General features: G+C 37.8%; 2 protein-coding genes and 1 non-coding gene across 9 annotated transcripts; 2 read left to right on the forward strand and 1 right to left on the reverse strand.

Moving 5' to 3' along the window:
• Positions 1–2,032: 2,032 nt before the first annotated feature.
• Positions 2,033–58,088, reverse strand: DYNC1I2 (dynein cytoplasmic 1 intermediate chain 2). 7 transcript variants are annotated; one of them, XM_036253864.1, is made up of 18 exons: positions 57,734–58,088; positions 56,554–56,670; positions 52,145–52,262; positions 44,448–44,465; positions 43,456–43,546; positions 38,831–38,890; positions 36,272–36,387; positions 25,680–25,775; positions 25,311–25,473; positions 25,104–25,203; positions 24,175–24,300; positions 23,142–23,288; positions 22,675–22,788; positions 22,227–22,360; positions 21,221–21,365; positions 8,032–8,172; positions 6,070–6,195; positions 3,345–3,976 (listed from the first exon to the last, which is right to left on the reverse strand). In XM_036253864.1, exons 2-18 carry the CDS (start codon positions 56,659–56,661, stop codon positions 3,863–3,865), a joined length of 1,917 nt encoding a protein of 638 aa, XP_036109757.1. In that variant the 5' UTR covers positions 56,662–56,670; positions 57,734–58,088; the 3' UTR covers positions 3,345–3,862. The 7 variants fall into 7 exon arrangements, with proteins under 7 accessions (XP_036109762.1, XP_036109759.1, XP_036109757.1 ...); XM_036253866.1 differs by lacking the exon at positions 44,448–44,465 and having other exon boundaries at positions 3,330–3,973; positions 57,734–58,086; XM_036253865.1 differs by lacking the exon at positions 44,448–44,465 and having other exon boundaries at positions 57,734–58,085.
• Positions 57,749–60,006, forward strand: LOC118625040 (40S ribosomal protein S3a-like). The gene is made up of 4 exons (XM_036253346.1): positions 57,749–57,879; positions 57,996–58,166; positions 59,458–59,747; positions 59,867–60,006. Exons 1-4 carry the CDS (start codon positions 57,749–57,751, stop codon positions 60,004–60,006), a joined length of 732 nt encoding a protein of 243 aa, XP_036109239.1.
• A 21,780-nt stretch (positions 60,007–81,786) lies between these two features.
• LOC118625956 lies at positions 81,787–81,976 on the forward strand. The gene has a single exon (XR_004958800.1). It is a non-coding gene; the product is annotated as a U2 spliceosomal RNA (small nuclear RNA).
• The last annotated feature ends 54,869 nt before the right edge of the window (positions 81,977–136,845 follow it).

The following is a 136,845-nucleotide window of genomic DNA, read 5'->3' on the forward strand; positions in this document are numbered from 1 at the left end:
AGAACTAAGCGAAATGGAGATAAGCAACCTAACAGATGCTGAGTTCAAAATGCTGATTAGGATGCACAATGAGCTTAGTGAGAACCTCAGTGAACTTAGTGAGGGCCTCAAGAGCATAAAAAAAGGACCAGTCAGAAATGAAGGAGGCACTAACTGAAATAAAGAATTTACACAGATTCAGTAGTAGAGTGGGTAAAGCCCAGAAGCAAACCATTGTTTTGGAATATAAGGAAACAAAAAAACGCCCAATCAGAACAGCAAAAAGAAAAAAGAATCCAAAAATATGAGGATAGTGTAAGGAGCCTCTGGGACAAATGCAAGTGTGCCAACATTTGCATCTTGGGGGTGCCAGAAGGAGAAGACAGAGAACAAGAAATCGAAAACCTATCTGAAACAATAATGGCAGGAAACTTCCATAACTTGATGAAGGAAACAGACATACAAGTCCAGGAAGCACAGAGAGTCCCAAACAAGATGAACCCCAAGAGGCCCACACCAAGACACATCATCATCAAAATGCAAAAGGTTCAAGACAAAGAGAGAATCCTAACAGCAAGAGAAAAGCAGTTAGTTACCTACAAGGGAGTTCCCATAAAACTGTCAGCTGATTTCTCAAAAGAAACTTTGCAGGCCAGAAGGGAGTGGTAAGAAATATTCAGAGTGATGAAAAGCAAGAACCTACAACCAAGATTACTCTATCCTGCAAAGCTGTCATTTAGAATCGATGGCCATATTAAGACTTTTCCAGACAAGAAAAAGTTAAAGGAGTTCATCACCACCAAACCGTTATTATATGAAATGTTGAAGGGTCTTTTCGAAGAAAAGGGTATAATATATGAACAAACAAAATGAACAGGCAGAATAGAAACATTCTCATAGATACAGAGAACATTTTGTTCGTTGACAGATGGGAGAGGGGTTGGGGGAATGGGTAAAAAAGGTGAAGGGATTAAGTACAAATTGGTTGCTAGACTGACAAACCTCAAAGGGAAGGGGTTTGGGGGGTGGGAAGAAATAAATCAAAGAACTTATATGCATAACCAATGGACATAGACAGCAGTGTGGGAAAAGGCAGGAGGGGCGTGGGAGTGGGAAGGAGGAGGTCAGTGGGGGAAAAATGAGGAATATCTGTAATACATTCAATAATAAAGATTAAAAAAAAGATTTTATAACTAGATTTTCTAATCTTTGTAAGAATCTAGATTTATAAAAAGATAGCTTCTACCAATACACTTTTTGTTTAAATACCAAAAAAATGATTGTTTCTGGGATTTACTGCACGTTAATTATTGTCTGCAAAAATGAGTATTCTTCCTCAACACAAAAAAGTGTAACCAATAATCTTTTTCTCATTCAAAAAGAAAACAATAAAACCAAACAAAAACAAAATAAAAAATTAACCAGAAATCTATGGCTCATTTCCCACTCAGAAAAATAATAAATATAACTGGTAAAAAATGAAGTATGTTTCCATAACTAAAAGTTCTTCAAAATTAAAAAGACTTTCATTTTTAAAAGTGTTAAAGAGCTGTGATATACTTTTCTAGTCAGCTTAACGTAGAAGATTTTACATCAATATTGACAGTCTCAGTGCTTTCTATTTTGCTATTATATAATCAACTTAAAAAGCAATTCCTGCCCTGGCTGCAGTAATTCAGAGGTTAGAGCATTGACCCACAGACCAAAGGGTTGTGGGTTCAATTCTCAGTCAAGGGCACGTACCTGGGTTGCAGGTTCAATCCTTGGTCCCAGTTGGGGCATGTGTGGGAGGCAACCAATCAATGTGTCTCTCACATTGATGTTTCTCTCTCCCTCCCACTCCCTTAAGCTCTTAAAAAAAAATGGAAAAAATATTCTTGAGTGAGGATTAACAAAAAAAATAGGAAAGCAATTCCTCATTTAAATTCATGTGTTTCAAAAATGTAGACTTAATTTAAATGGGCAAAGGTCCACATTAGACTTTTGGGAGGGAAGGGGAAGAATTTATTCCCCCAAAGCCAAAACTCTTTGGTGAGAAGTCTTTTGCAAATACTTACCAATTTTATTTCACAATTGAACACATCAACTTGAGTCCAATGTGCATCTGATTTGTCAATCTCTTGATATCCAACCTTAGTCATAATTATGTTTTCCCTTTTTCTACTCATTTTTACAAAACGAGGGCAAAAATATAGTATTGTAGTGATTGTATGAATTTTCCTATACAAAGACTGTGTGACCCTGCTATAATTGAACTTTTGACTCACAGACATTGCTACCATGAGATTAACTTGAGATGTTTGCCTGTAGATACAAAAAACTCATCTTCAGTATATAATAGGCAATTATGGGGTGTCAACTGATTAAAAATTGGATATATAAAAATGGAGAATTGCCTGAAGTAATTATAATTAATAATTTTAGAGCTGGAAGGCAATTTAGAAAGCTTCTAATCCAAACTTAATTCCTGGATAAAAAGAATGAGGCTCAGACAGATGGAAAGATTTGGCTAAAATCATACTTCTCCTGAGTGCCAGAGCTAGAACTAGAGTTCAATTTAATATTCCTGGTCAATTATTTCCTTAACTTATATAATACTCATAGTTTAAAAGTTTTATTATTTGGAAATTTATCTCCCAATGAAGCCTTGCTAGAATTATTTTAAAAAATCAAACCAAACAAAAATATTCAAAGTCTGATAGCTATTCTTCCTTCCTATTTCATCTTCTGTTGAATAAATGACAGTTAAACTTTAGAAGAACAAAAGGTCAAAATTAAGAAAATGAACAATTTAAAGCAATAAAATCAAGATCTGATCATAATTCTTTCTTTTAGTCCTGAAATAGGTTGATTTCAACACTAATTCTTAAATATCTGTCACATACCTTTCAGACTTGTAGACAAAGTTGTGGTGACAGATCTCAGGATGTAAAATTGATTCAGTGACAAAATTCATTTGAGCATGCTTCCTTCATGGCTATTGCAAGCATGAAATCAATTTCTCTCAAAGGAGATTTTAGTCTCAGAGAGCTCAATACATAGTAATCTCAATCAGTGAAAATAGGTAGCTTTCTGTTTATTCTTTGAACTAAATATATATTAAATGGAAAGAAAATAAGGGAGTAAAGCAAACATTAATGTAGGAGAAAATTTTTCCACTGACATTATCTAAACATCGGTTCATCATGAATTAGATCTACAGTATACCGTATAGTATAGTTAAGGCAAAAAGCGTTACCGCATCTGAAGTGGCTGCTAACAACAGGAACTTAAAGACAGACATGAAAAAAAGCCCACTTTATAAAAGAAAGGCAAAAATTAAAATTGTGAAGAGTAAATCAAAATAAAAATTTGAAAAGTTAAACCATATTTGTTTTTATTTATAGATAGCTATCACATGAATTATGAAGAAGAAAAAGAGTATTAGAATGTAACTTGGATAGATGTATGCATGCTATGGCTAAGATAAACAAATGTTTCTACATATTATGGTTAGTGAGAACATTATCAGTATAACAAGGAATTAAGATTATTTAAAAATATGCAGAACTTATTTAATCTGTGCTTTAGAAATAATTGTATAGAGTGTTATAAATTGAAAATAACTCAAAAGAATAACTAACACCAAATATACACCTGTGTATAAGAATTTTAAAAGGCTGCATTCAGTAAAGTCAATCAGCTGTATTAAAAATGACACAAATCCAAAACAAGATGCAAGTTATATAAAAAGGGATATTGTAAGATTTGCTTGCTGCATTAAATCCATGGTTTAATGCACAAAATTTCCTTTTAATTATCATTTACAGAAGCATGCAAATAGTCTTAGGATCTACTGAGTCTTCTCCAAATCCGCTAAAGCTACGTATCCTCTTTTCAGGAGCTAAGCAGGTATTCGGGTGGCAGCTTCCTCTTCTGCATCAGCCCGGTTTGCATTAATTTCTGCAAGTGTTCGGCCAAACCGTGCCCATTCATCGTTTCGGGGGACGGCAATCTGCTGTTAAAAGAAAGACAATGTTTTATGTATACTGAAGTAAAAGATCAATTGACTCACTATTATTCAATTTGTTTTCAAATAATTTTTCTATTAAAAAGTAATAATTTACCTGAATGACCTTTTCATAATTACAGGGACTATAACAATGATTTATAACATTTTGAAACAAAAGATAGTGTTTGTGAAGTGTGCTATGACAGCCTCAGAAATGATTTTGCTATTATCACCATCAGTGCAAGAGAAAATAACAATGATGCTCTGCAACTGTGACTCCTACGCACTATCTCATGAATTTTGCTGGTGGGGAGGAATAGTTTAGAATTTTTTACTTCTTGTACCATTCCTAGTTTGAAACAGATTTTGAAGCATGGGTCAAAGAGCTGGTTTCTTTTTTGTTTTTAATCCTCACCCAAGGACATTTTTCCATTTTTTGTTCAGATAGAGTGGGAGGGAGAGAGAGAGAGAGAGAAACATCGACGTGAAAGGGACACATCGAGTGGCTGCCACCTGCACGACCCAACCAGGGCCAGGGACAAACTGCAACTGAGGTACGCACCCTTAGCGGGAACCGAACCCGGGTCTCTCTGGACCACAGGCCGGCGCTCTAACCGCTCAGCCAAACCGGCCAGGGCAAGAGCTGGTTTCTTATAAGTATTTATTTTTGTTTGGAGCATAAAATAACCTTTCTTGATATCTTAATCTTTGCATCAGAAGACATGCTACTTCTTCCCACTTTAGTGATGTACCGAGAGCAAAATAGGAAGAGGCTTGTGATGCTTTTGCCTCATTGAAGCAGTCCAATAATCAAAAATGTTTGATAAATGTCATTATAGTATTGGAGGAATGTGACACTGCCATATTAGGACACAAACCATTCATTGTGGCAAATGGATGTGCCTGCTTGTAAAATTAGATTAGATTAGGTGGGACAGTGATATCCAATCCAAAATGATAGCTACTAACCACATGTGACCACTTATCTTTAATTTACTTAAAATTAAATAACATCTTAAATTCAGTTCTTCAGTTGTACTAGCTACATTTTAAGTGTTCAATAGCCACAGGTGGCTAGTGCCTACCATACTGGACAGTGCGGATACAGAGCAATTCCATCTGTGCAGATAATTCAACTGGCTATTCTAAATGATTCAAGCTACCGCTCTCCAGATCTGATTGCTAGAGGTCTTGGGATGTCCAGAGCAGATAGGAATCATAAGGCATAGTGAAAGAAGGAGTGACTAAAGCACTAACCAGGACTGAAAAAAAGGAAATCATTTCTGAGTATTGTGTACAGCTAATCCAAGCGCTCATGATGAGAGAAAACCAACTCATCCTGTTGGTTTCAAAAATAATGATTTGCCACAAGGCTTAAGAGCCCAGATTCACATTTCACAATGTCATCAGATAATTCTAAAAAAATATTACTTTTGATTTCTACTACTTGGTCCAAACAAATCTATGAATACAAAAAAATAAAATCTTACCTCAACATCAATCATGTAAAGCTCAAAACTATAACTCCAAATTTCTTATTTTGCCTAAAAAATTTCTAGCTTCCAGCAATGCATGCTTTAAGAAATAAGGTACTCCCGCCCTGGCCAGTTTAGCTCAGTGGTTAGAGCGTCAGCCTGCGGTCCAGAGAGACCTGGGTTCGGTTCCTGCTAAGGGAATGTTATCTCGGTTGCGGTTTGTCCCCAGCCCTGGTTGGGTCGTGCAGGTGGCAGCTTCTCGATGCGTACCTTTCACATCGATGTTTCTCCCTTTCTTTCTTTCTCTCTCGCCCTCCCACTCTATCTGAACACAAAATAAAAAAAAAGGTCCTTGGGTAAGGATAAAAAAAAAAAAAAGAAATAAGGTACTTCCAACATATGGTATTACCCTCAAAATCTGTTGTATGGGGACACAGAACATCCAGTTTAGAAAGAAAATTAATCGCAAGTGTCATTCCTATGGTGGAAAAGTATTACCTTTATAACCATAGAGTTTATACAATTCATGAACCTCAAGACTAGTTTTAGCCACAAAGATAATATTACTACTATGTTGTGAAAGCTAAATAGATGCGTCAAAATGATAGGCAGTGAGCCCCATACCTCTCCCACATCGTATATAACAATCTGTCCTTCAGAATCACCCACAGCAATCTCTCTTCCAGAATGGGTCCATCTTACACGATTAAGAGCAGGATTACCCTCCACAGAAATACTGGCAGTTGGCACCTGAAGTCATTTAAAATACAGGGCAGTGTTAAAAGTTTCATCAAGATTTCTATAAACATGTAAAACAGTAATTCTTCTTTCTTCCAATCTGGCTACATTTTTAAAGACAAAGATGAAAATAGATAAAGAATTTTCCCAACTTTCTTCCTGTTCAGTGATACATTATGAATGACATTACAGTCAATCCTTGAAAATGGTTTGGGAAAATAACTTAAGTCTTTATGTAAGAAATTCTCACATGACTAGATATATCATTCTGAAAGATCTTCTCTTTAATAAAGTATTCTTTGTTGTTTTAACTTCTTTAAGAAGTCAAGCTGTTTGACAACAGATGGACAAAACCCTATTTTAAAAAAACATTACAGAAGCCCTCTTAAACAGATTATGGCTCAGTTTTAGAGGACAGGAATTACTTTTGTAGCTTGTATCTCTGTCAGCTGAAACTTGTGATTTGATCCCCAGTTCCTGGAAACAGTTCCTACTGAACGAAGGTACAGGAGGAGCTTTCCAAAGCCCCTCGTTACATGGACTGCCTGGAGCAGGGAGAAGGATGGCCCCAGCCCCTGCAGTCGGACTGGACCTCTCCTATACTGAAGAAACAGAGATTACTTGCCACACGCAGAGCAAACATTCAATGTTGACTCAGACCAGAGTACAATAAAAAAAATTTTTTAATTTGAAATCTGACTAAAAATAATCCTCCTGACAACAGTCATCCCCAAATTATAAATTTAACCACTTAGCATGCTAAAACTGTTACAGAGAAAAATTATAATTAAGATGTGTTTTTTGAGTTTATGATTACAGGAGAGATAAAAAATTAATTGTAACCACGAATCTCTAACACTAAAATCCAAACTAAGAAAATAAAATTGGTACCATTCTAGTAAACAGCCATGTCTAATGAAGTCCAATCATCTAGCTAGGGGTTAATATCTTTTCCTGGCAGTATCTGATTGTTCCTCCTCAAAGTACTAAACTAGTAGTTAGCATAATGTTAACATTTTTATATTTCCAGTATATAACTTCCTTGCTCTGTATAACCAACTATTTTACTTCAAGGTATTTAGACAGACACCAATGGAAATATAAAGAGATGTGGGAATGAGTGGGATGTGAGGAAGCAACCAAGAGACTTTATTCTTAACTGTTACTGACAGAACTGCTCACATTACTTCTTACCACCACATAGCAATATAGAATTCTAAGACCACCTTTAAGCCTCTCTAAGCTGATAAAAATACACATGGCTAAAAAATAAATAATAGCTGCAGTTAAATTTCATTGCCAACAAGTGATTTTAGTATAGCAATCAGAAAACTGGATAGTTTCTATATTCATTTTACATTAACAGTAACAATGTTTTCACTCTTTCATGTAACAAGTCATCAAAATACATTTTTCTTTCATTCAAAGTCAGGCTAAGACCAATGTTTATGGATGACATACAATTCTATCAAGGCTAAGAAAATTTAGAAAGTCAGAAACAAGGTTAACATACTCTAAGAGTCTGAAATTCTCTGCTTTCTACCCTATGAATGAAAAATATTCCCACAGCCCTATGAATGAGACTTTGCCAGGACATGAGAGGCACCATGGTGCTTTTCAGAAGTAAGAGGAAATGCCCCAGTGCCCTTCACAAAATTATTTCTCCCCTCAGTTTTGCACAGCATGCTCTTCATTATTTAGGGTACAAAGCTTATTTGGTTTCTTTGTGATGATGTTACACTCACAGAGCCCCTTTACATTCCTTAGGATAAAAAGAATTTCACAAATTATTCAATAACTCTCCAATTTTCTATTTTTCAGTGCAGTTTTTGTTATTTTCCCACTTACCTCTGTGTCATTATTGAGATTCCACAAATCCAGCCTCCCCATGCCATCCACACAGGCAAACAGGGCTGGGTGGGTGGGTGACCACATAACATCATAAACATAGTCTGAATTATCTTCGAATGAATATAAAGGCTTGTTATTCTGAAAGGGAAAAGTTGATCCTTAGCGCAATCAAAATATGCCATACATTCAATGGGTATAACATTTTATGATATTTAACTCAGCCTAGAAAAAGTTCCTATAATTTGTTTCACTATAGAATTATCTTGAGTTACAGAACTAAAAATCAACTATAGAATTGCATTTTCTTTTTAACTTATAGACACCATACTGTTTTTAAAAAGGAATAGAAGGTGCTTTAAAAACATTTGTTACCCAGCTAGTGTGACTCAGTGAATTGAACATGGTCCCAATGCACCAAGAGGTCACCAGTTGATTCCCAGTCAGGCCACATGCCTGGGTTGCAGGCTCAATCCCCAGTAGGGGGAGTGCGGGAGGCAGCCAATAGAGTTTCTCTCTCACATGGACGTTTCTCTCTTTCTCTCTCTCTAAAATAATCAATAAAAATATATTTAAAACAAAAAACATTTGGCCCTGGCCGGTTTGGCTCAGCGGTTAGAGCATTGGCCTGTGGTCCAGACAGACCCGGGTTCGGTTCCCGCTAAGGGCATGTATCTCGGTTGCAGTTTGTCCCCAGCCCTGGTTGGGTCGTGCGGGTGGCAGCCACTCGATGTGTCCTTTTCATGTAGATGTTTCTCTCTCTCTCTCTTCTAATCTCTCCCTCCTACTCTATCTGAACAAAAAATGAAAAAATGTCCTCAGGTGAGGATAAAAAATAAAAAAAAATAGTCACAATAAACATGTATTACTTTTTAAAACAAAAAACATTTGTAAATGAGAGGATTCTAGGAAGGTGATAGCAATGGCACTGTATTTTTTGGAATCTCCTCTAAATCTCTCCATAAACCCAGATAAAAGCATGGCAAAATCAAAAATTCACAATAACATCTACAACAAAATCAGGAGACAAAGCTCCAAATGTAAGCACATAAAAACAAACCTCTGACAAGTACAAGACCTGCACAGTAGGAGCATCTGTGAGGGAAGATGTGTGGGAAGGCATGAGGGCTTCTGACAGAGAACAGAAAAGAGGAGCCTCACAGTCAACAGTAGATGCTCAGTGGATAGCATGGGGGCCAGTCTGAAAATAGTTGCAGAAACTGTGAGGGAATTTGACACAATTCCATTTATAAATAAATGCAAACAGACTCCATGTGATATAAGTAAGGTCTTAATGGTGCAGTCTGAGCCTTTATAAACTCTCAAACGTAATAAACCAAACTGTCCTTTCAAGACAAAGTCTCAACAAAGAGAAACTGGCTGGGAGCAGAATCCAAGTTGTGGAATACAACACAACAGGGCCAAGGGGAAAAGAAGAGAAGGTTCAGATACAGCTGGTGAAGAAGAACAGAAAAGGCATATCTCAGATAGGTAGGTAAAGATATATATGCACTTTGCAAAAAACACAGGTGAGCTTTAATCTAGACAATGCAACTAGAAAAGCTATCTTTGCCCATTCTCTCCCCCCTAAAAGTAGAGAAAAACTCATTTCACTAGTAGACAATAAGCAACAAAAAAGTACCTTAGTCAAATCCCATACAAAGTTACTGTAACAGATCTTCAATAAGGGTGTCACGACAATTAAATGAGAAAAGAACAGTCTTTCAACAAATGATGCTGGGACAACTGAATATGCACGTGCAAAAGAATGAAGTTGGACTGCCTCCTTCCTCACACAGAAATCAACTTAAAATGTACCACAGATCTAAATATAAGAGGTAAAACTATAAAACTCTTAAGAGAAAGCATAAGAGTAAATCATTGTGACCTTGGATTCTGGAATAGTTTCTTAGATAGCAAGCCAAAAGCACAAGCGACAAAAGAAAAAGTAGATAAATTGGGATACACCAAAACCAAATACTATTGTGCTTCGAACAATACCATGAAGAAAGTGAAAAGATAACTTATACAATGGTAGAAAATATTTGAAAATCACACATCTGATAAGTGGCTTGTATCTAGAACTCTTACAACTCATTAACAAAAGGCAAATAAACCAATTAAGAATTGGGGGAAGTATTTGAATAGATTTCTCCAATGAAGATCTACAAATAGCAACTAAGCACTTGAAAATATACTCAATCAACATCATTATCCATTAGGGAAATGCAAATAAAAAACACAATGAGATATCATTTCATACCACTAGGATGGCTATAAAGGATAGACAATAACAAGTGTTGGTGATGGTGAGGATATGAGAAACTGGAACCCTCATACATTGCTGGTGGGACTGTAAATGGATGTAGCTACTTAGAAAAACTACTTAGTTTGGTAGTTCCTTGAAATGCTAATTAGAGTTGCCATATGATCCAACAATTCTTCTCCTAGGTACCTACCTGAGACAAATGAAAACATATGTACACACGAAAACTTATGAGTATTCATAGCAGCATTATTCATAATAACCCAAAAGTTCATGCCCTGGCTGGTTTGGCTCAGTGGTTGGAACGTTGGCCTGTGGACCAGAGAGTCCCAGGTTCTGTTCCCGCTAGGGGCACGTACAAAAAAAAAAAAATTACATAAAAAAAAAGTTCATCAGCTAATGAACAGAGAAACAAAAAATGGTATTATCCATATAATGGGATAGTATTCAGCCATAAAAGGAATCAAGTATGGACATGTGCTACAACACAGATGAACTTTAAAAATATTATGCAAAGTGAAAGAAGCCAGTCACATATTGCATGATTCCATGACATGTCCATCAGTTGTCATAACAGAATTTCTAAAGAAATAGAAAGTACATTAGTGGTTTCAAGAGCTGGGGGCGAGGGAAACAAGGAATGACTGACTGCTAATGGGTATGAGGATATAAGATGCATATCAGTGATTAAGAACCACCGTGCTAAGGTCTATCACTCCTGAGGTGACTGATCTTCAAGAACATCCCATTTTCAGGCAATTTTATGGTCTCAAGACATCAAAGACTTAAAATAGAAGTTGTACACAATCGTGTTCACTTGCTTAATTGTTAAGAATATGTACTGGTCTACATAATCTTCTAAAGAGGTTATCAATAGAAAAATGGACAAAAGACTTGAACAGGCTCTTCACAAAATTGCTAATAAACACTTGGAAAGGTGGTTTAACTTCATTAGTCTCAAGGTATTACAAATTAAAACCACAACATAATGTAACCACACTCATGAGAATTATTAAAATTAAAAAAAAAAAAGTAGAGAATACCAAGTGTTGGCAAGGATGCAGAGTAAAGGGAATTTTCATATGCTACTGGTAAACTATAAATTGGTAGAATCATTTTAGAAAATTGCTTGGCAGTATCTACCAAAGCAGAATTATACATATCCTATGGCAAAGTAGTTCACTCCTACGTAGATGCTCAACAAAAATGAGTGCTATGTCCATGAAAAGACATCTACAACTATGCTCTTAGCAGCACTACTCATAACATTCCCCTGTAATCAACTCAAATACCATCAGCAGTAGAATGGAAAAATTATGGTACATATACATATGGAATAGTATACAGCCAAGAGAATGAACACTCTACAGTGGTTCTCAACCTTCCTAATGCCGTGACCCTTTAAAACAGTTCCTCATGTTGTGGTGACCCCAACCAAAAAATTTTGTTGCTACTTCACAACTGTAATTTTGATAGTGTTATGTCTTAGGCGACCCCTGTGAAAGGGTCGTTCAACCCCCAAAAGGGTCACAACCCATAGGTTGAGAACCGCCACTCTACAACTATATTCAATAATATAAATCTTATAAACGTTGAGCAAAAAAAACCCCCCAAAACAAACACCAAACACAAATACATATGTATTGTATGATTCCTTTTTAAATAAAATATAAAAAAATTATATACAAATTAGAGTAAAATCTATTTATATTTATAATGAAAAAGAAGATTGCTCAAAATTCCAGGAAAGGATTAGATTAAAATGTTTCATCCAGGCAGAGTGAAGATGGTGGCAGGTAGGACCGGAGAGAGGGAAAGTGTTCCAGAGAGTGAGCGAGCATGTGAGAGAGTGTGAGTAGACGTGAAGGTGGATGACCAAACCCAAGCAGTGCAGAGACACGGAGCAGAAGGTTCCTGTGCTGTGGACCTGAGCAGCCGGCTACTGCGGTTAGCGGCCCTTCAGGGCGCTTCTCCCTGCGCCACGGGGAGGTCCCACCATTTTGGAAGATCCTGGGTCTTCCCTGGGAGGAGGCAGTGGGAGCGGCTAGGGCCCAGCAACCTGAGCCACCAGCACACCTGGCACCACTGGACCGGTGGACACTCTGTGTCAACACAGACAAGTGCACAGTAGTGGAGCTGCCAAGGTGCTGGTCACGGAGGCCGCAGACAGCCGGGAGCCCAGCACCATCCCCCATAGTAGCAGCCCGATCAGAGATGGAGTTGAGATATACCCCCAGCAACAGAGGCTGGGGAGCACACATCCATCCCAGGCAACAGAAGCACAGACCAGCAGCTGAGACCCATCCCCAAAAACTACATCAAAAGCTGAGCAGAAATTGAGCCCCACAGGGCATCAGCACTCCCCAGCTACCAGTGGTGGGACCTGGGGCTCCACAGAGGCCTGCGTGATCCAGCAGTTCACAAGAGCAGTGGGAAGCTAGAGCCCGAGAGGGACTGGTGCGATCCAGCTACCTGCCCACGGGACCTGCGAGGTGCGGGAGCACCAGAGAGGCCTGTGCCACCCAGCAGGGACTGTGCCATCCAGTTACCTGCAGGACCTGCAGGGTGTGGGGGCAACAGAGAGGCCTGTGCGACCCAGCTGCGCACAAGATAGGCATAGAGGATGTGAAAATGGAGGCAGAGTGAAGGGAAGCTACACAGATGAACTCCCAGGACCAAATGGGAATTATAACTATAATAAAGACAAAACCTCGGAAAAAAGCAACAGAAGAGCAGCAGGACAGGACCATATAACCAGGGACACTGGTAGGATCTGCAGACGTGAGAGAGGGTGGAGGGCTAGGAAGCCACGGACAGCAGCAGACTTAGCTGTGAGCAGCACCCTAGGGGATTAAAGACCAAGCCCACGCCACAGCGTAGAGAGCCTGGACAGAGTGCTAAAATAGCCACAGCCACTCACCTGGGGGCTATGACAGAGGGAGGGCAGACTGGGCTGGAACTCTGGGGACAAGGAGGATTTGGAGGGCACTCAGAAATGCTCAACATCACTAATCATCAGAGAGAGGCAAATTAAAAAACGCGGTATCACTTCACACCTGTCAGAATGGCCGCCATCAATAAATCATCAAACAACAAGTGTTGGTGAGGGTGTGGAGAAAAGGGGACTCTAGTACACTGCTGGTGGGAATGTAGACTGGTGCAGCCGCTATGGAAAACAATATGGTGTTACCTCAAAAAATTAAAAGTTGAACATCCATTTGACCCAGTGATCCCACTTCTAGGAATATACCCTAAGAAGCCTGAAACACCAATCAGAAAGAATATATGTCCCCCATGTTCATAGCTGCACTATTTACAATTGATAAGATCTGGAAACAGCCCAAATGTCCATCAGTAGACGAATGGCTAAGAAAGCTGTGGTACATATACACAATGGAGTACTATGCAGCTGTAAGAAAGAAAGATCTCTTAGCCTTTGAGACGACATGGAGGGTCCTGGAAAGTATTATCCTAAGTGAAACAAGCCAAGCAGAAAAAGACAAATACCACATGACCTCACTTACTTTTGGAATATAATGAACATAACAGTCTGAGGAATGGGGTAGTCCCAGAGACATGGAAGTGGGGTACAGACTGACAATCCCCAGAAGAGGGGATGGTGGGGCAGAGATAAGCCACAGAACTTATATGCATGTATGCATGAACAATGAACAAGGACAACAAAGCTGGGGACAGTGCGGGGAGGTTGGGGAAGGGGGGAATCAGTGGGGTAAAAAGGAGAATCATCTGTAACAAAAATAAACTAATTAAGAAAAAAAATGTTTCATCCATTCAGTGGACTATGATGCAGTCCGAGAAAAAAGCAGGATGTATTATAATTAGGTAAAGTATTATATAAAAATAAAAATATAATAAATGGTGACATGTTCCCAACTTTAAAAAATGTTATTACAGACCTTTTATAATTTTTTTGTTTAATTTAAAAAACATAGTCATCCAAGTATTAATTTCTCCCTAAAGAGAAAGCTAAACTTAACACCAATTATTGTTTCATAATATATTAATATTATGTATGACACTGAAAATGAAAATCCCAAATGAATTATTTAAAGTACTTTATTTTCTTAATCCTTACCCGAGGATATTTTCTCAAATATCTTCAGATAGAGTGGGGGGGGGGGGAGAAAGAGAGAGAGAGAAACATCGATGTGAGAGGGACACATTGACTGGCTGCCTCCCGCACAACCCCGACCAGGGCTGGGGATGAACCGTAACCTAGGTACGTGCCGCCTATATATTTTGGAAATCGAACCCGTGAGTCTTTGGTCTGCAGGCTGATGCTCTACAGCTGAGCCAAACCGTCCAGGGCTAAAGTATTTTTTTTAAATATATGTTTTTATTGATTGTTTTAGAGAGAGTGGAAGGGAGAGAGAGATAAAAACATCGATGTGAGAGAGAAATATGATTGGCTGACTCCTACATGCTCCCTCCTGGTGACTGAGCCTGCAACCCAGGCATGTTTCCTGACTGGGAATCAATCTGTGACCTCAGTTCATGGGATGATGCTCAATCCACTGAGCCATACTGGCCAGGGCTTCAGTACCTTTTAATCACAGTATTTTTTCCTAACTTGAAGAGAACTTCTGTCAAAGTGGAAGAGAGGCAGCAGGGAAGAGTTGACGAGGGTAACATAGACTCTTGTCTCAGGACTAGGTTTAAGGCTTTGGAAAGTCACTACATCATTCTAGTTACCTATTTCCTTATTTATAAAACAAAGGTTATGTATCAGTGGTTCTAAACCCTGACTATTGAAATACCCCTAATCCTCAGAATTTTAAAAAAATATGCTGATGCTTAATCTCCCCCTTACATACAGTAGTCTGCTTTAATTTGTCTGGGGTGCCAGGTAAGCACTAAAAATTTTAAATTTGCTGGGTGATTCTAATGCAATACAAACTGAGAACCACTGAACTAGATAATTTCTCAAGGTTAGTGCAGCTCTAAAATGCTTACAAAGAAAATGTAGGCAAACATATTTGCCAAAAGAATGAATCAAATCAAAGGGCTTCTTTGAATGATAGATAGTATCTGAATATGCAAAGGTAGCTCATTCTGGTACAGTGGTGACAGTTAATATAGTTAATATGGTAAAGCAGCGGTTCGCAACCTGTCCTTCACGACCCCTTTGGGGTCGAATGACCTTTTCACAGGGGTCGCCTAAGACCTTCGGAAAACACATACTTCTGATGGTCTTAGGAATGGAGACACCGCTCCTCTATCCGTCTCCAGGTGGGTCCACCCACATGCAGATACGCCCACAGACAACATGAGGAACTGTATCAAAGGGTTGCAGCATTAGGAAGGTTGAGAACCAGAAAGGGAAAAGTCATGTTTTTTTCTGAGTTCTTTACAGTTATATAGTGGGTTGAATAGTGTTCCCCTCCTGGAAACTATAAAGGTGATGCTTTTTGGAATCAAGGTCTTTGCAGATAAAACCAACGTAAGCTAAGGTTATACACATCCTACACTTATCTAGCATGACTGTCTTAAAAAGAAGAGAAGAATTTGAACAGAGGCAAACAGGGAGAACACAATGTGATGACAGAGGTAGAGACCAGAGTGATGCAGCTGCAAGCCAAGTAGCACTAAGATTGTTGGCAACCACCAGAAGTTAGAAAAAAAGACATTGAAGAGAAGAACAGATTCTCTCTCAGAGACTCCAAAGGTGGCAAAGTAACCACCTTTGCCAACACCTTGATTTTGAACTTCCAGCTTCCAGAACTGTGAAAGAGTAAGTTTCTATTGTTTTAAAGCCACCTAATTTGTGGTTATTTGTTCCAGCATCCCTAGGAAATGAATACAGTAATTCTGTATTTTTCTGGGGTAACTGGGTAGATCTAGATTAATAACCAAAGAGTCCCTACAATAAATACATGAACATAACAGTGAGGTGCTCTCAAGAGAACTGGGAAATATGTCTTCACATGGATCAGAACGGAAACAGATCCTCTTCAAAAAGAAGTGATTCCACCCTGGCCAATGGTTAGAGCGTCTGCCCTAGGACCAAAGAGTTGCGAGTTCGATTCTGGTCAAGGGCATGTACCTTGATTGTAGTTCGGTCCCTGGCCTTGGTTGGGGTCGTGCAGAAGGCAACCAATTGATGTGTCTCTCTTACATCAATGTCTCTCTCTTTCTCTCTCTCTCTCTCTCCCTCCCTCCCTCCCTCCACTCTATCTGAAGATAAATGGAAAAATATCCTTGAGTGAGGATGAAAAAATAAATAAATAAATAAATGATTCCAAGGTCAGAAATACCTTCCTCATAACCTGACTGACAACACTACCTTTTTGACAAATGTGTCTATTAAAAACAATGAAAATACGAAGAAGCAGAGTCTTACGACAAAAATACACAGTATCCAATGCAAGCACTGTCTAAGAGAGTCTGTCAAATGGACTCTGAGAATTACCACTCATGACAAGAATATTGTGAAGATGAATGAATCATGCCATCTTTGCTTGATGCTATTAAACAGTCAAATTAAAAAACTTTTTGTTTCAATTCCTTGTTCACTAAGCAATCTTTTGATTATAATTTGGCTTCCCATGTAGATTGTCTATGGGAAAACAATGAGCTGGGCCCTGGCCAGTTTGGCTCAGTGGTTAGAGCGTCGGCCTGCGGTCTGGAGAGACCCGGGTTCGGTTCCCGCTAAGGGCACGTACTTCGGTTGTAGTTTGTCCCCGTCCCTGGTTGGTTGTGCGGGTGGCAGCCACTCGATGTGTCCCTTCACATCGATGTTTCTCTCTCTCTCTCTCCCTCCCACTCTATCTGTACAAAAAATGGAAAAATATCCTCGGGTGAGGATAAAAAACAAAACAATGAGTTGGTCAGGCCAGCATGAGTATCTGGGCCTTTGGGCAGTTATTTGTCATTGAAAATTAATAAATTGACCTTAGTTCCAGTCAGCACTACCTAGCTAATCAACTCTAGTAGATTGACATAACTAAGTTTCTAAATATGCAAGTTACTATGGTAAATGCTGCCACTGTGTCCCAATGCTCAGTAGGCTTTCCCACGAAACACACCAACTTCAAAGCATTTTTTTCATTTTAACTCGTCTAATATGTTCACAGTTGCTATTCCAAGAGTTAGTAAAATCTCTTTACCCTGTTTTAATGCTTGTATTTTCTGAGAGTTAAATAGGTAAGTTATTAAAATAATGAAGGGCTTTAAGACATTAGATACTGTAAAAAAATGTTAGTGTATGTATGGATTACAAAAGTCTGAAAACTACCAATTCTAAGAAATTACCACATTAACAATCTTAATTTTGTCAGTTTATGGTAAATAAGGTTCTGATACTGTTCTGAGACTAGAATATACTACATGTACATGAAAACATTTTGTCTCCCAAAATAAATTCTTAAATTTTAAGAATAATCTATAACAAGTATGGATAAATGTAATGGAACATTAAGCTAATTTACCGGGTCTATCTCTTAATTTACCTGGTCAAGCTCTTACGGAATCTTCAGATTACCTTGAAGAAGTTTTTACTCCTCACATATTCTTTCTACCAATTTTCAAGCCTGGAAAAGTGCTTCCTGTTGTGAATTTTCAAATTTGGTATTTTGAAAGTTAACCATATTCTCCAAATAGTAACGTCTTGGTTGGTTTAAACTTCACCAAAATGTGAAGATCATCTATCTTTATCTTCTTTAGTAAAAATAACTGAATTCAGAGGAGTAAAGAAAATAATTTGATAACCCAGAACTCTGTAAATTCCTAATTAGGCAAAATTTAGAAGATGACTACAGAAGTAGATTACTTTCAACGAAATATGAGGCAATGCCAAATTGAGATTTCTAGGAATTTTTTTAGAGGACTTACAGAAAGGGAGAAAAAGAAGAAGGACTCTTGTTTTGCTACTCGGGCAGAGCCAGATCTTAAAAAGGAAACAAAGGCATAGCAATACCTAATGACTCACTCTTCTAGTTTACGGCGGCTCAATACCCAGAGTCAGAAAACACTTAAAAGTAAAGCTAGAGAAGAAAAACACTTAAAAGGTCTGTTAAATTCATGAATGTAAAGATATTGGTTTAAAGAGTTTAAAATGGAACTGGAACATTGTTTTTAAAAAGAGTGTTTAAGAACCTTACCTGCCTATTATTCATCACCATTGTGTTAAAGAGCACAGAGGCTCTGTCAAGTTGTTTGGTAGGGTAGAAATAAATACCAGCAACACAATTAACCTTAAAGTATAAATCTAAGATCAAAATAATGACATTGAGAGCCACAATATTGACAAATAGAAAGTATTTACTCAGCAGATTGTTGTTGTTCTATCTTTCATACAGAACTGCTTGTGTGCAGAATAGTTAGAATAAGAGGTAATTCTTCTGATAAAGTTTTCAAGGGCCCCTGAGCATGTATAAAAACACCCTGTTGGATGTTGGCCCATCCTCCGGCCACTAACATTTGAGAGGTATCAATGTGTGGGGAGGAGGGAAGAAGCATGTATCACGGTTGAATGAAGGAGTCTTCCAAATGAAACTCACGTAAGAAAGCAATACCTAGCCCAAAATGAGATACGCCTGCCTGTCATTCTTATTCAGAGGCAGTTCTATGTTGAAATACAAAAAAAACCAGAACAAAAAATATTAACCACCAATCAACCAACTGTGTAGTACCACAAAGGCAAGCATCGATTAGTCTGCTTTCACAGATGTAAGTTCTTGTTTAGGCAAGATGAACCCTTCATTTTCCAGTCCTGTTAGCAATATATGTAAGGATGAAAGCCTCAAATTTAAAGCTAACAAGAAGGCTAGCAAACTGAAGCCCTGAGATATTAAAAATAATAATAAATCACAAATAGATACTTTTCAATTACGAAAAAAGGAAGCTAGCCAAAACGCTAAGAAAGATGTCACGTCCTTGTGTCTATACAGGATCACTCAGGTGGAAGTACATTCAGAATTCTAGCCGCTTCCACTGCTTCCTGCAGCCTGCAGAGAAGCAGCTGGCTTCACTTTTCCAGTCCTGAATCTTGCTTCAGTCTTACTAGCTAGATTATGCATTTCTTTGTGGGAATTGTCTTCTTTCTCTTTTTCACTATTTAAATCTCATTAGAAGAACAAAAATTCAAGAATAATCCAAGAATGAAAATAGACCACTGTTTAAATGCATTCAGGCTGTCTGATTCTCATAAAGGGGAAAAGGAGGAATTGGACATTAAGTTCCTACTACATGCTTAAACACTGTGTTAAACACGTTCCTATGTTTCCTTCATTAGACTTAAGGTAAGTGCTATTTTGCTACCTGCTAATGCCAAAACTGAAAATGTTTAATTTTAAAAGGCAAGCGTTTAGAGGTGAAGTCTTCTAACTCACTTCATATTAGACTGAAAGAAAGCATCAAGAAAAGATAATAGTGAACACTGAATTCATCCCAGATTTCTGAATCCAGTATTTGATAAATAAATGAGTTACCTGTAATAGCAAAGAAAATCTCTTAAGACTACTAGGTTTCTAAAAATAAAAGGGAAGAACCAAATAAGGTTTCTAAACTTTGTTTGATGAAAATTATTCAGAAAGTTATTATTTAGGAGAAGGCAGATGGAAACATGAAAAATATAGCTTAAAATGTAACTTAAGTATAATCTGATATTCTGAGTATACAGCTTTGTTAACAACAATGTAATACTGCAGAAAAGCTAGATAGCAAAATCAAAGTGCTTTAATTCTAAAATAGGGTCAAATGAAATTACAAGGCCTATCACAGAAAATAACGTTTCTGACCTGAATTGCCTTGAGACTTTCAGTGAGGCAGGGCATTGTCACATTTATCTGGAATTGCTGGAGAATCAGGAAGCACTTTATTTTATTTTATTTATTTATTTATTATCCTAACCTGAGGACACTCGCATTTTATCTTCAGATAGAGTGGGAGGGAGAGAGTGAGGAAGAGAGAGAAACATTGATGTGAGAGAGACACATCGACTGGTTGCCACCCACACAACCCCAACGGGGCCGGGGACAAACCACAGCTGAGGTACGCGCCCTTAGTGGGAACTAAACCCGGGACTCTCTGGTCTGTGGGCTAACGCTCTAACCGCTGAGCCAAACCGGCCAGGGCAGGAAGCACTTTTTAATGTAAATGGGGTTTTCAAATAACTAAAGCTTATTAAAACCAAAAAAAAAAAAAAAAAAAAAAAGACTACTTAAATTATTTATTGTGGAAAACAAAAATATATATGCATCCATGATTTTATACAATACTTTCTTTAAAAAATTTTTTTAAAAATTTATTGATCTTAGAAGAAGGGAGAGAAAGAGGGAGAGAGAAACATCGATTTGTTCCACTTATTTATGCATTCATTGGCTACTTCTTGTATGTGCACTGACCAGGGATGGAACCTGCAATCTTAGCATATCAGGATGACACTCTAACCAACTGAACTACCCAGCCAGGGTAGCTTAATGATTCAAATTTATTATATGTAAGCTTTATCAAATAGGACTTATTGTACATCAGGTTTTATCTGTCTTTTCTCCATTTTCCATAAGTTCTGTGAGCCATCGTAGTCTGAACAAGTCTCTGAAAGCTCTCCAAAGAGAAAATGTATGACTTTTGTGCTATATGACAACTATGTGAGGTGCTAGGCAAGATATCCAGGGACCTTTTTCTCCAACTCAGTTCAGAACAGACAGTTCTGTGTGTGACAATCTGAAGTGGTTGGAAGACTGGTCTTTGGTTGTATGTGGGGTTACCATATTTGTCAGCACACTTTTATGAAAACTACAACCTCTAGTAGCTCATTCATGTTCTAACTTCTTATCAGGTTTGATCTATCAGTTAATCATGCTAAGCTATTAGAAAGCTTTTCATCTTTCCTATGTAGTATTAGAGCACCACCTTGTGTTAGGAACCTAAGTAAATGAGCAGACATCTGTTTTTAGATACCTTGGTTGTCCAAAGTTTTACTGTCCAGTCAAAGGATGAAGTGACAAAAAGATGTGAGAAGTCCACTGCTCCAACAGCTGCATGACAATGGATGCCAGTGATTGGTCCTTGATGTCCCTCAAACATCTCACTGATTCCAGCTTTGCTATCATAAAAGTGAAAATATTAGGGAAATCTCTGTAAGATGATCACTTACAAATACATTATTTTATGGTTTATATAGCAGACTTTGACATATTCAACAAACTTAACTCTGCTCATAACACATCAGAATAACTTAAATGGACTGTTACTCTATTTGATAATACTACTAAAGCAGTTAAGTACACCTTTGAACCATAAACATCATGCTACTGAAGACAGAACTCAAAAGTTCAATATATGAGGTGGTGGAATAGAGACAAAGAGAAGCTACATATAAGAGGGAAAAGCTGGGCTACTTTTAAATCAAAAGCTTTGAAGTGAAGGTGATCTGTATTTGAGATGAAAACTGGACATTCAATTTTTTAAAGGAAGCAATTGATAAGGTACAGCTAGACAATTTCAAAACAGATTGAACAGCAGGAGAAATACTAGTCAATTTAAAATGTGTACGTGACATTACTGTACAATTATCAGGAGGGCTGAACTAAAGCTCAAAGTCCAAATAAAATGGGAAAACAATTGAAAATGTTATTTACAATTTTAAAGGTCAGTATGTGGCATGTGCATACTCTATTTGCAACTGTTGAGTTTTATTTCCAACCACTAACTTCTGTGAGCATGTGAACATATGCAAAAGCACAACACACCACCATCCTCAAAATCCAGAACACATCATGATCTGAAATAACCTTTTATTTTTAAAAAAGTATTTGTTTTTATTTTATATATCTGACCTCAAATAATCTGTCACAAATAGTGAGTGGCTCTAGGATAGATTTCTACTTAAACAAGGGGCAATTTGTTTTAATGAGATTATTCAAGGGAGAATCTTAAATAATTGCAAATTCCAGTTTAGATGTACCTGCCATGGCGACATGCTGTGTACACAGAACCTTCTTCACTCCCAACAACAAAGTTGTTGACATCTCCAACAGGGAAGGACATAGATGTCACAGCTACTGCCTTTGACTGCTTATGAACCAATTCCATGCTATCCTGTACAGAAAAAATTAGGAAATTATTTTGTAAACTTACAATTTTGAATTATTTAAGAAAAATTTTTAGTTCTAATTGGTTTATAGACAATTCTTTTATTATACTACTTATATAAATTGTCTTTAATTAAATGAAGCAGGTTTGAAAATAAAGTCTATCTATATATAACAAACTACATTTAACACATGTTTAGGTTTACAAATTGTTACCATAATACCGTTATAAGACATTTATGAAAAACATAAGCTGGGGTTTATCTTTAAAAAATAACAATATTTGCCTCAAAATTTCAGAGCTTTCCAAGATGAACCTACCTGTGGATGGGAAAGCATGTCCAGACTCCATGAACAAATTTTTCCATCAGTAGAGATGCTAATCAGATTGTGAGCATTTTGCGTTCCAACGACATTTACACAATATACAGGATGCTGAAGAAAGAGATATTAAGGTTTTCTGGAATTATTTCACCAAAAAGTGAAACAATTTTTACTGCATAATCATAGATACTGTTTCATATCAATACCGTCTCTTATCTTCCGGGTATTTTTAATGTGAAGTTCGATGATATTTTGTTGATTAACAAAAGGTTGTCTCAGAAGAGAAATGGATTTATAAAACAAATTTCCAAAAATACAGAAAAAAGGCCTTTGTTCTTGGTCGGTAAATGATGAGGAATTCATACATCAAAGGAAACACATTCTGAGACTATTCTGATGGACACTATTAAGTATTTAATGGTGAAGGAGCACAGAAGTCTAATGGAAATAACCCCTTTACTTACTGTGTGTGCAGCAGCTGACAGCGGAGTTCTTTGCACGGGAGTTCTTTTATTGCTACGGTTATCCCACAGCACAATTTGGCCTGAATACGTACCGCCAACAACCAGATTTGGATGAAATTTTGCAAATGTAGCAGACATCACAGCTGACTGCAAATAAGTACGATTTTTATACTTAAGGTTCAAATGTTAGAAGCCTGACAAGTTATAAAAATAAAGCTATATCCAAAGCATTTTCCCCTTCATTTTAAGGTATCAGAGATAAAACAAGTAAATAAATTCATTTAAAATTTTGTTTTGTTCCAGAATATAAAAATTTATCTTTAGAATGGTTTTTGTTTAAAAGTCAAATGTAATGATTATACACATAAATATGTTAAAGTAACTTCTAAAGAAAGCAAAAATTTATTTTATTTGATTTCAGTTTTAAATCAAAAGATAAATGGCTCTGCATCAGCCTCTTACAATAATCTGACAACAGAGTATATGCTGGTTTTGATTCAGTTGTTTGTTCAGAATTATAATATTATTAAAAGATAACTTATGCAACCAAAAAAGGCTTTCGAATTCTAACCTTCCACTAAATCCACTTTAAAACTGCATCTGTTTCCTACTTCAAACATATGTTTCTACTTAAAACTATCTAGTTCCAACTCCTCAGGCCATGTATAAGTAATTCAGTGGGCCAAGAGTCTAATTGTATATTCAACAAATAAGTTCCTAAGAAACTCCCTGTAGAAAAGACATTTTATAAAAGATTTCTTTTATACAATCACAATAACAGAAAATCACAACTGCAAAGAACTTTAGGTGTGATTAAACATTATAAGAGATGTCAGAAACACTACAAAAGGCAGATCATATTGAACTGAGAAGTCTTCAGTTTTCTGTTAACATCTGTTTGCAAATATGGGGTGGTTTAGTAAATGCCAACCCAATGAAATCATTATGTTGACAAGAAAAGAAAAAAGGCACTCGTCTAAATTAATTAATGAATTCTTAACACTTGGGGAAGACTGTTAAAAGGCCATCTTACCTGGCAGTGAAATACATACTCTGGGGTAGTTTTTTTATATTTCATATTCCATACAAGGGCCACACCATCAGGTTCATGAGGAGCATCTTCATTGTTATTATAAGAAGCCACGAGTAACTCTGGATACTGCTCACAAAAATCAAGTAGAAAAAATGCTATGGTAAGAAGAACTGTTTTTTGCATTCCTAGTTCCTCAACTCTTTATCAAATTATTCTGAAAATACAAATACCTAACACTTCAATACAGATATCTAAAAAAGATAGCTCTAGAGTTATGCTCACTGGAACATTAGTTAGTACAGCCTTAAATTAGTACAGTTAATTAATTAAAATGTCTTAATTAACTTCATTAATATATGTGTTGCAATTTTTCCAAAGGATTTGGTGAGCAATTGAAATTAGTAAAAAATGGGTTTTGGCAGAAATAAAATCTTGAGTTCTAAATATAAGTAATGTTTCCAATCCTCTCTTCCATAGTACATAAGATAAAATGAACGTAAAAACATTAGAACTATCATCCACTATTATTTTAAATGATAGATATTGATTTAATTATACAAAGTTTCCACAATTAAAATAAAAGGTGAAGGGATTAAGCAAAAAATAAATTTAAAAAATGCCAAAACAACAACACAAAAAACCCCAACTCATAGATACAGTCAACACTATGGTGACTATCAGAGAGAAAGGAGGGTGGGGAGAGGTAGAAAAGGGTAAAGGGGGATAAATGGTGATGGAAGACTTGACTTTGGGTGGTGAACACACAATATGATATACAGATGATATATTATAGAACTGTATACTTGAAACCTAAATTATTTTATTAACCGATGTCACCCCAATTAATTAAATATAAAAATAATAATAAAAATAAAGGAGGAAAACAAGAAAAAAATGAGTTAATAACAACCAGTTTTGTTATAATTTACCTGAGATGACCAATCCAAACAACTAACAACCCGGTGCTTTGACCAACGTTCATCAAAAAATTGTCGATTTAATGACAGTTTTGCACCTGCTTGAATCTCTCTACAGAAAAGACCAAATCCAAAAAAGGGTTGTGTTATAACTTCTCACTGTTAATCTTAAAGTAATTTAACATTGTTGAAGCTATAATTTTAGCAATTAAACATTACCCTTCTTTGTCTTCCAAATCTCTCCCACTGTAGTCAAAGAAGATGTTAATCTGCTCAGAAAGAGCTCTTTCTACAATTCTTGTGGAATGGTCAAAGAAACTTAAAAATTCCTCAGTGTGCAAGATTTGTTGCTTTTCTTCTTCAGTCAGCTCATGAGGGGGAGCTGGAAAACAAATGTTTTTTTGAAATCTGATTTATGTGAATCAAATCAGGTCAACTCACTATTGGATCAATGAATGCCACACATTCTTTTTCAACCAGATTCACCTTTTTGATTTAGAGCATTTTATTCTACTTTCGTACATAAATAATAAAAGAAATCTTAATAGGAATCAACAAAATTTTTAAAAGTTGAATTCTTTAAGATACCTTTACTATCATTTTCCTCATCTTTCTTTAAAGTTTTCTCTTCTTCAGGTTCAGTAGGTGGTTTAGGAGTCACTACATCATCTTCTTCTTCTTCATCTGAAAAAAACAGAACAAAAATTATTTTTTGGAAATAATTGATACTTTTTGAGGTAATATGCAGAAGGTACAACTCTTTATATAAAAACAAAAGCAAATCACCGATAAAACATAACAAGTACAAATATTAATTTTGTCAATATGATTTTGAAGAAAGAATTAAGTAGAATCTTTTGGTTTTTATACATACCTATGTGATACCTCAACAGTCATACCAAATTCTGTAGTTACAGAAACTGAAATAAGATGTGTAAGCAACTAGGATGAATTTCTCATGGAAATCTCTAAAAGCAAGCATTTACCATTCCAGACAGAACAACATGCAACTCTTGCATAGTTTTATGTAGCATGCTGACACATTAATGCTGTAGAATGAAGAAAATCAAATGTCTAAAATAGCCTACAGAGCTGGCTGCTTACTTGTGATCTGAAACCATCAGTGTCTAATGGGTCTTCATATGGCATAAAGACGGCTTACATTAACTCTCAGGTTGCTATTTGAGAGGCAGATTTTAAAGATAATAGCTATGAGACCACATTTTCTATTCTGTCATTTTAAATGTAAGTCTCATTATCTACCGTTACATAATGTGGCAATAAGCACTTAATGTTTTCTTGAATAAAAATATATATTGAGACAATATACAACATTTATAAGACTTTTATTACTAAATATCCTCTTATATTCTCAAACCAGGAAATAACTTAAAATCACTTATTTTAAAATGTTACAGAACATATGACTCTGCCTATCTTCTCTTTTACTACATACTGAGATGGATTTTTATGGAGAAAACACTTATTTTTATTGCCTACATAGATGTGTCATTTGTCTATAAGGGAATAGCAGCAGGCATCTACTGCAGAGTGCATCTCAAGTAATGAGAGCCTATTCAATAAGGGAACTTTACTTGTTAGTTATAGTCATTTCCCTGACCCCTGTTCAAAATTATCTAAAATACACATACATACGGCATACACAAAAGAATGGTCAAGGATGGGAACCAGCTGCCATGTCATGGTCCCAGCAGCCTGGCCAGCTGACTAGACAGCAACAACCAGATGGCATGGCTGGGATTGTGTCTTTCTGCTACAAGGTGGCAATGGGATGGCATAACATTCTTCTGCTTGACTGCTTCCAATCCTGTCTCTCCCCAATGGCGGGCCGTGCAATTACTCGCACTCCAGGAGGCCTACAGATAAATCTTTGCCCTGCAAACAAAATGCAGCTTGTAGGCCACACCAGCTGCCAAACCACACACATAGTGTTAGGTTTGGAGAGCTATGAAAATCTTCCTAACTCTATAGTATAAGCAATAAAAATATAACTGTATCTGTAGAAAAGAAAGCTTTAAATGACACTGTATAATGCACACAATGATACAACCTCCAACTTAATCAAAATGATAATGACGTATGCCAATCCTACATTAGTTGAAATGGAGCGATTTTTACGTTCTGACAAGTTTACAGAACTAGGATAAATGGCACGAATGATTTCAATATATGCTCATACTTTTGAACCAAATGGTGAAGGTTAAAATTTTTCCTTTCAAGGGCCTCAATCAGCCACAAAGGAAAACAGTAATCACTGTCTTTTCAGCCAGCCCAACCGCATTTGTCAGCCCTTTCTCCGTCAATGCAGCCAGAGCAATCAACCTGCCAAACATTCAGAATGGAAAAACAATCTGAAAATACAGGGTATAATGCACCTGCCAGTGAAAATGGCCATTTCAAGAAAAGCTAGTGATCTCAGTGACCCCGCTGAGGAGGCGGTGGTGCAAAGGGGAAAGAACACGTAAAAGAATTCTTAGTGATCGCCACTCTCTTGCACATTGACACTTCCTTACAAAGCATGCCAATTACAGCTTTTGTGCTACTTAAAAAATGAAAGCTTTTTTGGAACAATATAATCACACAGAGAAAAAGAAAGACAGTACTCTTTTTAGATGAATTCTCATATACAACGAATTATTAATCTGAAAACAATGTAACTGGTAACAATTCTATACTATACTGCTCAAACGTTAGAATGAAATTCTACTATGAAGTCACCTGCAAGTGTGATGTAATAAAATAACTTAATTACATTTAACTTAAAAGTTAATTTTTACAACAACAGTAAATTTACTTCAATTAAAAATTAAGTCTGGAAATATATGTATTTCCATTTTCTGCTAATACTATCAATTATCCTAAACAATTTTGTTTACTGGTAAGGTTCACTGTGCATAAATCCTAAAATCAAAGACAGGGATTTTGCATCACCCTGGACAGGTCACACTGTGAATTATAAATTACAGCCTCCTACCCACATGGTATTCTCCTCCCTCAACTTTGTTGCATTATACGGCTTCTAAGTACCATTTCCAATGACAGGTGTCAAATTCCTGTCGTAATACATATGGTCAGTACTTTAGTGCTAAGTGACCTCATAATCTACATATTTAACAGAAAAGATCCTGTTTATAGACACTCTTTTCCTTTTAAAATTTAAAATGTAGATGAAGTATGTTAGACAGTGATCCATATCTGCCTACTATATGGCATCTGCCATGCCCGCTTGCGTATATAAATTATTTTAGTTGTAGTTGAATGATAAGTATTAACTATTTAAATATATGCTTTTCAGGATTTCATTTTAGAATGAATATACATACCCCTCTTTCCACATGGATTAAAAACTGATTTAAAAATTATGAGTTATTTAAACCCAAGCTTCATAAAAATAAATTAAATAAAATTTGAAGGAACATAAAAATAAATGATCTGCTATCCTTACAAAATGCAAAACATAATATTTTCATTATAAAGCTGATCTTAAACAATTACCTATCTAAACCAAATATTTAGCAAAAATGCCTAACATCAGTAACATCAGATTAGGGACTGTTCCTCTAAAACAAATATACTTCTCTTATTAAAAACTAATACAATAGCTACTAAAGGACTACTAACATGACTAAAATATTATAATTCCAAAGATCTTCTAAGCTAGTCCCTATTACATGATAAGCTATATTAAAAAAGGAAAAGGCTGCAACAGAGCAGGAAGACTGAAAAATGGAACTGCTATGTCACATCAATTTATTGATGAATATTCATTGCAATATGCTAAGTGGTTAACTCCATGCTTTCTCTGACAGTGAATCTAAGGTTATAAACTGAGCAGTAAAGAATGCATAAAAGTAGCAGTTACTTTTAAAAGGACAAATCTCTTGTCAATGAAAGCTAAGACTAGGTTTAATGAACCATTGAATTTTTACCTTGAGTTAACATCAAAATTGTGATGTATTTTGGTGAGATGGAAAGAAAAGCTGTTCTGTAAATTAAACTGCACCTAGAAATAACACCAAAGAATGAAATTCCAGTTGTCGGAATAATCTGTGACAATGGAATAGGTTAATCAAAGTTAAATCATCTGTGAAATGGGTGGCTTTTGTTAAACTGGAGGGAGTCTTCAGAGCAAGTTTTCTCATCTGTATGTCATATTACATTTAAGAGACATCTAAAATAAGAATAAACCACAAAGTACACTTTGAATCGTTTAAAAATATTTAACTCATTTAACAGGTAATACACAAGATCCTAGAAAATCCTCACTAAACACTGATACTTTTCAATCTATCACTTACCACGATTAATTCTCAAAATGAAGTGAAAAACAAATCTCATCATTAGTATATTAATGTTGCTTAGGAAATAAACTTGTTTTTATTATACTGGTGTACACTATTTTAAGATAATTTAAAATACAATGAAGAATACCTAATATAAAAAGCAGTCTGATTATGCATGATACAAAGGAAGTTGTCACTGAGTTCTAAAAATCAGGTAATTTGTTGCACATAAAAATATACTTTAATTTGCAAAAAGTCAACATGAATAATTTTATGAACATCTTTCAGAAATTAAGAATAGTAGAGGAAAATGCTGCAATCAGTTTACAAATACAGGTAAATATAAATAATTTTCCTTTAAAATTTTCAAAATAATCCTTTTCTGGATCAACATCATTTTGAATGACTTCATTTCAATCCATTTGTCCATAATTTCATCTTCTTATACCTTACTCTTTAAAATCATTAATAAGAAAGTTTATATTGGGACAAATCTTCATGAAAGTATCAGTGGAATCTATTCCTTTTATTTTTTTTAAACATCTAGAGTATGATGTAAGGTCATAATGATTAGGTTAGATAACCTATAGGATTCCTTCCTCTTTAAATATCTGTTTCTAAAAATAGCAACAACAAAAAATCCATATTGAGAGATGGTTGAGAAAAAGTAATGCCATTTTCAAAAAGAGCTAAAAATTTTTATTTATTTACTTATTTTTAAATAGTTATTTATTTTAATCCTTACCTGAGGATATTTTTCCATTTATTTCAGATAGAGTGGGAGGGAGGGAGAGAGAAGGGGAGAGAGGGACAGGGGGAGAGAGAGAGAAAGAGAGAGAGGGAGAAACACTGATGTGAGAGAGACACATCGACTGGTTGCCTCCAGCATGACCCTGACCAGGGCCGGGGACAAACCACAAACAAGGTATGTGCCCTTGACCAGAATCGAACCCATGACTCCTTGGTCTGTGGGGTGACACTCCAATCACTAAGCCAAACAGGCCAGGGCTACTTATTTTTAAATAGTTTTTATTGATTTTTTTAGAGACAGAGGAAGGGAGAGAGAGATAGAACCATCAGCTGCCTCCCGCAACCCCCCCACCAGGAATCGAGCCCACAACCTGGGCATGCACCCTGACCGGGAATCGAACCAGGACCTCTCAGTCCATGGGACGATGCTCAATCCACTAAACCATATCAGCTGGGCAAGAGTTAAAAACATTTAAAAGGTAAAGGAAGAAAGTAACTTTTCAGGAGTGTATCTGTGGGCACCATGCTCCTGCCATGAGAAGCTTTTTACCTGCCGGGAACAAAATTGACTGAGGTGGCATGTTCCTAGTCAATTTCATTCACAGTAGGTGCTGTAAGACAGCAAAGAACAGTTCAGAAGCAGTACTACTAACTTATAGAGTAAACTTGAAAGCAAGACGATGGCTTGAATGGAAGAAAAGAAAAACAAGGCAGAATAAAAACTACTGCTTTTTAAAAGAATAGATTCAGCCATTTAAAAATATGAGAGAAAGGTATGAGTTAAATCTAAGACCAATTTTTATCTTTGATTTGGTAACTCACATTACTTCCGCACTGATTACACTGCCTAATTTACTATCTGTTACACTCAAATTGTGATTTCTGCAATTTTGTCTCATGGTGAGTTTTGGAATTTATTACATAATTCTTCAATGGGAACCAGCCAGGCTAAGTTTGAGAACCACTGTATTAAAGCAATGGATAAGTACAAGTACAGTTAAACATAAAGTGTTTTCATGATAAAACCTTAATTTTAGAGTTTTTTCTTTCCCCTCTTTCTATAAACTTTTACAAATTGGGAAAAGAAACTTAATGTAAAACACTTGACATGAAAATAACTAACGATACAGAATGCAAGTTCTCATTTTTATAAATAGTTCCAAAGGCAAAGGATGGCCCCTTGGGATCAGGATACTTTTCTCACTCTCCTTTATTTATTATATACCTCAACCTGAAACTAAAAAATACAAAACAAAGAAAGGATAATCTAGTGCCTTCATATATAGCATACACTCAATAAACTTGTAGAATCAATTAATACTTATTAGGTCAAAATTAAATACAGAACATTGTAAAATTAATATCCAAGTCTAGTCCTCACAGGAAAATTTTAAAGGTATTTTTGCATCAGTGGTGCTGATTAAAAACTGGGCTCAGTTCACTCATCTTGTCACTTCACCTTCTATTAGTGAAGAAAAATTCTATTTAACACAATGAAAAATCAAAGCTGTTTTTTCATTATTCTTATATAATCACTATAAAACAGTATTACCCTGATGCATATACCAATAAATAAGTTAACAATGCTATCCTTTAATGAAGTATTTTTCAAACTACAAGTCTAAACCAATAAATTTAGTACACAATGGTCAACATTTAAAAAAATGAAATATGGTAAGATAACGGAAGATGTTATTTCATAAATTTTTTGTTTCAGTTAATCATCTGTATCTATGTTTGTGACGGATTGCAATATTAATTGATTTCTACCACAGGTTAACTATCTTGAAAGCATAAAAGTGCTGCTACAGTGGCAGCATGAGAGAGAAAGCACATTTTGGAATCAGTCAGACCTGATTTAGAATCTTAACTACTAGCTATATGACCCTTGATAAATTATCTCTTTCAGCTTCAGCTTCTTCATGAGCAAACAGAACCAATACTTATCCCTAAGGGTTTTGGTGAGAAAATTTGAGGTAATGTAAAGTGCCTCACACTATACCTGTAGTAGGCACTCTTCGCTGTTAAAATTATCAGTAATCAATTTAAACATGAAGTTTGAAGAAGTGCTATAAATGAATAGCTAAAATAATATATTCGAAAGATGCTAACAGGCTCAATTTTGTTCAAAGCCTTCAGAGGAATACATAGAACACAAAATAACAGCACACGTTTGTAGCTACATAGTGTGTCATCATGATATTTAAGAAGGCTATAAAGGAAAATCTGTAACGGTCTCATTTATGGATCTAAGAGCAAATAAGATTACAATACAAGATAGTCATTAAAACCAAGAACTGAGACTAATCATGCTTTTTCACACAATTTTATCAATAATTATAACATTAAGACTTGAAAATAATCTATTTTCCCAGTAGTTACTTCCAGAGTAAACACATGAAAATAAACATCCCAAGCAAGCAAAATCATTCCCCTAAAAGTAATTAATTCCTTTACCAAATATATGATTACTTACTATAGGCCAGGCATTACAGCACTGAAGAAGAAAATTTGAAAAAGAGGTGAAGTATGATGATTCTAAAGACTTGCCCAAATAAATTCAAACTGAAAAGAATACAGTTTATCTTGTACTTCTGGGTCATCAGCTTATCTCACAAAAATCATGATCACTCTAATTTTTTTAATTACATGCAAAATAAAAATAGAGGAAAATTTTTTGAAATATGTCTTTTTTTTTAATCCTCACCTGAGGACATTTTCCTTTTTATTTTTTTGTTCAGATAGAGTGGGAGGGAGAGAGAGGAAGAGAGAGAGAGAGAAACATCACGTGAAAGGGACACATCAGGTGGCTGCCTCCCACATGACCCCAACCAGGGCCCAGGACAACTTGCAACCGAGGTACATCCCTTGAACGAAATCAAACCCACAATTCATTGGTCCGCGGGCTGACGCTCTAGCCGCCGAGCCAAACCGGCCAGGGCTGAAATATGTCAGTCTTAAATATGCAGCTATATATCAAATTAGTTCAAAGGCAGTAAGTTACATGTTTATATTTTAAAACTTATATGCATCTCAAAAATAAGCAATTAAAAATGAAAATTTCAAGGACATAAAACCATTCATGTATGTATATATATTTGTGTGTGTGTACACACATGTACAGAATTTTTGAAAAAATATATCATAGACAACTGACTGAAAACAAAATATGAACAATGGCTATTATACAGTGGTATCATAGATATTTCTTCTTTATATTCCTTCTGTATTTTCTGAATTCTCTGTTATATACTATTATTATGATTAGAAAAAATTATTTTTAAAAACCAAAGTCTTCACTTAAACTGAATTATATGTTACAACAGGCATTACCCAAAATAGCTTCAGAACACTTTACATTTTAAACGATCCAAAATGTATTTCCTAAGTATAACAATATAACTAAAAATAAATCTCCAAATAAATAGATGGAGGGAAAAAAGCCTAATTTATTTTTTAAATGAGTCATTGTTCCTCCTCTTGGCCATTCTGCTCACTTTCTGAGTTAACATATCTAATAATGTAGCTCCAAAAAGACAGACATTATAATACTTGATTTAATATAATAGTTAATAAAGTAGTATTTTCTGGAAATTATGGAATCCTGCAGTATTAGTATTCTCCATACCTGATAGTTCAACATTATCTTTTCTTTTTTCTTTTTTTAAGTTGTTTATATCTCTAACAAGTTTACCATCAGTGGGTTTTTTTCTGATAAGATGAGGATTTTGCACCTGTGAAAACTATCTTACCAACCAATGGAGCAGCAGCAACAAAAATAATGTATCCACAGAAATGAACATTTACACGGTCAAGTAAAAAAAAAAAAAACTTGTAATACTTGACTTAATATACTAGCTGGTTTGGCTCAGCAGTACAGCGTTGGCGGGTTCGGTTCTGGCCAAAGGCATGTACCTTGGTTGTGGTTCGTTCCCAGCACTGGTTGGGTTTGTGCAGGAGGCAACCAGTCAACATGTTCCTCTCATGTCAACGTTTCTCTCTCTCCCCCTCCTACTCTATCTGAATATAAATGGAAAAATGTCCTCGGTTGAGGATTAAAAATAAAAATACTTAGATAAGCCCTGGTAGGTTTGGCTCAGCGGTTGGAGCATTGGCTCATGGACCAGAGAGTCCTGGGTTTGGTTCCCACTAAGGGGATGTACCTCGGTTGCAGTTCGTCTCCGGCCACAGTTGGGGTCGTGTAGATGGCAGCCACTTGATGTGCCTCTCTCACATCGATGTTTCTCTCTCTCTTCCTCCCTCCCACTCTATCTAAAGATAAGTGCAAAAATGTCTTCGGGTGAGGATTAAAAAAAGTAATAATAAAAAAAAAAAAGTAAAAAACAGAGCTCAGGCATCATTTCCTTATTAAAAAAAAAAACTTAGATAAAATGTTACCCTGATTTCCTCAAAATTTTCAAAGTGTAATTGTATGTAAGATAATGTCAACTCCTTTGGGAACAAGATGGAAGTGAAAGGAAAAATTTAAGGTATTTATTTCATTTCTCCTCAGTGGACAAAAAGGGAGAATTATAAAAAGTGCATGTGATGATCTACTACTAAGTAAAAAAAACACTTGAAAAATACTTATACTAATTTTCTTTGGTAATAGCTAGGGATTTTACAGATTTCCCCGCCCTCCTTCCTTTTCCTTACCTGTATTTTCTGGGCTTTCTGCAATGAATATTACTTTTGTTGCTCTTTAAGAGAGAAACATGGTAATTTAACTGAGATTTTAAAAATAAATTTTGATAGTTTTTATGTTTGATATTCTATAACTAGGAATAAATTTCCCTGGCTAGGGAGAAAAAAATGTTCCTTATGCACAGACTGCTAAAAGGATAATTTATCAGGGGCCCACAATTTCAAAATATGAACAACTCTAAAATCCATAACTTATCTGGTGGTAAACCCAGACATGACCAGTGGTAAAGCTATTTATAATATCATTTATCTTACTTAGTTTGAATATTCTTATCTTTTGCTGCCCAAATAGTAATGCCCAAGATGCTGCTGTAGTGTTTACATATGGTACACACTACTTTTCTGAAATCTGAAAAATTCTGATTTCAAATACATATATGACTCCAAAGTTTTCAGATAAGAAACTGCATATCTGTATTAGGGATCTTACGTAAACCTCTCATATGTATGACATAAATGTATTAGCCTCACTGGGAAAAACAAAAATTAGCATATTTATCAACGTTATGCTTGAATCATTAGCTATCTGATAAAATTTTAAAGTTTTTTTTTTTTTTTAATCCTCACCCGAGGATATTTTTCCATTTTTTGTACAGATAGAGTGGGAGGGAGAGAGAGGAAGGGAGAGAGAGAGAAACATCGATGTGAAGGGACACATCGAGTGGCTGCCACCCGCACGACCAACCAGGGCCGGGGACAAACTGCAACCGAAGTACGTGCCCTTAGCGGGAACCGAACCCGGGTCTCTCCGGACCGCAGGCCGACGCTCTAACCGCTGAGCCAAACTGGCCAGGGCTATCTGATAAAATTTTAAAAATGAGTCCCGAGTGTAAAAATGCTAACTTCTTCAGGTTTAAGAATTAAAGAATTCCACATTCAATATAATATGTGTGTATATTTCTCTCCATTACACACAGATTGAAAGCTTCTATATAATCAACATTAAATCCTTCAATCATATAAAAGGAAGTTTAAGAATATAGATATAATTATAGCATTACAACATACCAGAATACAGTATGTTCTACAGAAAATAATTTATATGATTTCACTCACTGTGGGATACATGCTCTTTTAGGGAAGCATTGTGCTCAATGACAGAGAAACAGAACATTCCTATGCAAATCTGCTTCTAAAACTGTACATATTAATGACAAAATAAAGATTGACTTAAACTTATGTCAACAACATTAAACTATACATACAGCTTATAGTTTATTAACTTTAAAAGACAAAATTTTAAAACTCTAAAAAAACAAATACATAAATATAGAAACCCTAAAGCATTAGATTTACAATGTTCACCCCTAAGAAAATATGCCAAAAAATAAAAACAAAAAAGCATGAGAAAAAAAGAGATACAATCCACTTATTAAAAAATGAGGGTAGGGGATTAATGACAATCATATTAAAGATATTTACCTTCTTTGGGTTGAGCCATAACTGGAGTCTGAGTTTCCTTTGTATATGTCACAATTTCTCGAGGAGGAAAGTCAACTTGTGTAATTTTAGCCATTCCAAGTTTAATAGGTCCTCGTCTAAATAAAGTGAACACAAATGTTTTAAAATACAACAAATGATACAATGAACTACATCAAAACCATGTTATTTTGGAATAGTAAGAATTAAACATTGTGTATCCAACACTGTAATTTAAATCCCTGTTTTACTCAAGAAATTTTAGATGCACAATGAATTGGTTTTATCTTAACAAAAGAATTAGAAGGTAGCAAAAACAAAAGATATCTCTGAATCATTCAAGGTATTTATTTTTCACTTTAAAAAGGCAAATAATTTAGTTTCTTAGAGCAAAAGTGTGGTAATAATAGAGTAAGAGGATAGGTAATTCAGAGTGGTCTGATGAATATGGATGGTTATGAGGACTTTTTTTTTTAAAGCAGGGATATGATTCTTGACTGTTTTGAAGAGTCAGATAATATGGATCTCACTCAGACCACTTTCAGTTCCCTTTACCATTATGAGACTTCACTTTTAAGACTAAAAATAACTTTCTGTTGAAAACCTTTCTTTCTACTTATATTTTGTAGAAACTGAGAATCACATAGTCAACTTAGATTTTAAAATGAAATATTTAAACTCAAACTGCTAATATCTGTATGGTACATGCTGTCCTTGATTCATATATGAACAAAATGTAGAACAGATACTTTATACCTAAACTAAAGCAACAGATCTTTTGAATACCATTAAACTACTAAAGTCACTTCTATTTTAAATAGAGGGAAAACATTCTTTTTTGACAAAGAGAAGAAAGTTGTGGCTGAGGAAAATAGAAAAATAAAAAATATTTTTTATCAGGTTTCTGGGGGATCTTTTCTTGGTTATTATAATAGATGTTTAAACTCTAAACCAAATAAAGTATGTATCCAAACTCCCAAAGAAGTTCTCAATTATAAAGCTGTCTTAAAAGGATATCTAAAAGATGTTGCTGTAAGTTCCAGAATATCAATCAGGATATCTGAAATATACATATATATCATTGGTAATGTAATAACTTCATTTTCAAAATCCTGTATAAAAATGTGTAATAAAATTATTACATTTAAAAAATGTATTTTCTCTAAGGTTCTAAATGTGGGCCATAAGAAATGTTAACTGTGTTTTCTACTTTAGGAATACCTTAGCCTTAAAGAAAAAGAGCATTATCAAAGAATTAAATGAGCCCTGGCCGGTTTGGCTCAGCGGTTAGAGCGTCGGCCCTCGGACCAAAGAGCCATGGGTTTAATTCCGGTCAAAAGCACGTACCTCGGTTTCGGGTTTGATCCCTAGCCCTGGTTGGGGTCATGTGGGAGGCAACCAATCGATGTGTCTCTCTCACATCAATGTTTCTCTCTCTCTCTCTCTCTTTCTCTCTCTCTCTCTCTCTCTCCTTCCCTCCCTCCCTCTACTCTATCTGAAAATCAACAGAAAAATATTCACAGGTGAGGATTAAAAAAAAAGTACTTAAATGAAAAAATGTAAGTACATTTTAACAGTCTAGTATTTTAAGAATAAAATTTGAAATAAAAAACATTACATTCTGATTTTTATGATGTGAGTCATGTGATAAAGAAAGCACTCACATATCTGGAGAAAATGGTCAAGCCAAACAACATTAAAATAAGTTACTAACTTGAATACATATAGGACCTAATAGATAAAAGTCACAATATCACAACAAACAAAATATTCTATGATTTAAAGGTAGAAGGGTAGGGAGGTAATACCTCACTTATCCAAAGCTATGTTTACTGAGAAACAGGAAGCAACTGGGGGGTGGGAGAGCCTCGGGGCAGCCAATAGGGAGGCCTTCCAGCTAATGTGCAAGAAGCTCATATACTTTTCTTATCTGCAATTCAAGGCTTATTTATCCTTACTTTAGCCATGATTCCAAAGGTATTGGTTATATTTTAGAAGCTGCAAATTATCAAGGGAAAATAGCTGTCTTAGTCAGGCACTGTGGCAGCAGCAAACATTTATATTTTGCATTGGGGACTAAAATAAATAAATGAGTGAATAAATGAACTAATAAATAAACAAATAAACCAATAGCAATCTGGGTATGGCCACAGTGTAGAGACCAACAGCTCTGTTGTTCTCAAAATGTCAGAAATCATCACTGCATTTTAATATAGAAAAATAAATTAATATTCATAGCAAGTAACCCAGAAAAGATTTAATTACATGTAGAATATGTATTATGTGGGAACTTTGTAATATATATTTTAAAAGCTTACATAAAAATATAGAAATAATAAAAGTAATCTGCACACTTAAATTGGCAGATACAGGGCATCTAGAAAATCAGATACATAGATTTCTTTCATGAAACGATAGAGGATAAATGAGGTGTCACAGTAAAATAATTCTTGTCCTAACTATATACTGCATATTACAAATTTGAACAAAATAAAATTAGGACAGTTTCACAAAGAATCAAATTAATTATAAAAAAGGGAAGGTAATAAATCTATTCAATACCCCAAATCGGAATCTGAGTGAAGCTGAAGAACTGATGGATCTGTATCCCAATGCAGCGTCCTAAATGGTTGTAGGACAACCATGAAGCATTAGCAGAAAAGGCCATAAGTTAGTCAAGCAAATACACTTTATGAATAGCTAAAATACTGTTCACAATTTAAAACCACTTGTTCAGGTTAGTATGAAAAGAACACCAGGTATCACTCAATGCTCTAGTGCATGCAATAAGCACAATACGGTTGAAGATGCAAACATATAACCTAGAATAGTTAAAAGGCAGTTTTTTCAGATTAAGGGAAACTAATAATGCACAATAATAGATAAGAACAGCCAAGCATTCAACAATACAAATAATACATTATTTTTGGATGATAACAAGCTGGACTATATAAATAGTTTAAAATTTAAGTTTCCTAATAAAAAAATTAGTAAAAATATCTTAGTTAACATATTATAATCTTGCCCAAAGCATTTAATGTGTGCAGGAAATTGTCATATTGGTAAAAGGAAATGAGTCAACACATAAGCCTTTCGGTAAGAAAGCCAAAGACTATTCCACTGGGATATAAAAAAGCTAAAGTTTCCAAAATGTGACCCTTATGTAATTTATGGGTTAAGCACTGCCTTGGGCTTACATGTCATCTGCTTTAGAAAGCAGCTGAAGATTTGTCTCTAGGAAAAAAATAGACTTTTCCCAGAAAATATTTATTTTATGTTCAAGTTTTACTTGAACTAAATTTTTGGAGATTATCAATCCTAAATAAATATTCAGTTGTGCTTTAGCCTTGCCTACTGGGATCTTTACCACTTAAGTGAAATCTAGTCATTACTAAAACAAAGGTACTTTGTTACACTGGTATTCTTACAGGTTAGTGATATATAAAATGATTATGTACAGTACTGTATGATGCTCACTATTAAAAAGTTAAGCACAATGATTCAGTGCTAATATTTTTGTTAAAATATTAGCTTCTCATGTAAGTTACAATGTACAACTAAATCTACTATAATATTTAAATACAACAAATGATTTCTGTATTTTACTTGCCTATACAATTTATCAATAAAAACAATCAGTTGACTTGAACTAGAGGTATTTTTCATTTTAGAAATATAAAGATTTTGGGATTTAAATAGTGTGCGTATGCCAAGAAAAAAGAGGCCACAATGAAGATTTACTATGTACAAAGCAATGAAGAACAAACTTGGGCTTTGTTAAACAAGGGGTTCTATGAGATGCTCTCCAAGGAATGTTCTATCCATAGCCTTTACATTATATGAGAGCTTTTGCTGTTATTAGTGAAATAGAACTCCTTGTTGAAGATGTCATTTTAGTCTAACATCGAGTAAAATTTTGCTGCAAAATACAACGAGTACAGAAAACATACTGAACATATAGGATTATATTTATTAAAGGCATCTGCAGACATATGAAGTAAAACTCCAATATAATTCAAAAGCCGGAGAAACTGATCAAGAATGGAAAAAAAGGAACAAGAGGCAAGGCTTTCCCAATAGAATAACTGCTGCTACTTAAGTTTTAAAGATAATTCTGTGCTTGAGAAAGTAAACAGAAACCTAGTGAAATGTAACTTCCTAATCTGCAAAGTTAGAGAAATACCATTTTTCATGGCCTCTTATATTTATTCATCAATTACCAGTAGACTCAATAAAAATTTTTGGCATTTAGAAACAATGATTTTGACATTATTTCAATATCATATTTGAAAATGTCTAATATATCTTTTTCCTATCCCTGAGTGTACTAATCTTAGACTGTCTCGGCCATCTCATACACCTTCATGCATTTTCCTTTTATATTTCTTCTTCTTCTCTTTATTCTTTCATTATTATCATGCCTGCTCAATTTGAGTTCATTCTGTTTCATTTTCAGAAACTATTCTTTTACAAAGCCATATCTTTAACAATGCTATTATTTTACTGACAATAGTACCAATTAATCAACAATATTAATTATCTTTCTACTGTGGAATCTGGAGATGATTTAGTGGAAGTCACAGTTTTCTATTTTCATGTGCGTGTGTACAATGAACAAATGAACATACTCAGGCCTAATGAAAATCAATGTTTAAAATGAGTTCAAAGGAGACAATGTATGCACTAGGACTAAAAAGGTTGCCCTGGCTGGTTCGACTCAGTGGTTAGAGCGTCAGCCTGCGGTCTTGAGAGACCCGGGTTCAGTTCCCGCTAAGAGCACGTACCTCGGTTGCAGTTTGTCCCCGGCCCCAGTTGGGGTCGTGTGGGTGGTGGCCCGTTGATGTCTCTCTCTCTCTCTCTCTCTCTCTCTCTCTCTCTCTCGCATCGATGTTTCTCTCTCTCTTACTCCCTCCCTCCCTCTCATTCTAGCTGAAGATGAATGCAAAAATGTCCTCGGGTGAGGATAAAAAAAAAAAGATATGCCACCTCATTCAAAATGAGGAATTTTTCCCTCCCCAGTTAGAAACTAATTTTATATTCATTCTCCAATAAGAATAAATACCCTTAAAGATATTTAAATACCTATTTTCTTGTTTTATAACTTATATTTAAAGTCTTCACTTTATTTTATTTATTTTTAATTGTTGAAATACAGATGTCCCCTCCTTCCTCCCCCCGACCCCCTGCTTCCACCCCCCTCCTTCTTTCCCCAACCTAATGTCTGTGTCCACTGGTTGTACATATATACATATAAGTTCTTTGGTTTATCTCCTCTCATCCCTCCCCCAATCCCTCTGAAGTTTGTCAGTCTGTTCCCAACTTCTGTGACTCTGAATCTGTTTTGATTGACAGCTTATTTTGTTCATGACGTTCCACAAATAAGTGAGATCATGTGGTACTTGTCTTTTTCTGACTGGCTTATTTCACTCAGCATAATACTGTCCAGGTCTCTCCATGTTGTCTCAAAGGGTAAGAGATCTCTCTTTCTTACAGCTGCATAGTACTCCATTGTGTAAATGTACCACAACCATTTTATCCACTCATCTACCGATAGACACTGGGATTGTTTCCAGATCTTAGCTATTGTAAAAAGCACTGCTATGAACAGATGGGTGTATATATTCTTTCTGAGTGTTGTTTCAGGCTTCTAAGGATATATTCCTAGAAGTGGAATCACTGAGTCAAATGGCAATTCCATTTTTTATTTTTTGAGGAAGCACCATATTGTTTTCCACAGCAGCTACACGAGTCTGCATTCCCACCAACTGCATTCTCCACATCCTTGCCAGCACTTGTTTGAAGATTTGATGATGGCAGCCATTCTGGCAGGTGTGAGGTAGTATCTCATAGTCGTTTTAATTTGCATATTTCTGATGATTAGTGACCTTGAGCATTTTTTCATATGTCCCTTGGCCATTTGTATATCCTATGTGGAGAAGTGTCTATTGAGGTCCTCTGGCCTACATAAAGATTTTTAACTAGCTATGTTTAATTTCATTTTAGCTGTCACAAGAAGTAAAAAAGTACGATGTTGTTAAAGATTTGTCATTTGTGTGTGTGTGAGAGAGAAAAAGAGAGAGAGAGAGAGAGAGAGAGAAGTAATAATACTTTTCCCAACATGATTTTTGGAAAGAAGCTGAAATTTTACTGAATTTTTGAAAAGCAAGACCCAACAAGTGTGCGGATCCTAAAACAAACATGAAATACAGTTCCACAAGGAAGATGCAAATTCAGGAAAACTTGGCAGGAAACACTCTTTTCTTTTTTCATTGAGGTATAATTGACACATAACATTATATTATTTTCAGGTATATGACATAATGATTCCATATTTGTATATATTATAAAATGATCACTATAATACATATAGTTAACATCACCACCATACAGTTATGAATTTCTTTTTCTTGCAATGAGAAGTTTTTAAAGATCTACTCTCTTAGTAACTTTCAAATATGCAATACAATGTTGTTAACTATAGTCACCATACTGTATATTATATCCCCATGACTTATTTATAACTGTAAGTTTATACCTTTTGACCCCCCTTTCACCCATTTTGCCCATCTCCTGCTCCTCATCTCTGGCAATCACCAATCTGTTCTATAGGCTTACTTATTAAGATACCACATATAAGTGAGGTTACATAGTATTTGTTTGTCTCTGTCTTATTTTACTTAGCATGATGTCCTCAAGGCAGTGAAAACCTTAATGTTTCCTTAGCAATTATTCCTTAGTCTTGATATTTTATGCATTATTATTTTGTACTTTAATTGTAACTAGTGAATTAACAGAGCAGAATTGGGTTTTTTAACTGTATTGTTGAGATTTTCAATTACTGAATGGGGAATTAAGCACAACAGAGAGGTTATACACTATTTATACTTCAAACAGTCACATATTAACCAATATAAAGTTTATTTAAATAGTAAACATTTAAATAAATTAATACCTCTATTTCAGTATAAAATTAGTAGCATAAAATCGGTTAACTATTCAATACTAAGTTAATCAAGGGTGACAGTTAAAATACTGTAAAGAAAAAGTTTCCCCCAATTTACCACAAACAATTTCTGTGCCATTTAGATTTCAAAATATTAAGACTAACTCAACGTAACTATTTAGTTGACAATGTCTGAGCACTAAATGCATTCTACCCTTACAATATTAAAAGAAAATTACTATACCTAGATCCCACTGCGCCATCTCCAGAGTCTTGGCTTCCAGCTTCACTTGGTGTGCTCACAGATTTGGAGGATGGAGACATAGGAGGAGGGACTAAATAGTGAAATAGACAGGTATCCGCTGTTACTACACGGAGAGGTTGCTCAGCTTATGACGTTTCAAAAGTAATTTAACATGAAGTAATTAACAAAAAAGAAAAAATAATGACAAACCAAAAAACAAAAATACATGAATGAAAATGAACAGTAGAAAGAAGAGGAGAAAGACAAAGTTAACAATGCATGCTGACGATTCATGCAATTTCTCTGGCAAAATGCATTTGGGCTTTATAGTAAAAAAAGATTATAGAAGAGTGCGTCTTCATCTCAGCCAACACCAAATGTGGGCACTAATTTTCAAAGGAAAGCATTCCTTCTCCCCTTTCTTTTTAAAATATGTTTTTATTGATTTTTTTTTTTTTTTTAGAAAGAGAGAGGAAGGGAGACAGAGATGGAAACATCGATGTGAGAAAGAAACATCAATCAGCTGCCTCCTGCAATCCCTTCACTAGGGATTGAGTCCGCAACGTGGGCATGTGCCCTGACCGGGAATCACTGAGCCTCACCGGCTGGGCACTTCTCCCCTTTCTAATGTCTCACTTTTAAGGTCATCAGATTATAAATAATATTTATAATTGCTGTCAAAATCAAAATATGCTTCAAAAGTCATTAACTCATTTTCTGAGATTTACTTTTAAATGTTAATTTTTGTCTAACAATTTTTTTCTTTCAAAAAATGTCTTAAATGATTTAATTTCCCCCCACCAAAAAAATAAAGGCCAATTTTAAAAAATGACTAGCTAAAGGAATGATTCCTTTAAAATGTCCATTAGTTTCCAGCAATTTGGGTGAAAAATGCAAACAGGCCATAAAACAGCATGCCTTCTAGACATGATGCATAACATAAAGTGATGCATGCAACTTAAACAAGGCAAGACTTATGATAACTTCCTTACCCCAGTATTCAGAAAAAACTGAAGTGTACAGACAAAGATACAGACACCCAAAATATTCTTAATCCCTTCTTATAGAAAAATACACATTTTTCATAGTATATAAAACAAACAGCAAATGCCTTCCCCTAAACTGTCACTTATAACATTATATACCAACAGTTGAGCGTGCATATTTCATGCTATTACATTTGTAAAACTTTTTTATTACCATTGCAGGGAGTATAGGAGGATCATCACTGCCATCTTCTGGTTAAATTTTACCATAATTGTTCCCAATCCCAAGTATCTTTTTAAAATAATTTTTCAAAGTACAATATTAACTGGCTAATACATTTTATGTTGAGCTGCAAGCCCTACTTTTACTAGTCTACTGAAAAGAAGGTAAGTTCCCAGTTACACAGGAACTGAAGAAATATGGTATTTATTTCTTTAATTAAAATTCTGTTTTTAGAATAGTCACATTCACTGAACCCTTAAAATTATGTTTACATGTTTATGCATGCTACAGTACAAACTGTGGGTTTGCTAATCTAACAAAATGTACAAGTTTAGTATAATGGATTACATCTTAAACATAGGTGCACAACTGATCATTCTATTATTTCAGTGGCAAATTCTACTGGTAACCAGTAAAATTAGAAGAAAAAAATCATAGCTAGAATGTTTGTTTCCTGAGATAGCGATTCATTATTACTTAAATTCCAAAAGACTATAAAAACATAATTAAATGTTTCTAATTTTGTGATTAAATCTCTCAGAAACAATGATAAAACCAAACTGCCTTCATCTAGTTCACATCCAGATAGTACTGTGCTAGGTGCTGCATGTATAATGCAAAGTAGCTAAAAATGACTTATATCTGAAATAAAAGAACATTAATACCCCTTAACTTCTCTTGTTACATTTCCTCATCTTTTGGTTCATCTATCACTATAAGGCTTCCCTTAGGCAAAGATCCAAATGGACAGGAATAAAGAGTAATATCTAACAGTGGTTTGCCACTATAAACAGTTAATTAATTCATAATGAGGCAACATAATGTTTTGATATTAAAGGTTTCCAAAGGAGAAATTTTGTGCCTTTCTAATTACATAATTTCATGCTTATGAAAATAATTTTTCTAAGTAACATAGAAAGATTGGAGGAAAATAGTGTACTCCTCTCAATTTAATTGTGATAAACTACAAAATTCTTTTTTATGTTTTTTTTCCCCTTTCTAGTGACCTCAAGTATCAATGATTCCACTCAACAAGTTCAGCAGTATCTTTCTTGGTTAAGACTACATTAAAAAAAAATATATATATATATTTATGCACGCACCCACACCCACACCCACATGTACATATAGATGCACACATGCATAAAATCTCAAATTCTTTATGGAAACATGTTAAATAGTTAATTATACAAACATAAATAAATATACTAATTTAAGTCAATTCTGAAATAAAATTTCAGAAATAAAAAATAAATCATAGGGGTGACGCTACCAAATTATCAGTTTCTCAGCCAGAAGCAAAATAAATCACCATAACTCCAAATGTGTAATTAGACAAAAATCTCCAACCTAGAACTACATTTTTTCTATTAAAACAAAAGTTTCCCAGCCACAATAAATAATGTATACTACAAGAAAGAACAAACCTAAAAAAAAGAATGTTAATAGAAAAAAAAATGAATGGTAGCTCTTTTGATGACTACCATATTTTAACCCAATTAGTCTAGAAAAATCAAAGAATACAGTAATTGCACAATAAGGCAATACCACCATACTCCCAGACTCTTAACAAATGACCCAAGAACAAATGAAAGCATGCATTTAGAGATTAAAAATAAAACAACAAACTGAACAACTCATTGTCTCTCAAATCTCAGAAAAGACTCAATTCTAGAATTCATTTTTAAAGATGAGTTAAGAGTCCAATCAGCTTTGAAAATAACATAAGCTATGAATAATAAATGACTTGCTTAATAACAGTGATTCAAACAGATCACCTTACTACACAGTTCTGTATATAAAATAGCCTGAAACAAACCTTTAAATGGTACAAAATAAGAGATTTAATAATAACATAAGTGAGTATGTAAATGAATTTAAACTTCTTAGAAGTTTAGAGCAAAGACACCCATTTCCTTGTTTGAGAACTAATGGAGAAACATAAATTATACTGAAAAACAAATCTACACAGCATTCACTGATCGTGTAGGTAATACTAAAAGGTTGTGACTCTCTAGGACAAAAAGCCAATTAAGACAGCCTTTCCCACCAGCTCAGATTTGGCCTTCCAGTGATATAAAATTAACATTGATGTCTTTTGGCGTGTGAAGAAACAACTAGAATATATAAAATATATATATGTATGTATATATATTTTATCCTCACCCGAGGACTTTTTTTTCCATTTTTGTTCAGATAGAGTGGGAGGGAGAGAGAGGAAGAGAGAAACATCTATGTGAAAGGGACACATCGACTGGTTGCCTCCTGCACGCCCCCAACCAAGGCCCGGACAAATCACAACTGAGGTACGTGCCCTTGGCCAGAACCAAACCGGCGACTCCTTGGTCCGTGGGCCGACACTCTAACCACTGAGCCAAACTGGGCAGGGCTAGAATATTATTAAAGCACAAAGGACCTGGGAATGTACCTAGATTTAGAATTAGAATTAAATTTGAGTTAATCACTGAGAACTACACAGAAGCCTCAGAGATGAAAGAAGCTACACAGCCCAATTATTTTTCAAGTAAAAGAAAGCCTCTGGCAAGAAGGGGCTTTTCCAGAAAGAAGAACCTAGGAAGGTAGAAAATCAAGGAAAGTATATGCAGGGAATGAAAGTGCTGGTAGAAGACAATGATATGGAAGGAGTGAGCTTCTGAGATAATCTGAAGTAGTAAGGCCTCTTCTAGGATACTTAGTATTCCAACGCAGCCCTTGTTACAATTATGCCCCCTTGTGGACACAAGTGCTCCTAGCCTGAAATAGTAATATCTGGGTAACTTTTTCATACCTTACTCTTTTTATCCTGAAAGCTATTGCTTTAAATCTTAAATCTCTGAAAACTAATTTCTCCCTTTTCTATGGCCCTTTCTCCTCATAATAAAGTTTATCTTCCACTAATCTCCCCTAAATGTTTCCTTTCCTTTATTCTCTTCAATATAATTCAAAGCATCAAAAATTTTTTTAAGAAATTAATAAAAATACAATTTTATAGAATTAAAATACTATAAGAAACTATTAAATTTAGACTAAAATCGCTTGAAAAAGTGACTTGGTACATGGAAAGTATTCTACCTAAAAATCTTTAAAATATTCAAAAGTTACAAGAGGAAAGGGGAAAGGAAAAAAATGTAGCAATACTTAGACTAGCAAACTTCTTTTGTTTCTTCTTAATAAAAGAAAATCCAGATAATAAACCATCACATTAATCAATTTACTCTATCCAACTGATACAGATTCAGGCTACAGAGTAATCGACAATATGTTTGCAATTGACAATCTCTTTAAAAGATGGTTAAAACAGTAGTTACATATACAAAAAGAGATTTGCTTTATTTTTTTGATCATCAATGTTTAAGAACTCCACATTTGATACATGTCTTGAATGCTGTCTAAAATTAACTTTCTTAAGACCTGCCACTTAAATTCAGTTTTTAAAAAAAGCCATAGTGGAAATTTCCACAATTTTAAACAGTAAGATTTTGCTGTTCCTTTTCAAGCAGAATGGCTTTTATTTGGCCTTACCAGCTATAAAGCCATATGACCTAATAACAATGGAACAAACACTTAAGTGTCTAGCCTGTGCTGGGCACCAGGGATAAAAATTTAATATGTATTCCCTACTTTCAGGGATTTCTGACAAAAAACAAAAACAGTCAAATGACCAAATAAATATCTACCAGTAAAGAGAACCTAAGAGGTTTTATCAGCCATATCTTAAAAAAAACAAAAAACTTTGATACACTAAAATAAAAAGTCCATTTTAAGAAAATAATAGATTTTTACAATAAATCTTCTTGATTATCCTATCAATGTTCCTCTATTTTACAATAAAATACATATTTAAAAAAAAACAAACAAAAAAAAAACAGTTTCATTGATGCCCTGGCCGGTTTGGCTCAGCGGTTAGAGCATCGGCCCGTGGTCCCGAGAGACCAGGGTTCAGTTCCCGCTAAGGGCGCGTACCTTGGTTACAGTTTGTCCCCAGCCCTGGTTGGTCGTGCGGGTGGCAGCCACTCGATGTGTCCCTTTCACATTGATATTTCTCTTTCTCTCTCTGATCCTCTCTCGCCCTCCCACTCTATCTGAACAAAAAATGGAAAAATGTCCTCAGGTGAAGATAAAAAGAAAAAAAATTTTTTTTCATTGACTTTAGAGAGAAACTGATCGTCTGCCTCCTGCATGCCCCCTACTGGGTATCAAGCCTGAAACCCGGGCATGTGCCCTGACTGGGAATCAAACTGGCAACTTCTTGGTGCATGGTATGACGTTCAACCGAGTCACATCAGCCAGGGCACAAAAAAAATATATTTAATAAATTTATTCTGTATTGAAAAGAAAAACAAGTATCCACCCTGGGTCATGATACAAAAATGTATTTTTTATTGTGGGTGACTGTCAAAAAGTTTGACAGCCACTGCTTATATCTGTATCCCGTATTCTGTATCCCTAATTTTAAATAAATACTGGAAGGAATTTTAGGCATTCGCCAGAGAGCCAAAGGTGGAAAACCATGCAACTCACTTAATGTGACTAGTATAACCATTATAATAAAACCAGAGAAGATATAGTAAAAGGAAAAAAATTATGAGTCTTATAAGCATAGATGAAGAATTCCTAAATAAAATACTAATAAATTAATTTAGCAATGTGTAAGAAAAACAGTATCTCATAACTAAGTTGGGTTTATTTCAGAATCTAAGTATATTTTTACATTAGAAAACATCAATATAAATAATCATATTAAAATATTAAAGGAAAACAAAGCATATTTTCATCTCAAAATATGAAGAGATCTAGGAGTTTATGTAAATATTTTGGTGGTTTCAAAGAATGTCCACAAATTCTATGTGAATGTGGGCTGGACTTAGTGACTTTCTTCCAAAGGACAGAATGTAGGAGCAATGATGTTTTGGGACTTTCAATAGTAAGTCATAAAAAGAATAGCTTCCTCCTGGCTCTCTTTCTCTCTTAGATCGCTCACTCTGGGAAAACGCAGCTGACATGCTGCAAGGGTACTCAAGCAGTTCTGTGTGGTGGCCCGAATGGAGAGGAACTCAGCCCTCCTACTAACAGCCAACACCAACTTGTCAGACTTGGAAGTGTGCCATCTTGAAAGCACATTCTCTGACCCCAGTGAAGAGTCCAGATGACAACTCTGACTAATATCTTGACTTCAACCCCATGACAGACCCTGAGCCAGAACCACTCAGCTAAGCCACTATTAAATTCCTGACTGTCAGAAACTGAGAGAGATAATAAATGTTTATTATTGTGTTTTTTAAAGCTGATATAAGAAGAAATAGAAAACTTAGACTATAACCATAAAAAACTTGAAACAGTAAAAAACAAAACAAAAAAACCCCCAAAACCTGTTGCCCACCACCTCCTGGGGAAAATGTCATAACTCCAGGTAGCTTTACAGTTTAATTTTATCAAGTTTTTAAGGGATAGGTAATACCTATCTTTTATAACTTGTTCTACAAAATAGCATAAGGGAAAGCTGTCCAATTTACTTCAAATCATGACCAGAATGGCCACTGAACATGGAAAGTACAAGAATATTACGGGCACATTTTACTTATGAGTATATACACAAAAATCCTAAATAAAATATTACCTACTCTATTCTTTTTTTTTTTTTTTTTTATCCTCACCCGAGGACATTCTTCCATTTTTTGTTCAGATAGAGCGGGAGAGAGAGAGAGAGAGAGAGAGAAACATCGACGTGAAGGGACACATCGAGTGGCCGCCACCCGCACGACCAACCAGGGCTGGGGACAAACTGCAACCGAGGCACGTGCCCTTAGCGGGAACCGAACCCGGGTCTCTCCGGACCGCAGGCCGACGCTCCAACCGCTGAGCCAAACCGGCCAGGGCTACCTACTCTATTCTTAAAATACACACACACACACCCACCCACACACACACCCTTTTGTCTGCCACCCCTTGGCAGTGATTATTAGTTATTAAAGTGAAAAATGTTAAGCATGTCTCATGCTTTTCTACCAGAAAATGCAGTTAGAGTAACAAAATAGCCCTATTTACTGAGGGAAAACTCCCTTTTACAGAAGAATGAGACATATAGTACAATGCCATGTATGTATATAAAACACGCACACACAAAGATACATGAAAACTTTGAAAATGTAAACACATGTACGACAGATCAAAAGGATATATATTAAAAATGCAAAAGTACTTAATGCAAGACTGAAAAGAAGAATGACAATGGAGATGGGATATAAGGCGGAAACACATGTAAACATATATATGCACACAACTAAAGAACAATTTTTGAAGGCTTGATGATGGAAGTGGCCATAAATTAAGAAACATGAGCAGGTGAATTCAGTGAAACTGATGTCCTAAAAAAAGAATAGAAAAGGAAAAAAAATCCTACAGGAGACAAACAAAAGCCAAAGGCTCAGAAAAAATGATCATTCAAAGACTATAAAACTAACAAGCAACTTGGTATTTTTTAAATAAGAAAAATGTTCTGATTCATTTACTTTTAAAATTGCAATACGTAACATAAGCTTATGAAATAAAGATATAAACATAAATGTATTTCAATCTTCACATTCTACCAATAAGGAAAAGGCTGAAAGATGAGCTGAAAGAAGTAACAATGAATCAAGACGATGAGAGGAAACCAGTTTTTTCATCTTCAAACCTCTTAAAAATACCAACTCTAAGGATAATTTTATTGCAGTTTTGCAATACATACTGCAGTTACGATCTCTGGTTGTTCCCTGGACTAGATGAAATTAACCCATAAGCTAATGCTGAAATTTTAGGTCACTAAAGGACAATGGCCACGTCAAACTAAAATACTATATAAAAGCACTCAGCTCAAAATTATTAAGCATTTAATGCTTTCTGATATGTAACTGACCATCCTCAGTGCCTCTACTATTTCAGCTTCTTGGTCTTGCATTGCTATCAAAATCAATAACAACAAAAACAAAAACAAACAAGACTATGTCAGATCACTGCCAAAATAATGTATCGATATTATTCCCCTTATTAGCATTGTGAGCAGAAGGCTATACGCTTCTCCCTCCACTCCTATACTTTTGAAGAATAATATACCTTTAGAACTTTGATTGATTCCACCTCTGACTAACCTACAGAAAGGAATATAGAGCTAAAATCAAGAATCATAACCATCTTTGAGCTTAATACAGTATGGCACAGAAAACTTGTTCAACAAATGTTTGTTGAAATACATTACTGATTAAACAAGAAAAATCAATTGGTAGTTCAATAAACATAATTAACCTTGCAGTTCTCTTGAGCACACAAAATAACCATGTATTAGCACATCTCAAAAAAGACAATTAAATCAATAAGATCAATAATTTTTAAGATGCATGAATAAGAAAATTATACAAAATATATTGTCAATTCACTCATCTAAGGTACATGTGAGCTGAACAGAAATATACGTCTCTTACAGTGGATATATTCTTATCCTTACCAATGGGTGATTCTGGAGTTAGCCCCATGCTTTGAAGCAGCGCTTCAGCTTCTCTTCTTTTTTTTTCAAGATCGGATTCCTCCTGCACAGGAGCAACTGCTTCCTTCTTCTGATCAGTCTAAATTTTTTAAGTTAAAAACTTAAGCTTACATATGGTACACATAATTTGCTTGCAAAAAAATGTACTTTGAATACACATTATTCTCACTAAATAAAAATCATTCTCAACAGAGTTCTAGTAAGTAATCTCCAAATGATATGTACTAAATTGATCCATTTAATCAAAGAGCTCCCACAAAAATTTTCCTAACAGATAAATTCTAAAAGTACAACCAACTTCTAATTATCTGCAGTATTAAATTGCTAGCCAACTAGGAATTGTGAAAAATCTCACCCAGTGACACAAAAGTTTAGATATAAATATCACAACATTATTTAAAAAAAACAAGATGGAATTATTTAAAAGGTAACAAAGTTTAACTAAATGGACAATTTGATTTGTTGAAAAAAGTATGAGTACCTCAAACTTCTGTATGGAGTTTTAATTATATTTATGCAACTTTATGTAAGGGTGTTTGTAAAAAAAAAAAATCATCTGGACAAAAGGTTTAAAAAATTTTTTTATACTATAGGTATTATTTTTATGATAAAAATGTGGCTGGGTTTGGTAAAATTAACTTTTCCATTATTCAAAACATTTTTAAAATTAAATTCTTGTCAACTTTTTTTTTTAATCCTCACCCGAGGACATTTTTCCACTTTTTGTTCAGATAGAGTGGGAGGGAGAGAGAGGGAGAGAAAGAGAGAGAGAGCGAGCGAGCGAAACATCAATGTGAAAGGGACACATCGAGTGGCTGCCACCCACATGACCAACCAGGGCCGGGGACAAACCGCAACCGAGGCACGCGCCCCTAGCAGGAACCGAACCCAGGTCTCTCTGGACCACAGGCCGACGTTCTAACCGCTGAGCCAAACCGGTCAGGGCAAATTCTTGTCAACTTTTATTTTAGACATTTATTGTTTTAGCAAAATTTTCCTGTTAAACTACATAAGCCTCAATACTCTCAGATCATTCAAATCATCTCAAGTGAAATTTAAGTCTTCAAGGGGAAAGTTTTATCTCTATATCTATCTATCTATCTACCTGCCTACCTACCTACAGTAATGCCCCCTCATCTGAGGTTTCACTTTCCATGGTTTCAATTACTTGTGGTTAACCTTGGTCTGAAAATATTAAATGGAAAATTCTAGAAATGAATAATTCAGAAATTTTAAATTGTATGCCATTCTGAGCAGCATGATGAAACCTTGCTCTGTCAAATTCCATCCAGCCTGGGATGTGAATCATCCCTTTGTTGTAACCATTCTCGGTTATCAGATTGTCTATCATGGCATTGAAGTGCTTGTGTTCAAGAAACCTTTATTTTATTTAATAATGTTCCAAAGCACAAAAGTAGTGACACTGGCAATTTGAATATGCCAAAGAGAAGCCATAAAGTGCATCCTTTAAGTGAAAAGGTAAAAGTTCTCAAGTTAATAAAGAAAAAAAATTGTATATTGAGGCTGCTAAGATCTACGGTAAGAATGAATATTCTATCTGTGAAATTGTACAGAAGGAAAAACAAATCTATTCTAGTTTGCTGAGAGAATACAGTCATATAACTTTTACTACACTATATTATCATAATTGTTCTATTTTATCACAGTCATGTACTGCTTATATAATGTTTTGGTCAACAACAAATAGGATATACAATGGTGGTCACATAAGATTATAATGGAACTGAAAAATTCCTACCTCCTAGTGATATCACAATACAATGCATTAAGCATGTGTTTGTGGTGATGCTGATGTAAACAAACCTACTGCACTATCCGTTATATAAAAGTATTGCACATTGCCCTGGCCAGGTGGCTTAGTTGTTTGGAGCATTGTCCCATGCACCAAAAGGTTGCAGGTTTGGTGACTAATCAGGGCACATACCCAAGTTTTGGGTTCAATTTCTGGTCAGAACATACAGGAGGCAACTGATAAATGTTTCTCTCTCACACCAATGTTTTTCTCTCCCTCCTTTCCTCTCATTCTAAAATCAATAAAAACATACCCTCGGGTGAGGATTAAAAAAAAGTATAGCACATGTAATTATGTATAGTACATAATACTTGATCATAATAATAATAAATGACTGTTACTGGTTTATGTATTCACTATACTATACTTTTTATCATTATTTTAGAATGTACTGTTTCTACTTACAAAAAACAAGTTTACTGTAAAACAGCATGCATATTACGCCAGCAGCAGCTTCATACATCTCTTGTATCGCACATATTTACACATATGCACCATGCTGATTTGATGTCATTCTGTTTTGTACAGTAACATGCTGTACAGGCTTGTGGCCTAGGGAGCAATAGGCTATACCAGAAGTGGGTAGTAGTATACTATGTAGGTTTGTGTAAGTACCTAAGATTATTTGCACAAGGATGAAACTACCTAAAGACAAATTTCTCAGAACATATTCACATCATTAAACAGTGCCTGACTATATTAGTTATTGTTAATCTCTTACTATGCCTAATTTATAAATTAAATTTTATCATAGGTACATATGGAGAGGACAAATCACAGTATTTATAGGGTTTGATACTATCTGTGGTTTCATGCATCCACTGGGCGTCTTGGACCCTTATCCCTCACAGAAGAAAAGACTGCTGTATACCTCAAATGCCTATTTTGACTAGACATCTATTACTTATACAATTGTCTGCAGTAAATTTTTTGTTTTTGTTTTTTATCCTCACCCGAGGACATTTTTCCAGTTTTTGTTCAGATAGAGTGAGGGGGAGAGAGAGGAAGAGAGAGAGAAACATCGATGTGAAAGGGACACATCAAGTGGCTGCCACCCGCATGACCAACCAGAGCGGGGGACAAACTGCAACCAAGGTACACGCCCCTAGTGGGAACCGAACCCGGGTCTCTCTGGATCTCAGGCCGACGCTCTAACCATTGAGCCAAACCGGCCAGGGCTGCGGTAAATTTTGTTAATCATAATATACTATGATACCATTTTAACTTAAAAATATTCATCAGAAAATTTCATCAAAATAGCCAAACAGGCTATAATATCAAGTTGACACTTTATCTAAAAATAACAATATATTAGTAGACTTATTGTTTATTTTTTCTTGTAATGTATATAAACTCTAAACTTGATATACAAATCTTGCAGTAGATATCTCTTACAGGTCACTATGACCATCTTTAGAAAACAAAACACAAACTTGCTCTCAGCACTGAAGGGCTTAAAGCTATAGATACTACTTTATAATGGCTCTGCCAGTCTGACTCATGCTTCTTCTACCAGACAGCTTTTATTGAAATAACTAACTTAAAGCTCCAACCCTCTTATAATAATGTATCACAGAAAGGTTCAGAATACACTAGAAAATTCTTCAATTACAGGCCTTCACAGCATCAATACAATGCCACATATAAATTTATCTTTGATTTTTCTACTACCATTTTTATTTCTTCCCTGAGAGATTGCTGTAAGCTTTGACTATTATTTAATCTATCACATGGAAAAACTTGGTACGAATGTAACACTTAGGATAAATTATCTTACACTGGCCATTTAAAACATACCTGTGATGAAAGTATACAAATTTATCTAAAGAACTTCCATGGGGATAAATGTACATTTCAATACAGGAGCAAGTAAAATATATCCAGCTCAGGGTCAATATATTCTTGCCATACATGATTAAATGATGATGCCAAAAATCAGAAGACATAAGTCCACCTGGTACACCTTTATCAAACCCGTAACTCGGTAAACATATCTCAATGACTAATTCACAATAAAGGAGAGAAAAACAAATCCCCTAATGAATTAAAGACTCTATTATATATTTCTCTTTGCCATTAATACTATCTTGACAAATTCACAGTTCAGACGAGTAAAATATTCAGATAAATAAGCTCAAAATCCAAACTAAGTTATGACATACTGTATATGCCATGTTTTATAAACAGATGCCCCTTACTTTATATAATATTCCTAGAAAACTAAATATGTAAGTTGAACTTTTATAAATCAAATCCTAGAAATGCATAAATCTACATAAAATATTTTTATTTAGCAAAAAAAAATAATACTTCATCAGTTTTGTTATTTTTAGTACTATTTGTGGTTTCAGACAACTATTACTCATGCAATTATCTGAAGTGAATTTTGTTAGTTATACCTGGTTTCTTTAAAGCAGATACACCTGTAGTGTTATATTCTGCAGTCACAACTGTGGATTTTTTTTAAACATTTTTGAAAGCTTTACATAAAGATGTAAGTATTTGAAATACAAACCAATTACTTTATATTAAGTTTACTTTTAAAAATTATACATACTTCCTTTTTTTTCCTTTCTTCTTCTTTTCTCTTCTTTTCTTCTCTGATTTGGGCCAACCGCTGCTTCTTACGTTCCAATTCTGCCTTTAATTCACTTTTGTCCGACATGTTTGTGACCTTAAGAAGCATATAATCGTATACAATCATCGTTACCAAAAAAAAAATCTGTCTTCAAGAGGAGCAATGTCTCAAGAGGCCATGTAGTTCAATGTTATCTAAAGAGAACATATAAACTCTAATTTGAAAAGAATGGAAGCATATCAATTACTAATACTTGAAAACAGTATAAACAAATGTATATAAGAAATATTATTCAGAGTTGGGCATAGTAGCTAGCACATAGCTCTTTAATGTTCACATGTCCAAATTTAACACAGTATCTCTGGCTCTTAAAACAGAGGACATGTGTTGGCATTAGGAAGCTTAACTTAGGCTACACGATACACAACAAATCTACTACCAAAACTTTACATTTCATTCCTAGCAATTTGATCAAAACAGTGTGCGGTCAGACACAACATTCCTGCAAATTCTTAAAGTTCAATATATTAGTAACATTTTGGACAAACAAAACACAAAAATAACCATAATTTACTATTAAATATACTCAGTTACAGTGACTATGTTTAGTCAAAGCCCCCAAAGAAAGTCTAACCGGCCTAACTCCCTACAGCTGACCGGCCGGCTCACCCTCACGGACCTGAGCCTCAATGACCAACACACACGTTCACTTCCTTAAAACTCGAAGGAAGAGCATTGTCTCTGGAACTTCGTGCTACAATCTCCGCGTTTGGGTACTACTTCCCAAGACAAACGGTGAGGGCAAACGCTGTCGAGAAAAGTAGGAATGATTTTTATTTGTAAAATGGAGCAAGTCGAAAAGCAGTCATTCTCCCCTGGGGTCACGGCCAAGAGGGCGCGGCCCAGGACAGTGCGTCCGGAGGAGGGGACTGGTGGGCGCTGGACAAGCCTCGAGGCTCTTCGAGCCACCTCCGGAGGATCAAGAAAGTCAGGGGGTGGACTCGTGTCCCCGGCCTTCCTGAGTCACCGCAGCTGGCTCTCCCCGCCTCTCCACACGGAGCCGGCCCAGGAGGCAATGTCAGCAGCAACTCCCAAGCCGCCCTGAGTGCGGACGTGAGACAGCAGGCAGGAGGGCCTTGAGGGAGGACAGTGAACCCACCTGTCAGGTGGCGAGATGGTGAAGAATCCGCCCGCCTGCAACTTTCCGACAGCGTCCCTCTCCTTCACCCACACCACCAATTGTCGCCGCCACCAGCTCCGCGGCTACTCCAGGCGCACAAAGAGGGATGGGCGGCGGCTGCTACGGTGAGTGCTTAGGGACAAATGGCTTCATCAGAACGAGGTCGATCCCGGGGAAAAAAGGGGTGGAGCCGTGCTGCGAGGAATTGTAGCCCCTCTGTGATTTTACCTGTGTAAAGCAGAAGGAAAAGGATGAGACAAAGAAGCCAGTCGGCCCAGGAGCCCACTGTTCCCGCTTTGCCCCAAACTGGAAAACTATTGCTAATATCCAAGAACTGGATAAGCAACCACCGCTATGGCCGTACACACAGACACGACCCGGGAAAACTACAAGCCCCAGCTCCAGCTCCAAGGTAAGCGTGCTTGCGGCGAGCAATGCATTCTGGGAGTTGTCGCAAAGTATGCTGGGACATGTAGTGTTTCCTAGTCTTGCGGTTCCCTACTTTGAGGCCTTCTTCCTTCAAAATTCCCATGAGCAGCTTTCACACTTCTGTTTAATGTATTCTGTCCGTTGATCAGTGCACACAATATTGTGCATTGTAAGATCTTTGACTTAACGTTGGACGAATTTAAAAAAGTGTTTTCCAGTGGTGAATCTTTATATTGCATTGCACCTTTTGGTGTAGACACTTTTTAGAGTATATATACTAATTTTAAAAGAAAAATAATGCCTTATAGAGGTTTCATGTGGAATCTTAAACAAAATTTAAAATACAAAATCTATATTTTAAAAATATATTGTAGCCCTGGCCGGTTTTGCTCAGCGGTTAGAGCATCGGCCTGCGGTCCTGAGACACGAGGGTTCGGTTCCCGCTAAGGGCACGTACCTGGGTTGCAGTTTGTCCCCGGCCCTTGTCGGTTGTGCGGGTGGCAACCACTCGATGTGTCTCTTCACATCGATGTTTCTCTCTCTCTGTCCCTCTCTCTCCCTCCCACTCTACCTGAACAAAAAAAAAAAACGGAAAAATGTCCTCGGGTGAGGATTAAAAAAAAATATATATATATATATATATATATATATTGTAACCCCATTCTGTCAAAAACTGGGAGAAATTATCTTTAATTAGAAAGATACTTGTAAATCTTACTCAGTTGTTACTGGTATTTATGGTGTGAACTTGCTTAGCTGCAGTGTTAGAGTTTTGAAAATTAACAATAAAAATTTATAATTCCTATATTTCATCATGTACACATCGACTGACTATTCATTTGAGGCTACAAATAAATTACTGTTGCAAAAATAATAATTATAAAATAAATAAATAAGAATATATTAATCAGCATATCATTTAATTCTCCTGTATTTTGCTGCAGTGTAATAGGTAGGATTTTGGTTTGCTCTCAAATAATTTTTTAAAAGAAAGCATTTTATACTATTGAAATCTAAACCAAGCAAAAATGGTTTCCACAGTTGTTGAGTATTTTAATATACAAAGAAAGCAAAAGTTATTGGACTATGAGTTTGCCAGAAATTTATGGGCTGATAGACATTTCTTAAAATTTTATTTAAATAACTTAAAGCATTATTTGACAAGAATTAAAATGAACACCAAAGCAATATCTTATATTCTAGAAGGACAAGTCTAAAATTCAAATTCTTGGGCCTGGGCCTAATATTCATAAATATGATGAAGTTGCATTTAGACAATTCAAGCTAATTACAGAGGCTGTTCAGGGAAAAGACTGCCTGACTAATTTCTATGGCATGAATCTTACCCTTGACGAAATGTTCTCCATGGTGGAAAAATGGCAGACCATGATTGAAGCTCATGTTGATGTTAAGACTACCAATAGTTATTTGCTTCATCTATTCTGTGTTCGTTTTATTTTTAAAAAAACAACAACTCAACAATCAGATTTGGAGGACCTCTTATGCTCAGCATCAACAGGTTCATCAAATCCAGAAGAAGATGATGGAAATCATGACCTGAGATGTACAGAAAAATGACTTTAAAGAAGTGGTCAATAAGTTGATGCCAGGCAGCATTGGAAAAGACATAGAAAAGGCTTTTGTCAGTCTATTTATCATTCCATAATGTATTTGTTACAAAAGTAAATATGCTAAAGAAGCCCACGTTTGAATTGGGAAAACTCATGGAGCTTCATGGCAAAGGTAGCAGTTCTGGAAAAGCTACTGGGAACGAGACAGATACTAAAGTTGAATTAGCTGATGAATATGAGCCCCCAGTCTAAGAATTTGTTGAAAATTCAGAAATTTAATGGTGACAAATAAAAAATCTTATTTGTTATATATTAAAGAAAAAAAGTTGTCCCAGACTTGTCATATACTCGGGTGCCTGGGAGAAACGATCTTTTTTGTAGGAACCGATCCATATTTCAGGCTTTGAGTAATTTCACATAAATAAATTTTAAGAAATATAAGATCAAAAATCACAAATACAAAAAGAAAGAAGGCACCCAAAGCAAGAGCCAACCAACCAAAGTAGCAAATAGAATAAGATCCACAAAGACTGCAGATATTAGGATATTCAGCCACAGAATATAAAGTAAATATGGTTAACATGTTTAAGAAAGTAAAAGAACCCTGGCCAGTTTGGCTCAGCGGTTAGAGCGTTGGCCTGTGGTCCAGAGAGACTTGGGTTCAGTTCCTGCTAAGGGCATGAACCTCCGTTGCAGTTTGTCCCCGGCCCTGGTTGGGGTCGTGCGGGAGGCAGCCACTCGATGTGTCCCTTTCCTGTTGATGTTTCTCTCTCTCTCTCTCTCTTCCTTCCTCTCCCTCCCACTCTATCTGAACAAAAAATAAAATAATGCCCTCGGGTGAGAATTAAATTAAAAACAACAACAACAAAAAAATGAAAGTAAAAGAAGGAATAGAAAATATGGCTAAAACAGCAATTATAAAAAGAATGCCTAGAACTTCTAGAAATTAATAAAATAGCATATGAAATAAAAAACTCAATAGATGGTGTTTAACACAGCTAAAGAAAGGAGTAGAATACTGCCCTTAGACCCAACTTTAGGCCCTGTACTTTGGAGTCCACTCTGGTCTTCATCCAGCCACAAGGAATCTGCATGGCTAAGGATATGGCCACTCATATGGAGACTATATGCCCCCTTCTAGATCATACTCCTAGCACCGCAGATCTTAAAATTCCCAGCTCAAATGGTCCCCGGCCTGCTTCCACTTCCTTAAGCAGACCTCTTCCCCAAGTCTCTGCTACTGAAGGTAGACTGTACCCTTAGGGAATGGCAAAGAAATGGCTCCTGTGGGATTATGGATCAAATTTTGATTTGTAGTTTGGCAGTCTAAATGTGTACACTGAATGTCTGTTGCAGTGTGATATAGAACTGAGGACAGAAAGAAAGGGGTTTGGGGTTTACAGTTAGAAAGTCAGCTGTCCCTGTGCCACTGTAATATAGGCCATAGCTCTAGGTATCCAGAAATTTAAAAATCAAACCAGGTCATTGTCAAGATAAAAGGATGGAATATATTTTATTTAATTCTTTGCTAGCTTGATTTCTAACTTTTATTTATTTATTTATTTTAAAATTATATTTATTGCTGAGAGTATTACAGATGTCCCCCTTTTTCCCCCATTGACCCCTCCATCCTGCTCCCAACCCCACCCAGGCCTGCCCTGCACTATTTTGTTTCCACTGGTTATGCTTATATGCATATAATTTCTTTGGTTAATCTCTTCCCATTCCCCTCCCTCCTTCCCTCTGAGATTCATCAGTCTGTTCTCTGTTTCCATATCTCTGTGTCTATTTTGTTCATCACTTTATTAGATCCACATATAAATGAGATCATGTGATACTTGTCTTCCTCTGACTGGCTCATTTCACTTGGCATAAAACTCGCCCTGGCCGGTTTACTCAGTGGTTAGAGCGTCGGCCTGCGGTCCAGAGAGACCCGGGTTCAGTTCCCGCTAAGGGCATGTACCTTGGTTGCAGTTTGGCCCTGGCCCTTGTTGGTCATGCGGGTGGCAGCCACTCGATATGTCCCTTTCACGTCGGTGTTTCTCTCTCTCTATTCTTCTCTCCCCCACCCCACTCTATCTGAACAAAAAATGTCCTTGGGTGAGGATAAAAAAACAACAACAAAAAAAACTCCCCATGTCCCTTCATGCCATCTCAAAGGGTAATAGAGCCATTTTTTTTTACAGCTGCATAGTATTCCATTGTGTACATGTATCACTGCTTTTTCAATCCACTCATTTACTGATGGGCACTTGGGCTATTTCCAGATCTTAGCTATTGTAAATAGCACTGCTATGAACATAGGGGTCTAGAACAAATACTCCAAAAGTTTACACGGAACCAAAAAGACCCCAAATAGCTGCAGCAATCTTGAAAAAGAAAAACAAAATTGGAGGGATCATAATATCCAATATCAGGATATACTAGTAATTACTAGTAAAGACACAGTAATAAAAACAGTATGTACTTGCATAAGAACAGGCATATAGATCAATAGAACAGAACAGAGAATCCAGAAATTGACCCAAGACATTATGCTCAGTTAATATTTGACAAAAAAGGCAAGAGCATACAATGGAGTAAAGATAGTCTCTTCAATCAATGGTGTTGGGAAAGTTGGACAGCTACATGCAAAAAATAAAACTAGAACAGCAACTTACACCATACACAAGAATAAACTTAAAATGGACAAAAGACTTAAATATAACTCATGAAACCATAAAAATCCTAGAAGAAATCATAGGCAAAAATATTTCAGACATCTCACATAACAGAATTTTCACTGATACATCATATAGGCCAAAGGAAAAAATAAACAAATGGGACTACGTCAACCTGAAAAGTTTCTCACAGCAAAAGAAACTAGCATTAAAATGAAAAGGGAACACACAGTATGGGAGAACATATTTGCCAGTGAGACAAAGGATAAGGGGTTAATTTCCAAAATATATAAAGTACTCACACAGCCCTGGCCGGTTTTGCTCAGTGGTTAGAGCATCAGCCCGCAGACCAGAGAGAACCGGGTTTGGTTCCCACTAAGGGTACGTACCTCGGTTGCAGTTTGGCCCTGTCCTGGGTTAGGGTCATGTGGGTGGCAGCCAGTAGATGTGTCTCTCTCACATTGATGTTTCTCTTTCTCTCTTCTTCCCCCTCTCCCTCCCATTCTATCTCAAGATAAATGCAAAAAAAAAAGTCCTTGGGTGAGGATAAAAAAATAAAAAATAAATAAAGTACTCACACAACTCAACAAAAGGAAGACAAACAATCCAATTTAAAAAATGGGCTCATGTCTGGCCGGTGTGGCTCAGTGGTTGAGCATTGACCATGCACCAAGAGGTCACCCGTTTGATTCCCAGTCAGGACACATGCCCAGGTGTGGGCCTGATCCCCAGTGGGGGTCATGCAGGAGGTAGCTAGTCGATGTTCTCTCAATGATGTTTCTGTTGCTCTCTCCCTCTCACTTTCTCTCTCTCCAAAAATCAATAAGGGGGAAAAAAAAATGGGCCCAAGGGCCTGAATAGTCACTTCTCCAAAGAGGACATACAAATGGCCAAGAAACATATGGAAAAATGCTCAAGGTCACTAATCATCAGAGATATGCAAATTAAAATGAGATACCACCTCACACTTGCCAGAATGGTTACCATCAACAAATCAACAAAGGACAAGTGCTGGCGAGGAGGTGGAGAAAAGGGGACTCTAGTACACTCCTGGTGGGAATGCAGACTGGTGTAGCCACTATGGAAAACAGTATGGAGTTTCCTCAAAAAATTAAAAGTGGAATTGTCATTTGACCCAGTGATCCCACTTCTAGGAATATATCCTAAGAAGCCTGAAACACCAATCTGAAAAAATATTTGATTTCTAACTTAAAAAATTTTTTTTAAATTTGTTTTACAGAAAGAGGGAGAGAGAGACAGAAACATCCATGAGAGGAGCGTGGATTGGCCGCCTCCTGCATGCCCCCCACTGGGGATCAGGCCCCCAACCTGGGCATGTGTCCTGACTGGGAATCAAACCTGTGACCTCTTGATGCTTGGGTCGACGCTCAACCACTGAGCCACACCGGCCAGACTGATTTCTAACTTTTAAACATATTTATATAGCATGTGGCCTTCCATTTGTACTCTAGTTTCTAGAGTCCTAGAAATATTAGGGGCAGGTTGAAAAGACAAAATCTGTTTATTATAAGATAGTACTAAAGAAATTATTTAGAATGAGGTATAGAGACAATAATATACTAAATAAGAAAGATTTAGAAACATGGAGGATAGGAGGAGGATGTTTAACAAACAACTCAAGTTCTAGAAGGGAAGGGGAGAGAGAATAGAGCAAAGGCAATATCTGAAAAGACAGTTTTCTACAACGGTGAAAAGCACCAATCCACAGATTCAAGAATTCCAATTGGTTGCAAACGAGATCAATGAAATCTAGAACTTGACACAGCAGAATGAAACTGTAATATTTAAAAATAGTAAAACAACAATAACAGCAAAGAAAAATAATCCAAATACCCATCAATTGGTGAATGGATAAATTGTAATATATCCATACAACGGAATACTGCTCAGCAAGAGAGGAATGAACTACTGAAATATACAACAGCATGAATGAATCTTAAAAACAGCATGCTAAGTGAAAGAAGCCAGACATAAATGACCACATACTGTATGATTGCGTTTCTATGAAATCCTAGACAAGGCAGAACTACAGTGACAAAAGGCAAACCAGTGGCTGCCTGGGGCTGAGATGGAGAGAGTGGCAAACTGCCAAGGGGGCATATGGGAACTTTTTTGCCCATATGGAGTGTTGGAGTATTTTGATTACCTTTGCTTTGTAGTAAGTTTTGAAATCAGAAAGTGTGAGACCTCCAACTTTGTTCTTTTTTTTTTTTCAAGATTGTTTTGGCTATTTGGAGTCCCTTGAAATTCCATATGAAATTTTTTTTAATCCTCACCCAAGGATATGGAGATATATATATATATATATATATATATATATATATATATGCTCACCCGAGGACATTTTTCCATTTTTTGTTCAGGTAGAGTGGGAGGGAGCGAGAGGAACAGAGAGAGAGAGAGAGAGAGAGAGAGAGAGAGAGAGAGAGAGAGAAACTCCATGTGAAAGGAACACATCGAGTGGCTGCCACCCGCACGACTGACCATGGCCGGGGACAAACTGCAACCAAGGTACATGCCCTTAGCGGGAACCGAATCCGGGTGTCTCTGGACCACAGGCCAACGCTCCAACCACTGAGCCAAACCGGCCAGGGCCCAAGGATATTTTTCTATTTATCCTCAGATAGACTGGGAGAAAGGGAGAGAGAAAGAAACATCGACGTGAGAGGGACACATCGATTGGTTGCCTCCTGCACGACCCCGACCAGGGCCTAGGACAAATCGCCTTTGACTGGAATGGAACCCGCAGCTCATTGGTCCATGGGGCCAACACTCTAACCACTGCACCAAACCAGCCAGGGCTCCATATGAATTTTAAGATGGGTATTTCTATTTCCTCAAAAAAGGCCATTGAGGTTTTGGTTGGGATTGTATTAAATCGGTAGGTTGCTTTGGGGAGCATTGCACTTTAACAACATTGTCTTTTTATTTATGATCACTGAATATCTTTCCATTTATTTAGTTCTTTAATTTCTTTCAGTAGACCTTCTTTTAATGTACAAGTCTTGCTCTCCTTGGCCAATTTTACTACTGTAAAAGTAATTGGTTTCTTAATATTCTTTTTGGATTGTACTTTGCTAGTGTATAAAAACAACAAGTGTATTAATGTTGTATCCTGCAACTTTGCTGGATTCACTTATTTTTTATGGATTCTTTAGGATTTTCTGTATACTGTCACCTGTGAATAGAGATAGTTTTACTTCTTTTTGTCTAATCTGGATGCCTTTTGTATCCTTTTCTTGCCTAAATTCTCTGGCTAGAACTTCCATTACAATGCTGAATAAAAGTGATGAAAGAAAGCACATTTGCCTTGTTCCTTATCTAAAGGGGAAAACTTTCAGTGTTGAAACTACTGCTTTTTAAAACGGTCAGAATATCTCTTCCCTTCATTGGCAATCCCTCTCAGACCATAGGCAACTGCTCTTCTCTTATTTGACCCTAATCACACAGGGAACCATGTCAGCTCTGGGCTCCAGGGACTGAAGATCCATGCTTTAAGGCAGGGAGCTGAGTGGTGTGGGAGAGATCTAGATATTGTTTGGAATTTCCATCTACTTAATAGGGAATAAAGTATATGTGAAACCCTTTAACTAGTTTCTGTCTCTTAGTATCCTGAAATTTCTATCTTATGTGGTTAAAGAATTACTGGCTAAAAAGGGATACATACCTGTTTTTCAAATTCTAAAATTTGACTAGATAAATAAAGGTACAGCCATAGAATGCAGTACCATGCAGCCATTAAAATTAGCATGGTAGTTCTCTGTGTGCTGATGGCAAATGACCTCCAATATAATTTAAAATCAAAGAGAGTAAGGTACAGAATAATTTGCATAGAATGATTCCGTTTGTGCAAAAAAGAAAAAACATGTACATGTGTATACTATTTTTACAAGGACGCACAAGTGAGAAATAACGAATGTCTCTAGAGAGGAGGGTTAGATGTCTTCGGATGTAGGGTAAAAGAAAGACTTTCTCCTGTGGCCTGCCTGAATTAAAAACACACACACACACACACACACACACACACACACACACACACACAAAATATGTAACTTAAAAAAACAAACAGGTTTTTGTTTTGTTTCATTTTTAATTAATTAATTAATTTATTTATTTAATTTATTTATTTTTAAATCTTTATTGTTGAATGTAGAATGTATTACAGATGTTCCTCATTTTCCCCCGTTGACCCCCTCCTCCCCACTCCCACCCCCCTCCCGCCTTTTCCCACACTATTGTCTGTGTCCATTGGTTATGCATATAAGTTCTTTGGTTTATTTCTTCCCACCCCTCAACCCCTTTCCCTTTGAGGTTTGTCAGTCTAGCAATGAATTTGTGCTTCTTAATCTCTTCACCTTTTTCACCCATTCCTCCAACCCCCTTCCCAACTGGCAACCAACAAAATGTTCTCTGTATCTATGAGAATGTTTCTGTTCTGCCTGTTCATTTTGTTTGTAGATTCCATTGTCGATAGATATGTATTCATTGCCATTTTGTTTGTTTATATATTTTATCTTTTTCTTCAAAAAGACCCTCCATCATTTCATATAATAACGGTTTGGTGGTGATGAACTCCTTTAACTTTTTCTTGACTGGGAAAGTCTTTATATGGCCATAGATTCTAAATGACAGCTTTGCAGGATAGAGTAATTTTGGTTGTAGGTTCTTGCTTTTCATCACTCTGAATATTTCTTGCCACTCCCTTCTGGCCTGCAGAGTTTCTTTTGAGAAATCAGCTGACAGCCTAATGGTACTCCCTTGGAGGTAACTAGCTGCCTTTCTCTTGCTGCTTTTAAGATTCTCTCTTTGTCTTGAACCTTTTGCATTTTAATGATGATGTGTCTTGGTGTGGGCCTCTTGGGGTTCATCTTGTTTGGGACTCTCTCTGCTTCCTGGACTTGTATGTCTGTTTCCTTCACCAAGTTAGGGAACTTTCCCGCCATTATTGTTTCAAACAGGTTTTCAATTTCTTGTTCTCACTCTTCTCCTTCTGGCACCCCCGAGATGCGAATGTTGCTGTTTCATTTTTAATATTAAAAAAAAACATTATCAGCACTGATTAGAAAGACTAATGGTTGAGGAAACACCAGTACTCCAGATATTACTTAGTTCAAACAACTATGTCTTTCCTATTACCTAAATTTGCAGGTTCGAGGAGGAGTTATAGTGAACATTAGTGCTGAAGGTTTTTTATTTTTTTATTTTTTGGGGGGGATGGATGGCATAATTTGCATTTTAAATATCCTCAGAATGGTTTGTAAGAGAGGATAAAAATAGCTAAAATTTGCATTTGTTGAACAAATTTATATCTAGAATTATACTTGAACTCAAATATGCCAACTAATGTAAAATATTTTTGAGGTAATATATTGAACATACTGCAGGATTTCATTTATATGAAATTTTATTTTATTTATTTTTAATTTTTTTCTTTATTGATTTTAGAGAGAGACGAAGGGAGAGGGAGAGAGGGATAGAAACATTGATGAGAGAGAACATCGATTGGCTGCCTCCTGCATGCCCCCCACTGGGGATTGGGCCCACAATCCTGGGGATGTGCCCTGACTGGGAATTGAACCAGTGACCTCTTGGTGCATGGGTCGATGCTCAACCACTGAGCCACACCAGATAGCATTTATATGAAAATTTAAAGCAGACAAATCTAATCTAATGATACAAGATAGAAGACTTATTATTGAGGTACAAGGGTATTAACTGGAAAGGGACATGGGAAGGTGTCTGGGGTGCTGCTAATGTTCCATATATTGATCAGGGTAGGGGTTATACAAATTTATATAGTTTGAAAAAAATTCATTGTACAATTGTACATCGTAAAATTGTATAAATTTACAGATTTATGTAATCTGTAAAAAAATTCTACCCTTAAGAAGGGTCATCTTTACTGTATATATGCTATATTCAGTTAAGAAGTAAAAAAAAGTAACATATTAAAATGTGGCACTTAAAAATAAGCAAACATACAAACCATCAGAAAGATGTAGCAGATACTCAAATTGGAAAAGGAAGAAATGTAAAAGTGTTAGAAATATGTTGTTACACACTGATCTAGGCATCTCAAACTATTGAAGGGACTCCAGTCTTCCCAAGTAGTCATCTCTAGCATTTATAACAGTTTGTTGAAAACCTGTAATATGCATCCTCATGATACAATGTTTAGGATGAAATTATGTTGTAAAAAGAAAGTTGTAGCCCTGACCGGTCTGGCTAAGTGATTGGAGTGTCAGCCCGCATATCAAAGAGTCATAGGTTGATTCTAGTCAAGGGCACATACCTTGACTAGTTGCAGTTCAATCCCTGGCCCTGGTCAGGATCATGCGAGAGGCAACCAATCAATGTGTCTCTCTCACATCGATATTTCTCTCCCTCTCTCTCTTTCTTCCTCCCACCCTATGTGAAAATCAATGGAAAAATACCCTCAGGTGAGGATTAAAAAAAAAGAAAGTTGTAGTTGCATTTTTGATGACATTTTCTGGTAACTACACTTTTAGTATTCTTCTATAAATGTCTCTCATTTGGTTATAACTTTGCAAAATGAAATGTAATAAAATTTAAGATACACATTCCTGTGAACTTTTTAGCAGGCAAAGAATACATTTTTTTAAGCATCTTTTCTTAAACATTGTAGCTTTATTATCTTTTTCTATATGTTAACCGGAGGTCCCCTAAGATTTCACTTTGGTTGCCTAAGTTTATGAGGTTTCCACCGCCTTGCCTCTGTGACCTTGAAATTGTTCATCTTTTTTTTTTTTTTTTTTTATCCTCACCCGAGGACATTTTTCCACTTTTTGTTCAGGTAGAGTGGGAGGGAGAGAGAGGAACAGAGAGAGAGAGAGAAACATCGATGTGAAAGGAACACATCAAGTGGCTGCCACCCGCACAACCAACCAGGGCCGGGGACAAACTGCAACCAAGGTACGTGCCCTTAGCGGGAACCGAACCCGGGTCTCTCAGGACCTCAGGCCGACACTCTAACCGCTGAGCCAAACCGGCCAGGGCGAAATTGTTCATCTTTTGCATGTTAACAGCTCTTTTCAAGTCACTAGTACTTTTAATTTTTTCTAAATACTTTTACTTCACCCTCAGGAAATGGACTTGATCTTGTCTTTTAGAAACACTGGCACAACTAACTCTTTTTTTCCAACTTTGGGAGCTATCTTAACTTTCCCATTTCTCCTTGTGCCTAAGGGAAGCTCTTTAAGAAACTACCTCATATGTTCATATGCTGACTAGCAAATCTGTTCTCATAATTTAACAGCATTACTGTTCTATTATCCTTCCTATTGTTCTAGTCTGTATTTTTCCCTTTGGAGTATTTGCTGCATTGTTAACTTAATATAGCCCCTTTTTTCATTATTTTCTCTACTTGTCTTGATGCACATATTTTCTCTCTTAGTGTCAAAATAAGGTGATGGTAAATTATGAGTCCCTTCTGAGCTAAGAATACTTTTGTAATCTGGTAACCTTTGGCAGGCAGCATATATCCTAGTGAATGATGGAGCACTTAAGAGTGATTCACCACTGAGCATTACAGAAAATAGGCTGAGGGTTCAAAAATTCAAGGCAAGTTCCTTCTCCTCAGCATGGTGTATATACTGTGCTCTCACTTTTCTATCCCCTATTATGTGGTTAAGAGAGAGGAGATAATGACGGCTTCTTAAAGGTACCTATAATGCACTCACAACTCTGTTAGGTGTAATAGTTTTAAAAGGTAGAATGAAAACACAGCTAGGAGATCAACACAAAAGAATCCTTTTCTGATAGAGACAGTGAGGCTTGTGCACCTCATAATACACACATGCAACTCCCATCAACTGTAATGGGAATTATGAGTGCTCCATTAAAGGAGTGTATACCCTCCACAAATGTGTCAGGGAGATACTCTTCTTCCCCCAGATTTTCTTGTATTGATATAGTTTCTTGTGGTGGAATCAAATCTTATAATATTTTTCAAAAGTTATTCTTGGGTATTCAACATATTGTTTTTCAAATGTAAGGGTAGAAAACAACAATGACTAATTGGCAGAAAAGAAACAATCACAAATGCTATGCAAACACCAATCAGACCCAGATAGATTAATTTTTCAGGTTAGAAGCATTGACCTATAATATTCCTCATTCAACATTTGACCTTACTGATTTTAGGCAAATTTCAGGGTGGTTAAGACTTTCTACATTAACATAGAAATGAGCTTCTAATTATACAGAAATGTTGATTAACAACATGTACAGATTTGCTCACTGACTTGTTTTAAATAACTTAATCTAATCAAATAAATGTCGAGTCTTCCAGAATCCCTCTTTCCTTTTTGCCCTCTGATCCTTTAACATACATTTCTTGATCTCCATCTTTCTCTGGTTTCTTTTTTCTGTTTCTTTGGGTTTTAGTAGTTTCTCCTGAGCACTTTAGTTGGCTGGCTAGTTCAGTGCAGATGTGTGTGTCTGTGTGTCATGGCTAATGGGAATGGATGGAATTCAGTCATTTGCTTTCAGGCCAAAAGTTTGAGGTCCATTGCTTAAGAGAGAATACTTAGACTATAATTTTAGAAGTAAATTCTATTTTAAATGAAACTTTCTGCAAAACAATTGAAACACAAAACATAACAACCCAAATTACAGTTAAATTCATATCTGACAAGTACGGAGGCCTCTTAGGAAGAGGTGGATGTCTTTCTCTATCCAATTCATCTTCCCTATCCAATTACCAACTCACTAACGTTAACCCAATGAGATGTCGAATTTAAGGCACCTTGTATAGTGTCTGACATCTTGTGCATGTTCAATGAATGTTTGTTTTTACACTTTCCTTTCTCTGGATTTCCTTTAGCCTTTTAAAATTTTGATATAAACTACACATTTTAAGCTTGTAATAACACTTACATAATCTTATTCAATGAAACTGCTGTGTGTGTATATTCATTTTATCTCCTTGTATGAGTTTCTTATTGCTTCTATAATAAATTGGCACAAACCTAGTGGCTTAGGACAACATGAATTTAGTATTTTACAGTTTTGTAGTTCATAGGTCTAACATCATCTCTCTAGGCTAAAATCAAGGGCAAGACTGTGTTTCTCTCTAGAAGCTGTAAGGGACAATCTGTTTTCTTGCATTTTCAGAGTCTAGAGACTGCCCACATTCCTTAGTTCATGGCCAGCTTCTACATTCAAAGTTAGCAATGGCCAGGCAAGTCTTTCTCTCATTGCATCATTCTGACACTTTGACCTCTGCCTCCCACTTCCACATTTTAAAATCAGGTGATTTTATTGAGCCCACCTGAATCATCATCATCATCATATCCTTTTAAGGTCAGATGATTAGCAACATTAATTCCATCTGCAACCTAATTCCCTTTGCCATGCAACATAACATATTCAAAACTTCTGGGGGTTAGGAGATGAACATCTTTGGGAGGCCATTTTTCTGCCTCCCACACTTCTCAGTCAGACTATAAACACCTGATGTCTCATATTTTTGTCTGTATTTGTCATAGCAATGAGAATAAGTCTAACAATATTTGTGTTTTGGTTTATTTCTTGAATTAATAAAAGTTCTCAAAGGGTAGTCTAAGAAGCTTTGTTGGACTTAGACTTTCAGGTATTAAGCAAGTTGCATTAAAATTCAAGTCTGGCCCTGGCCAGTTTGGCTCAGCAGTTAGAGCGTCAGCCTGTGGTCCAGAGAGACCCGGGTTCGGTTCCCGCTAAAGGCACGTACCTCGGTTGCAGTTTGTCCCCAGCCCTGGTTGGGTCGTGCGGGAGGCAGCCACTCGATGTGTCTCTTTCACGCCGATGTTTCTCTCTCTCTCTCCCTCCCACTCTACCTGAACAAAAAAAGGAAAAATGTCCTCGGGTGAGGATAAAAAAAAATTCTAGCAAGTCTGAAAAGATGTAGCTAAAGAAAACTCAACAAGTAGTTTCCATTGCCTATACAAGTTTATAACATCAAGAAAGAATGTGTGTGTGTGTGTGTGTGTGTGTGTGTGTGTGAGAGAGAGAGAGAGAGAGAGAGAGAGAGAGAGAGAGAGAGAGAAGAAATTTAATGACATTTGTTTGCCAAAACAAGAAAGAAGACACAGGGTCTGGGAAACAGGGAAGGCAATATAGGACAGGGTAGGAGGAAGTTCTCAGCATATAGCAGGCCTGGATACCACCAAGCCAGCTGAGGTCAGAGAATGTGGCCCCCCAGTAGGGATGTCTCTAACGTGATTAAAATTAAACTGCTAGATTACTTGGTGTGTCTGAATGTACTGGAAGGATATTAACACTTTAAAGTTTAGGGATGCCCAGCTGGTGTGGCTTGGTGGTTGAGCATCGTCCCAAGCACCAAGAGGTCGCCAGTTCAATTCCCTGTCAGGGCACATGCCCAGGTTGTGGGCCTGATCCCCAGTGGGGGGCATGCAGGAGGCAGCCAATCAATGTTCTCTCTCATCGATGTTTCTATCTCTCTCTCTCTTTCTTCCTCTCTCTCTAAAATCAATAAAGAAAAAAAATTTAAAAAATAAAATTCAAAGTTTAGGGATGAATAACAGAAAATTAAGCCAATGAAAATATGAGAAAGCTATTGTCAAAGAAAAATCAAGCATTGTACCATAAAGAAAAGGTATTTAGTATACTGTGTAGCTTAGCTGTGAATACTATTTAAAAATGGTAATTATGTAAACATTAAATATTGATTGAATGAAAATTATGTTATAATTACACTGGAGGGTGAAGAAGAGATGGGGTCGGGGGATGTGTGGGTAAGAATCAAATTCTTCCAGAGTGGGAAGTCAGATAAAATCTAAAGCTAGGGAAAAAAATCAAGAAATGGTAGCCTAAGAATATTATTTAGAAATGAGGATAAACAGCTAAAAGAGCAGATATTATTAGTGGGGAAGTTTGAGGCAGAGCCCTTGTAATATCACTTGATTATCTAAACTATGTATGTGCATTAATTAATTAATTAATTAATTTTAAAAATGCCCTGCCAGTGTGGCTCAGTGGTTGAGCTTCGACCCATGCACCAAGAGGTTGTCGGTTTGATTCCCGGTCAGGGCACATGCCCAGGATGTAGGCCCATCCCCAATGGGGGGCATGCAGGAAGCAGCCAATTGACGTTCTCTTTCATCAATGTTTGTATCTCTCTCCCTCTCCCTTCCTCTCTCTCTAAAATCAATCAATCAATAAATTTTTTTTTAATTTAATCACGTTTTGAAAAATAAAAATGTAGGGATTATTTACAAAGGCAAAACCCCTATACGTGTTTCTCTAGCTTCTCTCTCTCTCTTTCTCTCTGTGTGTGTGTCTCCCTCTCTTCCCGTCTCCCTTTCTCCCTTTTAAGTATTACTCCACAGGAATTTTTATTCCAACCAAAGTGATATTTGTTTTGTTCCTTGATTCTAAAAATTGAAAGACTTCAGTATGACTTAGCCAATTAACACAGCAATGAAACAGACCAAGTTAAAAGTCCTAAGTTAGTGCTTGTATAAAGTGATCAAGAAGAACTGTACCAGGAGTGGCAGGGTATTTGAGGAAGAATTTTTAATATAGATGGAGAGGGTATTGATAAGGAAACAATTCTGCTTATGTTTTGATCAAACCAAACTATTCCTCTCAATTACCTTTCCAGTTGGTTCTTTATATACACTTATGAACAGACCACACTAGTCTTACCACTACTGATATTATCTTGGATATCAGAAGATGCTGAGCTACCTATGCTTGCATTATTAATTCTTTTGCCTTATTTGTGGGAGATGATCCATACCTGTTTGGTGGGGTTTTTGATAATTCTCAGAATGACATCCAGAGGAGATTGTTTAGTTCAGTTAAGCTTTGCCAAAACCTCTTCTCTCTTTCCTGTTATCTGATTATTTTCCTCTACCTAACTTCTAGTTTAATTATAATGAGCATATGGTATGGTTAGGCAATGATTTCACAGGCAACGTGACAAGATTTTAAAAATTAAAACTGTCTCAGGAATTCCAGCAAATATGGATATCCCAGCTTCTCAATTGTGTAGATTTTTTTTTTAAGTACCAAGGTTGTTGAGCAAGATTATAGATTTATAGGTTAGTTTCCTTCTACTTGTTTTCTGGATTAAGAGGGTCTAATCTTCATTACACATTTTTCCATTAAATTGTGCAGTTTGATTAGTTGGTTCCAGGAAAAAGTGTTTGGAAGCAGGAGCTGGAACAACCAGCCCAAAAAAAGGCAGTCAAAGAAGGGCAGGATGTTTATAAAACCTAAGGCAAAGCAACAGTGTCTCACTCTGACCAAACAATGACTATGCTCTGTGCTGTTACAACTCACTCATTCAGCTAATACTTACTGAGCATCCCAGGGCCTGGCACTGTTCTAGATGCTGGGAATACTTTGTCATAATTCTGCCTGATTGTATCTTTTTCAGACGCAGCCATGCAAATTAAGAAGAAACAGTTAAATTTTCCATCTCCCAACCCCAAATCTAATCCAGAGTTCTTACCTGGGTATATTTGACCGAAAGTTTCATAGAAAAGAGACTTTCCCATGAAATTTGCAGTGTTTCCAGCTTCTAATCCTTCAGGGGGAACAAGCCTGTTTCTGCATTAGTTTGTCTTCAATGTGTCCCCCACCCCACTACCTCTTGGATAAAGAACTAAATTCCATGAAAAGCCACAGCTACCCCATAGTAGAAATTAGTCCCTAATGATATTACACTTGCACAAACTGAAATGGGGTTAAAAGCTCAGATTGTGGATTCTTAGATTTTCTTGCTAAGCTGGAAGCTTTTATGGGCTCACTTTAAATTGAGAGGCAGAGTTTAGACCCTTTTGTTACTTAAGAGTCTGAGCAAATTAGCAAGTCCGAGGCAAATCTTTTTTGATTACTGAACTATTACAAATGCCTCCTGGCCAAAGAATAACCTTTCTCCACAGGGAAATGTTCAGCAGGACCTTTTGCTTAAATTCATAAAATCTGTTAAAGCAAATCTCTCACATTTCCATTAAGTCAGTAAATTACTTCTAAGGCAAAGAGGATAAAATGTCGACGATAAAATGGCTGGACTATATTAATGATGGGAGGTGGGGCTGCAAAGGTGGAAGAATTGATGCTACACTTACCATGGAGAGAATTTCAGGCTTTTTTTACGGGTAGGGCTAAATGCAAATGATGTCACCTTCTCCTCTAGTGAGAGGCAAAATTATTAGGCCACAGAGGCTTTGCCGAATGCTTTGTGTGGCTGACATTAAAATGATTACAAGGTTATTTCTTTCCATATCTATTTCCTTGGAAATTTTTTTTCAAGATTTCATTGTACATGGGAAAAATACATAATGCTATGGGAAACAAAGCCCTAGCTACATTCTTGCTACCGGATTATTGCCATTCTATCTCAATGCTGATTGAAATCTAAGACTTGGTATCGAGGCCTTAATGAGATGCTGGCAAATATCTTTCTGCCCCACTGGAAATGTAATCTTTCTATTGAGCATTTTTTCCCAGTGAATTTCATCTGCAATAGCATTTTGCATTTGAATCAGAGAGGTCAGTGCTTGAGAGCAGACCATGTGGTGCTGGCTCTGTTCATTTTGGGGGGACATTGATCCCTGAAGGTGTTGAAAGTACAGCAGTGAGTCATTATACATAATTAACTCATTGTTTCATCCAGACAATTAAAGTCAGTAGTAATACTACTGTCCAATTTTTTTTTTTTTTCCTCACCCGAGGACATTTTTTTCCATTTTTTGTTCAGATAGAGTGGGAGGGAGAGAGAGGAAGAGAGAGAGAGAGAGAGAGAGAGAGAGAGAGAGAGAGAGAAACATCGATGTGAAAGGGACACATCGAGTGGCTGCCACCCACATGACCAACCAGGGCCGAGGACAAACTGCAACCAAGGTACGTGTCCTTAGCGGGAACCAAACCCGGGTCTCTCTGGACCGCAGGCCGACGCTTTAACCACTGAACCAAACCGGCCAGGGGCAATTTTTTTGTGTTTTTAAAAATCAAATTTTCCTATAGAAATGACCTGTCAGTTTCCATTTCCACAATGCTTCCCAAACATATGGAATTAGTATATTGTCTCAATAGATCTTGTATACTCTCTTACATTTACTTAGGAGCACTCATTCATGGCATAACCGTTCTCCCTAAAAGGGCCACATTTTTTACATTTTTTTTTTTCAGTTTTATGTGAATGAAGAAGTAGTTGGTGTTGTGAACTTAAGCTAAAATTTAAAGTTAAAATATTCTGTCCCTTGTCTAACCATTAACATTCTCCGAGCCTTTGAGCAGAGTTCATTATCAAGTGCTAAAATACTTGATAGTCCCCACTTATCTGCAGGGGATACATTCTAAGATCACCTGTGGATATCTGAAACCATGGCTAGCATCATACCCCACATATACTACGATATTTCCTGTATATACATACCTATGTTAAAGTTCAATTTATAAAGTAGGCACAGAAAGAGATAAACAAAAATAACTAATAATAAAATAGAAAAATTATAATAATACACTGTAATAAAAGCTATGTGATTGTGGTCTCCCTGTTTCAAAATATCTTATTATACTGTACTCACACTTCTGCTTGTGATGCTGTGAGATGGTAAAATGCCCATGTGATGAGATGAGTGCAGTGAATGACATGGGCACTGTGATGTCTATTCAGACCACTGTTGATCTGATGATATGTCAGAAGGAGAATCATCTGCTTCAGGTGGTCCTGGATCATCGAGCCATGATGGCGTCAGTGGTTGAATGTCAGGAGCAGAAAATGTCCGTGATTGGGGAAATTTAATATTTTCCAGGCTTGGTTAACTGTGGGAAACTGAAACCACAGAAAATGAAACCATACTAAGTGGGGGCTATATATATACCCTTGCCTGCTAAGGTCAAAAAGCAGAAAAGGGAGCATCTAGCTAGTGGTTTTTTATACAAATTAGAAGCAATAACAAAATACATTTGCAAATACTTGGCTTTGTATTTAAACAATTTATTCCGTATCTGTAAGCAATAAAGCATAGCATATCCCTAAAATACATGTGTGTTTATATATACATATTTTAAAAATAAATGTATGCTATCAAAATATAAAAACTGTTGCTTTTCATGCTGTGCTAATATCAAAAGACTGAGCATTTAACTGCTATGTAGACATGGCTTTTGCAGGTGAATTTGCAAATCTAAAAGGCCTAGTATATCCTACATTAAATTCACTTAATTTAAATAGTGACAGCTCACTGTTTTATGCAAAATGATCAATTTGATCAAACAATGAATAGAACTAGTAGAGAGATTTGCCTATATTAACAGACCTAAAGATTGGGCTACAAATCCAGCTATTAAGATTCCAAGTGTGGAAGAAATTCAAGAAAGTAAGCAGCTAGTAAATAAAAGAGTTTTAACTTGCAGTGAAAATAAGACCTATGACAATATCAAAGTAGTATATTCATTGCCATCATAATAAAATCTTGTTATAAATCTGTTAAGTATAGAGAAAGAAAGTGAAATTTTTGATATGATGATTTAATAGGCCAATAGAATGTTCTCTAAATAGAGAATGTAATTCATAAAAACATGAAATATCCCACTGAATTTTGGCAATAAATAGTTTATCCTCACCCGAGGACATTTTTCCATTTTTTGTTCAGGTAGAGTGGGAGGGAGAGAGAGGAACAGAGGGAGAGAGAGAGAAACATCAATGTGAAAGGGACACATCGAGTGGCTGCCACCCGCACAACCGACCAGGGCCGGGGACAAACTGCAACCGAGGTACGCGCCCTTAGCGGGAACCGAACCCAGGTCTCTCAGGACCGCAGGCCGACGCTCTAACCACTGAGCCAAACCGGCCAGGGCGGCAATAAATAGTTTAAAACTTAACATTGTACAAATACTTTGAACCAGAAAGTCCACTTTCTAGAAATTATAGTAAGGAAATTAGGAGTTTAATAAGAAAGCTTAAAGGGATTTAGTTATAATTATCATACTGCTATTAATTATAACAACAAACCTTATTAATGGTTTGGTTGTACACATTATTTATAGTATGGAACACATAGACTCTATATAATAGAATACTTTGTAGCTATTAAAATTATACTGCAGAAATGTATTTATTGATATGGAAATATATTTGCAATATTGTGCTATATATAAAAAAAAGCCCAGTTTTACTGTGGTATATAAATAAGTATGATCCCACATATATGAATATTTGTATGGGTGTGTGTGTTTATTTTCAGGAAAAATAATCACTAAAATATTAAGAGTGGTGATCTCTGAGTGGTGGGGTGTGTATGATTTTTATTTTCATGTTGTTTCTCTATCTTTGCACACTTTAAACAATAACAAATACAACAGGAATGAATTGCTCCATAGTGCAATATTATTCTAGCTAGAATTAAGTCTGGCTTTGTTATTATTCTCTTAAAATTGAGAAACTCCAATCTCAGTAATTTTCTAAGCCCCTCCCTTCTCTTGAGATTGCAAAAGAACCCCCAGGAGATTGAAGAAGGGCCTCTGATCTTCAGCTCATTGTGGTTGGCACTCCTGATCCTCCTCACTAAGGTAACACACTCCACCCAAAGGTGGAAGGCCCTGCTGGGAGCCATGTGCTTTGTGCTCATGGGGCACAGGGGCCTTCACTGGGGTTTAACAGTCATTCCCATTCTGCCTTTTAACTCCACGGTGGTTGGTGGGGGCTTGGGAAATGACATGCTTTCTTTTTTCCTCCTAAATGAATAGTATTAAACAAACAGCAATAAAAACAAAAAAGGAATTTTTTAAAAAGTAAATTACCCTGTTATGCCTTTTAATTTAAAAATGTGCTTAATGAGTTTAGTTTGAAGATACTGACATTTAAACTTTATTTTAAAATTTATAAGAGTAGCAACAACTAACTAGGCTTAATACTTTTAGGCAATGAATGGTACAAATGAACACACTTTTTTTATCCTTAAGAAACATAATTAAATTAGCCCTTTTTGTTGTTTTTGTTGCTTCCTGGAGAATGGTAAAAAGAGAGACTTGTTTGAGGTATTCAGCTACACTTCTCCCTTAGGTCCCACCTCTTGCCATATCCACCCTCCCCAAACCTTGCTGCTAAGGCAGTGCTGGGTGTTCCGACAGTCATCTGGATCATACAGCTTTAGATTGAGATCCTCCTTTAGCTGAATGGACAGGACCTAATGCTGAGAAATCACCAGGCTGGCTGGAGATGGTCTAGTGACTGATCATATACAGCCCCTTAATATATATATACATATTGCATAGTTTTTTGGGAGCTGGCTCTAAAGGATTTGGTTATGCAATGCCTGAAGGAGGAAGAAAACTTTATACCAAAGGTGGATGGCATTGGTAATATCTACCAGATTTTAAAAGAGCTCATCTGCAGAGACAAGGAGACTAAAGCTAAGAAGAGCTGACACAATAAAGATCATCCTGGTGACTGTTTGTAGGGCACATGAGGGTGACATTTGAGCCCTATCCTGTCACACTGTGTCCCTTCAGTAAAAACACTGGGTAGTTTATAATTTTGGTTCTAGATATTTAGTTGAGATTAACAAATGAGATCTCTAGTATTGACCTTCAGCATGTAATGAATTGTTTTACAAGAACTGGTCAATTGTCTTTCATCTTCACTAAAGGTTGGGAGTCTGAATTACAGCCTGAGAAAGTCCAATTGCCAGACACTTGGGTATTGATTATCTGTGTTTCTCCTCCGTGTTAAGGTCTACTCTTTATTAAGCACTTACGATACATCAGGTTCTATGCTAACATTTCACATACTTTATTTCTCCATTAAATTCATAAAACTTTGTATCATAGGTATTACATACCCCAATACACAGGTGAAAGACTGATGCTTAAAGATTTTAATGCTTTTCCAAGTTTACATAGAACAAGCTAAATGGTAAAACCAGGTTAGTCTGATTTTAAAGCCTTGCCCTTAACTGCTGATTTTAAACCATTTACAAAGCTTTTTGCTGCAAGTAACAGAAAAATCAACTGAAGTTGCCTTAACAAAGAAACTGCTATAACTGACACAAGCAGAGGCCCAGCTCCTGGACAGTGTGTCAGGGCTCCTGCCCCTTCACTGGGATGCTCTTAGCTCTGCCCCCCACCCCTCTATGTTTTAGCTTCATTCTCAGGCTGATACCAAGATGGCTCATCAGTTGCAGGCATCATATTCAGATACAACAGCATCCAGAGGAAGAAAGGAGACTATGCATTTCTTTTTTTTGGGTACATGCCCCTAGCAGGAACCGAACCCGGGACTCTCTGATCCACAGGCCGATGCTCCAACTGCTGAGCCAAACCGGCCAGGGCTGCATTTCTTTCCTCTCTTTTAAGAATAAGAATGGCCCTGGCCGGTTTGGCTCAGCGGTTAGAGCGTCAGCCTGCGGTCTGGAGAGACCTGGGTTCGGTTCCCGCTAAGGGCATGTACCTCGGTTGCAGTTTGTCCCCAGCCCTGGTTGGTCGTGCGGGTGGCAGACACTCGATGTGTCCCTTTCACATCGATGTTTCTCTCTCTCTCTCTCTCTTCCTCTCTCTCCCTCCCACTCTCTCTGTACAAAAAAAAAAAAAAGAATAAGAATGAGGAAACTTTTCCTGAAAAGCTACCCCACTCCCAGAAGACTAACTCCATGTCTTTGTTGCCAGAAGTAGGTCATATGCATGTTCTTAAACCACTTTCTAAAAAGAGGAATAGGATTACCAAGATTGGTTTAGATTATTCATCTGGAGTGAAGATATTTTTCCATTGATTTTTAGATAGAGTGGGAGGGAGGGAGAGAGAGAGAGAAACACTGATGGGAGAGAGAGATATTGATTGGTCGCTTCCTGCATGCTCCCGACCAGGGCTGGGGGTTGAACCTGCAACAGAGGAACGTGCCCTTAACCAGGAATCAAATGCAAGACTCTTTGGTCCTTGGGCCAACACTCTAACCACTGAGCCAAATGGGCCAGGGCTGAACTTTGGATATTAACATTACCTTATTTCCTAACCTCAGTTTTCTCACATTCTTATTTTTTAATATATTGAAATATGTCTTTTATTGAAGTGGTCTCAAATCCTTTTTAGAATGAGGTGAAGTAAAAATAATGATTAATAGCTATTTACGCACTTACATTTAAAAATAGTGCTGATTTTATTTCTAACCTGCTTTTCTGTCTGTGAACTTCTTACAAAAGAACAGGGCTAAAACAAATTATGTGTATATTTATGACATTTTCGGCCTATTGTATAAGTCTGGCTTATTTTTTTTAGGAGGAACTCCTTGACAATGATCATTGTTAAGCCTAAGATTTGAGTGTTAAGGGAAGTTATTGGATTTCCTCTGGAAGTCTTTGCATGTAAAAGATTAAGACTATCATCGATTCTTGCCTTTTGACTAAGATCAAGTGGAGTTGTCGATTCTTATCAGTTTAATATCTGATATGTCCTCTATACAAGTACAACATATTAAAAGGATTTTTAGAGCAGGGAGTTAGAATGGGAGCTTGCTCCATCCCCTCCACGCATCCACCCGGTGTGCAGAACCTCTAGGAATGTTGCAGCTCCTCAGGGACAAAAACAAAACAAACTAACAACAACCACCAAAAACCCCCACTAACTACCCACATGATTGAAGCAGTTTTGCTGGATGAAAAAGTCTCCACCAATAATTTATTCACAATCCACATCTTAATTTTCTAGATCGAGAAGGGTCAGATTCTGCCCAAAAGAAGTTTACAAACTAGATGGAGAGATAACTGTCCCTACATTAAAAAAAAAAAAAAATTAAATACACTGCATGACTCTGGCAATGGTGGGCAGAACTCTGTTTTCCTATGCGTAGTAAAAGGAGGTGGGCTGGCCACATATTCTTGGTTCTGACAGTGCTTTAACCAGCTGTAATCCCGGGATGCTTCTAATGCTGTGAATCTGTCATTATTTCCTCTTTCCTTATTCCCATACTGAGATGGGCCTGAAATAACAAAGAGAGTCTAGAATCAAGGCAAACCCTAATAGGTCAGGACACTCAATTGATGGAGTTTGTGGGTGACTTTGTTAGAGGGAAAGTGAAAATCACAACAACAACAACAAAAGCTTATATCAGGTTGGGACTTATTCAAAACAAAAGACAACTTCCAAGACAAATTGGTTTTTTTCCTAAAGCCCTTAATGTCTACAACTAACAAATGAGGCACCTAGGCACTGAGAGATAGAGAAAGATTCAAATATGTTCACTGTGCCATACTTATGAAAGAAAGCACCTAGCACATAGTAGGTGATCAATAAATATTTATTAACATAAATAAATGAATTGAGTGAATTGATAGACGAACGAATCATTTTCATCAAAGTCTTTTAGCCTAGGTTCCTGTGAGCAGACTCAGGAGGCAGAGAGGAGGGGAAAGAGGCGGGAGGGAGGGAGAAGAGGGAGAGGAGGCCGAGAATGATCAGGCAGAGAAGCTGAGCTCTGGTATAATCTGAATAAAGGCCTCAGCTAACTACAGTGGGGGGTGGGGGGGGGGTGGCAGTGCTGAAACTGGAGTTGCCTTGCAGTGTCATTCCAAGTTGGACCAAGGAGGCCCAGCCTTTGTATCTATTTTGATCAGTTTGGGATGTGGGCTGCCCATAGAAGGAAGTCTTAGACAGGCAGTTTCCCCAAAGAAGTAATCCCCAAAGAGAGCTGTCCAGCACTTCTGGTAGCCCTACCAGTTGTTGGGGGAATGAGTCTGCAGGAGATTGAATAATGGCCCCCCAAAAAGTATTATTTCAGAGAGACCTACTTTGCTTATTTTATATTCTTACCTAGAAATGGTATTTTTGCTATAATATATCTTATTTCCAAAAAGGAACTATAGTCCAGCCGGTGTGGCTCAGTGGTTGAGTGTCCCCCCATGCACCAAAAAGTCGCCAGTTCAATTCCTAGTCAGGACACATGCCCAGGTTGTGGGCCTGATCCCCAGTGGGGGGCATGCAGGAGGTGGCTAATCAATGTTCTCTCTCATTGATGTTTCTCTCTCTTCCTCTCTCTAAAAAAACCAATAAAGAAAAAAAGAAAAAATCAAAACAAAAAGGAACTATAATACTTCTTGTTCAAATGTAGCTGTGCATTTATAGGCTTTTTACCAAAATAATCAAAATTATACAGATTATCTGACTATAATTACCTATAAACTGTGTATGCTATAATTTAATTATATTTTGAATAAGAGATTTGCATTTTGTAAGAGCATGTGGTATTTAGACACTAAGTCACTGGAAGAAAAGAAATCAAATTGATATGGAAGGTTTTAAGATATTTACATTTCGACTAAAATAAAGAAAAAAAGCCCCAGGTTTTTCTTACAGAGAATTAAAGTAATCTTTACTATCCAGAAATAATTGGAGCACATCAAGAAAATTGCATTTATGCTATTTGAAAAGAGAGGAGAGGATATATATCTATAAAATATAAAGCATAGAACTGGAGGTTTATTAAAAAACAAAAACAAAAACACCTGGGAAATCATCATAGCTTATGTGTGAAAAGACTCTTGCCCCATGAAATTCTGATGTGTTCTTTACATAAAATTTTTTGCCTTCATTGTTGAGTGTCAGAAGTCAGAAAGGTCTAGAATTACCATGTTATAAATGTGACTGAATTGGTTTAAAAAATGTTTCAAAATAGGTAGTTATCAAAAGAGTATTGCAATTCTCATTTAACAGTCAGTATTATTTTAAATGACTGCAAGCTTTTTTTCCCCCACATCTTGGCAGTACTAATTGGTCACACTGAACAAAAAGAAATGTTATATTCGTAAATGTTAAAAACATCAGTTAAAATATCCTGATCCTTGAGTGTCAGCCTGATTTTCCTCATGATTTTAAGCCAAAGAAGCTCTTAAAGGAAAAAAAAAAAGTCAATATAAAAAGAAGAAGGAAGAGACATTGCAGAGGAAGGCTGGGGAGTTGGGGTGAGCGGAATCAAAAAGCACAGAGAGAAATGGACAAACATTCCAGAAAGAGATTTTTAGTCTTAAACAAACTCTTATAGAGAATAGAAAATCAGAGAACACTATGTAACTCATTTTATGATGCTGGTATAGCCATGATATCAAAAACAGACAAGGGTGGTATAAGAAATTTACAGGGCAATTTTTCTCATGAACATAGATGTACAAATCACAGATGAAGTATTGGCAGCCTGACTCCAGCAATATATGAAAAAAAGATAATAAACCATGATAAGGTGAGGTTTATTTCAGGAAAGCAGAGTTACTTTAACATCAGAACGTCTTTTTATCATTACTATATTAGTGATATGAAGGAGAAAAAGCACATGGATATTTTAATCAACATAGAAAAAGGGTTTGAAACACAGCGAGAGAATTCATGATTTTAAACAATGCTTAGCAAACAATGACAGGAGCTTTCAACTTGATAAATGGTATCTACCAATTACATAGAGCAGACATTAAATGTGAAATGTTAAAATCTTTCTTTTTAATATCATAAATAAGACAGGATACCCACTATTATAATACCATAATAAGTATTATTATTACTGTTTTTAGTTTAATATTGTATTGGAGGTACAATGTGGGAAATAAGGGAGAAAAAGAAATAAAACTGTCGTCCTGGCCAGTTTGGCTCAGCAGTTGGAGTGTTGACCTGTGATCCAGAGAGACCCGGGTTTGGTTCCCGTTAAGGGCATGTAACTCAGTTGCAGTTTGTCCCCAGCCTTGGTTGGGTAGTGTGGGTGGTGGCCACTTGATGTGTCCCTTTCACATCGATGTTTCTCTCTCTCTCTCTCTCTCTCTCTTCCTCTTTCTCCCTCCCACTCTATCTGAACAAAAACGAAAAAATGTCCTCGGGTGAGGATTAAAAAAAAACGTCAATATTTCGAGGGGATATGACTGGCTACATAAAATATCTTAAAGAACATACAGACAAATTATTAGAAATCCAGACCCCCAAAGTCAATGCATTTTTATAATCTAGGGACAAACAGGAAATGTGATTCTAAAAATATTTATCATTTAAAATATCGTTTTTAAAAAAGGTAGCTGGAAATAAACCAAACAAAAAGTATGCAAATCTTGTATAGAGAAAAACATAAAAGTTAATTGAAAGATATTAAAGATTATGTAAATAGATAAATACATTACGTCATAGGTTAGAAGATTCAGATTTATAAAATGTTTACAAAACTTAGATTAATAGAATAAAGAAGAAAAATCACATTATCATTTTGATAGGTGAGAAAATATTCAATAAAATTCAGTAGCCCTTTGTAAATTAAATAAACCCTTTAGCACACTAGAAATAGAAGGAAACTTCATTAATGCATAGCAAACCCTATTCTCGATAATGGAATATTAGCATTCCCTGTACACTAAGAACAAGTCAGTGATGTCACCACTTCTGATCCACATTGAATGGAGGATCTAGGTTGTACAATAAGATAAGAAAAGGCGGTAAATTGTAGACATATTATTAGAGTGAATAAGAAAGTTTATCAAGGTTTTATAGCAGATAAATCTAAAAATTGAAGTTTTACTTCTATAGAGTAAAGAGTAAATAGTATAGAGTAAGAAAATGTAGCTTAAAAAGAACAAAGAGAATAAACCTAAGAATGAACCTAACATAGCTATTCTCCTTTGTTATCTTCTAAGTTTCATAGTTTTACAGTTAGGTCTGTGATATATTCTGAATTAATTTTTTTTTCTTTATTGATTTTAGACAGAGAGGAAGAGAGAGATAAAAACATCAATGAGAGAGAACATCTCCTGCATGTCCCCCACCAGGGATTGGGTCCACAACCTGGGCATGTGCCTTGACCGGGAATTGAACTGGAGACCTCTTGGTGCATGGGTTGATGCTTAACCACTGACCCACACTGGCTGGGCCAAAAGGACCATTTATTATTCCAATGGATAACTTATTGTCTGAACCTAAAATTGGGCCCATAATTGAAAAACTATAGATGCATTTATAAGCAGAATATTTGAAATCATGGTAGACTTGAAAAAATGTATATGTGGTTGCTATAATTAACCGAGATTGACTGACTATACTTTTGAGAAGAATGCTTCTCAAAATTCAGCATAGTAAGAAGAATGGGGAGAGTTTTGAAGATGCAGATTCTAGGCCTAGTCTCTAGAGATTCTAATTCAATGGGCATACAAGGAAGGCCTAGGAATATAAGAAGTTTATATCAGCACTGACCTGAAATATCTGAAGAACAAAAGACATCTACATTACTGTTATGTAGGCTCACACAAAGGGGTTACAACAGTGTATGTGAGTCTGGCTTGCAACTTAAATCCAAAATGTTCTGCGAATCAACTCAGTTTGAACACCTTTACATGCTATAAAAATGGACCAATCCTAAATTAGTCTGGAATATTTCTGCTCTGAATCACTTAATTAAATTACTAGCAATGGATCTATCAACAAACCAATAACAGAGAAAACATTCTTATTTTATGTAGGCAAAGCATAAAAATCCACTTTGATGTGAGGGGAAATTGATATCTGGGTTTCCACTTGGCTGTCCTCAATGTTAATTCACTCATACACATAATTTTAAAGATTGTAAGAAAAAAGAAAATATTTTTCAAAGAGTTCTTTTAGAATAAATTGTACAAAAGCCACTTTTGGATGCTTTTCTAATTTTTCCAGAAACTTTGACTCTCAGGCTAGTTGAAAATAAAATCTGAAAATGTTACAGTATAGTCAGGGGGATATAAAGTACAGCATAGGCAATATAATCAATAATACTTTAATAACTATATATGACCCTGGACGGTTTGGCTCAACGGTTAGAGCATTGGCCTGCGGTATGGAGAGACCTGGGTTTGGTTCCCGCTAAGGGCATGTACCTCAGTTGCAGTTTATCCCCGGCCCTCATTGGGTCGTGTGGGTGGCAACCACTCGATGTGTCCCTTTCATGTCGATGTTTCTCTCTCTCTCTCTCCCTCCCACTCTATCTGAATAAAATATTGAAAAATGTCCTCAGGTGAGGATTGAAAAAAAACAACAAAAAAAAAACTATATATGGTGTCAGATGGGTATGAGATTTATTGGTATGATCACTTAGTAAGTTGTATAATGTCTAATTACTGGGGTGTACACCTGAAACTAATATAATATTGTGTGTCAACTGTCACTGAAAATATAATTAATTAAAAAAAATGTCTGAACATGTAGATAAACAATTAATGTGGAAAAAAAGAGCCCAGCTTTAATTGTAAAGAATTAGAGCCTTAAAAAAAACCTTATTAAAAAGAGAGAGAGAGAGAAAAAAACCCAGGTCCAATATAATTGTATGAATCTTAAATGCATCTGGCAAGAATAAATGTCTGCCGAAAACCTATGTAGGATTCTGAGAGGTACTGTTGTGTTGGTAATGTCCCGTTTCACACACACTCTGAAGACCGAACATGTCTTTTTCATCAGCCAAAGCTGCTTTGGAGCTACTTTGAAACAGTTGACAAATAACTGCTGGGGTTATCATAAAGTAAGGGCCTGTGATGTGGCCCTCAGCTGTGGCAGCCAACATTCATTTCCTACGGTCCTTGGCACACACAATGGGTCTCATCGAACTGCACAATAGCAGGAGTGAACCAAAGTGAACAACAGACAGGCCTGGAAAGGGCACAATTCAGTTGTAGCAGTTGGGCCATTTGGAGGCTCTCAACAATCCCTGAACCAGGGGAGTAGAGCATTCTGCACAGTAGTCTCCCCTTACCCACGATTTTACTTTCTGTGGTTCCAGTTACCTGAGGTGATGCTGTCTGAACATATTAAATGAAAAATTTCAAAAATAAACAACACAAAGTTTTAAATTGCACGCTGTTCTGAGTGGCATGACGAAATCTCATGCTGTCTAGCTTCCGTCCTGCCCAGGGCATGAATCACCCTTTGTCCAGCATCTCCATGCTGGGTATGCTTCCCTTCTGTTAGACACTTAGTAGCTGTCAGGATTATTGGACTGACTATGACAGTGCCTGTGTTCACGTAACTGTTATTTTACTTAATAATGTCACACTCACGTAACTTTTATTACAATGTATTATAATTGTTCTATTTTGTGTTACTGGTGTTAATCTCTTACTGTGCCTAATGTATAAATTAAACTTTATCATAGATATGCATGTATAGGAAAAAACATAGTCTATGTAGGGTTCGGTACTATCTGCAGTTTCAGGCATCCACTGGGGGTCTTGGAATAATCTCCTGAGGGCAAGGGGGGACTACCGTAATCTACACTCAAACACTACCAGGTGAGCAAGACATGAAGGCCCTGCAAATCCTGGTGCAAAAGGCCATTACAGGCAAATACAATCCAACAGACAGAACCACCCAGAGCCAGAGACCACTGGGGCCAGTGCACTACTTTTTGTTTCCACTTTCAGCAGTTTTTCCAGCACCAACTCACAGAACTAAACTTTCAGATAAGAGGGAAGCTTTTTATTGGGACCTGCAGTTCCTTCTTGGTATGTCTAGTATTGCTCATTTTTGGTTCCAGGTCAGCATTTTTTAAACTGACCTATACATCCAATCTGGGATTTATATGAGTTGCTGACCATTCAGAATCATTGTTGTCTGATTTGTACTATAAATAAGCATCATTTCTTCTCTTTCTTTTCCAAAGAATGTGGCTACACTTAAGAGAGCAAATGCCGTTAGAACAATATTTTAAATATATATGTAACATTACATTGGCACTGAAAAAGAAGGTAATGCAAGTCTTGGCTGAGGTTGGAAGTCAGAATTTATCAATGTCGGGGGAACCGAAAAATGGCGGCGGAGTGAACGGAGCTACACAGACCATCTCCCAGAACCAAACTGGAATTACAACTATAACACAGACAAATCGACGGGAAAAAGCAACAGAAAAGCAGCTTGGAGGACCATACAACGAGGGACACTGACTCCATCCCGGTAGGCTTGCGAAGGCGCGAGACGGGGCTGGGAGCCCACGGTCGGCAGCTCGGCAGCGGCCTTAGCTGGGAGCAGCGCCCTCGGGTCACACTCCCAGGCGGCTCCACAGCGCAGCCGGGACAGAGGCTGAAACAGCCACAGCCACTCACCTTGGGCTCCGGCGGAGGGAGGGCAGACTGGACTGGAACTGTGTCGGGAAACTCGGGGTTTGGAGGGCGCTCGGAGCTTTGGCTGAGTGCAGCCACTCAGGACTGTGGCCACATTGCTCCTTCCCAGGGCTCTGAGAGAGGCAGCAGCCCCTCCCTCGGAGATCCAACCCCACCCTGTGGGCCATTGAAGTGCTAATTGAGGCTCACTAACAACCAGCATCTGCCCCACCCTCGTGAAAGCCCCTTGGCTGAGCACCAGAGGGAGTTTTTCAATCAACTGACAACCCAAAACTCATCAATTAACCTAGACTGCTAGCCTCCAGGCAAAAAGCTAGAGGATAACAGTACGTTTCCTGGGCTGGCAACTTTAACCAGGAAAGTAAGACTTGACAGTGGTGTTCAACGTGGGTCCTCCCTCGCTCATCTAAACACAGGAGAGGGAGCCACAAACAGCAGAACACCAACACCCACAGGGAGAACTTGACAGGTTCCAAAGCCCACAGTGATAGCCAAAATGGTGAAACACAGAAACAGAAGCCAAATGAAAGAGCAAGACACCTCCACCGAAGATGAGATCAATGTGGAGCAATTAGGCATGTTAACAGAGCTAGAATTCAGAGCCATGATCTTGAGGAAGCTGAACAACATGAGTAAGGACATAGAGACACTGAAAATAAGCCAAATGGAAATTAAAAACCAACAAGAAGAGATAAAAAAATGACATATCCAAAATGAAAAACACATTGGAAGGTTTAAAAAGCAGAGTAGGGGAAGCTGAGGACCGGATCAGTGAATTAGAAGACAGGGTAGAAAAAATCAACCAATCAGAAAAACAAAAGGAAAAAACTATTAAAAAACAGGAAGACAGCTTAAGAGAACTATGGGACAACTGGAAATGTAATAATATTCGCATCATAGGAGTCCCCGAAGAAGAAGAAAAGGAGCAAGGGATAGAGAATATATTCAAAAAAATAGTGAGAGAAAACTTCACTAATTTGGTGAAGGAAGAAGGCATTCAAGTTCAAGAAGCACAGAGAGTCCCAAGTAAGAAGAACCCAAACAGGCCCACACCAAGACACATAGTAATTAAAATGCCACAAATTAAAGACAAAGAGAGAATCCTAAAAGCAGCAAGAGATAAGCAACAGGTTACTTACAAAGGGAACCCCATAAGGCTCTCAGCTGACTTCTCACAAGAAACACTACAGGCCAGAAGAGAATGGCATGAAGTAATCAAAGTCATGAAAAACAAGAATCTGAATCCAAGACTATTCTACCCAGCAAGGCTATCATTCAAAATAGAAGATCAAATAAAGAGCTTCCCAGACAAAAAAAAAGCTAAGGGAACACATTAGCACCAAACCAGCACTGCAAGAAATGTTAAAAGGACTGCTGTAATTAGCAGGAGAAATGGGAAGAAAAATAGAACCACACTAAACAAAAATGGCAATAAATAAGTACATATCAATAATCACCTTAAACGTAAATGGATTGAATGCTCCCATAAAGAGACACAGAGTAGCTGATTGGATAAGAAAGCATGACTCATCTATATGTTGTTTACAAGAGACCCACCTCTCAACAAAAGACTCCCATAGGTTGAAAGTGAAGGGATGGAAAAAAATTTTCCAAGCAAATGGAAAGCAAAAAAAAAGCTGGGGTAGCAATTCTCATATCTGATCAAATAGATTTCAAAATGAAGACCATAACTAGAGACAAAGACGGCCACTACATAATATTGAAAGGATCTATCCAACAGGAAGATATAACCTTGGTAAACATATATGCACCCAATATAGGAGCACCAAAATATATTAAAAATCTTCTGGAGGACTTCCAAGGAGAAATCGACAACAATACAATCATAGCAGGGGACTTCAACACCTCGTTAACAGCACTGGATAGATCCTCTAGACAAAAAATTAGCAAGGAAACAGAGACTCTAAATGAAGCACTAGACCAAATGGATTTAATAGATATCTACAGAGAATTACACCCCAAAACTACAGAATACACATTCTTCTCAAGTGCACATGGGACATTCTCAAAGATAGACCACATGATAGGACACAAACTAAATCTCTACAAGTTCAAGAAGACTGAAATCATATCAAGCATCTTCTCAGATCACAATGGCATGAAACTAGAAATCAATTGCAACAAGAACATGCAAAGACATTTCAACACATGGAGGCTAAATAGCATGTTATTAAACAATGAATGGGTCACCGAGGAGATCAAGGAAGAAATTAAAAACTTCCTGGAAACCAATGAAAATGAACACACAACAACACAAAATCTATGGGATGCAGCAAAAGCAGTTCTGAGAGGGAAGTTCATAGCACTACAGGCCTACCTCAAAAAACAAGAAAAATTTCTAATTGACTGTCTAACCTCATAACTTAAAGAATTAGAAAGCAAACATAAAGAAAACCCCAGAGCAAGTAGAAGGAAGGAAATAGTAAAGATCAGAGCAGAAATAAATGACATAGAGACCAAAAAAACAATTCAAAGGATCAATGAAACAAAGAGCTGTTTTTTCGAAAAGATAAACAAGATTGATGGACCCTTAGCTAGACTCACCAAGAAACAAAGAGAGAGAACCCAAATACACAAAATCAGAAATGAAAGAGGAGAAGTAACAACCAACACCACGGAAATACAAAAGATCGTTAACAACTACTATGAACAACTATATGGCAACAAATTTGACAATCTAAGCAAAATGGACAAATTTCTAGAAACACACAGTCTCCCAAAACTATTCCCGGAAGAGATAGAAAACTTGAACAGACCAATAACAACTAAGGAAATTGAAGAGGTAATCAAGACTCTCCCAGCAAACAAAAGCCCAGGCCCAGACGGCTTCACAGGGGAGTTTTACCGAACATTCAAAAAAGAACTAACACCCATTCTCCTCAAACTATTTCAAAAAATTCAAGAAGAAGGAAGACTTCCAAACACGTTCTATGAGGCCAGCATAATTCTAATTCCAAAACCAGAAAAAGACACTACGAAGAAAGAAAACTACAGGCCAATATCCCTGATGAACATAGACGCCAAAATCCTGAACAAAATATTAGCAAATCGGATCCAGAAATACATCAAAAAAATTATTCACCATGACCAAGTGGGATTCATTCCAGGGATGCAAGGCTGGTACAATATTCGCAAATCAATAAACGTGATACACCACATAAACAAAATGAAGAATAAAAACCACATGATCATATCAATAGATGCTGAAAAAGCATTCGACAAAATCCAGCATCCATTTCTGATAAAAACGCTCAGCAATGTGGGAATAGAGGGATCATATCTCGACATAATAAAGACCTACAGCCAACATCATACTCAATGGACAGAAACTAAAAACATTTCCATTAAGAACAGGAACAAGACAGGGATGTCCACTTTCGCCACTCTTATTTAACATTGTACTGGGAGTCTTAGCCACAGCAATCAGACATGAAGAAAAAATAAAAGGGATCCAAATTGGAAAGGAGGAAGTGAAACTGTCATTATTTGCAGATGACATGATATTGTACATAGAAAACCCTAAAGACTCCATCAAAAATCTATTAGACTTAATAAATGAATTTGGCAAAGTAGCAGGATACAAAATTAATGTCAAGAAATCGACGGCATTCTTGTACATCAATGATGAACTCACAGAAACTGAAAAAACAATCCCATTTACCATCGCTCCAAAAAAATTACGATACCTAGGAATAAACTTAACCAAAGAAGTAAAGGACCTATTTGCAGAAAACTACAGGTCATTGAAAAAAGAAATAGAGGAAGATATAAAAAAGTGGAAGCACATACCCTGTTCATGGATTGGAAGAATTAACATCATTAAAATGTCCATACTACCCAAAGCAATCTATAGATTCAATGCAATCCCCATCAAAATACCAACGACATATTTCATAGAACTAGAACAAATACTTCAAAAGTTCATATGGAACCAAAAAAGACCCCGAATAGCCACAGCAATCTTGAAAAAGAAGAACAAAGTAGGTGGGATCACAATACCAGATATCAGGTTATACTATAAAGCGACTGTAACCAAAACAGCCTGGTACTGGCACAAGAACAGGCATATAGACCAGTGGAACAGAACTGAAAACCCAGAAATGGACCCAAGGCAATACGCTCAATTAACATTTGACAAAGGTGGCAAGAGCATACAGTGGAATAAAGACAGCCTCTTTAATAAATGGTGTTGGGAAAATTGGACAGCTACATGCAAAAAAATGAAACTAGACCATCAACTTACACCATACACAAAAATAAACTCAAAATGGATAAAAGACTTAAATGTGACCCGTGAATCCATAAAAATTCTAGAAGAAAATGTAGGCAACAAAATTTCGGACATCATACGGAGCAGAATTTTCACTGATACATCACCTAAGGCAACAGAAATAAAGGAGAAAATGAACACATGGGACTACATCAAACTAAAAAGCTTCTGCACAGCAAAAGAAACAATCATCAAAATGGAAAGGCAACCCACTGTATGGGAGAACATCATTGCCAATGATGTATCAGATAAGGGGTTAATTTCCAATATATAGAGAGTGCTCATACAACTCCACAAAAGGAAGACAAAGAACCCAATTAAAAAATGGGCAGAGGAGCTGAATAGACACCTCTCCAAACAGGACATACAAATGGCCAAGAGACATATGAAGAAATGCTCAACATCACTAATCATCAGAGAGATGCAAATTAAAACAACAATGAGGTATCACCTCACACCTGTCAGAATGGCCGCCATCAACAAATCATCAAACAACAAGTGTTGGCGAGGGTGTGGAGAAAAGGGGACTCTAATACACTGCTGGTGGGAATGCAGACTGGTGCAGCCGCTATGGAAAACAATATGGTGCTACCTCAAAAAATTAAAAATTGAACTTCCATTCGACCCAGTGATCCCACTGCTGGGAATATACCCTAAGAAGCCTGAAACACCAATCAGGAAGAATATATGTACCCCCATGTTCATAGCAGCACTATTTACAATAGCTAAGATCTGGAAACAGCCCAAGTGTCCACCAGTAGACAAATGGATAAAAAAGCAGTGGTACATATACACAATGGAGTACTATGCAGCGGTAAGAAAGAAAGATCTCTTATCCTTTGAGACGACATGGAGGGACCTGGAAAGTATTATCCTAAGTGAAAGAAGCCAAGCAGAAAAAGACAAATACCACATGATCTCACTTATATACGGAATATAATGAACATAACAGTCTGAGGAATACAGTAGACCCAGACACATGGAAGTAGGGCACAGACTGACATCCCTCAGAAGAGGGGATGTGGGGTGGGGGGTGGGTGGGAAGAGATAAACCACAGAACTTATATGCATGTATGCATGACCAATGGACATGGACAACTAAGCCGGAGAAAGGGTGGAGGGGGGGTGGGGTGGGGGTGCCAATGGGGTAAAAAGGTAAAATATCTGTAACAACAACAAAAAAATTCATATAAAAAAAAAAAAAAGAATGTATCAATGTCATTGATAAAGGCCTATTCTACTCACCCATTCTCCCTTCTGCCCAACTTACACCACCACCCTCACAAAGGTTGTTATAAACAACTGCTCAGATTTCTGGGGTTGGGAGCCCTCATTTGTCTCTGCAATGTCATTTTAAGCCTTTCAAAGGATGTACTGTATTATTTTCATTCACAATGTCATATAATTAACTAATGGCATTTTTACACAGTAGAAGCAAGTCTAAATTTTTCAAAATGTGCATACAAGATTCGATAAGCTTTGAAAAGCCATAAATGGCTCGGACTGGTCGCCCCTGGGTTCATGTAGTTGAACTTTAAATTTAACAACAGAAAATCAACACAGATATGACACCAAGGGAAAAATAGATCTAAGGAGCAGATGATGAAAATATTGCATTCCCCTTAAAAATCTAAAGCCGCCGTAAGCCTTGAACTTTTATGGTTTGGAAACCCAATTGCCTTTATCTTCTGTTTCTATTTTGAAGAACTATAATTGTACATTTTGTGAGAAAATGCATGTCTGACAGTAGCTAACTCTTCTGTTCCCCAGCAGAAAACCAGAACTATTTATTTCAGAAAGGTTAATTTGAAGTCAAGCTTCACTTTATGTTTTAAAATAGGTCTTAAGAGAGAATATTTAAGCATAGCCTCAATTTAATTGGTTTAGTACCTGGGGAAACTCATGTTAAAAATAAGGACATTTATAACAAAGAGAAATTGCCATGGCAGATAAATTATTACATTCTGTGCTCCCTTTGGATTTTTAATTCATTGTTTTACAAGCCCACCTCAACTTAATTGCTTTTACTTTTTTTCCTTTTTTCTCCCATAAGCTCATAGAGTAGTCCCAGCCCAGAAACCGCTGGAACTGGCAAATAGGCCATCCTAGGCAGTGACAGCAGCCAAGAGAAGGTATCAAAGGATGCAATTTCATAAGCATAGCTTTTAAAAGAACATTCATAATGTTTTATTTCTTGCTGAGAGAGCAAATAAATGTTATAAACAACATTTAAATTGAAAATCTCTGTGGATATTATTCCTATTCTTCATCCCACAGTTTTTGAAAGAAAAAGTTAAGCCCCAGGTCATCTAAGCAGGATCAACCTTGGAGAAAAAGAAAGATTTATCACAGACCATTTAAAAAAAAAATTTTTTTTTTCTTTATTGATTTTAGAGAGAGAGAAACATTGATGAGAGAGAACATTGATTGGCCCCTTCCTGCATGTCCCCCACTGGGGATTAGGCCCACAACCTGGGCATGTGCCCTGACCAAGAATCGAACTGATGACCTCTTGGTGCCTGGGTTGATGCTCAACCACTGAACCACATGAGCCAGGCCAGTATTGTCTTTCAGAACTTCACTTAAAAAGAAAGGTCTGAGCCCAGCCGCTGTGGCTCAGTGGTTGAGCATCGACCCAGGCACCAAGAGGTCTCTGGTTCAATTCCCAGTCAGGGCACTTGCCCAGGTTGTGGGCCAAATCCCCAGTGTGAGGCATGCAGGAGACACCAATTGATGTTCTCTCTCATTGATGTTTTTATCTCTCTCTCCCTCTCCCTTCCTTTCTCTCTAAAATCAATAAAGGAAAAAAAAAAAAAAGATATCCCTTTAAAATAAAAAGAAAAAGAAAGACAATACTGCCTCTGTAGGAAATTGCCCTTCCAGTTCTTGGTTTCAGATTTTATTTCAATCCCTACGTCACTCTTCATAGGACATGGGAATGGACAAAGACCAAAGTGCTAGATGAGTAAGACCGAAGTCACTCACAGTCTGGAAAAAGGTTTAACCCCTGATCTGAGAAGCAGGGCCATCTGATCTGAGAAGCAGGGCCATGAAGTGTGACAAAGAGCAGTCTCAAAAGTTCATGAAGAGACCTTAACAGCTTAGCAAGAGTATGATGAAAGCCATACTCTAATAAAAGATTGAAAAAACTCAGATAGCCCGCAACAAAAGGTGTTTCTAACCCTCGTGGGAAGCTTACAAAAATCCACTGAATGGCATTGGACCTCTGAGAACTGCAGAAACTCTTAGCACAAATGACTCCACCCAAACTGAGTCTTGACCAAACTCAACATGGCTTCTGGCAGCTTGATGCCCAAGGAGACAAAGTGATGCTTCAGAGTCCAAACATGGACAAACCATAAACCATAAACCATAAACAAGCAAATGAACCTACAATGTTTAACTTAAATAGTACAGGAACTCACAGCTTACATGAATCTCAAGATTTTTGTTTTTGAAGGTCAAAGATAAGCCTAGTAATTGTATAATGAGACTTAGGGGAGAGGGATAAATAACTTTTTGAGAAAACCGCTGAAGTTCCTCTTACATTATAATTATCAATTATATTAAAAAAAAAATAACAGAGTCATGATGTTGACTGGAATCAAAGCATATTTGTTTTCATGATGTTAAAAAAATTTGCTTTTAATAATATTGAGATTCAGGGCTTGGATACAGAACAAGATAAAATCATCTAAAGGATTATAATGTTTTTCTCCAACACTTTTCCCAGTGTTAATTTTAATGGCAAACTTGCCACGACACCCAAAACTAGATATTAATGTGAAGAAGATATAGAACTGCCTTTTAATGAAATGATCTGGAATTCAGTCTACAGCAATGGATTCCTTTGATGTGGGGCATTGTGGGAGAGAATATCATGTTCGAACACCACACGGTTAAGAAGACTGTGCTTAAGTGAATACATGGGTCCATTGTAATCCAGAAATATATATTCACATGAAACTGGACATAAATTATAATGGAGCTGGGCTCTCAAATGTCCGAGAAGCACAGGTATAGAAGATCTGCTGTAGAATCCACAAGCAGAAATGCGAGTGCCTTGGAGAATTAAGAGAAAGGGAAATACCAACTCAGACTTTCAAATGGCTTTTCAGGTGTGGGACTTAATGTTTACACCTGGGTATGAATAAGCACATTTGCTGAAATTACCCCTCTGTAAAGCTGAGGTTCTTGTCCTGAGAGAGAGATGTAATAAGTTATTTTAGAAAAGGGCATTTTAGTTTTAGAAATATCTAGGACTTTATTAAGTTTTAAATACCTGTTTTATTTCTAAAGGAACTATGAAAATTTACATCTAGGTTTCTTATTCTGCAAAATTGGTACTAATTAGAAGAACAGAAGCATCTGAAAATATAGAACTCTTCAATCTGGCCATTTTTATGATTAAGCCATCCATAGAAAGTGATACAGATCTATAATATGATCCCTGGTTTCATTATTTTACATGTTTACATTGTAAAAACTAATATATTTAGTTTAGTTTTTTTGTGTTTGTGCTCAAGAAAAGTAATTCAGACTTAATAAAAACACTATATGGGTAAGGAAAATGTCTAAATGATAACATGATCGTGATCACCTAAACTAAGGCTATGATTTATTTAATACACATTTATTGAGCTTCTGCTATGTGAATAGCCCTATGATGATTAGCCTAATAACTTGAATAAGAAAATGTGGAAGTGCTTATAATATTAGTGAAGACTCTCAGGGTTAAAAGGAATAGACATACCATTCAAACCAGCTCAAGTGATAAAGGACATTTATTGGCTCATGTTACTGAAAAGTTTAAAAATTGTTTCAGCCACTGCTCGATCCCAGGTCTCAGTGTCATCTCTCTCTTTATCTCTTGGCTCTGACTTCCTCTAATGTAGTTAGACAAGCTAGAAAGAAAATCCACAATTTAAAAACTTTAATTCACATTTACAGTCACTACTAAGGAAAATCTTCCATGATACTCATGTCTCTGTCTTTAAAATGAAAGATTTGAGCTATCATTTCCAAGGTTTCTTCCAACTTCAACATTTAGATTTAGCAAATAAAAATACAGTAAATTTGAATTTCAGGTAAACAATGAGTCATTTTTAATGTATGTACCAAATATTGTATGGGAATACCGTATTAAATAAAAATAGTCATTGTTTATCTGAAATTCAAGTTTAACTAGGCATCCTGAATTTTACTTGGCCACACTAATCCTTGATATTGTCTCCTTTATTTATTTATCCATCCATCTGAGGATTTATTCAAATAGATACTAATTGGGTGTCTGCTATGCGGCCAGATACTCTGCTAGGTGTTGGGGATACAGTGATGAGTGACACCAGACATGTTTCCTGCTCTCATGAGACTGTCAAACTCTCTAGTGGGGAGAGTGACAATAGTTATATAACCATCAAGGTGAATGTAAAATTGCTAGCTGAGAAAAGTGTGTTGAAGGGAAAGAGAGTATTTACAAAGGACCAGGGGTCAGAAAAAGATTCCCTAAGGAAGTGGTGCTTGAAATGAGAGCTAAAGGCTAAGTGGAATTAACTGGGTAGGGGAAGAGTATTCAACATGGGGGAACTAGCCACTACTTCTCCTCTATGTTGAGATTAATGACTGTAGGGTTGAATTGAAAGATTGGTTGGCATCTTCTTGAACAGAGTTGGACACAAACACAAGTAGTGACCTCCTCAGTCATTCTGGCACTTGTTACACACCCAGCTTTACTTTGTGACTCTAATAGGACACTTCCCATGAGCAGTACTAGTGTTACCACAGGTGTGGATACTTCTTCAATGTCAATATAAGGTAGGTGGGCATTAGAAGATACAACTTAAAATGCCAGTTTTGAAAACACATTACTGGTCCTCTTTTATTGCAATTATCCAAGATTAAACATCTGCTATACACCATGAATAACACTTAGAATTGTTTTCCAGGTCAGGAGTCCTGGACCCTGGTATTAATTCTGCTTTAGCTACCTAGTGGAATGTAGGCATGCCATTCAACCTCCTTGAGCCCCAATTTTCTTATCTATGCAATGGGATTCACATTGTAAATTCAGCATACATCATTGGATTGTTGTAAAGATTAAAATAACATGGAACCTTACATTTTATTAAAAAATTTTTTTTCTTATTGATTTTTAGAGAGAGAGAAAGGGAGTGGGAAAGAGAGACAGAAACATCAATGAGAGAGAACATTGATTGGCCACCTCCTGCATGCCCCCCACTGGGGATTTGGCCCACAACCTGGGCATGTGCCCTGACTTGGAATCGAACCAGCAACTTCTTGGTGCATGGGTTGACGCTTAACCATTGAGCCACACTGGCTAGGTTGGAAACTTACATTTTGAAAGTGAGTTTTATTGTTTCTATATATTAGTCATACCCAAATAGTTTCCATTATTGTTTTTGGTGTGAAATAACTTCAGTACAATATTCAACAAAATATTTCCCCTGAAGTTATACTGGGTATGTTGAAACTTGGATATATAAAAAGGTGATGTGAATGAATGCCTTCACAGTTTTTCATCTGTTTAATGAAAGTAATGATATAGTATTTGCTAGTATTCCACCAATGTGGGGTTGAGAAAGTTAATGTGCTTAGAGTTTCTTGAGGATAGGGTGCTACCTAAATACAAATATAAATCCCAGTTATTATTACTATCATTATAGCTGATGTTTCTTTTTTAACACATTAACGTCCCTCCCCTGAGAAAACTGCTGAAATGTTGGAGGGACTCATGTTGTCATTCCTCTCTTCTCAACGTGTCCCACTGCTCTTGAGCTAAACAATTCTTTAGCTCCCAGGGTGCTTATTTAATAAATGATGCTGTAAAGTTCCCAAAGAAAGACTTCAATTTTCCTCTTGTGTGATGGCAGTGATCAAGCTCCAACACCCTGGGGTCTGGTTCAATGAGAATGTATACTTGGAACTCATTCACTCACTTGTTTGTTGTACTTCATCTGTTAAATTTTATAAACTGTGGAAATATCTGATGCTTTTCTTCTTCTCTTGACATTTTTTTCTCCTCTAGTTTTTTACCAAACTTGGGAAAAAAAGGTTAATTGCTATATATTTTTGAGCTAATTTTCTCTGACTTTTATAAAATGCTTTGAAGTAAAAAGGTTATCAGGATTTTATATAGTTCTTAAAATACACACACACTCATGCACACACTACATCCTGGCTAGAAGTTGAGTAGAAATAATAGCTGATCAACTAAAATTGTAGAATCAGGGAGTTACCAGAGAATTTTGAGGTCAAGTCCAACATCTTCATTAAACAAATGAAGAAATTGAGGCTCAAAGAGTTACACGAGATAGCCAGGATCACACCACCATGGCATCACCAACACTCGGACTTCCTGAGGACCAAATCCAGCCCACCGCTGGGTTTCCACTTCCTGTTTGTGGACATAAAATTGCTATTGCAGCACAGCCACATTCACTTGTTGTATTGTTTGTGGCTGCATTTGTGCTACAATGGCAGAGTTGAGTAGTTTTGACAGAGATTATATGGCTCACAAAGTGTAAAATATTTACTGTCTGGCCCTTCACATCAAAGATTGCTGACCCCGTTTAGGCCTTTGGAGTCCGCTACCTTCAGCTAGCAAAAGGGGAGCAGGCACAAAGTATATATGAAGTGGGGGTTGGGGAGGTGATTGGAAGCTACAGGCCTGGGTTGGCGGCCACATCATTTCTGCTCACATTCCATTGGCAAGCATTAGTCGCATGGCCCCACTTAAATGCACAGAGCTTTGGGAAATGCAGTTTTTTGAAATGTAGTCCTGAGCAGCTCATTCCCAGAGTTAATTCTATCCTATGAAAGTAGAAACATGGCTTTTGATAGACAGCTAGCTGACCCTGCCATAAGTAGTCAGTGCCCTGTTTGTCTCTTGTAGTGTAGCAGACACATGTGGTAGGTATCTGCTCAGCATATATCTCCATCTCTGAGACCTACAACCTCCCAGAGGTAAGAGAGGGTATATGGTAAAATGGCTGTAACTGATAAAGGCTACAAGGCAATAGTAAAACCAACCCCCAGTAGATTTATGGCTTAGCACTGGCAGAAGATTAGCTCAGTCCAACATGGCGACTAATTTCACTTTGTAGTACCCCCTAGCCTCAGTATATGTCCATTGTAATACATTAACTTACTAAATGACACATCCTACACTACCACTATCAGAAACAGAAAGCCCATATAAGGACACAACATGGCAGATAAAGCTCTTTCAAGAACTTTCCACCCCTTTCCTCGAAAAATCTTGAATATTCCTCCCCCTTATTGAATGCCCTACCCCTTGATTAAATGAGCTTCAATAAAAGAAGTAAATCCCACCAGGGAGAAGCTGTTCTGCCCGTGGAGTAGCAACTCTCTGTCCCACTGCCTCACTAATAACCCTCTTTCACTTTAACATCTATACTGGCTTGTATTTGAATTCTTTCCTGCATGATGCCAAGAACCCATCATGGGTTGTGGACCTTTGGGTTCCCTTCCCCTGAATGCCTGCATCAGATGATGGGTCCCTGAGGCCATGTCTTTACTATTGATTATCACCACTTGTCATAGATCATTATTGAATTAAAAGGTAACACTTGGCCCAAAATATCCTTTCAGAGATTTTGATCAGACACTGAGAGATAATAGTCAGTCTCTGTGCTGTTTAATAAAATTTTATTTGTTTACTAAAACTTTTAACTAAAATAACACATGCAAATTCTTACTAGAATTTTTGTTTTAAATCTATTACAAATTTTATATAGTACTGGGCCTTCTAAAATAATACACATAGCTTATTAGGCTGGAATAGGAGTACAGCATCATAAAGATAAAAATTACCTGTAATTAATAATACAAATTCACTAAGTGAAAAGGCAAAAGGTTTCTATCTTTTAGTATGCTTTGACACAATGTAAAATACAAACATAGTAATAAGTATTATTATTATTATTTTTATCCTCACCCGAGGACATTTTCCCATATTTTGTTCAGATAGAGGTGAGAGGGAGAGAGAGAGAAACATTGACGTGAAAGGGACACACCGAGTGGCTGCCACCCACAAAACCCAACCAGGGCCAGGGACAAACTACAACCGAGGTACATGCCCTTATCGGGAAGGGAACCTGGGTCTCTCTGGACTGCAGGCCGACGCTCTAACCACTGAGCCAAACTGGCCAGGGCGGTAATAAGTATTTTAACTGACAAAACCTATGAACACAGAAGTTTTGGGGTGAATCACTTTAGTCCCTACAGAAGAGCAGAGAAAGTCATACTGAAGAATGAGTGAAGGAGGAAGCAGCTACAGAGAAAAAAGTAGAGACAAGAGACAGTTTGGCTCCACGAAGAGCCTAGCTTCTTTAGCTCCTTATGGTTTTGGGGTTCTTGGTTCCAGTTCTGGACAAGGCCCATCTGTACTTCCTAACTTTGAGACTTTTAAGATACCCAGTGTAGTAGACATGTATGGTTTTGTCTACCCCTCACCCCTTCCATTATTTGGGGGAACAACTTTCCACCCCATATTGGTTCTAATATGTGATAACATGACCTTGTTTTTTATCCACAGTGATCCATATAGGAGAGAGACACATGAATCAAGACAGGACAATCAGAATCTTCTTCTAGGATGTTTTGGAAATAGAAAAGGGAGAAAGCTCTTTTCTCCAAAGAAGTGGGGAGCAAACTATGTCCTGGACACATTCAGCCCATTGCCTGTTTTATTTCTGCTTTTGAAATAATTATAGACACACAGGAATTTGCAAAAATAGTGAGAATATTCCAATACCCATCACCCAGCATACCCCAAGGACAGTATCTTCTATAACTATAGTATATTATTGATACAATGAAATTGACACTGGCACAATACAACTAACCACACTACAGACCTTATTCAGACTGATTCTGTTATAACAATCTGGTTATTATTTAACAGGAAATGAGCAAAAGATAATATAGGCATGCCATTTATACAGTTTTGCCAGAAAACTTACAGTTAACACTCTCCAAGTCTATTCCCAACAGATTGATCAGGGGAGAGACTGGACAAAGGCAATTTAGACCCATGCCCAGTAAAGTCTGAGTGATATAGAAAGTGCTTACCTGTCAATCATTCCTAGGAACAGGTAGTTGGCCAGAATAGGCATGGCCATTGCAAACCCACTAAATCTGAGATACATAATCCCCATTTGTTTGTCCAGGGCCTAGATAAAGGAAGTTCTCACTCTTGGTGCTGGGCCCTCCTGCCTTCTTGGGACTCCTGCTGCAGGAAGAGCATTCCCTGCATTCTCCATGTGGTCCACAGACATGTAGATTCCATACAATGGACTAATGGACTGATGCTGAACTGGACCCTGCCACACCACAGAACAGAAGCTTTGAACACTGGCCCTACTTCCAGCTCTGCTAAAACCTCAGCTGCCCCTTTTCCAGGGCTGGACTAAGGGACATGGGACTCTGCAACCCAAGTGATGTAATTCCATGCCAATAAAAACTATTCATTTTCCCATGTGAGTCTTAGAAAATTCTTTTTCTGATTATATCACAAGAGCCACCCGATTCCCACTAGCAACAGGGCAATCTGGCCTTCTGATTTTTCCAGCAACAAGACTTCATCAGTTTTTCACTTTTAAAAAATGTCTTTGTACATAGTTTAATGGAATTTTATCCTATTTACAGAATCATATAACCACCATTACAATCTACACACAGAACTGTTCTATCACCATTTTATATTAGCCACCCTACACTTTCAGAACCATTGATAAATTTAACAATTTTATTTTTCAATATTTAAAAATGTAAGTGATGGTAATTTAGTTTAAAGCTGCTTTTTTGTCTTATAAATATTTATTTTACATATTTATAGAGGTGGGGAAAAAAAACCCACAGAGAAGATTTCCTCCTGTGTAGAATGGTATTCACAATTTGCACAAGATGCCGACGGTCCCCAAGAGAAATATCAGGGGTTCAAATGCTTCCAACACAAAACTGACCTGTTTTTACTTTCAAGCTTCCCCCAGATGACCTCCAAGTTGGGAAATTTCTTGGCCTGAGAATGGAAGAGGTGCTAAATAAAAATCTGATCTGAAAGAAAAAGAGAAGGTGCCCTTTGAGTCCCTGAAACACAACATGCTCCCGAGAGAAAGAAACGAATCGTGACGTGTTTTGTGATAGTGTGATGCGGGGGCCTACGGGAATGGGTAAAGGAATGGGAGAACTGCTGGGAATCTGACAGATGCAATTCAAGTTCCTGGGAAAATTCTGTGGCACTTGCCTCTCCTCTGAGAATATTAACTAAAAGCCAACACAAATGAATGTACGTGTCCTAAATATGTAGCTCCCACTTCATTTACTCTAGTCAAGATTTATTTGAAGAGGGTTTAAGTACATGAGGTCCCTCAGGAACTAGAGGTCCTATCCCACAGCCCAGGGTTCCAGTGCCAGGAAGAGAAGTTCCCATAACTTCTGGCTGTAAAAACCAGTGGGGATTGTGACTGAGTGAGACAGAGGGCAGCTGGAGTCACAAGTGCTCCTCTTAAAGGACCCACACATGGACTTACTCCGACCCATCCCCTGTGAACTTTAGCACTGAGGCAGCAGCTCAAAAGGCACCAGAGACATACGAGGAGGAACTGAATTGTCTGGCACCAGGGTGAGAGCTGGAGGGGCAGCCTCCTGCCAGACAGAAGTGCTGGCAGAGGCCATCGTTCCTTTGCTGAGCCCTTCCCCCATAGAGCCTGCAGGTGGATGCCATATCTGAATCTCCATCAACCTGGCTCATACTCCTTGCCCTACCCTGGTGATTCCCTGAACCTAGCCCCACTCAACTTGCAGGCCCACCCAAGCTGTTTCCAGTGGCTTTTCTATGCAAATGGCTTTGTCTTGGCTCATGCTTCAGACTTTTCTAAATTTTCTCAAACAAGGTGTGCCCTGTACCTCTCACTAAGTGGTCCCTGAGTGGGCACTAGTGACAGCCCACCTTGGTTCACAGTGTGGCCTCTCCTGGGCACCTCTAAGCTCAGCGCAAGTAGCAGCTATCTGCAGATTGCTTTGTAGCTCATGCTGGGTGGTCCCAGGCAGATTATAGGCAGTGGCTGACCTTGGCTTGTACCTCCCAGGAGGCTCTAGAACCAGTGCACCCAGTGAACAGCTTCAGATCACATTGAAGCACCACCCAACCACCTCCACAAACAACACACTCAAGAGATGGACTCAGCAGGCAGCAGAAGGCCTCTGAAGTAAGTCCTGCTCCATTGGGTGGGGCTCGGCACCACTGATTCTCCAAGGTGGTCGCAGCCAGTTCTTACAGCTGATCGACCTGTGGGTAAATCTGTCCCATTAGTGTGCCAATAGCAATCAAGGCTCAACTACTACAAGAGGGTGTACACAGCCCACACAGGGGTAGGAGGATCCACCTGGAGTGCCCAGCTTGGGTGATTGGGGAGGCTGTACCACTGGACCCTACAGGACAGTTACTACATAAGACCACTCTACCAAGCCCAGGAGACATAGCTTCTCTACCTAATACAGTGATACCTCGGTTCTCGAACATAATTCGTTCCAGGAGGACGGTCGAGAACCAAATTGTTCGAGAACCGAAGCAATGAAACCCAATAGGAAATAATGGAAACTGGATTAATTCGTTCCAAGCCCCAGAAAATGCCTATTTACTGGCCTAATTTGTATATAATATGTAGAAAAACATAAGTCTCAACAAGAAATAAAAGTGTACAGTATGTCTAAGGGTTAAATTCAGTGTAAAGCGTGACTCTCTCCACAAAGCGTGACTCTCTCTCTGCACTCACACTGATGACGCAAGCAAGGCGCCTGGGCCGAATGAACGCCATTCGGCTCAACTCGGCTCATCTCGGAAGGTCGAGTTCCAAATATTTGTTCGGATTCCAAGACAAAAGTTTCTCGAATCTCCTGGTCGAATACCGATTTGGTCGAAAGTCAAGGCGTTCGAGAACCGAGGTATCACTGTACATTGAAACAAATACAAGGTGGTTGCCAAAATGAAGAGACAACGAAAGATATCCCAAATGAAAAAAGAGAACAAAACTCCAGAAAGTGAACTAGTAAAAATAGAGACAAGCAATCTACTAGATGCAGAGTTCAAAACACTGGTTACAAGTATGCTCAATGACCTTAGGGGAAGAGTAGGTAAACTTAGTGAGAACGTCAACAAAGTGCTGGGAAACGTAAATATAGAACTAGAAAACATAAATAGAATCAGTCAGAAATGAAGAATACATTACAGGGAATCAACAGTGAAGTAGATGAAGTAGAGAATCAAATTAGAGATTTGGAAGATAAGGAAGCAGAAAACACAATCAGGACAGCAAAAAGACAAAAGAATCCAGACAAATGAGGAACTTCAAGCATACCAACATTTGCATCATGGGGGTGCTAGAAGGAGTAGAGAGGAGCAATGAACTAAAAACTTTTATGAAAAAATATGATGGAAACTTCCATACCTGATGAAGGAAACAGACATACAAGACCAGGAAGCACAGAGAGTCCCAAACAAGATGAACCCAAAGAGCCCACACCAAGACATATCATAATTAAAATGCCAAAGGTTAAAGACAAAGAGAGAATCTTAGAAGCAGCAAGAGAAAAGCAGTTAAATGCTTACAAGGGAGTTCCCATATGACTGTCAGCTGGTTTCTCAACAGAAACTTTGCAAACTAGAAAGGATTGGCAAGAAATATTCAAAGTGATGAAGAACCAGAACCTACAACCCAGATTACCCAACAAAGTTATCATTTAGAAGCAAAAGACAGATAAAGAGCTTCCCTGACAAGAAAAGGCAAAAGGAGTTCATTACCACCAAAACAGTATTACATAAAATGTTAAAGGGTCTGCTTTAAGAAGAAGAAAAAAGATAAAAAATATAAATAATAAAATGGCAATAAATACATATCTATCAATAATTGCATCTTTAAAAAAATTAATGAACAAGCAAAATAGAAATAGACTCAGATATAGAGAACATTTTAACAGTGAGATGAGAGGAGGTTTGGGGGGAATGGTGAAAAAGGTAAAGGGATTAAGAAGTACATACAAACTGGTAGTTACAGAATAGTCACAGGGATATAAAGTATATATAGTCAATAATACTGTAATAACTGTGTATGGTGTCAGATGGGTACCAGATTTATCAGGGTGATCATTTAGCAAGTTATATAATGTCTAGTCACTAGGTTGTATACCTGAAACCTAGTGACTATCCTAAATTTAATATAATATTGTATGTCAGTATTTTATTGTTAAATTGTAATTGAAAAATAAAAAGATATTTAAAATTTTAAAAAAAGAACTAAGGCTTCTTGGGAAAGTTGTTATTAACTAGGAAAGAAAATAATTATGATAAACCCAGAATATCTTGCCATATTAGAAAGCAATTTAAGCATCAAGATAAATAACGGCAATGGAATAAAATATATTTAAGCCAATGAGTTTATAATGATGCTAAACAAAAAAAAGTTATTGATCATCTTTGGAGAATGCTAGGGAATCAAAACATTTTTCTGAAAAATGAAAATGATCAAGCATTTATTCTACCTTTCCTATATAAATTCTACCTCGGGACAAGCAAATTGCTGATGAGAGGAGTTTCTCTTGATAGGTTTAAGCTACTAAGAGAGAAAGGAATGATAGAAATAAATATGATCATTTAACAACCCTCTAATGAATTTAATGAATGTAGACAATGATATCAATAAATGGGCTGCTAACATGGCAGAGACAGCCAGACGTTTTGCACCCCCTAGTGGAAGTTCACCATTTATAAAGTATTCTTGATAAGCAAACCCAACTTCAATGCAATAGCCATTAGCAACGTGTGTCTATTTAAATTTAAATTAACCTCTATGTACTGTCCAGCATGGTAAGTACTAGCCTTTTGTGGCTATGTAAATTTAAATTAAAACAAAATAATTCAGTCCTCAGTTACAATAGTCCAATGTTCCCATCATTACAGTAAGTCCTATTGGACAGGGCTAAAAATCCAACTACTAGTTTGCAGAAAGTACCAGAAACTGAAGGACATGATTAACACAGTATGAGGATTCAATCACCAAATCTAGGATGAGGAAAACTCTATAGGACAAATGATCCAGTTCTTTCAATCATTAGGTTACAAGGGGAGAAAGGGGACTTAAATAGTTAAAAGAGACTTAAGAAAAACATCAACCGAATGTAAAGTATGGACCTCATTTTGATCCTGATGACAAAACTCTGAAAAAATATGAATGAGGCTGTTGAAAGGTGAACACTGACTGGATATTTGATATTACAAAGAAAGTATCATTATGTTTTAGTGATACTGATATTATGGTTATGTCTAATAAAAGATCCCTTATCTTTTAGAGATATATCCTGAAAATTTTATAGAACAAATGTGAACGGATGTCTAGATTTATTAAAGTAATTCAGTAGGGAGAGAAAGTGGATAAGAACATAAATGGCACAAGATTTGCCAAATGTTGATAACTTTGAAGCTGGAGAGGCCATTAGTCTAGTCTCTATTTTTTTTTGTATATGTCAGAAGTTTTCCATAAAAAATGTTTTTTAATCACTAGTTCATCTTTTAGAATCATATAGTAGGTCTGAAACCTACTATTTGGTATTTTCTGCTGTTGTATCTTTTTAATTCTCCAGGTCAGAATGTTTGGAGCATAGAAATGGTGGCGTCACACTGCGGTGTTCTGTTCTTTGACTAGTTCTCTCACCCTTGGACAAGTTGCCTAAACTTTCCTTCTCATCACAGGAGCTGTGAGACCACTTAGGTAGGTGTTCCGTAGCCACTTGACATTCAGTGTACACTATGAAGTGATCATGGCATCCAAAGAACCATGAAAGATGGTTGTACATGGATGAATACAATACAGTTCTTGACTTCAGGGAGCATGCACTCTTTGGGGAGGTGATCATATAATTCATAATAAATAAGTTATTATAATAACATAGTCACAAAGTTTAAAGAGGTCTGAAGAAGGGATTGGTACATTGTATCTTGGGATGGAATTGAAGAAAGTCTTCATGAAGAAGGTGGACTTGGCCACAACATTTTGAAAGAATGAAAATGTGCTTTCCAGGTCAACAACTCCAACAAAGACAGACAGGCCTGGGAGAGCCTGGCACATCTGAGGGTCTGAACATGGTGTCTCACTGCTCTGGAGGTGTTTGTTAGTGAAATCCCCATGTGTTTCAAATAATTACTGTCTTATTAATGGGAAATTTCAATTTAAGAAACATTCAGTTCTACTAAATGAATACCTAGCAAAGCAAATAAATAACTGAAAACATTCTATCATTTAAGCACTTTCTATGTTTTTAGTACTCTACCAGAGTCTGTGGAGGGTCCAAAGGAAAAATAGAAAACACTCCTAAAGGGTTTTCTGGTCTTGTTAGACAGGTAGGATTTATATGTGTGGAATAATTACAGAGAATGATTAGAGAATTCCTGAGGAAGGAAGAAGAGTTTCAACGAGACTTGGGGGGGGGGGGGGGATAGGCCACGGTTCTGTTCCAAGCTAATTTTGTTGGTAATGACAGCTAAACCGCAGGCTCCAGTCCATGTCAGGCCACGTGTGATGCACCTACACATTGGACCTCATTTCAGTGCATATTAATAAACAGAAAAACCTAGATCCCAGTGACTTATACAATGAATATTTTTCTTCCACATTTTAACTAGATACTGGGAACATCATTCCCCAAGTTTTCCTCACTTGGCCTTAGCTGATCTTTAGGTTTACATGTATGCCTGCATGAGGGGAGGGAGTGTGAGGAGGCTGGAAGGATGTATTGGGGGTGAGACCAACCCAAGGAAATCTTTGACCCACCTAATTATGGTGAGACTTGGTGTGAACAGATGAGCTGGGCCAGTGTAATTCCTTGTCTAGGGAAACTGTGTAGACACAGGAAGAACCGGTTGGTTGGAAGAGGAGAGAAGGAAGCAAATACATGAAGAGCAAGAAGCTGAATCACATTAATGGCTAAACACCAATGAGAAGCCCCTATAGCCCAACCCAACTACCCATTCTGCTCTTCTAAGGTCTAATCATTTGGATTTTTCCATGGTCTCTTTGCACATTTATCTCTTTATAGCGGGAATGAGTTTTAGAGTCTTGGGGTTCAGGTGTGCAAAGATGTTTTTCTAACTCAACTGTCATCTTTGGTTGCAACTCAGTCCCTTCTGAGTACACACACATCAAATATGGAATTCTCCCTTCCCTCTTCTCCTTCCTTTCTCCCTAGAGGGATATCAGTTCCGACATGGAGAAAAGTGGGCATGTACATGGAGTCCTGGGGTCAAGAGGGACTTCTGTGTGCATGTTTACCCTCCTGCAGGGGCCCAGGTGGGCCTGGGTGATCTCTTCTTTCTACCTAATCCCTGGCTGGTAGCTCTAACCCCAACAGCTGTGAGACTGGCCTGACACTGTGCCTTCTCTTCCCTCAGTGGCCTAACTAGTCACCACCATTTTTCCTTGGAGGGTCAGAAACTCTTGGCTATGTTCTCCAAACCATGCAGGAATTCACCAGATGTGAGAGGATGCCCTAAACTAGTCATATAAAATCTAGCACCTGCCTGGATTTCTCCCCTGGGCATCACAGTCTGCTCAGCAGTGTTGGATGCAGCACTTCTCTACAAGGCTTGTGTGTGTGGCGGGGGTGGGGGTGAGGGGGTGGCACAGCCCATCTGTCCATGGAGCCTCCCAAATGTTAGCCTTCATTTAACAATCTGCACTCTGCCACATATGATCTAGTCCGGGCTGAATAAAACCCAAGTCTTGGATGAGTTCTCCTAGAATCTTCTTTCCCATCCCCTGCTTAAAATTCACTTTGGAGAGGTGGGTTGCCTGCTCTGGTATCTTCCTGCCTCCTTCTCCTCCCTGTGGGTGGTTGCCTCATGCCCTAGTCCTGAGCCCTGTCAGGGAGCACAACCAGACTGGTTGCTCTCAAGTGGTCTGTCTCCTGCATTAAAAAATTTACTTTCAAGACAATTTATGTTTTTCTTTTACTTTTAAGAATCTAAATTGCAACTGAAAGTTGAACAGTGATTTCTTTGTTTTTGCCTCAGACACTCTCTTCCAAAAGACAGTGAGCATGCAAACTTACCTGCTGTCTGCAACACAGAGGAGTGTACTCATTGCAAGAAAGCTTGAGAAGAAACCTTAATTCAAATCGCAAAATGTTATCTGCTATATTACAATACTCAAGTATCTTGATGAAGTTTCTTGCGACCTATGCAACACAGAACAGAAATCCCCTCTAAAATGCTGATATTTGACTTCCGGTCAAGATGGCCACGTAGGTAAACATGGTATCGCGTCCTCCCACAACCACATCAAAGTTACAACTAAACTACAGAACAACCATCATTCAAAACCGCCTGAAATCAAGCTGAATGGAAGTCCTACAACTACGAAATTAAAGCAGCAGCCACATCCAGACTGGTAGGAGGGGCGGAGGCGAACAGGCTGGTCCCACACCCACGTGTGGCGGATAAAAATCAGGAGGACACCTCGGCTGGGAAGGTTCTCCCTGAGGACTGAGGAGTCCTCGTCCCACACCAGGCACCCTGCTCAGGGTTCCAGTGCCAGGAAGAGAATCTCTATCACTTCTGGCTGGAAAAACCAGCGGAAACTAAGGCTCAGGGAGGCTGAGGTGGCTGGATCCCCAGGCAACTCCTCTTAAAGGGCCCACGCACGGACTTAACAGACTCATTCCTTCTAAGCTTGGAGGGGAGGCAGCTAGAGGGGCACCAGAGACATACAGGGAAAAACTAAGCTGTCTGACATTGGAGCGAGGGCTGGAGAGGGGGCTTTCTCCTGGACAAACGTGGTGTCAGAGGCCTTTGTTCCATTGGTGAGCCCTTCCCTGGGTGGCAGACAGCCGCCTTATCTGGGACTCCAGCAACCTGGCTCATACTGGTAGCCCCGCCCTGGTGATTCCCTGAGGCCCCGCCCCACCCAACTTTCAGGCCCACCCAAGCTGTTGCCACTTGCTTAACCATAGGATTGGCCTGTCTTGGATCCTGCTTCAGGTTTTCCTAAATTATTTCAAACGAGCAGCATCTGGTCTCAGCTAGCCCCATACCTCTCATTAAGTAATACACTGAAACAAACACAGGGAGGCAGCCAAAATGAAGAGACAAAGAAAGAGGTCCGAAATAAAAGAACAGAACAAAACCCCAGGAAAAGAACTAAGTGAAATGGAGATAAGCAACCTAACAGATGCTGAGTTCAGAATCTGCTTATAAGGATGCTCAATGAACTTAGTGAGAACCTCAGTGAACTTAGTGAGGGCCTCAAGAGCATAAAAAAGGAGCAGTCAGAAATGAAGGATGCACAGTCAGAAATGAAGGAGGCATTAACTGAAATAAAGAATAATTTACCCAGATTCAATAGAGTAGGTAAAGCCAAGAAGCAAACCATCGATTTGGAATATAAGGAAGCAAAAAACACCCAATCAGAACAACAACAACAACAACAACAAAAATCCAAAAAAATGAGGATAGTGTAAGGAGCCTCTGGGACAACTTCAAGTGTGCCAACATTCACATCTTGGGGGTGCCAGAAGGCGAAGAGCGAGAACAAGAAATCAAAAACCTATTTGAAACAAATAATGGCAGAAAACTTTCCTAACTTGGTGAAGGCAACAGACATACAAGTCCAGGAAGCAGAGAGAGTCCCAAACAAGATGAACCCCAAGAGGCCCACACCAAGACACATCATCATCAAAATGCAAAAGGTTTAAGACAAAGAGAGAATCTTAAAAGCAGCAAGAGAAAGGCAGCTAGTTACCTACAAGGGAGTTCCCATAAGACTGTCAGCTGATTTCTCAAAAGAAACTTTGCAGGTCAGAAGGGAGTGGCAAGAAATATTCAGAGTGATGAAAAGCAAGAACCTACAATCAAGGTTACTCTATCCTGCAAAGCTATCATTTAGAATCTATGGCCATATAAAGACTTTCCCAGACAAGAAAGTTAAAGGAGTTCATCACCACCAAACCTTTATTGTATGAAATGCTGAAGGGTCTTTTTGAAGAAAAAGATAAAATATATGAATAAACAAAATGGCAATGAATACATATCTATCGACAATGGAATCTACCGACAAAATGAACAGGCAGAACAGAAACATTCTCATAGATACAGAGAACATTTTGTTGGTTGCCAGATGGGGGGTGGGGGGTGGGTGAAAAAGGTGAAGGGGTTAAGAAGTACAAATTGGTTGCTAGACTGACAAACCTCAAAGGGAAGGGGGATGAGGAGTGGGAAGAAATAAACCAAAGAACTTATATGCATAACCAATGGACTCAGACGTTGGTCTGCCAAGAGTGTGGGAAAAGGCAGGAGGGGGGCAGGAGTGGGGAGCAGGGGGTCAATGGCGGAAAAATGAGGAACATCTGTAATACATTCAACAATAAAGATAAAAAAATATAAATAAAAAAAATAAAATAAAATGCTGATATTTGAGCTCCAGGATAATTTACGGTACATATTTACTGAGTTACAGTGAGAAACTTGCATGACATCATTCTGTCCACAGGAAACAATCCAACCAATCCTTGAATTAGCTCCATTAGTAGATTTTTCTACATTTCCATTTTTTCCTCCAACTTTACATGTAAGATAAGTGAAATCCATTGATAACCTACTCACCTCATTTTTGCCAGTATCTTCAACATCTGTTTAAACATACCCTTTTTGTGGGCATGAGAAATTATATCTAGTGAAATAATTAAAACACTAGTTTGGAATGTTTCCTTTGTTGCCAGAATTTGAGGAAAATACTAAGGAAGAAAGACACAGGAAAAAATCCAGGACATGATAAAATGTTAGGCATTTAAAAAAACAAAACACCAATCTATGCTGGGATTATAACTATGTAAAATAAATGCATGCAGCCCTGGCTGGTTTGGCTTAGCAGTAGAGTGTCAGCCTGCGGACCAATGAGTTTCGAGTTTGATTCCGACCAAGGGCACGCACCTCGATTGCGGTCCGTCTGGGAGGCAACCAGTCGATGATGGGTCCCTCTCACGTCGATGTTTTTCTCTCTCTTCCTTTCTTTCTCTATCTCCCTCCCACTCTATCTGCAGATAAATGGAAAAATATCCTCGGGTGAGGATTTAAAAAATAAATAAATAAATGCATTTAAATTCAGGGCAGGAAGGAAGCCTTGAAATGGAAACCAGCTGACTTTTTAGTGGGGTGGAATTGTGATTAACTTTTTAAAAATGTCAGCAAATTTTATTATTGTGTTAATAAGCAGAAGAAGAAACATTCTAAAGCACACAATAATTTGGATTTATAACCAAAAGATTGTTTTAAAGATTGAGAGGAAACAGGAGAGAGAGTAGAAGAAGGTCGGAATAATCTTTCAAATTTGGTAAATCCTAACTAATCAATTCTCGACTGGGAAGAAATCTATAATATTTAGAAATCACTGAAAACAAAGCCATTACAACTCTCACATGTAGGCTTTGGGTAATTCATTTGGTTAAATGGATGTGCAAGAAAGGAGACAGTTTCCGTCCAACTGCACAATGTAGATGTCTAATTTGAGGTCAGATCCCTTTTTGCAGAAGCCTTTTTTTTTTTTTTTCGAGTGTGGTGAATGCAGCACAGGCTGCCTCTCCTACTTGTCCTCTCTCTGGATTATTTGCTCACTCTGGGAAATGAAAGGATGGCATGATTGTGAACCAGGAGTTGTTATTCTTTGCCTGTAGATCATGTTAGCTTTTTTGTGAGAAAAATCACAAGAGTATATAGAAGTTTTTGATGAATAGAACCCTTTATTTTTAGGAGAAAATGGATGGAACAGTTTGGGGCTTTGGGGCCACCTATTGCTCTCGTGTGAGCACCTCCCACTGCCTTGACTTTTTATTCTGGCGTACTTGGTGCCAAGATTTACATGGCCACTGTGGGGAACGACTGGATTTAGCATAAGTAAGAATAACTGCTCTTCCCCTGGGGAGAGACAAAAAGGATAAGTGCACAAGGAACACAGACAATATTATCAGGAGTTGTATTCCTGTTCGGCTCTTTTATTCTCGCTGAATGCTGGATTCTGTTGCAAATAATAAAAGCAAGAAGCTAGTTGGCTTAGAGCCAAGGTCTGGGATTAGCGGAAGAAACTATTTTATTTTGGGCTAAAAATATGTGTCAGTGATGGTTCTATACCTTACAAATATGGCCATTTGGGTTAAAAATTGGGGGGTTTTTTGGGTACGTCATGCCAGGAAATCACAAACTAATCATTTGAATTAGACAGAGAAGTACTTGGGAACCCACACGGTGTTTTGTGCACACTTGTTAGTTTGCACACTTTCTCAGTTTACACCAGGGTCTCTGAGTTTGGGTTGGATTTTTATTATCCCCTTCATAAACTGCATCTTTTTTTCTCCCTTAGTTCACATTGTGAGGTACTTTTTACTGTAACATTCTAAAGGCAAATGATGTCATTTTTTTTTCCTTTTGACTCTCAGCTCAAATATTCACCCCCCTTCCTCCATACCCCATAAAACACATTGAATTGGTTGCAAGACAAATGAGGGTTGGAAACTTAGCTTCCCTGCATGCTACCTGCCTTTGTGATCCTAGGGCAATTACTTAATTTGTCTTCACTTCAATTTCCTCATTAGAAGATGAGGAATAATAATAGCACACACCTCACCAGGTTTTATGAAGATTAATGAGACAATACATAAAGAACAATTTGCATGGTCCCTACGCAGTAGGAATATTGCATAGTAATGGTAAGTACTCAACAAAATTTTATCCTGATTATTACTGTAAGGTAAAGTGGTATTCAGAGGGAAATTTATAGTTTAAAAATATAAAAAAATAAGACATCCTTAAAAGTGAAATAAGCATTCAACTTAAAAAGTTAGAAAAAGACAAAGGAAATGTTTGTGTCATAAATACGATGACTTCTGTGCCTGGTTATAAGGAAGACTAGGTGCACAGAGAAAGTTTTTCAGTATGGAACTAAAAATTCTGGATAAAACACTTTAAAAAATATTTTAAAATACTTAGCTAGCCTATTGGGAAAAGGAAGAATAGCCTTGCCATAGATAATAAGAAAGTAAACATTTAGAGAAGTAAGCCCATCAGATGCTGGTGTTTGCCACAGAAGTTTGTGGCTCTTAGGAGGCCATATAAATAAGGAGATAAAACCATGAGGCTCATAAAAGCTGTCAGGATGGACTGAAAACTATTCACATGAAGCCAGATTCCAGAAAGGTTATGTTAGGTTCATTCAAGAGGGTTGAACTGAGGTGTGGTGGTGAGGGTGCAGGCACCCTAGAGAGAGAGAGAAATGGTGGGGGAAATTCACCTATCATCAGGACATTTAAATAAAAAGTAAAAATGGGGAACATACTTGGAGAATATCTAACCAAAAGTTAGTTATCACATGTGTTTGGGGCCAGAATTGATACCATCTGTTACACAACCCCTAATAAATCTAAGCCAAATTTTGGTTCAATGTACTCCCAAATATTTGATTAACAGGAACAGAACATCAGAATAAATCTAAGGAAGATAGAAGAATGGAGATAATAAGAGAAAGAATCAGTGAGATAGAAAATGAAGAAACAATAAAGTTCATCTTTTGAGAAGACTAATAGTACTGATAAACCTTCAGAGGGCTTGACCAAGAAAGAGAAGAAAATAAAAACATTAGCAATGAAAAGTGTACATGGCTTAGATGCTAAAAGAATTTAAGAAAACAGTTGAAAGCCCTCTGTCAATAAATTCGAAAACAGGTGAAATGTACAAATTACTAGAACACTTTCCCAAACTTTAATCTGTCTCTGGATCACCTGGAAGGCTTTTAAAAACAGATTGCTGGGACTCACCCCAGTGGATCTGAGATGGAGTCTAAAATTTTTCATTTTTAGCAAGTTTTCAATTGATGAAATATCGAGAACACAGTCCTAGAAAATATAAATTACCAAATACACTCCAGAGGAAATAGAAATTATTTTATAAGCCAGTGCTCTCCTACCCTTTTTACATCATGGTACACAAGACAACCCCAATAATACTGTAGGGCACAGTGAGAAAAACAGATGAAGCTGCTCTTGGCTGGGGACAACCTGCTCTTGACTCACCTGCCTTGACCCACCTGCTCTGGGCAGCCTCAGTGGTTGAAGGATCAATATCTTGGGCTCACCTGTAATCTATACTCTGCATATCAGTGTGCCTTGGTTCACCTGTTGGGAAGGTCTGTGCTAGGATTTATACTCAGATGTATTAGTTGTCTATTTCAACATAAATTTTACTCTCAGCAAATATACGGTGATAGAAGATGATTCAACTTTGGGTGGTGGGCACACAATACATTATACAGATCATATATCATAGAAATGTACACTTGAAACCTATATAATCTTAGTAATCAATGTCACCTGGATACATTTAATATAAATAAATTACCCTCAGATTTAATAGCTTAAAATGACATATTTATTACTCACAATTAATTTTTATGGATCAGGAATCTGGACGTAGCTTAGGCTGGGTCCTCGCTCTGGGCTGTAACGAGGCTGCCATCAAGACGTAGGCAGGTGCTGCAGTCATCTTCTGGGGAAGACTCTGCTTCCCAGTTCACTCGCTGGGTTGTTGACAGGGGTCAGTTCCTCCTAGGCTATTGGCTAGGGCCCTCAATTTATGGCCTCATGGGTCTCTGTTGCTACAGCTTGCTTCAACAACTTGCTTCTTGCAAGTAAGTAAGAAGAGACAGAGAGAATGAGAGCTAGGCAGAGCCAGGTTTTGGCAACTTCACCTCACAGGTGGCATCCCGTCACTTTTGCTGTGTTCTATAGGTTAGAAGCAAGCCACTAGGCGCAGCTCACCCTTAAGAGGAGGGAATTGCACGTGGGCATGAACATTAGAAGATGGAGAACATTGGGTACATCTTACTACACAGGAAGAGAAATCGCTAGGTTGTGGGGTTAATGCATATGTTCAGCTTTACTGGATCATTCCAGATTACTCCCTTGCAGTGCATGCTGGTGAGGTACTAAAAATTCTCACCAACACTTGCTATTGTCAGACTTTTCAATTTTTGCCACTCTCGATATAAAACAGAAACTTGTATTTCTCTAGTAATGAATAAGGTTGAACATATTTTCACATATTTATTTCCACCTAGATGTGTTCTGTGCAAGGCTGTTCATATTTGTCTATTTTATATTAGATTTTTATCTTTTTCTTATTGATTCAAAGACACTTATAAGGCTGGATACTAACCATGAGTCCACTACGTGTGTAGTGAGTATCTTTCTCCAGTTTTTGGTTCAGTTTTTACTGCCTTGATTTCTTTTGAGGAACACAATTTTATTATTTTAATGTGGCTGAATGTATGATTCCAGTTTTGTGTTAAAAAATCCTTTGTTAACTTCAAGTTAGAAAGATAAATTCTACATATTCTTTCACAGTTTTAACGTTTTGTTTTTAAGCTTTTTATCATCTAGAATTGATTGTGTATAGTATGAGGTAGTAATTCACTTAATTTCCCCCTCATATGGCTAATCAATATTTTTTGGACTTCCGGTCAAGATGGTGGGTAGGTAAACGCGGTATCGCGTCCTCCCACAATCACATCAAAATTACAACTAAACTACAGAACAACCATCATCCCAAACCGCCTGAAATCAAGCTGAATAGAAGTCCTACAACTACGGAATTAAAGCAGCAGCCACATCCAGACTGGTAGGAGGGGCGGAGGGGACGGGCTGGTCCCACACCCACGTGTGGCGGATAAAAATCAGGAGGACACCTCGACTGGGAAGGTCCTCCCTGAGGACTGAGGGGTCCCCGTCCCTCACCAGGTGCCCCGCTCAGGGTTCCAGTGCCGGGAAGAGAATCCCCATCACTTCTGGCTGGAAAACCAGCGAGAACTGAGGCTCAGGGAGGCTGACGTGGCTGGAGCCCCAGGAAGCTCCTTAAAGGGCCCGCACACGAACTTATCGGACTCTCTCCCTCTAAGCTCGGAGGGGAGGCAGCTCGAGGGGCGCCAGAGACATACAGGGAAGAACTGAGCTGTTTGGCACTGGAGCGAAGACTGGAGAGGGGGCTTTCTCCGGGACAAGCGTGGTGTCAGAGGCCTTTGTTCCTTTGGTGAGCCCTTCCCTGGGCGGCAGACAGCCGCCATATCTGGGACTCCAGCAACCTGGCTCACACTGGTAGCCCCGCCCTGCTGACTCCCTGAGGCCCCGCCCCACCCAGCTTTCAGGCCCACCCAAGCTGTTGCCAGTTGCTTAACCATGGGATTGGCCTGTCTTAGATCCTGCTTCAGGTTTTTCCTAAATTCTTTCAAACAAGCAGCATCTGGTCTCAGCTAGCCCCATACCGCTTGTTAAGTAATACACAGAAACAAACAGAGAGGCAGCAAAAATGAGGAGACAAAGAAAGAGGTCCCAAATAAAAGAACAGAACAAAACCCCAGGAGGAGAACTAAGCGAAATGGAGATAAGCAACCTAACAGATGCGGAGTTCAAAATCTGCTTATAAGGATGCTCAATGAACTTAGTGAGAACCTCAGTGAACTTAGTGCGGGCCTCAAGAGCATAAAAAAGACCAGTTGGAAATGATGGATGCACAATCAGAAATGAAGGAGGCATTAACTGAAATAAAGAATAATTTACCCAGATTCAGTAGTAGAGTATGTAAATCCAAGGAGCAAACCATCGATTTGGAATATAAGGAAGCAAAAAACACCCAATCAGAACAGCAAAAAGAAAAAAGAATCCAAAAAATGAGGATAGTGTAAGGAGCCTCTGGGACAACTTCAAGCGTGCCAACATTCACATCTTGGGGGTGCCAGAAGGATAAGAGAGAGAACAAGAAATTGAAAACCTGTTTGAAACAAATAATGGCAGAAAACTTTCCTAACTTGGTGAAGGAAACAGACATACAAGTCCAAGAAGCACAGAGAGTTCCAAACAAGATGAACCCCAAGAGGCCCACATCAAGACACATCATCATCAAAATGCAAAAGGTTCAAGACAAAGAGAGAATCTTAAAAGCAGCAAGAGAAAGGCAGCTAATTACCTACAAGGGAGTTCCCATAAGACTGTCAGCTGATTTCTCAAAAGAAACTTTGCAGGTCAGAAGGGAGTGGCAAGAAATATTCAGAGTGATGAAAAGCAAGAACCTACAACCAAGATTACTCTATCCTGCAAAGCTGTCATTTAGAATCTATGGCCATATAAAGAGTTTCCCAGACAAGAAAAAGTTAAGGGAGTTCATCACCACCAAACCATTATTGTATGAAATGATGAAGGGTCTTTTCGAAGAAAAAGATAAAATATATGAACAAACAAAATGGCAATGAATGCATATCTATGAACAATGGAATCTACAAACAAAATGAACAGGCAGAACAGAAACATTCTCATAGATACAGAGAACATTTTGTTGGTTGCCAGATAGGAGGGGGTTGGGGGAATGGATGAAAAAGGTGAAGGGGTTAAGAAGTACAAATTCATTGCTAGACTGACAAATCTCAAAGGGAAAGGGGTTTGGTGGGTGGGAACAAATAAACCAAAGAATTTATATGCATAATCAATGGACACAGACAATAGTGTGGGAAAAGGCGGAAGGGGGGCGGGAGTAGGGAGCAGGGGGTCAACGGGGGAAAATGAGGAACCTCTGTAATACATTCTACATTCAACAATAAAGATTTTAAAAAATTAATTAATTAAAAAAATAAAATAATATTTTTTAACAGTCTGTCCTCCTCCTGCTAGTCTGCAGTGCCATTGTTGGGTTCTTTATCTGTCCATCTATTCCTGAGTCTTTTTCTGGACTCTGTTTTGGTCCACTGATCTATCTGAAGTAATAACATGTTCTTAATTATTAATGACTTTATAAAACATCTTAATATCATTGCGTTTGTTCTCCAGGATTGTTTTGTCTGTTCTTGGCTTTTTGCTCTCCTATATTTTAGGATCATCTTGTCAAGTTCCATGAATACAATACCATTAAATTTATAGGTTGTTTTAGGAAAATATTGTTTACATCTTCTTAATGTTCTTTTCTGAAGTTTTATGATTTTATTCCATAGATGCTTTGCAGATCTTCTGATAGATCTATTCCAAGTCGCCTTATATTTTTTTGGTGCCTTTGTAATTAACATCTTTTTTTAAATCGTGCCTTCTATATATTTGTTGCTGAAGTATAGATTTGCAACTATATTTTGTCTATTAATCTTATACTGACCTGAAAATTTCTTTTCCTAGTTCTTATCTAGTTTTAGTATCAAGGTTGAACCAGCCTCAGATGATGAGTTGAACACTATTCCCTTTCTTCTATTTTGTAAGATTTCATATATGATTGGAATAATCTCTTGAGTGTTTGCCTGTGCCTGTCGTTAGACTTAGCTAGGCCTAGTGTTCCCTTCGTAGGAAAACTTCTAATACGAATTAAACTTTCTTAATAGTAATGGCAGGGTTTTCCATCTGGTGTGCCATGTAAGCACACTGATATATGCTGAATGGGCTTCAGAGATTCTGAACCCTCAGCCTCCGAGGCAGGTAGCTAGAAGGAACGTGGGCTGCAGGAGTCCCTGGCCAAGTTCCTTCTGGTAGTACGATTCTCACCCCTTTACCTCACTGTGCCTTTGATGTATATTGCTAAAGTTTTTGATTTCTCCATAAAGCTCTTGCATATGTTTTATTGGATTTATTCCAAAGTGCCTTATAATATGCTATCATTGTAACTGGCATCTTTCTTTTAATTGTCTTTAAAAAATATTTGTTGCTATAGATTTGTAATTGTAGTTTTTCTATTGATCTTATTTATGGTAAACTTACTATACTCTCTTATTAATTCTAATATTCTTTCTCTACAATAGCTACTGTATTGTGTGTTCCATGATGGGAGGAAATTTAGGAAGCTTGCCTTGGGGAAAGTCTAGCTTAGTTTCTTCATCTATAACACGGGATTGAAAAAGCATCTGCTTCAAAGGATTATTATGAGGACAAAATGAGTTCATCCAAATTAGGCAACAAAACAGTACCTGGGACACAGTAAGATTTAATTTCCTAGCTATTATCCTTATTTTTACATCCTTCCTTTTTCTTTACTTAAGACCTTATGTTTCCTTCCTTCAGGCTCAACCTGATACCCATTAGCAGTGGTTTTTGACCTTTGCACCATTTATGGGGTCTTATATCCACTTCTAGAACCTGAAGGAAGCTTTGGATCCTTACCCTGGGAAAACAAAAAACACATAATTTTGCACATCATTTGAGGAAGGTCAAGATCCCCTTATCTTGTGCAAGGATATCCCCCTGCCTCCAAAAGACTTATGGGACCAGGTTAAGAATCCTGCTATAGAACCATCCTCCCAGTTTTCTAGAGGGGCTGAAGCTATTCTAGTGGGGTACCCTGAGGATTTGGGATTCATTTACTTTGCTCCTAGTCCGGCAATGACGTTGTGCTCCAATTCTGATCAACGGGATTCAGCCATGCTCTTCTGACCTGCTTCTCAGCCCAGCTTTGGGGGTCAGGTCTTACATTCTGGTTCTTGAGCCTATGCCTTGGCAGACTGCTCAGGACCCCTGATCATGTAAACCTCTAGGGTGGGTTTTCTCAACACTGGCACTGTTGACATTTTGTGCTAGACAATTTTTTATCGTGTCTGTGTGTAGGGGCTGCTCTGTGCACTATAAAATGTTTAACAGCATTCCTGGCCTCTACTCATTGGATGCCACTGGCACCCCCAAATTATAACAACTAAACATCTCTTCAGACATTGCCACATGTCCCCTGCAGAGACAAGATCACCTCTGGTGGAGAATCACTACTCTAGGGCCGAAGTCCTGTCCTTAAACTCCTGCTTGGTGCCTGGGGTCCTACCATCTGCTGACAGGCGTCCCTAATACCAACTATAAGCCTAGTTCTCCAAATACAGCTTGCTCCTGGATTTCCCAATGCCAGGTTCTGCCTTCCTATTTAAAGAGATCACTGTAATTCTCACATCATCTTTCTGGTGCCAACAGCTTGCCTAGACTACCAATTGTTGTGCTTCAAAACATTATTTTCTCTGGCTTAAGCGAATGACTGCCCCCCCCACCCCCCCACCCCCCCACACACACAGCAGCTAGATTTCCTGCAGGGATGAGGTGAGGCTGATTTCAGTCTTTGGATCCAGTTGGGATCCAATTAGTTCTTCCCAGAGTGGCTGTGTCATGAGATAGGACAGTGAGCATCTGTTTGTTTTCCTTGGGAAAGTAATCTTTCTGGCGGTTTTATGTGAGAGAGCCTGTTCTCTTCTTGTGTGCGTGGAGACAGAGTTTTCTGAAGGCAGTAAATTGCCCCATTCTACGGTGCAGCAAGTCAGTTGGGAATGAGCAGCAGAACCACAGAATTGCAGCCTTAATAGATGCCAATAGCACAAAGGTGGTGAGCTTAATAACAGAGCCTTGGAGACAGCCAGAGAGATTGATTGAGGAAGCTAAGAGCAGAGAACGGAATGAGGAAAAGAACATTGTGTAATGCTTTTCACAGAGAACATATCTAAGAACCACAGGAGAGAGAGTAGAGAAAGAGAGTACAGGACAAATTGTACCTTGTAGTATCCTACACCTGGCCCAATTAATTATAGTGGGGTAGGGGGTTCTGGGAGGGCCCAGAACCCAACGGTGCTCCAGGGGCTGACAGATATTGACGCTGGGAACAAGTCCACTCAAGCTAATAAGAAATGGTATTCAGAGTCTTTAACAAGTTAGAAGATTATTTCTCTCTCATGTGAAAGTATGGTGGCATTTTTTTTTTTTTTTGCAAATAGTCAGGGCCTAGCTTTTTTCCCTCTCGCTGTTCTATCATCTTTTGAGTGGGGTCCTCATCTTCATGATCGAGAAGGTTCATTCCCACACCAATATTTCTGCTGGCAGAGAGGGAAAGACAAAGCCCTTCTTTTTAAAGGCATAACACAGGAGTTGGCCACGTTTTTCACAGCTCGCATCCCATTGGCTAGAGCTTAGCCGTATAACCACGCCCAGCTTCAAAGAAAGGCCACCAGCCAGCCAGAAATCAGGATTCTCGCTGGGAAGGCATCTATCAGGACTAGCCGGACTGCTTCTTGTGCTCAGTCTTTCCTCCAAATTCAGTTTCCCAGGTGCCCCAGATCCTTCCTTGGAAGGCAGAAGATAGAAAGAAAAATAGTGGCAAAGATGGTGTACTCCCTAACAAAAAGGGATACTAAACACTTACATTTTGTTACTTATAAAAGGCGACTGAAAGTACAATGCCCAGGCAGGCCAGGCGACCAGATCCTGAGCGAGGACCCCGTTTCTACCAGAAGACTTGCCAGCTAATCGCCGTTGTGAAATTCCAGAGAAGACGAGGCCATGCTGGGCTCTTGGACTGGGAGGGGACACTGGCTTGATGGATGGGGACCTGAAGCTCATCCACGGTTCCAAGCATGGCTTTTCAACCCTTTTCACCTCATGGCACATAAACTAATTCCTAAAATTCTGCAGCACACCAAAAAAATATATTTTTTACCGATCTGACCAAAAAATAGGTATAATTTTGATTGATTCACACTGGACGGCTATTGTTATGTTGGCTGTTGTCATGTTTTTATCTGACAGTCTAAAGGAAAGGAGGTCAGTGCCCGACTGAATAGTTAGGTAACAAGTGTTTTAAACATTCTTGTGGCACACTGGTTGAAAACTGCTTTTCTAAGGCCATCTTCGCTAAGAATGCTTATCTTTTAGAGGGCAAAATTTAATTTATGGATGCCAGCACCTTTCTGGGACTGAAACCCAGAGGGAAAAGGTGACTTTGGCCCCACTGGAAAAGATGTTTTATTATGCTGAAAGACTGGGTTAGCAGGAGGTGGTCTCTTGGCTGGAGGTTCTCAGCACCCCAGTCTTGCCTATCAGGAGGTCCGGAGGTCTGTGGTTGCAGAACATCACAGGGCTACAGAGCAGTAACAACAGAAATGGAAATTTTGAAACAACTATTTATCTAAAAGATATTTTGACTCATTATATATAATTTTATAAGATTTTCTTTTTACATTTAAATGAATGTTTTTTAGAACAGTTTTAGATGTATAGAAAAACTAAAATGATAGTAGAGTTCCATATATATCTTATTTTATTTGATTATATTCTTTTCAGAAATAAAGGAGTTTAGTTCAAGAAGCATGAACATCTGCATATTTGTATCTCATACTTTTAAATGAAAGCTTTTTAAAATTTTTATTCTGAACATTTTAATAAGAAAATCAAGAACAAAAATTGGTCAGTTGTAGAAAATTTAAAAAGCCCGGCTGGAGTGGCTCAGTTGGTTGAGTGTCATCCCATGCACTGAAAGGTCACTGTTTCAGTTCCTGGTCAGGGCACATACCTGGGTCATGGGTTCGATCCCCAACTGGGGAGCGTACAGAAGGCAACTGATCAATATTTTTCTCTCTCGCCCTTCCTCTCTCTAAGCATGTCCTCAGCTGAGGATTTTTTAAAAAAGTACCATTTTCTCTGTTCTGCCAATCTATGAATGTGAAATTTTCAGCAAATCACTTAACATCTTTGAACCTCAGTTTTTCACCTACAAAAGAGAGATAAAACTAATGTTTCACAGAGTTGCTATGGCGACAACATAGTAAAGTACATAATAAATGTCTGTATATGGACCTATTGTAAAGTCTAAAACACTGATCAAATCGAGGTTCTAGTCATTATTTTGCAGTACCTCTGGTATTTTAACTGATGGAACACAGTATGTGAGCTGACATGCAGGGGTTAATGTATTTAATTAGCTTGTGATGGTGTGGGCTTCCAGCTCACTAAGGAAGGGTTGCTAAAGCGATGTCGGAAAAAAACTAGAAATCATTAAACAATTAAATTTCCACTTGTGAAAATAAGTGAAATAATTTCACTATGAAAATAAATATCATAAGATTATAGATGATTTAATAATAATTTCCCCCAAATAAAATATATTTAATATGATTGATAAAGGATGTGAGGAAGAAATAGTTCTTAAGCATGTCTCAGATTTGCTATGCCTACTTCTTAGCATAAGGAGTATACAAAGTAGACAAGATTTCTGTCTGGAAGTACATTTATGAACCAGAGAGGAAATGAGGATTTTCCTAACTTATTAAGGTACTTGGGGATGCTTGTAATAGATTATTAACAATAGTTATCTCTAGGTGAAGGGAATTAGGGATCATTTTTTTGATACTTTTTAAGTTGTCCAAATTTTCTATAATGAACATGCATTGGTCTTTTGTAATAAAGTTGTTTAAATGCTACATGTTATCAATATTCAAAATAGATGGTAGGTTACTTTACCTTGTTAAAACAAGAATTCAGTGTAATATTTTTTAAATAAACAATACAAGCTAATGTTAAACAATAAGAGATTAAAGAAATTTTAGTGCATCTAATAACTGCAAAGTAGCTGTTAAAAACCATGTCACAGGAGAAGTTTATTGGCATGGGAAGATGTCCACATTGTATCCCCGAGTGAACAAAGGCTACAAAATGTGGCCTGATTCCATTTTCATGTTTAAAATATACATATAAACACACACACAAAAAACTACCTCAATGTGTTAACAGTGGTTACAGATTCAGAGAGCATTTTGGGGGGGGGTTGTTTTCTTTTCATGGTGCTTTTCACATTTTCTGCATCGAGCAATATTTCTTTTGTACAAAGAGAAGAAAAAGGGGGTCATAACAAAGAATAGCGATTGAGACACACCCTGTATTTCTGGCCATAAAGAGTAGAATTTTTTTTCAACTAAAATTCATTTATACTCTAATTCAATTATGGACAATATTCAATAATGACACTAACTTTAAAAAATATGTTTTTATTGATTTTTTTTAGAGAGGAAGGGAGAGGGAGCAGCATCAACATGAGAGATATGACTGGGAATCAAACCTTTCGGTGCACAGGATTATGCTCAACCAACTGAGCCACACCTGCCAGAACAACACTAACTTACTTTTGCACTCGAACTGTAGTTCTCAATCCTGGCTGCTAATTATGATCACCCAGAGAGTTTAAGCCAACCCAATAATACAAAAATAATGGCTGGTTTTCACTCCCAAAACCTTGGGCACTGAGAATTTTTGAAAGCTCCTCAGAGTTCAGAACCACTGCTCAGTATGGATGGAAGGATATTCATAGTTAGTTCATTTCTGAAAATCGTTACCATATTATCTGTTTTGGTTATGAAATCCTATGCTTATATATTTGGGGGTTGTTTACTAAAGTATGGTTTTTAAAGTCCTCTCACCATCATTTTGTTTAACAATAGTCAACAAACCTTTATTGAACATCTGGATGATTTGTTCCATTTGAGTCTCACAGTGACCCAGGAGGTCAGTGAGAGAAGCATTAAGTCCACCACCCAGATTCTTAGGGAAAGGGCTCAGTCTGAGTCCTCAGATGCCAAAGCCAAGGTTTCCCCCAGTGCTCCAGCTTTCTGTTCAGTTTAGAGAAGGCATTGTTCTAACTCAGGGCTCTGTCTTTTATCTTTATGCATCTCAAGCATGCTTAGAATATTCACATCCAAGGGATGTGTGACAGTCTCCCTTGACATTGAAAATTAGGTGGTGTCAGCTCAGGAACTTCTGAGGACCACTAGCTAATCATCCTTCGTGGGGCTTAGGCGCTCCCAAACCTGGGCACTGTAAGACAGTAAGAAAACTAGAGACTTGATGTGACATTCCAGCGGAACCTGGATTTTAGCAATAGTGCCCACTGGAGCCAGCTGCGATTTACCTGCTGTCAAGTGAGTCTTCCCGTCATAAAATGCAAATTGTTGGAAAGTGTTTCCCTGAATATTGCACATGCTGACTTCCACTGTACCTCCACAATAGAAATGTATGTCTTATTATTTAAAATTATTCACATGCCTATTGCATTTTGTGAAATAAGCATGTTTTTGAAATAAAGTATTTCACCAAGTGGACTGGAAAAAAGAAAAGAATGTGAGGTTGCTTATACCAAATATAAAATTATTGTCTATATTGGTTGTGATTAAACCCGAATCATTTTTCACTGGAAAGAGGCCCAATGTTTTCTAAATCCCAGCACTAAGAGAAAAAACCCACTTCGAAACCACAAGGCCCTGTTGGTAATGAGGAAGTCAATGGCGGCCTCGGTTGTCCTTGGAGGCCACAGGTTGGTAGCCGTGGAGTTGCTGCCACCTGGTGGATATTCCAGGTAGCGCAGCCGGGGAGGCGGCCTCAGCCACGCCAAGGAGCATGTGCCCCACAGCCCAGTCAGTCACACTCAGATAATGCTTCAGCTGAGCTCACTTATTACCTTGGAAGACCAAGGGCCTGGGCGGTTTATTACGGGTTTGTCGTGTTTATTAATCCACAACAGTATTGTTTTTGATAGACAACCTACGATTAAGGCTAATAAAGGACCCTGGGAAGGTGGACTGAATAATTTTGTTGGTTTGAGAACAAAGAAGAAAGTCAGTAAATAGTACCTGGATCCTCCAGTAATTACTCCATCTTATAAATTACTGTTTTCTCTTATTCCAGCCCACAGTCTGTCATTCTAGAAAGTATGATGTATTAATTTTTAGCTAAGCAATACCCACGGGGAGTAATCAGAGTCAGCACTGCACAGGTATTTTCCAATGAAAAAGGTTACCGCTGGAATTATTTATAACCAACATCAAAACACTGAATATTAACAAAGTGATTTGCAGCTGCTTATTAGGGATCAGGAGATACATATGCAGCAAGTCATGTTGTTTTGGCTGACATTTGAAAGGTCATGCCTTATTCAAGAAAGAAGCTTCCCACTTCAAAATGCTATCAACGTTCCTTCCTGTCCATTTTCTTGTTCTTTTAAATGTTATTTTAAATTTAATTATTGTGAAATAGTTAGGTCATGCACAATGGTAGAAAAGTATGACATTGGTCATGCTTGACCCTATTACTCAGCTCTAAGAAACACAATATTATCATACAGGTGAAGCCCTCTGGGTATCCCATTGTGTTTCCTTCCTACCCATTACTTCATGGTTCCCACTCCCCTAAATTTGATGTTTATCATATTTATTAATTTATTGTTAATCCTCACTCTATTATATTTTTTCCATTGAATTTTTAGAGAGAGTGGAAGGAAGGGAGAGAGGGGAGGAAGAGAGAAACATCAATGTGAGAAAGACACATTGATTGGTTGCCTCCTGAACACGACCTGGGCTGGGGATTGAACCTGCAACCCAGGTATGTGCCCTTGATCAGGAATTGAACCGGTGACCCTTCGATGCGTGGGCTGATGTTCTAATCACCGAACCACACTGACAAGGGCCCCATTTATTTCTTAATATTTTTATCAGCAATTATGTATCCATAAACAACATAAAGTATCAGTTTTTGTGTTTATAAAACTTTATTTCAATGGTTTTTTGCAACTTGAATTTTTCATCCAATGTTACGATTGTGAGATTCATCCACTGTATTAGTTTCCTAGGGCTGCCATAACAAATTACCACCCACTTGGTGGCTTAAACAACAGAAATGCATTCTCTCATGGTTCTGAGGTCTAGACAACTCGCCTATTCATAGGTTGAGGGTTGATGATAGCTGTGAGCCAGGACCTCAGCTGGGGACCTCATCCTTGTGGCTGCTGGATCCTCTCAGATTAGTGGCTGGATCCCAAAGGCAAATACCCCCAGAGAGAAGGAAATAAGGCAAAAGCTGTCTCCCCTTTTGTGATCTTGTCTGAGAAGTCACACATCATCACCTCTGCCATGTTCTGTTAGAAGCAAGTACCCAAGGCCAGTCACTATTCCAGGGAAGGGAAATTAGGTTTTGCTTTTTTGTTGGGGAGACTGTCAGAGAATTTGTGGGCATGTTTGAAGCTCATCACAATTCACTCACTGGACTTACATTATTTACATTTTCCCCTACATGCAAAATATCCTCACTCTTCCATCCCTAGGCTCCCTAAATAGTGTACTCATTGTAGCATCACACTCAGGCTTGAGGTTCACGAGCTGGACACATACATCAGGTTCGGGACGGGCGGAGGCTTCTTGGGTACTGCTCCTCTCAATCTGAAGCCCTGTGAATCAAGACACAGGCCATCTGTCCACCACACCCAATAGACAGCGATGGGATAAGCACAGTACAACTGCTATGAACAGGTGTTCAAAACGGAGGGAACCAGGGGCACGCAGCAGTCACTGGTACGTAGCAGTTCTGAAATCCAGCTGAGTGTGTGTTGCCAGTTCCTTGAGCTCGTCTTCCTTCTCCACTAAAAATAGCCCATCTTTGCAGCTGAGTAGTTTCCTCAAACTGCTTCCCGACCTTGGAAATCTGGGGGTCCAAGCTCCCGAACGTCCCTTTCAGTCCCAGCTGATTATCATTTTTTTTAAAACATTGTAGGCTTCTTATGAATCAATTTATAACCAACTGCATTCGGTAAAAGGCCACGCCCATACACCTCCTTTAGTCCTTTTCCACCTCACTCTCTCCAAAGCTGCTGTCTGGTAACACCTTCATGATCTGTGAGCCTTCTGTCTGCTTGCAAAGGTCTGTGAAGCAACACCTTAAAACATGCTGCAGCCTTACCAGTTTTGCGGTCACATCCCGGGCTTCACCTGTGGACTGGGTTTTCCTGACTCTGGATTGGATCTTTACCTGGAAGCCATTTCATTTCCCCTATGGAGAGATGAGGAGGGAGAAACTTATTTTCAAACCCAGAAATTTCTGGCTCCTATATATTTGGGATGACATTGGTTAAAAAAAAATCATATAGGTTTCAGGTGTACAGTTCTATGATACATTGTCTGTCTGTTGTACTGTGTACTCACCACCCCAAGTCAGGGCTCCTTCCTTCGCCATTTGTGCCCCGTTTGCTCTCTTCTGCACCCCCCCCTTCCCTCTGGGCATCACCATACTGTTGTCTGGGTCTATGAGTTTTTGTGGGGGTCTTTTGTTTGCTTTTTGCTTAATCACTTCATTTTTTTCACCCAGACCCCCACCCCCTCCCCTCTGACAACTGTCAGTCTGTTCTCTGCATCAGTGAGTCTGTTTCCATTTTGTTTGTTAGTTTATTTTGTTCATTAGATTCCACATATCAGTGAAATCATATGGTACTTGTCTTTCTTTGGCTTATTTCACTTAACATAATACTCTTCAACAGTTTTTTTCTTTTTGTTAAATCCTCACCTGAGGATATTTTCTCAAATATCTTCAGATAGAGTGGCGCGGGGGGGGGGGGGGGGGCATCAATGTAAGAGGGACACATTGCCTGGTTGCCTCCTGCACGACCCCGACCACGGTCAGGGATGAACTGCAACCGAGGTGCGTGCCCTTGGCCGGAATCAAACCTGAGACGCTTTTGTCCGTGGGCTGATGCTCTAACCGCTGAGCCAAACTGGCCAGGGCGACAGTTCTTTCTTATCTCTTGTATTTTACTACAATCAGTGAGAAAAACCAGGCAGCCCCTTCAATACTCTTCCGAAAATCTCCTTCGATAGGCCATCCAGTTAATTTGGTACATTTCCAATTTTCCATGGTATCATAGATGACAGTGTTGCTGAACTTTCTACTCCTGTATGACAGCTCCCAGCAACATTTTCTCACCTTCCTGTCAGCCCCAACCAACAAGTTCTTCAAGAAGCACAAGGTGTTCGTGGACAGTTTTTATACCTGCCGCCCAGACCTGAAGCCATCGTCACATGTTTCCGTTTCAGTACCAACATCCGTCCCAGTCATCTGTTGCTACCTAACAAACCATTCAAAACTGGGAGAAGGGGAAGAGATCAGCCAAAAAACACATATGCAACACACAGACACAGACGACAGTGTGGTGCTGGCCAGAGGGAGGGGGCGTGGGGAGGTGGGAGAGGGCAAAGGGCGTGGGAAATGGGGATGGAAAGAGACTTGGCTTGGGGCGATGGGTGCGCGATGCAGGGTGCAGATGATGTTTTGTTGAGTGTACACTCGAAACGTGTATGGTTGTATGAACCAGTGTCACCCCAATAAATTCAATTTCAGATAATGGTCAGTTTTCCTTACTGAATACCTCATATTCCTCCTTCTTTGACGGCGTTTATTCACGTCCGTGTGTGTTTGCATTTGAATATGAGTGCATATCCTTACATGAGCATGTCCCAATTATTTTGCTTTTCTTTTTTGTTTGTTTGGTTTTTTTTTGTTTTTATCCTCACCCGAGGACATTTTTCCATTTTTTTTGTTGTTGTTCAGGTAGAGCGGGAGGGAGAGAGAGAAACAGAGAGAGAGAGAGAAACATCGATGTGAAAGGAACACATCGAGTGGCTGCCACCCGCACAACCGACCAGGGCCGGGGACAAACTGCAGCCGAGGTATGTGCCCTTAGAGGGAACCGAACCCGGGTCTCTCAGGACCGCAGGCCAACGCTCTAACCGCTGAGCCAAACCGGCCAGGGCTACTTTGCTTTTCAATCGATTTTTTTTACCATAGCCCTTTGACTTTTCTCAGTAAGTGAGTTGTAGTGCAAAGAGAAGAAAAAAAAAAAATCAAATTATGATATCTAAAAATCAAAACAAAATGCTGTGCCAAGCAATGTTTCTAAATACCTTCTGAGAAGTATAAAAATAACTTTTCCTGACACTGTGTTCTGTATGGTCATGGTTATTCTGTGTCGTTTTTCTGAAACAAAACACCAGTCCCTACTGATTTTGGCTCATGCTCCCCATGTTTGTCAAAACCTATGATCTCAACCATTCTGTATAGTATTAAATCTCCCAGGACAAATTTACATAACTTAATCTCTTCACCTTTTGCAGTAATAGCAAACACATAGACATTGTTCTGTTCAGATTGTTGTTGCCTGAAAAGAGTGAACTGTACGTGGAGAAGAACGAGGCATTTAGCCTACCACGCTCGGGACTGACCTACTAGATCTCTCCGCTCCTCACTGCCTCGGCTCAAGGTCTCCTTGTCCCTTCCTCTGAGCTGTTCGGAGTTAAGCGGAATCATTTTGGTCTATCCGTAACTCTTTACTCAGTTTCTCCCTTACCCCAGTCTTGTCTTTTTTGTCACCTTTACGAAGCCCACTAATTTTCTCGTTTCTGGAGCCCTCAATACCTAGATTAGAAAAAAAGTTTACTCCACTCTTCAGCTTTGAGAATTCTGAATAATTCTGTGCTGAAGGATGGAAATGGTGGTAAAAATTAAAATGGGTGGAAGGCTATAAAATAACAGAGACTCAGAATTCCAGCACGTGCCCAGGGCAGTGCCTGCGAACATGCCCATGCATACTGGAGAGCCTCAATACATAATTGTGAGTGAAGGAAAGTGGCCCGGGTTGGACAGAGACCGCGTGACCTGTCTAAGGTGACACTCCCGGACCAAGACAGAGTTCTTACAAGAATCTCGATCTTCCTGTTTCACCCAGTCCTTGTGATTCTGCCCTGCCCAGCTTCCAGTGCTTGGCGTCACCTCTGGGAGGCTGACTGTTTATGCCTCTGGGGAGCTGAGGATCAGCAATGCTGCAGAGCAGGTGTTTCCTGGGGCCAGTCTGCTGTCTAACCCAGTTGAGCTCTTGGCAAATGCTTTGATTCCTCTTTCCTGGTGTTGAGAAAGCATTTATTTTGGTTTTTAAAATATTTTCTTTGATTTAAAAAAAAAAATTAGACTAAACAAAGATTTGGATTATAACAACCAGGCAGATGGATTTCTGATAATACATATTTAAGTACTTGTAATGTTTGTCTCAGTACAAAAGTAATACATGTTAATTATAGGAAATACAGATAAAACAAAAAGAGGAAAATTTAAAATGCCCATTATCCTACTCGGCCCCAAAGAGAACCATTATTAACTAATTAACTACTTGGCATTATATATATATATATATACACACACACACACACACACACATACAGTATTCACATTCACATTTACCAATAGTTTTGTATACTGTTTAGTCTACTTAATATTTTATGAACATCTTTCCATATTGTTAAATACTCACCTACAACATAATTTTTTATGACATAATTATTTTATAGTATGACATTGTATTTGTTTATTCTTGTTCTATTGGACACTGTTTCCAAATACAAGAAGTTGCTAGAGATGCCTCGCCATACCGACAGTCACTGCAGTAGTGACTCCCAGTCCCCACTTGCACCCCCACTCCCAAGCCAGGTCTCTCGAAATAAGGGGGAGAGAGTGGCCATGTGCACGGGGTGGCCTCTGGGGGCAAGGAGCCACCAATACTCCAGAGGAAAATGGAACTCAACCACCCTCCTTGAAGGAGAAACAAAGATGTTCACAACCTGAAGATCTCACGGGTTTCCTTCTTGAACTCAATCACGAATTTGTACTTACGAAGGTCAGAAAAGCCAGGAAATGAACAGGTCCAGGGAGAGGTGAGGAGAACAACTTTATAAATTAATACAATTTAGAAAGGAGAAAATAGAATTTTTAAAAAGTCTTTAATGAAGTAAAGAAACATATCCAGTTTTGCATGCTGATTTAAACTTTGTTTTTAGGGAGGACGTGTGAGTGTGTGTGTGTGTGAGAGAGAGAGAGAGAGAGAGAGAGAGAGAGAGAGAGAGAGAAAGAGAGAGAAAGAGAGAGAATGGGAGTGGAAGGCTAGGTAAGGAAGAGAGGACTTTCTATCCTGTGGGGCCTGAATCATAATCACCATTCCATACTCTTGCACATGCTTGAGTTATATTTGCACTTTTGCTGTCTCGGGTGAATAAGGTCACACTTAAAAGTTGTCATCCCTCCCTTTGTCTCAGCCCTCTGTTACTTTCCTTCCTCCGTTTGAGTGTTCCAGGTGAGGTCACTGGGCCCAGAGCCTTCCAGGGTCTGTTCAAAGACCCCTTAGCTAGAGATATGAGCGGAACATGAGCTCTGATAGAAGAGGAAGTGGGCTGAGCTGGGAAGGGCAAGGATGCTCCCAACTCTCTCTGCCTCCACCCCAGCTGGGTGAGGGGAGGAAGGAGGAGGGCTCAGTGGCCCTGGACACTACCTGCCTGTGTGTGTGCCCGGACTGAGCCGGGGGCTGGCCCTCTGGAGTTCATCCAATCCCACCTCAGAGTCCCTCCAGCCCCCAAACCACAGACTCAATAAAATTGCTTCAGAATCCTAACTTTAAAGGAATCTCAGACATCATCCAGTGCAACATTCATCTGAGCTTTATATTTTTCCTTTTCACCTTTGTTCTACAAGAAGGATATTGGTGACAAGTCTCAGTTTGGCCTCAATGTGATAGACTCATATAAATAAATGTAACTACTTATAAAACATTTATTTGGACTGACTTCAGGCCAAGTTTCTACACTGATATTGACCAAAAGGAGGAATTGCTTATGCAAGATTCTGACCCTGAAATTTAAGACCAGATATTCTTCCAGTTGAAACAGGAAAACCCATATGACTCCACTCAGTCTAGTGACTATTGAATCAATCAATCAAAGACTTCCAAATGCGCTTGAAAGTCCATCAGAAAGCCTTTTGCCCACTCCCCAATCAAATACTGTCATAAGACTTCCTCCATTTACTCTATGAACTTCACTCTCCTTTCAAAACATCTTCAAGTCCCTGCCAGAAGGAAAGTCAGGGTAGCTGACTCCCTTACTATAGTAAGATCTGAATGCACAGGCTTTAAGTAAGTTTAGAGGTGTTCTTTACCTTTTTGACACAACATAAATACTCTTATCCAGATTTGTAATTTGCACACTGGGCCACCTTCAACATAAACAGAGGTTGCCAGATCGTGGGATCCAATACACCTCACTTCCAGCAACTTCTCCACCCAAATGTGTCCGGCCTTAAAAACGGGTGGTCTTGTGGGCTATATCGCTGGGGTGAGTGAGGGGAGCCCTTTTCAGCCTGTGCTCTCTTCTCCTTTGTTTCTAGCTTCCCGAAGCCTAACATTCTACCATTTAAGATTCATCCTCTGGGCTCCAAAACTGTTCTTCATGCAACTGATTGTCAGGGAAGGAGGTCCACAGAGAGAAGTCATCTTAGGTCTTGTCTAAGAGAACTACCCTAGAAAGGTGAAAGACCCTC

This window comes from Molossus molossus, unplaced genomic scaffold (assembly GCF_014108415.1).
Source record: "Molossus molossus isolate mMolMol1 unplaced genomic scaffold, mMolMol1.p scaffold_m16_p_11, whole genome shotgun sequence".
Lineage (NCBI taxonomy): Eukaryota > Metazoa > Chordata > Mammalia > Chiroptera > Molossidae > Molossus > Molossus molossus.

What these genes read in the sequence shown, in the direction of transcription:
- LOC118625040 (XM_036253346.1), top strand. Translation starts at nt 57,749, where the DNA reads ATGGTGAAGAATCCGCCCGCCTGCAACTTTCCGACAGCGTCCCTCTCC. An exon ending in GATGGGCGGCGGCTGCTACG is followed by an intron (nt 57,880 to 57,995) that starts GTGAGTGCTTAG and finishes TGTGTAAAGCAG; the next exon opens with AAGGAAAAGGATGAGACAAA. An exon ending in TGGAAATCATGACCTGAGAT is followed by an intron (nt 59,748 to 59,866) that starts GTACAGAAAAAT and finishes TTGTTACAAAAG; the next exon opens with TAAATATGCTAAAGAAGCCC.
- DYNC1I2 (XM_036253863.1), bottom strand. Translation starts at nt 56,682, where the DNA reads ATGCTTCTTAAGGTCACAAACATGTCGGACAAAAGTGAATTAAAGGCA. An exon ending in AACTCCAGAATCACCCATTG is followed by an intron (nt 43,547 to 52,144) that starts GTAAGGATAAGA and finishes TTCACTATTTAG; the next exon opens with TCCCTCCTCCTATGTCTCCA. An exon ending in ATCTCAATAATGACACAGAG is followed by an intron (nt 6,196 to 8,031) that starts GTAAGTGGGAAA and finishes AAATGACTTCAG; the next exon opens with GTGCCAACTGCCAGTATTTC.